The 144,179-nt window shown below is 36.6% G+C and overlaps 2 protein-coding genes across 5 annotated transcripts; both read left to right on the forward strand.

Moving 5' to 3' along the window:
* The first annotated feature begins 36,175 nt into the window (after nucleotides 1–36,175).
* On the forward strand, nucleotides 36,176–39,001 carry LOC107844334. The gene is made up of 3 exons (XM_047397681.1): nucleotides 36,176–36,658; nucleotides 36,725–36,924; nucleotides 38,905–39,001. Exons 1-3 carry the CDS (start codon nucleotides 36,176–36,178, stop codon nucleotides 38,999–39,001), a joined length of 780 nt encoding a protein of 259 aa, XP_047253637.1.
* Nucleotides 39,002–58,613: 19,612 nt separating this feature from the next.
* On the forward strand, nucleotides 58,614–112,618 carry LOC107845630 (putative RING-type E3 ubiquitin transferase C3H69). 4 transcript variants are annotated; one of them, XM_016690059.2, is made up of 7 exons: nucleotides 58,614–58,763; nucleotides 59,277–59,364; nucleotides 59,453–60,216; nucleotides 67,139–67,208; nucleotides 76,685–76,773; nucleotides 76,877–76,937; nucleotides 112,326–112,618. In XM_016690059.2, exons 1-6 carry the CDS (start codon nucleotides 58,753–58,755, stop codon nucleotides 76,911–76,913), a joined length of 1,059 nt encoding a protein of 352 aa, XP_016545545.2. In that variant the 5' UTR covers nucleotides 58,614–58,752; the 3' UTR covers nucleotides 76,914–76,937; nucleotides 112,326–112,618. The 4 variants fall into 4 exon arrangements, with proteins under 4 accessions (XP_016545545.2, XP_016545543.2, XP_016545546.2 ...); XM_016690057.2 differs by lacking the exon at nucleotides 112,326–112,618 and adding an exon at nucleotides 97,881–98,305; XM_016690060.2 differs by lacking the exon at nucleotides 112,326–112,618 and adding an exon at nucleotides 94,969–97,955 and having other exon boundaries at nucleotides 58,630–58,763.
* Nucleotides 112,619–144,179: the final 31,561 nt, after the last annotated feature.

A 144,179-nucleotide genomic window follows, 5' to 3' on the forward strand; every position in this document is an offset into this window, starting at 1 on the left:
CTAACCCTTTACTAATATTTGTACCTATACACTGCATAATATCTGGAATAAATGCAGAAACTAGCCATAAGGTTCAACACATCCATAAATACTTAAAATATAAAACTAAATACTACACAATACATTCGTCTGAAAAGCCTCTAATCTGACTGAACTGTGGATTTGATGGGACAACTCCCCAACTAACTCCGTCAACTGAAAGTAAATAAAATTTTGATTACAATAATAGAAAACTAAAACTCATCCTCGAAAGAAGAGGACTCAATACTACTATTGCTGACTGGGACTGATCTACTGATGATACTTTGGGTCCTGTGCCTCTAAACCTATGGTGTCAAATGAGACACCATAGAGCAAATACGTCAGCACAAAATGTATCGAGTATGTAGACGGGGTAAGGCTGAATTCAAGGGCTCATGTATGCAAAATATGTATAACCTAAAAGATCATGAGAATCCCGCACAAAAACAAGCATATATACAAGAATGCACAAATCATACTCATAATCATCACAACTCTAGAGGTTTGACCTTGGATACCGGTTTACTGCGAACTAAACTTACTACCATTACTGAGATACTGAACCACTGACTCATCTTCTACTGATAACTGGGGATCTAAGTATACTTATATCAAAGACTGAGTTCTGAGCTTACCGCTTCCAACCGACAGAATTAGAGATTCAACTTTTCTAACAGATAACTTCAAAAGCTTTATTAATGACAAGAAGATAGGATTATATCCAAATTCGACAACAAGAATACTCAACAAATTTTGAGAAGGAGACCAAGCCTATCTGACGGGAGATCTTTAAATATGATAATAAGAATATTCAATATGATCTGAGACTGAGATCAAGCCTCTCTGATGGGAGATCTTTAAATATGATAGATTAATAACGATACAGAGATTACATAGATAACTGAGATTACTAAGCTTTATTAAGCTTTGCACTTGTCTGAGGATACAGAGTTCTATAGTTTACTGAGTTCTAAAAATCATGGCTCGGTTGGAATTATATAGAAACTAACACGGGCTCTAGACAACAGCTCTATTTTTTAGTATAAATACCCCCAAGACTCGATAACATAGAAGTAAAGTATCATCATTCATTCCAGCATCACAAGCATTCATGCATCATTACCATCATTCAGCCATATTCATAAGAAACACAGAAATCATGCCATATATTCAATTTCACAATCATTAGAACATCACCTCAAGCCTCCAAGGATTCACAAATGTCTACTCATTATTATAACTACCAAGGGGCCACTCTAAGTATTTCAGAATCATAACATACTTTCCCCCTCGCAAACCTTACGGCATCGCATCTATTATTTAGGAAATATAAACCTCTATGCACCATCATGATTACCAAAGGATTGCTCCCAACATTTAGGGGGTCATTAATAACGATTCATCATCACAAACTACCTTAAGGAAGATATGCTATTAAATTATACCCCATTCAATAGAGTCTTGCATCAAGTACTTCACACCTATATTGGTCTCAACATATATCTAGATATCACGAGATTTTGGGGAAACTTCACACTATCATGTCATTACTTTCTTGATAACCACTTAGCATGTATCAAAACTCAAAATAAATCAAAGAGCACTCACTTGGGAGATTTACAGCTATTTCATCTCAAATTACTCACTACAGTCTTTTGACAACCACTAGACATGTTCAGTTCTACAGCTAGTCGGGGATTCCATATTATTATTATGGATCATTCCGCTCACTAAGGCATTTTATCAAACACTAGGTGTGCATGGACTAGCCCACAACTTTGGGTTTCCCCTTTAATATACTATAATGCCTCTCAATGTTTTACCTCAGCCTTTTATCCAACCTATGGGGTGCATACTCCGCTTATTCAACCATCTCTACACCCTAATGTCATGAACACCTCCCATAGACACCACTTCAAAAGGGCTCATCACAACATCACATAAATTCTACATACTAGGGTGAAAGACCATAAATCTTGCAAACAATCATAAATCTAAACTCAACAACACAAGTAACATCAACTTCAACTCATACAAATCATGGAATATCACAAAACATAAAATCCTTAAGTTTAAAAAAAGGGTACTTGAGCTTATTAGATGAAAGGGACCCAAGAATCAACATCTACATACCTGGGAATTTCTTTTCTTGAAGGGTCTTGAAAGGAGTTCTTGATTTCTCTAGATCCTTCTTGATCTCTCTTGAATTTTATGAAAGGAGAAGAGAGTATTTTGAGTTTGGAAACCCTAATTTTTGAGTGGAAGAGAGAAAAATAAAGTTGAAGGCCCTTGGCCTGGTATTTATAGAGCTGGGGGAGGATGTGGAAAAGACCAAAATATCCCTTTAAAATTTGTCTAGAAAATTCTAATTGGGGTCTGTGACGATCGACCTGACGGTCTACCAAGTCGTCCGTCACTCAAGTGCCAAAACTGGGATGTTCTGCCTTAGAGTGACGGTTGAAGTGACGGTCCTTCAAAAATCTAACGGTCCACCAGTTCATCCGTCACTCGGGGTCTAGGAATGGGACATTCTACCTCGGTATGATGGGCCCCTTGACGGTCCGTCAACTTTCTGATGGTCTACCACTTTGGCCGTCATATGATGACCAAAAAATAAATCCACTACCTTATTCTGATGGGACACTTGATGGTCCACCAAGGACTTGGCAGTCCGTCAGATCGACCATCAAACCTGCAATTCCGACAACGCTCAGTAAAATGGCCATAATTTCTTTGTTCGATGTCGGATTTTGATGAAATTAGTATCGATGTAAAGCTTTTTCAATGCTCTACATGACTAAAAATAAAAATTAGGGAAATTACACATGATTCAAAGTGTTTCATATGTAGGAAGATACTTCTAAAACTTTTAGACTCAGATTTTCCACTTTGCTGGATACGCTCTAAGGCTCAGACTAGAAGAGAACTTTGTGGGGTATTACAAACATGGATACACCCTTCCTTGAACATCTACATCACACTTTTCAATCCTCTTTTTTTACTATGTGCCACTCTTTTTTGTTTTCTCTCATTTTTCATGACTACCGTTTGCCTTTTCTGTTCACCCATTTTCTTCCATTTCCTTTTCTTACACTCTAGTGTAATTCATTTCTTTGTTTGGTCCTCTCTTTTTTTATTCTTTTTCTTTCAATGATAAGGCACAATAGGCATTTGATTTACAATTTTGTGGCCCCAAACTTACTTTCGTCAATCTTTACCACACCCAATTTAGGCCTTTAGCCTCAAGTTTTATTTTTAAGTTCAAGGAGGGCATAGTTCAAAAGAGGGATAAAAGAATGGTTCACAGTTTGTAATAAGTTTGCCAAAGAAAGGTCCAAAGGCTCGAAGTGGGTGACTAGGTATTATATTCATGCATAGGTAGGCTTTTTAGGCAAGAGTGAGTTTCCAATGCCAAAAGATGGACTAAGATTATTTCTCCAACCAAATACAATCGACATTAGCTTTGAAAGACTAATGGGGCAAGTTCTAGATAACAAAAGTATACAAGAGATGAATTGAAATAGCTCACCACTCATGGCATGCAAAATTTTCCAATGGAGCTCAAATGTCCCTCTCGCTTGAGACAAATTTGGAGTATCAATTTGTATTCACAAGTCAAAACTTTACAGAGCCACAAAAAGAGAAAAAGTTTTATTACAAAATTGCTCACGTCCATGCTCTTGATTTTTTCAAAGTTTTGGACGGAGGGGGTTGTTTGTTTTTCATTAACACCACTTAAATTTGTTAAATCATGGCAACAATCAAAGCCTTAGCCTCATATTTTGGCTCAAAACGGGAAAACAAACCATATGGCTACTCAGACTTCTCCAATGGTGTACAATGAGATCCCAAATTTACAATGTGCAATGCCACAGGTACTCAGGCTTTCCTGGCATTCATGAAATTTATGCTATGGGTACTAGACTCTCCTGCATCTATGTCTCAAAACCCAAACATGATTCTTTACCCTTAAGAATATCATCACTCAATCTATCATAGGGCAAAGCTATTCATACATCACCAAATCAAAATAAAATTAAAGTAAAAGAAAAACTAAATCTAAAAACCACATGATAATCCACAAAATTTGGGCACCATCAGAGTGCCCAAAGATGTAGCATCCCAAAATAAAAACAAAGTAATATCCAAAATGTCATCCCAAAACAACAACATAAAAAGAAATATCCAGCAACACAATATCAAAATAATACAAATCCAGGGGCACCCCCAACTAAAAGAAATGTGTTGTCCTTACTGTATGTGTATTAAAGTAAAATTAAAAGGGGTCTCCCTGAATCTACATCAAGAGTTAATCTCTCCCGCTGATTCTGCACCATCACCATTAGTATCATCAGTAGACCAATCTGCAGGGGCCTCATCTTCACTATCCAACCTCAGTAAAGATAGCCTATGATTGGGCTTGAGCACCTTGAAGATGCCCATTACCCCCTTCCAAAGATTTTTAAAGAACATATCTCTTTTTTTATCTCTCTTCACCATCTTCTCATGTGAGTCTTTGAGGTCCTTGTGTTCTCCGGCTAAGGCTGAGTAGGCCCTCTCCAACTTGGCAATAATGGCTTGCTACTTCTTCTACTTCTCTCTGTATTTTACATAGTCTGATTGGGATATGTATGAGTGGAAAGCAGTAGAGGACTCTCTCGGTACTTGAGGTAAACTCAACAATAGCTCCCTAACCACTGACATCTGACCTGATATTTCATCAAAGGGGTTGACTAATGAAGGTTTACAAGAGTCTGTGTCCTCATGGGCCGATTTGTTGAAGTCCTAATTCCTCTTCTTGCTCTGTCTCGAGGCACCCTCACCCTTGAATTAGAGTAGGAAGATGTGGGGACCTGGGTACACCCAAGTATCTATAGTGTACTCCTTTACTTTTGCCTTTTTGCAAAGTTCGATAATAAAAGAAGGGAAAAAAAGATACGTACCTGCGTGAATTTTGAAATACCGCCACTCTGAAAGAACAATATTACCTACATTAAGAGGGGTTCCAGATAGAATGCAAGCTACCATCTGAGCTCACAAATCTATGACAACGGTCCTACGGGTGCATGGCGATACTCGGCTACATATGATGTTCAACCAAAGTTTGGCCTTTGCTTTGAAGTCATTCATCAAAATATCTCTCTTGGTGATGGCCCAGGGAACTGTTTTGCTAGGAAATAAAATGTTTTCCATCCAGGTCCCTGGCTCATATGCTCTTACCTGGAACTATTCCAAGTCCGCATCCGGCAGCCCATACACCTTGTTAATCTGCTCCGCTTTAAAGTTCACTTACTTATCCCAAATTATCATTATTGGGTTTGCGAGAGAAACTTTGCTTAGGTTCGTGTAGAATTCATGCACCCGATGCTCATTTGCATAGAAGGGTTCTTGGCAAAGCACATCTACCGGGTTACAGTATGTCGAGTATAGAGTTCTGAGAGCTTCTCCTCTACCTTGTCTAGGCTAATACCCCTTTCAGGGAGTAACTTAGTCCTGTGGAAGTCCACATAGTAGAGGTGTTGGCATTGTGTGTTCATGAACCTGGTGTTACCAAAATCTTCATCATTGATATTTAGAACCTCTAAGTAGTGCAACTTAGCCCATCATTAGCATTATCATAGTAAGAACATGCTATATCAAACATATAAGCTCATATGGTAGTGTTATAGAGGGTTTTGAGGGAAGAAATAGATGTGCAAAAATTTTGATTTCTACATACATGGCCTTCAGGTATGGTGATCGCAGAGTATTGACTGCAACTGCGATGCTACGATAACGATCATCAACCGCGATCACGGTACCTGAGACCATAGTCGGTAGATTTTGCACAATACTCAAAACAAAATTTTAACCCTAATTTTTTGTTTCAACTAAGCATATCAACATTACATGCAAGGAATTTAAGCCTAGAATGCATGATTATGGCCCCAAACTTGGAAGAATACAAATTGAACTCATTGGAGCATTAAATCGAACACATGGTGCACACTTCTTGTTAAGCATTTTTAGGCCTAATTCTGGGAACTCAAGATTTCCCCAATAGTGTGTGCACTAACTACAATAGCTAACCACAGTAATAATCACAAACAAACATGCATTCAATAATGAAAACCCAATATCAAGCCCCTAATTAAACTATAAGTTCTACGCATGCAATTATACCAAAATCAAGGACATTGAGATAACATACCCGAAGTAGAGATGCAAATAAATTGAAATGATACTTGGGTATAAAACACAAAGCCTAGAGATTGAGAGAATTTTGAGAGAAATTGAGAGAGGTAGGGTGAAAAAGTGGCATTTGGATGGCCATTTAAATAGATTTGACTGCGATCGCAGTCCTAGTTCTGCGATAGCGGTCATGCTGCATCCATGATCGGTGGCAAGGACCACAGTCGTAGTAACTGAGACCAAACAATCAGGTTTCCTACATTTCCTACTCAGTCCAAACTGGCCAATTTCACATATTTCTCACTTCAAGTTCCTTTAATATTTCTCCTAAATCTAACATCTCATCGATTATGCATGAATAAATTCAAATATAAAATCTACTCTATCATGCATAATTAAAAAAGATATGATCCACTTTGCATGGCGTGATGGGTTGCCTCTTATCGAATGCTTATTTTAATATTATGGCATGATGCCTTCACCATTTTCCTTTGTGTCTCCACTTAGAAGAGCTGAATCTTTGTCCTAAATTTTGTTCAATATACAATGAGTGGCAGAGGGATAAAAGATTTAGATCTTCCAAGATGAGGCTTTGAGGAGGTGAGGAAATGGTAAGCAAGCTTCGATCTTGCCATTTTTAATATTTGAACCTTTTACCCAACTTTACATCAATTTTGAAGATTGGCACCTTGGGTAAAGGTGTGCACATCAATAGGCCACTCTTGGTATATCGGAAGTTGTGTTCTTTGTCCTTTGATGGATGGGGTTCCATATGCTCATCTGGAATGTCAAATTCCAAAATGTAGGAATCGTACCCCGTCTCTCCATAATCTATCATTTGTCTCGGGATGGATTCTCATCATATCCTTGAGGCACAATATTGAAAAGTGAGTTGAATGAAGTCCAACTCCTAATTTCAAAATAGTCGCCTCTGTAGCACCTTCTCCCCAAAATGAACTAGAGTCATCATAAGAGATTTTCCTTGATTCTTCTTTTGACTCTATTATCATTTCTTTTATTTTGGCTTCTTCTTCCCCATACAATTTGGTTGATTGGGAAGTCACCGAGGAGTCTTCGCTACCAAGCTCATCATCATAGCTTGGTTTTTCTCTTCTTGAAAACCTCCTCTTGGGAGATAGGCAAGGTAGTGGTAGTTTCACGCTTTTCTTCTTTGCCCATTTCCTCTGTCTTGACACTTTTCCATCCTAATGCCTTTTGATTCATGTCTTGTATACTCTCCCTCATTGTATCAACCCAATCCAAAATAGCTAGTAGCCTTATGTCAAAGCTATTAAAATTGGTATGTTGCTCTTCTTTCTTCTCATCATAAGACCTATCAAGCTCACAAGAAGAACTAGCAACCCGGTTAGCATAATAGGGGGAAGGGGCATTTGGACAGTCATCCTAATGTCCATCACAACCACTACATAAAGAATGCCTATACTTCCTATAGGATCGAGATGGTGGATCCATCTCTCACCGAGGAGCATAGTTACAATATCTCCTAAAGTATGGTCCGTCATAAATTGGACATGGGTCGTCATGATAGGATTCCCGACTACCGACATCATACTTGTCGGAAGATACCATAGAAAAAACTAAAATAGACTAAAAATCTACCAACAAAAGAAAATCACAAACAAATATTTACCAGCTTGAATTCAAGTAAGTAAGCTAAAATTCCAAACTAACTTAATAAGCCAAATTGTTCCCCGACAACGGCGCCATTTTTTATAACTCTCAACTTACACGTCAATTGAAGTACAAGGTGGTTGTCATCAATATATTTACCCAACTTAGGAGTCGAGGTCAAATCCAAGAGGAACAATGTGAGTGGCAATTAAGTTAATTTGAAATAGTAGATACAAGCTAAATTCAAACCAATAGTATATAAATATAAAAATGGGGGAGACAAGTATCAACACTAATGTTTCTTTTTGGGTTTTTTTAGTATAAATTCAGGGCTATGAATAATTAGAGTTTTAACAATTAGGTACGGATCTTGGGATTATGCATTACTAAGGAATGACATGTGGGTATAGTAATCAACATCAATTTAGTAAATCAAATATGGGTAGGTTTGGTTATAGATTTTGGATGCTAGTCTTTCAATAAAACACCAAACTTTCACCCATTGATTCTTTTAAATATGTAATGGATGTGTTCAACATTTGGTAACCAAACCTCAATTTAGGCATCCCTATTTCTAGGATGATACCCATGGAATAGTTAACTTCACAATTACCCTTATGTCTAAGATAGTGAAAATTTAGCAAACTGCATACATAATTATTTATCATTGCTTTGGTCTCCATATTTCTCTTTCAAGGATAATGTGGATTCCTAAAGATCACCCAAAAACCTTCTTTCGAAGATGGCCTTGACCTTTCTATAGTTTGGAGCTTTTACTCATCAAACCCATATAGGTATTTGGGGCTTTAACCCACAAATCCCAACCAAGATATCATAGCAATGATAAAACCCATAAGTATGAACTACTAAATATAGGTGAACAATAACAATCCGCACACAGTTTAACCCCTATTCACACTTAACCCTAAGAAGGAGATCAAGATACACATAAGATAAATTAATAAATATATACCTATAATCTCCATTGAAATAATTTATTGAAGCTTAAGTGAATGTTACTTCAAACTTAGCACTCCCATAAATCAATAATAAAAAATGAGTTATTCCTCCTCTTAGAAGGTCTCCAATGTATTCTTACCCAAAATTTATACAATATTTTCTTCTCCAAGTATGGAGGCTATGAACTCAAGAGTTGAACCTAAAAAAATTAGGAAAGATAGAATAAGATGAATTATTCTATGGTTTGAGTCTTTTTGTCAAAATTGCAATCAGCCACATGTATTACAAGATTTTCCCTTGGGCTAAACTCTTCTGCTAAGCCGTGATTGTACTATCTTGGCCGCGATCATGGCCTCTACAATCGTGATAGACTTACGCGACCGTGGTTGGTTAACCCTACTTAACTGTCATAATCACGGTATGTAGACCACGACCATGGTAACTAAGGCTCTTCTGCTCCAGGTCTTCAGCTGCACTTTCTTGCTCCCTTTTGATCATTTTAAGCTCCAATCCATATCTTTATATACCTTCAACTCTATGCCTGTAAAGAGTGGATATTAGTGCATTTAATCAAAATTATGTCTTGTTTATTCATTCAAAAAAAGTAATGTGTATGAATTTTGAGTGCAATTGAGTGGTAAAATCACCACTCATCAGTCATGGATTTGGTTAAATTAGAAATCTTTTGGGGTACATGGGAATCCCCTAAGTGTTGGCAAATGACATTTTTTGTAAGTTATAGTTGGTATGATGATACCAATTCATAATGCCTTGGTAACTAAATTCAGGAATTAGTGGTTTGATTATGTGCTAAAGGTATTAATTTAGCAATAATGGTGGGTTATGATAGCTAACTGTGATGGTGGGATTCCGATGGACGAACACTGAAAACTCATGTTTGTCGATATGAGGGTTGGTAATGGTGACCATATACTTGTGGGGTACACGAGAATCTCCTAAGTTTATACTTATATATATGTATCATGGAGAGCAAAGGGTACACTAGAATTCCTGGCCCCTATGATATCTCTGAATCGTGCAAATACCTGTACTGGGGCTCGTTCAAGAGGTAACACTGGACCCATATAGCCTTGGGTGGTTTTAGGACAGTTAAGCTACACAGCCCAGGTTAAGGTTTTAAATGCATGCTAAACTCAGTTCCCTTTCCCGGCATGGTATATATATATATATGAATGTGATTACATATGGTTGTTTACTTTGGTTTTGAATAATGGCATTATATTATCCTTATTCCGTAGTACATGCTAGCGTTTATCACACAAACTATCTTCAGGCGATGTATCCCCACGTGATGCAGGAATCGGCCATACTATTCCTCTTACTCAGTGACTTGGATCAGGGACAGCTCAGAGTCAGACTGAAGTGGTGAACTTTTAATATATGAACTTCTTTATATTTCTTTTGTTTCTTTGACTTTGGTTTTGGCTATGGTCGGGGGCATATCCTGATCGGATGTTCTTTGTTTTCTATTAGAGGCTTTGTGGTACTATTTTGGGCATGGGCGGTGTCAGTATTGGTGTCAGTCTTGGTATTGGTATTGGCATTAGAGTGACACCAATTAGATATTTGGTTGGTTATGGTTATGTATTTTATTAATGTCTTTGATTTTTTATTGTTCTATCTTTCATATGTTCGGAATTCATCCGACATAGGTTGTAGGATCGTTATGGTTGGTTATTAGGGGTAGTCTTTGGTCCCGGTTGGACTTGAGCTAACTGATATGCCTAGGTCTTGGTTTAGGTCGTGTCATATTGGTACATTCCCTAGGTTCATGGCCAATTAGGAGTCCACAAAGTCATGTTGAGTAGGGTCTCTTTTAAGGGTATTTAGCATGCCATATTAATATGGGAGAGGTGACAGCACCCAAGCACACAGGTAAGTGTACGTGGTCTACCAAGTAATATAGTGGACTTCAAGAAATCTAAATATCGATCCCACAAGGACTTGTTCTAACAACTATTCAACTTCAGTTCACAATGCAGATTCAATTTATGCAAGAGTAACCAAAAGAGAGTTTTAAAGTTATAACTAAATATAAAGTAAACAGTGTGTAAAGTAAATGACTTGAGACAATCAATGGAGTAAACCACAGGGTTAAATCAGGTCAAACAATTATACTATGTTATTGAACTTCATTCATTAACTCGCTTATCTTGGTTGTTGATTCGTAGGGTTAATTGCATGACCATGGCCTTCCGACCTCTAACCGTTTACCTAACTTGGACATTACAACTACATCATTGAGCGGGAATATAATAATCCAATTTAGTTCTTAAAGCTATCATCCTAGGTTTGAAACAGGTAAGGCTTCTAGGTACATCCCTGTCCTAGATGCTAATTCGCAATCCTTATTTCATAAAAGACTATGAACCTTACTTTGTTTATCCCCACGTTCTATCTTCATATTCCCTCTCCCGAGATCAAAAGGTTGACAATATATGTATTCTAAGGGTGATTAATCCTCAAAATAGTTCCAACAAAGATAAAAATAAAAAACAAATATGATAAGATAATTAAATGAAATCAATTCAAAACAATATTCTTCATGTTCGTGGCTTTAACCCCAGAAAAGGAGTTCTTAGCCACTAATCGATATAACCGTAATCAAATTAATTGAATACATGTTATAATCTATTAAAAAACTAAATAAAGAATGATAAAACCTAAAATATGAGTTACAGAAGCCTCCTTAATCTCCAAAGACATTCAAAATTAAGTACTAACGTGTATAATGCATTGCATTTATAGTAACCAAAGTCCAAGTCGTGTGGGGGTAGGAAACTAAGTCTTGGCCGTGTTTAAAATAGGGCCACACCGCACTAGATGGTAAACTTGAGCAAGGGTTGCAGCGCACTAGCTGTTCAAGTCAAGTAGGCATCTCACCGCACTAGCTTCTTGAGACAATTAGTGGTCACGGCGCACCCCTATCGTGATACCTCACTGGAAGTTGCATCCAAATTTTTGTCTAAGTGTTCCAACATCTTTCCTTTATCCAAGCTTTTGTGGTGTGTTTATAATGGATTTATATCCTTTAAATCATCCATATATCATCATAATCATCTCACAATATATCCTACATCAATTTGCACCACAGGTTAGAGATCAAAACAACACAATATCAAGAACAATGAACTCAAAACACGAGCTAAGACTAGGCTTGCTCATGTTGCAATTTAACTTATTGTTTTGGCTCTAAACTTGATCCAATCGACCATTGCACATTATAAACAAGTTGTTCCACATATAATTACAAAATAAGACCCATAGGAACTCATTTAATGCAATAGAATCCAACGAAATCAACTACACATATACCTAACTCAAGCTAGTAAAATTAGTTTTCTCGATTAAACTCTAAATGATCAATTTAAACTCAGACTTGTTTGAAAATGCTTTTTACCATTGTAATCACATCCTTGAACACTTATAGGCTTATTCAAATCATCATCGCACATAAATCATATGAATTAACCTCAAAACAAGACTAAAAAGGCTAGAATAGTAACACTAGAGTGCATAAATACACCCAACATCACCACCCCATACTTAAAGCCTTGTTCTTGATTGAACAAATCTTAACTATAATCATCGATAGTTAAGGAGACTCTACACTTCTACGACAAGAAATACTCTCAAGCTATTACTACAATGACTACACAGAATGCAAGTATCTACACTAAGCATGTTATATACAATTGAAAGCTCATGAATACTACTCCGAAACATCCTAGCCTCAAGAATTGACTCACCAAGTTGGCAAACTCATACATATTTCTCAATCAAGGACATCATACAAATCACCCACATTCATCAAACATATGCCTTCACAACAAGAGAGTTACCCATAATCACTCACATCAAAGCATTTTATAACATAATAATGGATACAAGAATCAAATTTCCCTCACTCTGACAAAGAATTCACAAGTTGCACTAGATGAACCATAGGATCGTCCATAGTGTAGTACTCCACTAATATCAGAATGTTAAACTTTGGATCAAATAGGTCTTTTTGGGTTGTAATGAGGGAAAAGGAACGGGTAGGAACTATTTTAGAATAGTGACTATCTTTCCTAAGCGCTTTAATACACTATTTTATTGGTTAAAACTAATCTCCAACAATCAAATTACACCATTTTTGTTTACCCCATTCTTTTGTTTTCCTCCCCGTCTTCTTAAGCTCATTTACATACACTATGGTGGAAGGATTTTATACACAACTCATTCAATATGAACAAATTTCTATTCTTTTCATCACTCAACTCTCTCCTCCCCCTCCAACACATAATAATTCTTTTGAACACTATTAACTATCACTTTGGGGCTTTAATTTCAACTTTTTCTTTGGCAGCCTCATGTGTAGCTTAATCCTTTTTTCGATAGACTTTAATAAAATCCAAAGCTCCTAGGCACTTTAATGAAAAATTAATTGAGTTAAGAGTGTGAAATTAAAGAAGAAAAAGTTAAAGGCTCAATGGGGTTGACTAAGGTTAAGCACAAAAGGTAGGTCAAGAAAAGGTATAAAGCATGGCTATCAAAGAAATACCTATATCATATCCTAAACCCACACTCTTTATTTTGCTTTGCACACACACCAGGCAAGTTTTAGACATCACATGCAACAAGGAATTTACAACCCGTCATACGCACATGGTACATGCTCGACTCACGTAGGATAATCATAGATTCTTAACCAAATAATTACATGAATTCAAATTTTAAGCCAATAAGTACAAGAGTCATAATCATGATCCTACGAGTCTCAAAAGTAGTAATTCATACAATCAACATACTTTTTTTACAACCAAAACACTTGAATCATGCAATCACTTATAGCACCAACAAGAATATCTCACTTATTCCTAACCAAACAAATTAAATTTACCCTATGAATAGGAATTTCCCTACCCCACACTTAAAAATCTAATCTATCCCCAAAGTATACTTTAAAAGTAGAGATAGAAATACTCCCTAAGGTCTCTAGGCCTAGCTAGTAGCATCTCCATACATCAAGAGGGTCTGGGGACCTCATACATAGTCTTTGCAATGCTTCTTAGCTCAAATTTCTGGTACTCAAACTTTCCATCAACCTGCAACTCAACAAAAATAAAAACTACGTGAAGTAAAAACTAAAAATACTAAAAATAATACATACCTTAACTTGAGTTGTCTTCCAAGCAATGCCTGCTTTAGTATGTCGGCACAACCCAACTCAACTTAACGGAGTTCCTTCTTCTTTTTTCTCACACTTGAAGGTCATCTTCTTATTCATTTCTGACCTTTTGAGTGTGACCTCTCAAGGTAAACAACTTTTTCAACTATAGCCTTTTCAAGATCAACAATCTGTATCATGTCAAGCTTAGGTGGTTATGGCTTCGGGTGCTCAATAAGGGTGTTCGAAGAGGTCTTTTGTGGAATAGGCTCCACCACCCCACACTTATCACCTTCGATCACTATAATCATACACAAGTCTTTGTAGTGTGATAATGTGTTAAGCGGATTGTACACTTTAAAAAACACTTCTTCATCCTCCAACCTTATTGTGAGTGTACCTACTCTCACTTCAATTAAAGCTTTACCCATCACTAAAAATAGACATCCCAAGATTATTGGTACCTGTTCATCTGCCTATAAATCTAGAACAATAAAGTCAGCAGGAATAATAAATTTACCAACCTTTATAAGGATATTCTCTATCACTTCTTCAGGATAGGCTATAGTCCCATTTGCCAATTACAATAGCACAGAGCTTGGTCTAGGCTTTCCCAAGCCCAATGTGTTGAACAAATATAGAGGCATCAAGTTGATACTTACCCCTAAATCACTAAGTACCTAAACCACCTCGTTGTTGCCAATCTGAATAAGGAGAGTAAGCTTCCTAGGGTCCTTAAGCTTTTTTGACATCTTTTGAGTAACCACAAAACTACACTCCTCAGTGAGTGATATCGCCTCCACATCCTGCAACTTAACTTTATTAGCAACCATATCTCTCAATTACTTAGCATACTTGGACATTCTCTATAAAATATCTAAAAGAGGTAAGTTAATGTGTAGCTCTCTGAATGTGTCAAAGAACTTCTTGAAGCACGCATCCTTCTTTGCCTTTATATGCTTCTGTGGGAAGGATAGTTGTGGAATCTTTCACTTTTTCAACAACTTTTTCTTTCGAGTACTCAGACTTCCTCAATTTTTCAGCAACTTGGCCATTTACCTGTTCAGTCACCATATCAGTATCTACCTCTTTAGTTGCCTTTGAAGGTTCTCCATTAAGCTCTTTACCACTCCTCAAAGTGATTTCCATCCCTTGTTTTAGGTTTTCTCTATCTAATAGCAAACCACCTTGAGGTCTGGTATTTAGTGTTTGTGATAATTGCCTCAACTGCAATTCTAAGCTTCTCATAGATTCTTGTTGGTTCTTTACATTTGTAGACAACTGTGTTTTATTAGCTAGAATATGTTTTATCATCTCTTCCTTGTGCCTGTTGCAGATTGTTTTATGTTGGATTTGGTGGATGAGTCTACCACTTCATGTTGTAGGCATTACCATAATTTAGCCTCTTAACATTGCCCACAAACATCACTGACTTTGGATTTGTAGCACACATGGACGAAGAATGACCACTATTACCATGAACCTCACACCAACCACTGGCCTGCTAAACTGTATTAACTATTGTCGCAGGCTGTATAGCTCCTACTTTTAGGCCACTAACCTAAGTGTTTATAAAATTTTGTAATGCAGCAACCTGAGATAATAAAGCAGTGTATTGGTCCACCTTTAACACACCTGTAACTTTATTGGTAGAACTCCTAGAATCACCATGCCACTCTGGAATTCCTTGTGCTATGCGGTTCAGTAAGGTGCACAACTCACCATAAGTCAACTCCAATGCTTTACCACCTGCAGCTGAAGCTAACAAAATTTTTATGTTGTGATCAAGTGCTTCTAAAAAAGTATGAGAAAGTACCTTATTTGACTATTGATGATGCAGAAAGTCCCAAATAAGTGCCTTGAACTACTCCTAATTATGATAGAGGTTCTCGTCTGGCCTCTGTTTGAAGCTCACTACCTCACTACGAAGTTTCGTAATCTTTCCAGACAGAAAAAATTTAATAAAGAACTTTTGGGCTAAGCCATCCCATGATGTGATTGAATTCACTGGCTTAGAGTTTAACCACTTTTTAGCTTCCCCAATAAATGAATAGGGGAAGAGTGTCAGCCTCACATAATTAGAATTTTTATCTGTCGAAATGAATGTGTCAGTGAGCTCAGTAAAATTCTGCAAATGGACCTGTGGATCATCATGTTCCAACCCTGGAAACTGTCCACTGCGAATCAACAGTTGCACTATTTTGTCGAAAATAATATTGCCACTTCTCTAACTGTCCTGCGGGCTGCTTGTTCGTCAGCTATGAGAGCAGGATTATCTTGATATTCTTTGATTTGTGGAATATGGGGGAGAATAATTGCTTCTCTTCTTTGTTAATGAAAAAGTTACTCAGGTTCAGGGCCTGATTCAACCAATTCCTAATCCCTTGCCAGCTTACTACTTTGAAAACCTGTTTTCTGCAAATACAAAAACAAGACAAAGTGTAAAAACACCAAAGAAATCTAAAAGTAAAACTAAATAAAATAATTGCCAAATTATAAGTCCCCGAAAATGGTGCCAAAAACTTGACAGCACCCAAGCGCACCAGCAAGTATACATCATCTACCAAGTAATATAGTGGCATTTAAGAAAGCCGAATATCAATCCCATAGGGACTTATTCTAACAACTATTCAATTTCAGTTTGTAATGCAGATTTAATTGATGCAGGAGTAACCAAAAAAGAGTTTTAAAGTTATAACTAAATGTAAAGTAAACAGTACATAAAGTAAAAGACTTAAGAAAATCAATGGAGTAAAGTCTAGGGTTAAATCACTTCGAACAATCATACTATATTATTGAACTTCATTTGTTAATTCACTTATCTTGGTCGTTGATTCATAGGGTTAATTGCATGACCATGGCCTTCCGACCTCTAATCGTTTACCTAACTTGGACATTACAACTACATCATTGAGCGGAGATATAATAATCTAATTTAGTTCTTAAGGATATCATCCTACATTTGAATAAAATAAAGCTTCTAGGTACATCGCTTTCCTAAACCTAATTTGCATTCCTACTGCGAACCTTACTTTGTTTATCCCCGTGTTCTATCTTCCTATTCCCTTTTTCGAGATAAAAAGGTTGACAATATTTATATTTTAAGGGTGATCAATCCATGAAATAGTTAAAATAAAGATAAACAAGCAACCAAATATGATAAGCTAATTAAATGAAATCAATTCAAAAAATAGTTTTCATGTTCTTGGCTTTAACCCCGAAAAGGGAGTTCTTAGCCACTAATTGACATAACCATAGTCAAATTAATTGAATACATGTTATGATCTATTAAAATGCTAAATAAAGAATAATAAAACCTAAAAGATGAGTTGCAGCAGCCCCCTTAATCTCCAAAGACATTCAAAAGTAAGTAATAAAGTGTATAATGCATTGTATTTGTAGTAACCAAAGTCCAAGTCGTGTAGGAGTAGGAAACTAAGTCTTGGCCGTGTTTGGAATAGGGTCGCGCTACACTAGCTGGTCAACTAGAGCAAGAGTCACAGCGCACTAGCTGGTCAAGTCAAGTAGGCATCGCACCACACTAGTTTCTTGAGTCAATTTGGGATCACAGCACACCCTGTTGTGATACCTCACTTGAAGTTGCATCCAATTTTTTGGCTAAGTATTCCAACGTCCTTCCTTTATCCAAGTTTTTGTGGTGTGTTCCCAACGAATTTCCATCCTTTAAATCATCAATATATCATCATAATTAGCTCACAAAAGATCCTACATCAAATTGCACCACGGGTTAGAGATCAAAACAACATAATATCAAGAACGATAAATCAAAACACGAGCTAAGACTAGGCTTGCTCATGTTGCACTTTAAATTGTTATTTTGTCTCTAGACTTGATCTAATTTACCATTGCACATTATAGATAAGTTTTTCTACATATAATTACAAAATAAGACCCATAGGAACTTGTTTAACGCACTAGAATCCAATAAAATCAACTAGACACACCTAGCTTAATCTAGTAAAACTAGTTTTCTCGATTGAACTCTAAATGATTAATGTAAACAAAAACTTGTTTGAAAACACTTTTAACCATTGTAATCACATCCTTGAACACTTATATGCTTATTCAAATTATCATAAAACATAAAGCACATGAATTATCCTCAAAATAGGACTAAACAAGGTAGAATAGTAACACTAAAGTGCATAAATAGACCCAACATCAAGAGGCCACAAGTCATTCAGGAATATTTCTCTTTGTTGCATTCTATTCTTGAGTTATAGAGTCTCAGGTCTTGAATTCTCCTCTAATTCCTATTTATTCGCTTTTCAGATCATGCCTCCTAGATGATCTGAAGCTCATGGGAATTTTTATGCCCCACCCTAGGACAATTTTTATGGGACTCATCTCTGTATGGGGTCCATACCTAGTCTAGTAGTCCAATTCCTAATTGTCCTTGAATTCTACTAGTTTCTTTTAGTCCTTCCTAAGCTCCTCAGGCTGAAGTAACGAATGTTGATTTTTGTCAGTCTATTCATATATTGGTACAGTTGGTAGATTCTAAGTCTGAGCATGGTGTTCCTATTACTCTATCTTTTGAGGCCATAAGGGTTAGCTCGTTTATGTAGTTGAACCCTTCTACCTTTACTGGTGTTAAGATTAAGGAAGATCATTAATGTTATCTAAAGGAGATAGATACATGCCACTAATGTAGAAGGCATGGAGTTTTCCACCAACCAGCTAAAGGATGTGGCATACTAGTGGTACTAATAATGGGGTCAGGCAAGGGGAGATGATGTGGAGTCATCTTTGTGGGAGGAATTTTCTAATACTTTTTTAGACCACTTTTTTCCTTAATAGTTGAGGGAGGCGAAAGCGAAAGAGGTTGTTAATCTGGAGCAAGGTAAGATGTCAGTCAAGAATATACCTTGAATATTCCTAGTTATTATGGTTTGCTCCGAAGTTGGTTTCTAGCATTAGGTCTAGAATTAGGAAGTTCACTTTTTATTTGTCTCTAGAATTGATCTTAGAGAGTAAGCATGCCTTATTAAACAAGGACATGATATCTCTAGGTTAGTGGTATACATGCAGTAAGTAGAGAAAGAAAAGAGGAAATAAGCTAAAATAGTAGTGAGGTGGGGCCAAAAATTTAGATTTTTAAGCAAGGTGATGGCCAATAGAAGAGTGGTAGGGATGGTAGAAAGTAGCCCAAGAAGAAGAGGGGTGATTCTAGGTTTTACTCGATGGTTAGTAATCCTTACCCCAAGCCATCGGGTGATAGGCATTTCCATGGTGGCGATAATTTTAGGGAACATGGTGCCTAATCTCAGGCTAGTAGAGCTCATTCCACTCTATCAAATCCTCCTTACAGATTTTATGGTCCATTGCATCGGGGTTTCTGTAATTAGGGAAGGGACAGTTGCTTCAACTATGGTCAGCAAGGGCATATACTTGGAAACTGTCCTATTGGTAAGGTTACCTTAGGGAAAAACAAGGTTCTAGTTTCCTCTTCACCAGCTCTGGTACCAAAGAGTAAACCATCTGGCTCCAACATTGGTTGAAATCGTCTTTATGCTCTCACAACCCGATAGTAGTCTGAGGCATCACTTGATATTATGACTGGTATGTTGAAACTCTTTTCCTATGATGTATAATATTTACTCAATTTGGGATCTACTCTCTCTTACGTGACCCCATTTGTGTCTATGTATTTTGGTTTTGGTCCCGAGTATGTTTAGGACCCTTTTTTATTTCTACCCTGGTAGGTAAATCTGTGTTGCTAGAAGAGTCTATAGGGGGTGTAGTATCTGTTGGTAGTAAAAACACTTAGTGGATCTGTTTGAATTAGATATGGTAGACTTTGATGTTATATTAGGTATGGATTAGTTGCACTTGTGCTATGCATCTCTAGACTGTCAAACCTGTAAGGTTGCCTTTAGATTACCTAATGAGTCGATTATTGAGTGGGAGGGTGTTTCCCTAGCTCCTTACATCTCAAAGATTAATCTCTAAGGGGTGTCTCTATTATCTATCCCAAGTTAAAGATTCTAACTCGATGGGTCCTTTCTTGTATTTTGTCCCGATGGTGAATTAATTTGCTAAGATTTTCCCAGATGATATTCCTGGTGTTCCTCCCAATAGGGAAATTGAGTTTGGGATTGATCTTGTTTCAGACACTCGTCCAATTTTTATTTCCCCATATAGAGTGGCTCCGGCTGAGTTGAATAACTTAAAAAGTAGCTAAAGGATCTTTTTGATTTAGGTTTCATCCATCCTAGTGTGTCCTCGTGTGGTGCACTAGTGTTATTCGTGCATGAGAAGGATGGTTCCCTTCGAATGTGCATTGATTACCAGTAGTTGAACAAAATAACAGTCAAAAATAAGCATCCCTTTTCAAGGATAGATGATTTGTTTGATCAGTTGTAGGGTGCTAAGTTTTTCTCAAAGATTGATCTATGATCCAGTATCATCATTTGAAGATTAGGGAGCTAGATATCCCTAAGAATATTTTCTATACCCGGTATGGGCATTTTGAGTTTTTGGTTGTCTTTTGGGTTGACCAATGACCCGGTATGGACATTTTAAGTTTTTAGTTTCTGGATTTATTTGTCATTATGTTTAAAGATTATATTTTGGAGTACTCTAAGAGTGAGGTAGATCATGTTGATCACCTTCGTATGGTGTTACAAACCTTGAAGGAGCATCGGTTGTATGCCAAATTTTTGAAATATGAATTCTAATTAAATGTTATCACTTTTTTGGGTCATATCATTTCAGTGAATGGATCATGGTAGATTCGCGAAAGGTTGTAGTGGTTAAAAACGGCCAAGACCCATGACTCCAGCTGATATTCAGAGCTTTTTAGGTTTAGCTAGTTACTACATGAGGTTCGTAGAGAGTTTTTCTTCTATAGCTGCCCTATTGACTAAGTTGACTTAGAAAAGGGTAAATTTCTTATGATCTGATGCTCGTGAGGGTAGTTTCCAGAAGCTAAAGGATAAGCTAACTTTGGCTCTAATTTTGACTTTTCCCTAAGGCACTGATGGGTTTGTGGTTTACTATGATACATCTCGTATAGGGCTTGGTTGCATTCTGATGCATCATGGTAGGGTGATAGCTTATGCCTCTAGGCAGTTGAAGGTGCAAGAGACGAATTATCCAACTTATAATTGGAATTATTAGTTGTGGTATTCATGTTGAAAATCTGGTGTCACTATTTATATGGAGTACATGTGGACATCTTTTGGGATCAAAATAGCCTGCAGTTTGTGCTTACTCAAAAAAATCTTAACCTCAGGCAAAGGAGATGGCTTGAGTTTCTCAAGGATTACAACATAAGTCTTCACTACCATCCAGGTAAAGTTAATGTGGTTGCTAATTTTCTTAGCAGGTTATCCATTGGGAGTCTAACTCATGTGGATAATGAGAAGTGGGAGTTGGTGAAGGACATTCACCATTTGGCTAACCTTGGAGTTCATCTTTGGACTCTAAAGATGGTGGTGTAACTGTACAGAAGGTGGCGCAATCGTCTCTTGGTGCTGAAATCAAGAAGAAATAGATGTTAGATCCTATCTTGTTGAGGATCAAGGGTTATGTAAGTGGGCAGAAGGTAATGGCCTTTGAGATTAGTGGTGATGGCACCATGTGGTACCAAAGGAGGTTATGTGTTCCCAATGTCGATGGTTTGCGAGAGAGGATCTTACTAAGGTACATGAGTCACGCTATGTTATTAATTCTGGTTCGACAAAGATATATCATGACCTTAAGGAGATATACTAGTAGAACAATATAAAGTGAGATATCGCTAGTTTTGTGCCAAAGTACATGGTGTATCAATAGGTAAAAGTTGAGCACATAAGACCTGGAGAATTGTATTAAGAAATTGAGTTGTCGGTATGGAAGTGGGAAGTGATCAATAAGGATTTCATTACCAGTCTGCCTCGATTTTAGAATCAGTTTGATTTAATTTTGATCATCACGGATAGGAAGACAAAGCCTGCTCACTTTTTGCCAGTGAGGACAAACTTCTCAGCTGAGGATTATGCAAGGTTATATCTCCTTGAGATTGTGAAGTTGTATCGGGTACCAGTATCTATAATCTCAGGTCATGGTACGTAATTTTCATCTCATTTTTAGTGGTCATTTCAAAAAGGTTTAGGGACTGGGTGAGTCTTAGTGCTGCTTTTCACCCGCAGTCAGCTAGGCAAGTAGAAATAACTATTCAAACATTAGAGGATATTCTTTGATCTTGCGTGATTGACTATGGTGGTAGTTGGGTTGAGCATTTTTCTCTTATATAGTTTGCCTATAATAATAGCTACCACACTAGTATTGGGATGGCACTATTTGAAGCTTTGTATGGCAGGAGGTATAGGTCTCCTATTGAGTGGTTCGAGGTTGGTGAGGCAGAGATGTTTGGCCAGAATTTGGTTCATCAAGCCATGAAAAAGGTGAAGGTAATTCGGGATAAGCTTAAGGCTGCCCAAAGTCACCAAAAGTCCTATGTGAATATGAGGCGAAGGAATTTAGAGTTTGAGGTTAAGAATAGAGTGTTTTTGAAGTTGTCTCCCATAAAAGAAGTGATACGGTTAGAGAAGAGGGAAAAGCTTAGTCCCCGGTATATTGGTCCGTACTTGGTTTTTAGAAAGGTTAGTAATGTTGCATATGAGTTAGAGTTTCCTTCTAGTTTGAGCTCCATTCACCCAGTGTTCTACGTTTCTATATAGAGGAAGGCATGGGTGATTCATCGCAAATTATGCCTATTAAGGATATTAGTATTTTGATTCTCTGTCTTATGAAGAGATCCCAGTTTATATCTTAGATCGGTAGGATCGCCAGTTGTGGACCAAGGACATGGCCTCGGTAAAGGTTCGATGGAGGAACCACAAGGTCGAAGAGGCTACTTGGGAAGCTAAAGAGGACATGAAATGTAATTATCCGTTACTATTTTTTGCTTTGAAAATTCATGTAAAAGGTATGTTCTCTTCATTACATCTTTGTTTTCTAACATAGTTAAAGGTTAGAGTGGAGGTGTTGGGGTGTAAATCGTGCTTGTACGGCCTTATTTCTTCATTCGAGGATGAATGATCCAAGTGGGAGACAATTAAAACACCCTGGGGTTTGGCCCTTGGAAATTTTTTGAGTTTTAAGCCTTTTGTTAATCAAACAACTCACCATTCTACTCATATGGTGTGGGTACGGGTCTAAGGACCCTGGTCGTATGTTGGTCAGTGTGATATTGGCTAAGTTCTATCCAAGGTACGAGAAGACTCCATACGAGTCGTATGTTAAAGTGATGAGAAGTATAAGGTCCAATCGTATGTTGTCCAGTGTCTAGCCTTAGTGTTCTGCTTAGGGTACAACTTAAAGGTACTAGTCGTATGGTGATGATACGAATTAAGCAAGGAAGTCATATGTTGGACACAAAGTGGAGTCCAACTTTCTGTCTTAGATATGATTAGAGGGTACCACTCGTATGGTGTGGTTATAAGTTGAGGAATCTAATCGTATCCACCTGTGGAAATTTTTATAGTTTAAGCTAGGGGTATTCTGGACATTTCCCCTCTTAACACCTTTTGACCCCACAACATAAAACACCTTTGGAGGCTTTCTTAACCTATTATTTTCAATCAAACTCTCTAAACATTCTTAAATCTCTCTCAAGCAATTGGTTTAAGAAAAGGCTAAGGTTTCTTCAAGGTGACCAATTAAGGCTCGCAAGGGTGGTTTCTCTCTGTCTTTCTTGGTGTCTAAGGCATCTTACTCCTCCCTCATTGTTAGTTCATCTAAAAGTCATGTTTTAATGGATAGTTTTTATGGTATTATTATGGTTTTATGTCAGGTCTGAAATAGATTTTAGGGGTTTTTTATTATTAATGGTTGGATAATGTTTTCCCATGTTTATCTTATGGCTTTCTTATTATAATTTTGGTTTGAACATGTGGTTGTAAGGGAATGGTCAATTGATGTTTGGTTTTGGTTTTGGAAACTATATTCCCTCAACATGTTTGATAAAATAACAATGAGAATAATTTTGTCAAATAGTTTGACTTTTATTGAAATCTTTGCATTGCATAATATAGTAATGGAACTTAAATTGGTTTTGTTGGTTTTAAATGGTTTGTAAAGGCCTTGGTGGCTATGTCTTTAGTTAAATTAGAAATCTTATGGGGTACATGGGAATCCCCTAAGTATTGGCTAATGACATTGCTTGCAAGCTAGAGTCGGTATGACTACCACTTCCTAATGCCTTGGTAACTAAACTCTGGTGGTTTCATTATATGCTAAATGTTTTAAATGGGCAATAATCGTGGGTTGTGATAGCTAATCGTGAAGGCGTGAGTCCAATCAACGGATACTAGAAAACCATGTTTGCCGACATAAGGGTTGGTCATGGTGACCATATACTCATAGGGTACATTGGAATCCCTAAGTTTATACTTGTATATATCTATCATAGAGGGTGAGGGTGCACGGGAATCCCTAGACCCTGTGATATCTCCTATTCATGTGGCTACATGCACTGGGGCCCATTCAAGGGGTAACATTGGACCTATATAGCCAGTGGATGGTTTTAGGACAGTCAAGCTATACAGCCCAGGTTAAGGTTTTAAATGCATGCTAAACCCAGTTCCCTTTCCTAGCATGGTATATATGTATATATGTAATGATTACATATGGTTGTTTACTTTGGTTTTGAATAATGGCATTATTTTATCCTTATTCTTGTGTACATGCTAGCTTTTATCATGTTAACCATCTTCGGCATTACATCCCCATGCAATGCAGGAATCGGCCATACTACTCCTGCTCAGTGACTTGGATTTGGAGACAGCTCATAGTTAGACTGAATTAGTGATCTTTCATACTCTAGAAAATCCTATTTCATGACATGGATCCTTTATATTGCTTTTGTTTCTTGGACTTTGGTTTTGGATATGGTCTCGGGCATCTTCCAATCGGATGTTCTTTATTTTCGGTTAAAGGCTTTATGGTACTACTTTGGGCATGGATGGTGTTGGTATTGGTGTCAGCCTTAGTATTGGTATTGGCATTTAGATTGATACCAATTGGATATTTGGTTGGATGTTTGGTTGGTTATGGTTATGGATTTATTAATGTCTTTGATTTATTATTATTCTACCTTGCTATATGTCCAAACTTTATCCAACATAGGTTGCAGGGTGGTTATGGTTGCGTATTAGGGGTGGTCTCCAGTCTCGGTTGGACTTGAGGCACCCGACATGACTAGGCCCTGATTCGGTTCGAGTCAGGTATCTAATTCATTTCTAGATGTGAAAAAAGCCATAATTAGTTCTAAGATAGAAAATCTCCCTAAAACATGAACAACTAAGTTAATTACACCTAAATTGTGGTTTTAAGATAGACTAAACTGTCCAATTAACCCAAATATTTCAATCATACCTCCAACACCTAAGTCCCACACCATATCTATCATAATATCATAATCATACTATGAAATAGCTCAATCTATGAAGAGGGTAACCCTAGCCTACTTGGACGCTGAAGAAAAGCCAAAAAAATTCACCAAACCATTGATTTCCCTTTTTAAGAAGCTTCCGTAACATGCCACGCTTCCAAAATCACAATATACTCGTCAAAATAATAACAATGATACCCATATTTCACTAGTATGATTTGGGTCCAAAATTACATAAAAATCCTATGTGGAGCCTATTTATGGAATTGCACTTTCAAATCTAACACAACATCCCTCTGTGCTTAAGGAACATTTACCTTAAAAATGGGTGAATTCTGATCTCTAATGGTCCTATAATCAAGCCACCAAGATTCTAGGATTTTAGAAAAATATGAAGGATTCTTTCAAGAAATTAAGTAAAGCTTACCACAAATTCTAAGAAGGAACATGTAATTAACTTTACCCATGCTCCAAAATCACCCACAAATGATTATCTCAGGTTTTTCAACTTTTTAGGGTTTAATATTCTAGAGAATGGATAAAAATAGGGAAAATTGAGCAAATGGGTTATTTATATCCTTCCCAGGTGCACTGATGCTGGTTTAGCGGACACTGGGCCATTTAAGCGGTCACAGCTTAAGCGACCTAGTGTTGCTAAAGTGACATCTGGGTGCCTACACAGGTACCACTTAAGATGTTCTTTGCCACTTTAGCGGCTACCGCTTAAGTGTTACAGGCACGCTTAAGGAGATACTTTGCTGCGCCAGCCTGACCGTTTAAGAGGTTAGTAGGGTGCTTTAGTGGACCTCTGCTTAACAAACCCAAATGTTTGCTTAAGCGGGGTACTAGCTGAGTGCACCAACTAAAGCTCCATAATTAATTCGAACTTCCACCAACTCCTCAAGATTTATCTAGAATCCCATATACTCAACTAGACTACACTACCCTATCAAATTTGATGTTTTAAACTTAATGGCACAATGAAAATTTCCATCAGAGTTTTTCCAATGAAAAGCAGATCCCACACCCACTTGTCATTTTTCTTAACTTTTGGCCAATATCCCGAAATGAAACTAGGATCCTTGAGACCAGAACCAAGGGTCCTCCAAACTTAAAATTGATGTTTTTGAGCTGTTGGAAGTGTCGGAATTAGTATATGAGGTCGGTTAACTGAAGCTTTTGCCCGGTAGCCAATTTGAACCATCGAAGACTTCAAAATAGGAAATTGGCTCTAAAAAAAAATGAACTGCCCGGTAACTGAACAGTCAGTTTCAGTAATTTATATATGACTTACGGCAGCTATAGGAAAGTTCTAAATAGCAAAAACAAACTGAAATACAGAAAATGGCTTGGATGGTCTTTACAGTGTACCACATCCAAGGGTATTTTTTAGAGTATTTCTTTTCCCTCAAATGTGCTATCTACTTAGAACTGGCATGTTTAGGAATTTAATTTTGTTTTTTTATGTTATTTCTATGTTAGTTGTGTAATCAATTGAGAAATTAGAAGAACTTGGTGTAGTCTGAATAAATATAGCATGCAACTAATTTTGAATTGATTTGTGTTTAAATGAGACCCCTCTAAAAATGTTTTTCTATAGTTTTTGTGTTGTATTATGTGCTTACCCAAAATTATGACCAATTTAGATCTCGTCATGGCATTAGGATTATAAACATGATAACCATAGCCTAGCTTTCACGAACCAAATAGGTAGTTACTAAGTATGTAGCCATAAGCCAAGTGTGAGTGAGGTTTTACCTAGTTAGCATGTGTGTGCAATCTTGAACTTTCCCTATTAGTCTCGTAAAAGTTGTAGGATTGTCTGTTAGGAAAGGATGACAGGTCATTCTTGAATAAAGTCCACTATAAGCATTTAAAGCTTACCAAATAAATGTAATATCCCTTGATCCCAAAATTTTGAGCCTAAATAGTTCTTTTCTTTGAACTAACTTATTCACCTTCCCAATTATTTATAAAGAACCTGCTTTGGACCTAGTCCTTTCTTGGACACTATATAGCTCAACAAGCATTTAAAGCCTACCAAATAAATGTAATACCCCTTGATCCCAAATTTTGAGCCTAAATAGATCTTTTCTTTGAACTTATTCACCTTTCCAATCATTTATAATGACCTGCTTTGTCCCTATTCCCTTCTTGGACACTATACAACTCAACTCAAGCAAATTAACTAAGTTGAGGATGGCTATCATATGGGTGCATAAAATGTTTGGATATGTAGAAAAATTTGGTGAAATAAAAAAGGTTAGGGTGTGGTACTATGAAAAATAAAGAACTAAAAAGGATGAAAAAGAAAAGTTTTGAAAAAAAAAAAAAGAGAAAAATAAAAAATATGAACATATGAAAAGAAAATTGTACTCGAGATTCAAAAAAGTTGAAAAGGGAGAAAAGTAAAGAAAGTAGGAAAAGTGAAGCCTAAAGTAGTGTATTGCAAAGGATGATAAGTCACTTAACCCTTATGTACCATACCCGTCCTTGAGCCCACATTGAAATCCAAAAACAAACTATAAATCCCAATCTAACTCTCCAAAAAACTAAGGCGTAGAAAATAAGGGCAAGCCTATGGTATCAAATGCACATTGTCTGAACTTTGTTGTGAGAGTGTGTGTTATTGTCAGTCCCTGTTTTGATATTTATTACAAATTATGAGTGTTGGGGACTTCCTTGATGTGGGGTTGCATTGTAATTGTTATTTATTCGAGTAGTGTAATTAGTTTACATGCTAGGTTATTTGTTGATAATCTAATGTTGTTACTTGATTCCATTATATAATTGAAAGGAGTTTGTGTACAGACAATGAGTTTTGGGTTTTAATGAGGACTAGAGGGGGTTTAACTTGTGTTTTGATTTATGCATGCTTAAGTTGAGTTTCTAAAAATAGGACTGTCGTAGTACTCTTGGACCTATCTTGGTTAAGCATCATTTAGTTTAGTTTTAGTTTGGTTTTATTTAGTTTACCCAAGGACATGCAAATGTTTTAAGTTGATGGTGTTGATGTGTCCTAAACTTAGGTCACTTTCAACGCTAAAAACTAGGAATATTTGCAAGTACAAAGGCATTTCTATGTAGATATTAGTTTGTTTTGTGGTAGTTGCACGTCAAACAGGTCCGGAGAAGGAAAGTGTTGATTGTTGGACTTAAAGGCATCAGACAGAAGTATTCCACGATCGTGAAATCTGACCATGGTCGAATCAAGGCTATCATGTGTTGAAATTGAAGTTGATATGCAGGTGTTATGCAGACGAAGGCAAGAAGAAAAAGGCTAACCAAACTTGCATTTATCATTTTAGCCCTGGTAGATTTTGGAATTACTGGCAGTACCTAGCAAAAATCACCTCTGAAAACCATTACTTTTCCACCAAAGGGTTTGTCAACGTCTAGTATAGCTTTGAAGCTCCTGCAAACTATTTCAATTATCCAACGACTGGTCATAGGTACTTCGTCCCAAATTATCATCCTAACTTTTTTAATTAATTTGACTCCACAACTTTAATTTGACATACGTGTGATTGTCGTATCAATCGTCTAAAGTGGTATCTCAAATCTAGAATGAACCGTATGACCTCTCGATAAAGAAGTTGTTGCTACACCATTTATTGTGATTGTTAAGGCTATAAAGCCTTTTGATATGATATTTGAAAGTAATGCATGATATAGGAATATTTTTTCGGGCCCTCCGGGTCCATCGATAAAAAATAATCCTAATCGGCCAAACTCGACCCTTTCTAATTAACCTTGAACACTTGCTCTTGTTCAGGATTTATCTTTGTTTGTGCATCCAAATTTTATGAAGGAACTATTATAGACTTCTCTTCCCTTATTTCTTTACATACTGATATAATTCTTTCATCCAATTTCTGGTTAAGTTTAGGAATGTCATAATTGTCAATTCTCTTAACCATGCTCTTAAAGAAATGGTTTATGTGTTTAAGTGTGCATTGAAGTTGAGCAGTAGGACAATTGTCATACATTCTCTTAAACTCCTCAAATGTATCCCAACGCTTTCTAATATCCATCAAATTAAAATGAACAAAAATTTTTGCAAATAAATTTCCCAAATTCGATGGTATTTTGAAGACGATCGCTTCACGTAAGCATCCAGAAATGTTATTATCTGATTCGAGTAAACCTATTTCTTTTAAAGATTCTTTAAATGTATCAGACGCCCTTCCATTAACAGTCAGTAAGTATTGAAATAAATTTGGGCCTCGTAAATGATTCAATAATAATCTCAAATAATACCTTTTGTATTCTATTAGGATAGCTGTGAAATTAAAGAAGAGACTAGATACATGATATTTGATCATAAACAAATATTAAGAGTGGTCATGCTGAATTCCTTGCCAATAATTCGACTAATTACTGACCTTGCTTTTCTCTACACCTCAATCTTACCTTGATCATTAACATAATCCTATAGAAGTATGTGTTTCGTTATCCGTCAAACATTTTTGAAAATACTCGGCGAACATAATTTTTGAGGCGTATTCTCATGCAACAAAATTTTTCAATTTTTGGTTGCTCCAATAGCACACTACAATGTAAAAAAATAGTATTAGGATATCACAACCCAAAAAAAAGGTCATGGTAGCAATTATCGCGTCCATCCTTGATAAGTAAGTCAATCCAAAGGAAGGAAATACAAAAAAATAAGGCAATAAAGTAAAACGAAACTTCTAGAATGAAGTCGTCATGAATATATATATATATATCGGTAAAAGATAGAAATTCGAATAAAATACAAAACCATCCTAAGATCTGATGTCATAAATGTAGAGCATCTCATAATACAAATTAAATCTGAAATACATAATTTGTCTTCAAAATCAAAAATAAGGACATCCAAATAGATACGAAGAGGTCTGGGGTCGACTCTGAAAACATAAAACAACTAACACCTCAAATATCACCAATCAGCAGCACACGATCTTAACCTCTATATATCGTACGCGTGCTAGGATCTACACCAAAAGGGCACAATAAGAGTGACTACGGTCCACCAGTACTCATAGAATCATAGGCTAACTAAGCAACGAAAATAATATAAGTAAAGAAAACTATGAGTACGTCACCTGCAAACAAAAAAGCCCGTAAATGGTATCTCTCACTGTCTCCACCAATAGTTATAATATAATACTAAAATAAAATAACACAAATATACATGAAAGTTATACATAAGCAAAATATAAATCAAATAAACTAAGGAATAACAAAGATTTAGATGCAATAGTGATGACTTTCTGTATATACCTACCGAGCTCGCAACTCCCAAGATAGGACCATGGGGGGTTCGCAACCCATATACTATAACTCATATCTTATATCTCAAATCTTAACTCACCTCTCCGACTTATGTTCATGAAGAGAGTTTTCATAAAGTGTCTTATTTCTTTCAAAAATAATATTACTCATTGTTATCAATATCTCATGAATTTATATGAATGGAATGAAGATGTAACGCTCATAATCAAATTACTATGAAGAAATCAAATCCATTTAATACGTATATAAGCGAGTCCAAGAATTAGCTCATTATGTCCATAATCCATGATTATCAATTATAATTAGGCACCATCAGAATAAATATGTATGTAAGACATCATTAATATCATATCAATAAGATATCATTAATAACATATTAAATCCTAACTCGGTCATTTTAATCACGATAAAGGCAACTAATGCTCAATAAGGCCCATATTAACAATTTAAGCCCCTGCACGGGCATCATTTCTAGAATAAAGGAGTTAAATGCACAAATAAGGCCAATGATGTCAAATGTCACAAGTTAACAACAACAAATTTTAAGCCCCCGCACAGGCACAAAACAGTAATAATAATCTCAGAATATAAACCCCAAAGTTATTCTCCCAACCCAAACATGCTTTACCAATTTATTAACTACTCAAATCAATATGAAAGAAGTTAAGTCATAACCTACCTCGAAACGATGAAATCCAAGGTAAAGCCCTTCAATACGGAGTTTTCCCCTTTAGAATGGCCTCAAAATTAACTAAAACACACAAATATATCATCTATACATTAAAAAAAAGTTATCGAAACTCATATCAACCATATTTAAAATGGATCCAAAACAAACTTGAAAAGTGAGTTAAAAATAAGAGGGATAAAGCTGGAATTTTATTTTAAAAGCACATTCCGCTAGGTTATAGGAGTCTACCATTCAAAACCCATATAAAAACAAGCTTAAAACAAGGTTCATATTGAAGAAACCCCTTTTTTAAGCTTTAGAAGCAAAACCTCAAAAATCCATTTCAAGATTAAGATTAAAAGGTGTTTTCAAAGGTATGTCAATGATAAATAGTAGTATTATGAGTTTAGAAGCTACCCATAGGAAAATTGATGATGAAACTCTTTAAAATCACCTTTCCTAAAGCTTGGAGGTCCAAAAATGGTGAAAATTAAAGAAATTGAGTATTTACATTATTTTGTGAAAAGTACCTCGCAATCGCTACCCCTACCTCGAGATCGCGAGGATCAACATTGACCAGCCAATTAAATTAGATTTTGCATTCACAGCTAAGGTGTTGTATTTGAAAAGGTCCATGGCTCGTTCTTTTGTATTCATACAACCCTATTGCGTTTACGAAGAAGGTAAAAATATGACCCGATTCAACTACCCTTTGTGATGGCGTCCACCACCATTGCGATTGCAATAAGGGATTAATTCCTTCTCTACAGTTGTGTCCAGAGGCCCACATTATGAAGAAGGTTTTACAGCTGCACTAGATTCAACAAACCAAGTGATTTTGCATGGTTTTCAAAATCTCCAAATGGACCCTCAAGATTCGTTTGGGATCCAACAGAAATAAACCATATATGCTACTAGGGAATTTTTGACATTTCAGAATTAAAGGTTACATTGAATTTTTGAAAAAAGATTTTTATAAATTAATTAACTCTTGGAGCCCTTTTTAACTATTTTCCAAATGAAGGATCAAAATATAAAATAAAGATCCCAAACTACAAACTAACCTTGCTACTAACCCAAATTCAACATTCCGGGTCTAATGGGACTGTCCAAATCATTATCTGAGACTTGAAACATATAATATTGACCAAAGTCAACTATATAGCTTTTAAAGGCTCTATAAAGCTCAAGCTTATCCAAATTATTCTCGATCACATCGAGAATCATGACAACCATCTCCAAACCCTAAAATTAACAAGTAGCAACTATGGAAAAGGTTAAAATAGTCAAATCACATTACAATGAAAATTCACAAGTTCAGGTCTTTACATAGGAAGATTAGAGAAATCTATTGCTAGCATAGGTTATTACAAACTAAATTTTATGATTGTTTTTTCAGAAGGGTGAAGTTGTAGGAGTCATATAGCTTAAGCAATGTAGTTGAATTAACAAATAAGATTCAACCCTTAAGGGTGAAGCTAATAGAAGGGCACAGGCAACAGAAGGGTATTGTGGTTTTAATTTTACAAAACTAGACTATTGCATGAGAGCGACTACACTGGATTTTTTTAGGTACATATTTTCCTCTTCATCATCATCATCTTCTTCTTCTTCTTCTTTTTCTTCTTCTTATTTTTTAGCTTCTTCTTATTCTTCAAAACTTCACTATTGGGAAGGGCTGAAAAAGTTTGCATTTTTGGCCAGTGGCACTACTATCTTTCTTTTGCTAGAATGTTTACTGCGATAAGACAAAAAAATTATCTTTTTTATAACTTGCCAATTTTTATTTTTGTTCTAAATTTGATTGTTCCTACGGAGGTAAATTTTCCTTTTTCCTTTTAGTTTCATAATTTATATGTCTACAATAGATTCATATTTGAATTATTTTAAATATGAAAAGCTAACTGACAAACACACTTAATAGAGAGTAGTTGAAATTGAAGAATACTACATATAAATGTTTCATATTACTTCATCAAAAGCTTAAATCAATCTAACTATTGAATATAAATATTTACCTATTTGCTTATTTAGGAGATGTAGTTAAAGTTTAATCATCGAAGGCTTTCATTTTAGTGAGATCAAATTCATAAATTCTCCATAGCACTTTGGTATATTATCCCAACGTGCATTTTGAAAGCTCTTAATTTCATCAATGATTTTTTCTCCATCATCTTATTTGATATAAACATCGCACCTATCATGCACCTTCTATATGTACTTGTAAAGATATTTATTATTTTTACCCCGCCACAAGTTTCAACATTAATATCATAATTTTATTTTGTCAGTAAACAAAGATTATATGAAATAACCCACTGATTATTCATTGCCATGCCTTGGAGCTTTTTCTTTCTTTCTACTATTTCGCCTCTTGTAAATGAAATGTCCATCCTTTCCTTGTATTAATTTATTACTAAATAGCCTAGGATAATGACTCTTCCACAGACCATCTCTTATGCATAAATTTATTGGACAATCTTTTCCACACAGACCATGCATCATATGCTTGAAGACCGAGCCATGAAAAACTAGAAATTCTTTTTTTACCAAGAAATTCAGCATAAATAAACTTGTCATAATAATCCGGTGATGTTTTCTTATACCCTTGTTCCAATATTAACATAAGGTGAATTCATGGTAGTCCTCTTTTGTGAAATTCATCCACATAAAAATGAGTTGCAACAGGACCAAATACTTTTTTCTTGAAGATTTTATCTTTTAATCTTGTAGCTTTGATATGAAAACTCTAGTCACCAAGTCAGGTTTATCTTAAGCAAGTCGTCCTCCTACCAAATTTTCTTGGATCTCACGCCAATCAAGATTACATATCATTATAATAAATAGATTTAATTTTCTAAAATATTGAACTAAAGCCATTGCATCCATATATCTATGACACATATCCCTAAGGCCTCAAACAAATGATGCAAGAAGTATTACTCTTTGACTAATTTTTGTACATTTACTTTCTTCAGCCATGATACTATCAACTATGTCGTGCAACCATGACTCTAGTTTATTTAATATTATTGAATTATGACTTGCAGAAAGAATCATTAGTTGGAACAACTCAGTTACAATTATTTAGAATATAATTTATAAACTAAAACCCCTTTTATTAAGGAACCTTTAATCAACAGTCTGATAACAATCACAATACTTAGTGAACACAGTATTCCCAGTGGGATTCTACACCCAATCTAGTTGGGTTCTATATTTGACAGTGACCACTTACTCTCTCATAAGAGAGGAGTAATTTGGGCGTATCAAATTTTGGCGCCATTACTGGGGAATACGGTTGTCAATTAAGTTTGTGTTTGTTAATTGACCTTTGGTCAAGTTTCCCAAATTTTACTTTTGTTTGTTGTTTTTGTTCTGTGCAGGGTAGTTATTATGTATGCCAAGTACACAGAGATGGGTGCACCATTTTTACAAGTACATCCAAAACCGCAGTTAATTGGTAGAATGGCAGACTCCCAAGATGCTGAAAGACTTGCCGCTCTGGCTAGAGCTCAACTTAATCGGCATAATAATGGCTAGCCAGTACGTCATCCTAATCCTGACGATGATAATTTGGTGGTGATGATGTGTTAGATCCAGTTAACCCAAGGTGTGCAGAGAATGTGGCTGCACCAGTGAATTAGAATAAAAATAGGAATCATCCCTTTAGGGTAAAGTAGGATTGATAACTGGTATAGTTTGATATAAATGATGATGAAGATGGAATGGATGGAGCAGGTGCAACTGAAGCTATTATTCCTCCACATCTAGCACTCAAAGCTAAATTTAATATTACCAGTATGATGATTTAACTCCTTCATCTTAAGGGGTTCTTTCGTGGCGTTCTAGGAGATGATCCAAACATGCATTTGGTGAACTTTATCACCATTTACAAGTCTTTTGATAACCCACGAATTGGCCAGACTGATATTCTCTTGTGTTTGTTTTCTTTGTCTCTATCTGGGGAGGCGACACTGTGGCTCAATAGGTTGTTTCCCGACTTTATCACCAACTAGAGACAGCTGAAAGAGGATTTCCTAGAAAAATTCTTTCCATCTTCCAGGGGGGTACAGTTGAGAGATGGGATCAGTAACTTCCGGCAGCTTCCCACTGAAGCTCTTTATGAGACCTGGAATAGGTTTAAAAAGAAGCTGATGCAGCACCTGAATCACAATATGATGGATATTTATTTAATGGAGACTCTATATAGAGCTCTAAACTCTATTACGATGCCAGTTATGGATAATATTATAGGAGGGTCATTTATTGATCTCACTTTTCTAGTGGCTTAGAGATGCTTGATCGGATGACCAAACAAAGTAGAGCTTGGCATACCATGGATTCTGTGGTATCAAGCCCTAATGGGTCCGGTGGTATGACTACAGAGCAACACAAGAAGAAGGAAGAATGCGACCAGGACATGGCATACTTAAAGACACAGATGGATTTGTAGACTAAGCATCTATTGTTTGGAAAAATAGAGAAGGTGAAAGCTATTACATCTGAAGGTAGAGCTGACTCTAATTCGGAAAAAGAGTCAAACTATCTAAATAATCACAGGGGTTTTCGAGGCAATAGCCAAGGAAATCAAGGTCGGAACTATTACGACAAGGCTAGTTACAAGGATAGGGATCAAGGAAACTGGAAGAGCAAAAATGATAGGAGTGGACTATATGTACTTCCTAGAAGCAGAAATAATGCTGCAACTAGCTCTGGCAAGATATCCATGAAGGACATGATGGAGAAATTATTAAAGGAAGTTGAGGCTACCAACTCTAGGGTGACTACAATGAAGAGTGATTTGTCTTCCATGAGTTAGTTGGTAAGCACACACTCTACTTCTATCAAATAGTTAGAGCAGAAAATGAGTCAACTCTCAACAGCATTGAATCAGAGGAAGAGCAGACCATTGCCAAGCGATATAGTTCAGAATCTTTGTAATGATGGATCGTGTATGGCAATTACCACACGGAGTGGTAAGGTATTACCAGGCCCTTCTGTGGGTAAAGTTGTGAATGAAGAGGTGATCGAAAAAAATATTGAGTTTAAAAAAAGTAATCCAGTAAAATCTGAGAAACTGGATGGCATTGATATCCCTTCTAATCATCAGCAGATTGATGAGTTAGGAAAAAGGAAAGACAAGGAAAAGAAAGCAGTGGTGACTACTCTCCCAAAACGACCATCTCACTTTCTTCATAGATTGAAGAATAAAGTCAACGATAAGAAGTTTAGTAAATTCATGGCAATGATAAAACAGCTAACAGTGAATATGTCTTTTATAGAGGCACTTAAACAGATGCTAGGATATGCTAAATTTTTGAAAGATCTTGTGACAAAGAAGAGAGAAGTAATCTACGAACCAGTGGATAATCTCCATCATTGTAGTGCTATTTCTACAAGATCCTTGGTGCAGAAGAAGGCAGACCCAGAAGCATTCATCAGCCCTTGTATAATTGGGTCTTTTAATTTTGCCAAGGCCTTATGTGATCTAGGAGTGAGCATCAACCTAATGTCGCTAGCTGTTTATAAGAAGTTAGGTTTGGAAGATCCTACATCGATAAATATGCAACTTGTGATGGTGAATAAGTTAGTAAAGCGATCTGTTGGTATTTTGTATGATATGCTAGTGAAGGTGGCTAGTTTCATATTTTCTGCAAATTTCATTATTCTAGATTGTAGGGTGGACTTCGAGGTGCCCATAATCTTGGGAACCTTTTCTCATAATTGAAAGAGTTCTTATTAATTTGTGAGCCAATGAGCTCTTATTCAAGTTGAATGATAAAGTGGTGCGATTTGATATATGCCAATATATAAAGCAACATAAGGAGATAAGTGTGTTCTCTATTTTTGATGTTTATTATGAGGATGAGCAAGAAGTGTCGATAGAGGATAAACTTGTTGTTGAGCCCTTAGCTGCAGTTCTGATGAATTTTAATAGTGTGGGCATCGAAAAGTATGAGGAAACTATTTGTGCTTTGACGTGAATGGGATCATATTCTTATTCACCCAAGAATCTTGATCTGGATCTTAAAAATCGCCCAACACCACCAACTAAGCCATCTATTGAGGATCCACCAGTGTTGGAGTTGGAAGAATTGCCAGGTCATCTCTGATATGTGTTTCTAGGCAGTGAAAACACTTTACCTGTCATTATTGCGGCTGATTTAGATGAGCAGCAGGTGGAGGCACTTATTTCAGTGTTTTAGAGGTACAAAAGGGCGATAGGATGGACTATCGCAGATATTATTGGCATCCCTCCAGGTATTTGCACTCATAAAATTTAGCTGGTGAAGGACTATACACCAATAATTGAGCATCAACGCCATCTTAACCCTCATATGTAAGAGGTAGTTAAGAAGAAAATCATCAAATGGCTTGATACAGGAGTTGTATATCCCATTTCTGATAATAAATGAATGAGTCCCGTAAATATATGCCCAAGAAAGGGGGCATGACAGTCGTAGCGAATGAAAAGAATAAGTTAATACCACTTAGACCTGTCACTGGGTGGGGAGTTTGCATGGATTATCGAAAACTCAACTCAAGGATATTAAAGGACCACTTTCCAATGCCTTTCATGGGTTAGATTCTTGATCGATTGGCGGGAAGAGATTGGTACTATTTTCTAGATGAGTATTCTGGTTATAATCAGATTTCTATCGCCCCAGAAGATTAGGAGAAAATGACATTCACCTACTCGTATGGTACTTTTACGTTGAAGAGAATACCGTTCGGATTGTGTAATGCACCCTCTACCTTTCAATGGTGAACGATGTCTATTTTCTCAGATATGGTTGAAGACACCTTGGAGGTGTTTATGGATGATTTTTCTGTGGTAGGAGATTCGTTTGAGCTGTATTTGGTGAATCTTAGTAGGGCCTTGCAGTGATGTGAAGAGTTTAACCTTGTGCTTGATTGGGAAAATGTCACTTCATGGTGAAGGAGGGCATTGTTCTTGGGGACAAAATCTCAGCAAATGGGATTGAGGTTGACCGAACTAAAGTCCAGGTTATAGAGAATCTTTCACCTCTCATTTTTGTAAAAGGGGTGCATAGTTTTCTTGATCACGTGGGCTTCTATCGGAGATTTATAAAGGACTTCTAAAAAATTACAAATCTACTTGGTAAACTTTTGGAGAAGAAGGTTAAGTTCAACTTTGATGATGATTTCTTGAAGGCATTTAAATGCCTCAAAGGAAAGCTAGTTGACGCACCTATTATTGTTGCACCGGATCGGTCAAAACCATTTGAAATTATGTGTGATGCAAGTGGTCTTGCATTTGGAGCTGTACTTAGGTAGAAGAGAGATAAGCTATTTCATCCCATTTATTATGCAACCAAATCACTGAATGGGGCCCAAAAGAATTACACTGTTACTGAATAGGAACTTCTCACAGTAGTTTATGCTTTTGAGAAATTCCGAGCTAGGAACCAAGGTGGTGGTCCACATTGACCACGCTGCCTTGAGATATTTGATGACAAAAATGGATGCAAAACCAAGGTTGATTATATGGTTGTTTTTGTTTCAAGAATTTGACTTCGAAGTCAAAGATCAGAAGGGTTATAAAAACTAAGTTGCGGACAATCTATCCAGGATGGAAGGGAAGCAAGAAGTTGGAGATAAACTTGAGATCAATGGTGCATTCCTGGATGAGAAAATCTTGGCTGCTGTTATGGAAAAAATACCTTAGTATGCTGATTTTGTAAACTATGTGGTGAGTGAGGTGATTCTGAAGAATCTTTCTTTTCATCAAAGAAACAAGTTTCTCTATGATATGACACATTACTTCTAGGATGAGCCTATCTGTTTTGGTGATGTGCTGACAATATCATAAGGAGATGTGTTCCAAAAATAGATATGTTGAGTATCTTGGGAGCATGCCTTGCCTCCCCGGTTGGTGGTTACTATGCCGGTGACCATATTACTAGAAAGGTGCTATAAAATAGCTGCTATTGGTCGACTTTATTCAAAGATGCTTATGAGTTCTTGACAAGATGTGACCAATGTCAGAGGCAGGGGTTGATCTCCAAGTGCCATGAAATGCCTTTGACAAAAATAATGGAGGTAGAATTATTCGACGTCTGGGGCATCGACTTTATGGGGCCTTTTGTGAGCTCATATGGGATTAAATACATTCTAGTTGTTGTTGATTATGTCTCGAAAAGGGTTGAATTCATTGCTTTAGCTGACAATGAAGGGAAGAGTAGTTGTCTTCCTTAAAAGGAACATTTTCTGTCAATTTCGAATGCTACACACCATTATAAGCGACGGTGGATCTCATTTTTGCAATCGTGTGTTTCAGTATGCCTTATCAAAGTATGGTGTTAAACAACACAATGTAGTAACTCCATACCACCCACAAACTAGTGGGCAAGTGGAGATTTCGAATAGAGAGATCAAAGCCATACTTGTTAAAACAGTGAATGCTAGCAGACAAGACTGGTTTAGGAAGCTTGATGATGTCTTATGGGCATACAGAACAGCTTTTAAGACACCAATCAGTATGTCACCGTACCAGTTTGTTTTCGGCAAGGCATATTATTTACCAATTAAATTAGAGCAAAAGGCGTTGTGGGCACTTAGGAAGATAAATTTGAACTGGAATGAGGCAGCGCAGTTGAGATTGGGGCAGCTGAATGAGATGGATAAGTTTCATCTCGAGGCATATGAAAGAGCTAATCTTTACAAGGAGAAGATGAAGAAGTACCATGATCGAAGGATTGCAAAAAGAGATTTTCAAAAGGGTGATTGGGTATTTCTCTTCAACTCTAGACTGAAGTTGTTCCCAGGTAATCTTAAATCAAAATAGTCGGGTTCATTCCAAGTTAATCAAGCTTACTCGTCTGGAGTAGTTGAACTTGCAAATGAAGATGGAAGTATCTTCAAAGTGAATAGGCAATGACTGAAGTTGTATATCAGTCCAATAGACTTGATAAAGTGAATAACTACTATCTATCTCGATGAAGTTTGAGTAATCGAGATAACTGTGTCATGCTGTGACATTAAATTAGGTGTTAGTGGGAGGCAACCCACCAAGTGTGGTTGTAATCATATTCATAGCTTATTTGTTGTTTTTGTGAAATCTGATGTGTTATGAAGTGTACAGGACTGAGATTGCTAAAAGGAAAGAGTTTTCCAACTTGACGGTCGAGTCAGCGGACCATCAACAAACTAAGAGACCATCGGACAAACCCTCAACCTGAAGCTGAAATTCTGAGTTTCTGGAATAGGCTGAAAGACCGCTCGATGGATCGTTGCATAGTTGATGGACCGTCGTAGTAACCATCGCAGAAGGACCTAAAAGGTATGTCTCTAGTAAGACTTGACGGCCAACTTGGCAGACCATCGCAAAACTGACGGACCGCCGGGTTAATCGTCAAATGTAACCCTAGTTACGAGTCGGGTCGGGTCGGGTCAGGTTATGTTAAAACTGATGCATATTTAAATGACCCGTACTTAACCCAAATATTTTTAAAGAAATAAAATAGGGCGGTTACATACGTTGTAACCTCTTTAAAGTCTAAAATTGTCAAACTCCCTCTGGATTCAAAGTATCTGAAGGTAGTTACTTCCTCTAGGACTCTTCAACGTCTTTTTTCCTCTCTTATTTAAACAACATCACCCTTCTCTTCTTATCATCACAATAAAGGTTATCAATTATTAACAACAGTTTAAAATTTCTTTCATTTCTGCATTTGCAAGAGAGAGGAGTGCAATACTACACCATCAAGGTATGATCATAACCCTTTCTTCATTCTTTGAATGACAAAAACATGAAGTGAATAAGTGTTTAGTTGATAAAATTTCATCTTGATTTCTTCTTGTGCTTTGAATTATTGATGTTAAGAGTTCTGAACTTTGGTATACGTTATTTGGGTGAAGTCTAAGTAACCCACGTGTTTAGAGTTGAAAAATTTGTGCCTAAATGGGAATGTGTTGTCATCACCATGCTGAAAATTGTGTGAAGTATGCTAGGTGTTCGAAAAAATGCCTAAGTGAAATGTTGAACTGAAAAGGGCTATCGACGGTCAACTTGGCGGGCCATCAAATTTGCAATAGACCGCCATGTGAACCATCGCAAAGAACCCACAGATGTCATACACTGGATAGTAGCGATGGACAACTTGGCGGACCATCAGTAACCTAACGGCCCATCAGTTCAACCGTCGCAAAGAACTGAGAATTGGTACTCACTAGATAAGGCCCGACGGTCATACTGATGGACTGTCAACCCTACAACGGACCGTTAGAGTGATCGTCAAGCTAGAAATTTCATTGTTTTGGCTGATTTTATTCTGCAAACTGATTCATTACTCCTTTTTCTGGCACTATGGTATGAAAACTCCCATTAACTAGAGGCAGTGTTTGGGTAAGAGGTTGAGGTGAACCTTCTAGAAGCGAGAAGGAACCAGCCTTTAACACTTGCCAAAGGGACCAGACACTTTCTACATCTCCCAGTCTGAATAAAAAAGTGATAATAGTACTAGCTCGAACCCCGACGAGGCAAAGATAGTCACATCTCGCCTCAACACAGTTGAGATCGAAACTGAGGCTACCAATGTAGAGGCACTAACTAAAGTAGCCAATATGAAGACTGAGATTGAGGATGCCAACTTGATCAGGCATAAGGATCCTCAAATCAGAAAGGCTGTTAGAAGGAAACTAGATAGAGCAAGGGAAAAATTTTATGATGGGTTGGCATCAACAGCAAGTAGGCCAATCAAAAGGCTATTTGTTAAGGAGTATCAGATTGTAACGATGGATTTGCATGAATATCCTGAGTTAAAGCGTCGCTTTAATGAGTATAAATTAGCATGGATGAGCAAGCCCTCCGGATCATATCAGCCGAATCTAGTAAGGGAATTCATTGCTAACTATTTGGTATTGGTAGAAAAGGATGTTCCAAAGGACTCAAAGATTTTTGATCTACCGAACAGGGAGTCAGTGCCAGTCTGAGGAGTTACCATTGACATATCAGCCTGATCCATCAACAGGGTGCTATTTGGGCCAGACTATGAAACCCCACCTGTTATTCCAGAACTCGAGTACCGACTGCGTAATGCATCTACCCAAAGATCCTGGCTGGGTAGAGTGTTAACTGATAAGGGTAATCCTTCCTGGGCAACAAACCCACGTGAGCGCATAGCGAAGTCTTCCCTTAGCTTCAGAGCTAAATTTTGATGGGTTGTGGTTTGATTGAGACTTATGCCAATGGAAGGTGATGCTAATATGGATATTCACTGGTTTGAACTTATTGCTAGTTTGCTGTCAGGACTAAAGCTTGATTTTGTTCATATCATTGCCGATGAGCTATTTGTGAGAGCACATAAGGAGGCCAGCATAACACCATTTTCGTGCTTAATCACGAAATTATGCAGGCAGGCAGGTGTACTACTGATTCGTAGAGTGGATAATGAGGTTTGTGCATCACAAAGGCAGGACATTGAGAAGTAAAAGGATGACTCGAAGTTTAAAATAAGGGTCACCAAACCTCTAGCCTATTAAACTCAGTCAGTACCATCCCTAGAAACTTCAGAGATTCCAACAGGTATACCGTTGTCAATTACCACTTATGTACCACTTGACTATATGCCAATAAGTACGTCTTCAAGGTCAGAATCTGCACCACCAATAGGTGGGATAGAATTTGCAGAATATAGGTTGACGCAGGAAAATTTTGCCAAGACTGTGAAAGTAAAAAAGAAATTCAAGAAGCAGCTTCATATTTGGGTAGCAGAATTCAAACCTTTTGTTGACAGAATTATAGTTGAGGCAATTCGTTCGTTCCAAGACATTTAGATGATGATGGACCACATGGAGGAGAGAATCAACAAAAGGCTAGATTCACTGTCCATTCTAGACTTGGCGAGGTTCATGGCAGAGTTTAAGAAAGCACAAGATGACATCGAAGAGTTAAAGAGCAGGCAACTGTAACAGCCTACTTTTGATCCAGCCTTGGTAATGAGTGATTAAGATGAGAGAATTGTTGACCATCAGAATTGTTGACCTGATGGGAAGACCAGTAAAAGACAAAAGAAAGCAACAGGTAGATGAATATGCTAAAAAAAGTTAAAAAAAAAAAGAAAGAGAGAAGACATAACACCGGAGGATCGAGAGTAATATGATATAAGGAAAGCCTTAAAAATATTGAAAAGAGATGAAAAGAGAAGAAGGAAGAGAGTTAAAGATAAAATGGCTGGAATGTCTACCAGTTCTACCTCAGTCAGGGGGCTGACTTCAAACCCAGTTCGGGATGTGGTACCTCCGATTCTGAAGGGCGAGTTTATGAGTACCCACACAACCATGGGGATCAATGTTTCAGTAGGTGAGGACGCAGGTTCCTCACCATACTTGACAAATGCCTAAGATAAATAAGAGGCAATACAAGTATACCCATTTTTTTCTACTTTTATTTGATGCTTTGAGGATAATGCATATGTTTTTCTGAGGAGGTGGTGTACTTGTACTATGGGGGTTGTGTTGATGATATTCTTTTCCTCCCATGTGCTATCTAGAAGAATCGGCATGTCTAGGATCAGGTTTAAGTTCGCATTTTTTTCTTTTCTAGGATTAACTTTAGGTTTATGTCTTTCCTTTCTTAAGTCCTATTCTATTAATAATGTTGGTCTATTAAATAAAAGTGTCATTTATGGTAGCACCTTGTTGTGAATATGGATGATGAATGATGTTGGCATCAAGCTATGACTATATTTGTATGATTGTTTACTTTTGTCTTCTAGTATATGTGAACAATTGTTAGTGAATCTGTAGTTGGTAGTAACTTGTAACATATGGATGACATATGATGTAAATCTTAAGAACATTAGAATGAGTTTGACTCAGTTGCCTCTGTGTGTGAGTATTTGTATTAGTTTTTACATAGTGTAGTAACTAGAACTTGCCTGGTTCAATTGATATTTTGTTGTAGTTGATAAAATAAGAAATGATAGAAGGTCACCTTGTACTTTTAGTCCACTTAGCCAAAATAATTAACCCCACCAAAAAGAATTTTCCATTTTTGAACCCTTCTTTGAGCCTATGTTAATTTTTCTTCATCACCAATCACTCTAGTTAACTCTCGTTAAGTTGTTAACACCTAGCTCTGGCCCTGGCCCAATAGTGGGCATTATAAACCTAAAGTTAGGAAAATCACCTAAGTTGAGGGTGGCTATTATCATGCTATTAGTTGTCTAAGGGTTAGTTTAGAGCGTGGTCTAGAGCATCCGACCCTGGTCTACTCAAGACACTGTGCACCTTGACTGATTACATCAATATAAGTTGAGAGTGGCTGATGCTTATGTGTATATATAAAAAAGGGTGTTGCTATGGTTAAGTGTAAATGAATTAGAAAAGGGTGAGTGAGCTAGTTCAGAAATGTCCTTGGTAGGTAAAACTTGAGGGAAAAGAGAGTTAAATCCTAGTGTTAAGGCACTTTTTCCCAAAAGTCTTTTCTTACCTTACCCCGAAGCCTCATGAAAAAACTAGGAAAGACCTGTTTGATCTTGGCGAATCAACTATAAGGGGGCGTTAGATAATAAGGACAAGCCTATGGGTATGTGTACTATGTTTGTAACTTCTTTGACGAGCGTTGGAGTTCTGATTTGTATCCATGAAATATAATGAGTGGTGGATTTCCTTGACTGTAAGGGCAACCTGAGTTACACTTAATTTGGATGATCTCTGTAGATTCTTGCATCCATGTTGTGTATATGCACTGATTTTGAAATAATGCCGGTTATAGATCCTGATATGTTGAGCCATATAATTAGGATGACAAGTGAATGGCTGTGTGAAAACTGGTTCAGTAAGTTGAATGTCTGTCATTGTATTATTCATAGTTGTAATTTGGTGCTGAGTTGCTTGAGGACAAACAATTATCTTAAGTCAAGGGTGTTGATATTCCAGCTTTTGACAAAATATTTTGCATCTTTTTCTTGAGAAAATTGTGTGTTTTCAAGAAACTAAAGTTGTATTTAATAGTGGATTTGAGTGATTTCAAGTTAAGGAGTTAGATGAAGGAGAAAACTCAGGAAAATAGCAAAAAAGAGTACTGAAGGTCAAAATAGCGAACCGTCAATCATGCAACGGACCATCAAGAGCACCGTCAGAGCTAAACAGAAGGTTCCAAGTGAAAGTCCCATGTGATGGTCCAAGTGGCGGGCCGTTAAGCTTACGGCAGACCACCAACTTGGCCATCGAGCTTAATCAAAATACGGGATTTCAAAAGTCTTAGCGACGGACTTTGCGATGGACCGTCGAACAATCGACATTCCGCCAAGGTATCCATCAAGAATAAATAGAACCTGACATCCTGGAGCACTCTACGACGGTCTATGTGACGGACCGTCAGCTTGGACGCGGCATTTTCTGAGTTTAAATTTTAAATCTTCCAAACCTGGGAGCATATAAATACCCAGTTAGGGTTTTATTAAGGATATTATTCTGAATCTTGGATATTGTTACCTTAGTTTTCCATATTTGAAACTCTCTGTAATGCTGAAATTTATTAATCAAGATAAACTTGTGGATCTAATCATTCCATTGCTATTAAAGATTTAAGGACTAATTCTTGTAACTTTTGTAAGTGAATTTTGAATTTATTTATGAATAATCCAAGTATTATTTCTCTTTCTTCTATGGAGATGGGTGGCTAAGCTCCCATAACTAGGCTATGGGACCCTTGATGTGAATAGTTGATATGGGTTGTGATTCTAATTGAGTTTCTATAGGTAATTGATATAGCATAAACCGTTCTTCACTTTAATGAATTTTCTTGATTGCAAACTTGAAAGGTGAGCCCAAGAACATCACTTGTTTGAATAGAAAAGTGTTTGTTGGGAAAAGAAAGGATTTACATAAAATCTAGAGGCCTAAACCTTTAGATTAATGGAAAATGCCTTAACAGGATTGACCTACGTGAGAAAATAGTTGAATAATCAATATATTCTTTAAGTTTGAAAGAATTAAAGAATAAACAATCTATTAAGGTTGAGAAACTAATGGGTAAATAATAGAATTCAGCTACTCTTACAATTAAAGTTATTGATTGGAACTTAAGAGTAATTTACAACTCTAACTGTTTAAGCATCTTGGTAACCATGACTCTAGTTTGTTTAATATCATTGAATTACGACTTGAAGAAAGAATCATTAGTTGGAACAACTCTTTTACAATTATTTAGAATACAATTCATAAACTAAAACCCCTTTTATTCAGGAATCTTTTATCAACAGTCTGATAACAATCACAATACTTAGTGAACACAATATTCCCTGTGGGACTCAACACCCAACCTAGTTGGGTTCTATATTTGGCAGCGACCGCTTACTCTCTCGTAAGAGAGGTATAATTTGAGCGTATCATACACCTAATTCTCATGAACAATAATCTCTCGATCAAAATGGTACATTGGGATTATTGTCATCTATCCAAATTGTAGTAACTTGATCTACTGATAGTTTATTGTAGACACATTGATTTAGTTTAGTAGGGGAAGCAATTCAAATTTCTAAATCCTGAAAGTTTGATCTTAAGCCTGGCAAAAGAATTATGCATAAGGATTGGCATCCATTATCTGTCTAATTATTACGATAACTTCCTTAGATAAATTGGCTTCTTTGACTTATGAAATCATATCGCATAACTCATTTTCTATGTCAAAAAAGTACATCTGAAAATAACATGGAGTATTATCACGCAGAAGTAATGAAGGGTGATTATGATATATTTGACCATATGCGCTAAAGGTATAAAAAAAATTTCACAAAGATGTCAGATCACTGTCAAGTTTGAAACAAAAAAACATAAATCCAAATACATTTTTATATGCTTCAATGTGTTTGTGAAATTCTTTCACTACTTGAGATTCTGAGATAGAATAAATTTTATAATTAAGATAGGACTTCAGTATTTACAAGTTTTATTGATCCACTATTGCAACAAAATATTGGAGTTTCATGTTAAAACCTCACAGCATGGCAATTTGTGCATTTAGGAACGTTTTTCAACTTTTGAATACATGATATTCATGGTATATAGTCAATTTCACCTAAATTTGTTGTGTAAAATGTTAAAAAACTTAGTAAATAATAAATCTAGCATAAATTGAGTGGAAGTAACTTTAATTAATAAATGATTACTATATTAACTTCAATTTCACACTTTTGCGATAGATCCTTTAGAACTAACATAATACGTATTTTGTTGGTCCTGTTTCTTCAATATTGACATCTTCTATGGACTCAATACTCATGCTAGCTTTAAGAAGAAATAAACACTATTTATTTCAGTTTCTAGATTTAAATGATAGAAAAAATACAGGCGTACTAATTTTAGATTTTGACATTCAATAATATCAAATACAAGGGATTCTTCCTAATAACACATAAAATAATACAAGTAATGTAGAGTTTACCTAAAAAGATGTTTGGTTAATGTTATTATGGGGCAAAAATAAAGGGTGTGAATACTGGGAGTTGTTCTGGTGGTTTATGGATTTAGCAACTGTTTATAGGTTGTTTTATATGTATTATTGTTGTGAGAAATTGAGTCACCTTGGTTGAATGGAGTTCTATTAAAGTATAAAAGGAGGATATGGTGATACATCATGTGTGTGGGGGTTTGGATGGTCTTACTGCTCGTCAAGTGTTTAGCTACTATTTTGCAGGCTTATAATGTGATTAGCTTCCAATATTAGCTTATGTTCTTATATTATAGAGTAACACTTAAAAGAAAGGTTGGATTATTATAGTCGCATTGGTCAGAGGATAAGGTATGTAAGGTTATTTTATCCATACTCTTTGGTATGAAATTTCATACTTGTGTTACTACTAACAAAGTAAGCATCCTAAGTGTTCTTTCTAGTATAAGATATATAGGAATGATGTACGATTTTCAGCATCACTAATGACCTTGTTCTTATTCCCTATAATCTCACAAATGTGTCAAAGTACTTTAATATGTGTTTATTACTAGATATTTGTGTTCACTCTTTCAAGTCAGACCTTTGTCATATTTTTCTCTTATATGTGTCAATAAGATCCTAGATTACACACGGTGAGTGTGCTCACATATTAGGTACACAATCTGTCCATCTACTGCCAATTTGTTTCAATTGTCTATTTTGATAATACACTTTATTTTCTCATATATTTGTATGTTCCCTTCATTGGACATCACTCCAATTGTCATAGTGTATAATGTTACCTCATGAAATTCTTAATTGTTTTGTTCTACAGTTTACAACTCCTAACTTAGAATGTGTATTTATCCCTAAATTAAATTTGTCCATAAGCTTCATTAATTCTCATGTTCATGTATCCCTTTCATTTGATATCATACTACGTATTTAGCTATTGTATCATTGTCTGGAGTACTTATTCTCAGATTGAGTTATATGTCTTCACTCGATATGCACCTAGGCTTCTATTTGAAATATCAAAGTGTTGGTTGTGTCATTTAAGCTCATAAGTATTGCATTATTGTTACAAATGCTTCCCACGTCATTGTTACTGTCTCATGTGCATATTCAGATGTTTTTTAATACTGGTCTATAGCCCCAAAGTTTAATAATATTGTGGCCACCAAAATAACAACCTCAAAGACTAAAGAAATGAATTAAAGTAATATATTTATATGTGGGTGGAAGCTCAGGGGTGAAAGCCTAGCATGGGCCGGTCCCAGTCTATTTATATGTAGGTGGAAGCTTAGGGTAAAAAGCGTAACACGAGCCGATAAATTCTTGGACTTATAGATGGTAGCTCAGGAGTGAAAGTTAGCATGGGTTGATCCCGATTATTCATTTACCACTGATCACCTGATCATTTGTATCACATAGATTACACAGATTTTAGAGCAAAGAAAATAAGGTTAAGGTGAAGAAAGATATGTAATGTACATGATTCCACAAGTGTAAGTAACATTAGTCCTGCATCCTTATATATGTGTTGACATACTAATACCCAGTTTCACTCAGCCTTTATTTTACATATGTTTATTTCATGCCTTATATATTTTGTGCATTTTTTTCTACTGACTCCCCTCATGGAGGACACTACATTTCATATTTCTAGTAGATTCACTCAGCTATTAGAACTCTCCAATAGAAGCACAAGATACTCAACGATAGCTGGTGAGCTCCAGCTTGATTCAGGACTTTGCCATGTCTTTGGACTATATTTTGATAGTGGTATAGATAGATTCCGTTTGAGACTTTATAGATATTGTAAATTTGTCATATGTATTTATAGTTTCCCTTGTCATATGTATGGGTTTGGTCAGTTTTCCAGTTTATTTTGTGTATATACATATATATATATATATATATATATATAGCTTCTCCTTAAGAATTCTAATTGCACAGTAGTCTATTTGCTCACCATAGGTCATTTGTAAGGCATGTGTTTATGCGATTGTAACACTCCAAAAATACACCTTGGACGCCACACGGTGTTTACGGTCACAAATTACCACAAGCTAACCCATGAGTTGGTACCTACTGTGAGCACTGAATAAAACTGATAACAAAGAACATGTGTGGAATTTAACTGAAATATACCATAAGGTTTTAAATACTGAAACATATGATTTAGATCATAGTTCTGAAAAATGTCTAAAAAATAATACCGAGAAGACTAATAAACTGACTAACTATCTAAAGTCTCTAACTGACTGAGGAATTGATGGGACAAGCCCCCAACTAAATCCAACTGACTACTGAACTAATAGACTGACATAAACATAAATGGTCCTTGATATATAAGGACTCACCACTATTGTTGTTGCTGATGCACTGGAATATTTAAGTACAGTTGGGAACCTGAGCGTCTGAATCTATGATATAAGACATCATAGCACAAGAAACGAGTATGCGGTCAGTACTTTGAATGTACTGGTATGAGAAATAAGGTTAGGCTGATATACATGGGTTATGTGCATGAAGTAAAGACTAACTGAACATCATAAGATAACTGAATAACTGATATGAAAGCATGAATACTGTAAAATCTGAGAATGCATGACCAAGCATATGATATAATTCGAAAATAGTTTGTAAACTAAAATACTAAAATCTGATAACTGAATAACTGTATGTTATGGTAAATACAAACCTGAATTGAATTATATTGAACTGAGACTATGGGAGCTAGGTATAACTGACATGCCCCAATATACTATTAGGGTCAAACCTGTAACCCTAGTTGGAAGAGTGTTAGTACCATGTCATAGGTACTAACAATTGTTGTGTGGATCAACTAATATAATGTCCAGAAGGATGGGGTGTCATGCCTCACTAACGGGGGACCCCTCAAAGTCTATGGTAGTGTCGTATGTCTAGAACCTAGGGACTGCTACTAATGTCTCATGCCTACTGACGGAGGAGACAAGTGTGTCATGCCTACTGATGAGGGAGACGTCATCCCTACGTTCACTCGGTGCTAAGTTTTACTCCCAACTGAAAGATAGTGATTTCTGAACTAATCAAAGTTTAACTAACTATGATAGCTGACTGACTGATAATGTTCTTACATATCTGAAACCATTCTGAAAATACTAAGACTAAGTAAACAACTAAGTTTTTGGGTATTCATAACCCCCAGGACTCGATAGGAATAACAATAGGAACACATGACCACTTTAATATCATGATAGGAACCATTGTTCAAAAATCATCTCTTAGACATTTCATCAAACACATGAGGGTCATGAATTAAAGTATGAGAATAGTTTAAAAAATATAATAATCATATGTCTACAATACTAAACCAAAAATTAGGGATTTAACTTGAAAACATCATTATTCTAACTTCTAAGGTTTAACTTCAACAACAATTACTTGTAAATACCATGTACAATCGAAATTTGTAAGGATTCATGGAGATAGTTTATTACAAACATGTAATTTCATGATTTAAATCTTGAAAATAGATTCTTGGACTCCGTGGGTGAAAAAGGCCCATGAATGAACATCACACATACCTTAATTGATGAATTTGTGAAATTTCTTGGTGGTTTTCTTAAAGCTTGAGCTTGAATCTTGGAGAGGCTAGGGTTTATTATTGAGAGAGAATGGTTTCTTTTGAGAGAATTTGTGAATAAAGGGGCCAATTTGGCCTTTTGGGACCCTTAATTCCATGTTATGGACCCCTTGGGTGAAGGAAAAATGACCCATTTACCCTTTAAAATGTGGAACCAAAAGCTATAAAATAGGGGTGGGCGATAGTGCATGTGCCACGGGCTAATCGTGCGCCCTCACTGCCTCTCTCACAAAAATAGCTATAACTTTCCACTCGAGCATAGGATTAAGGAAAAATTGGTATCATTGGAAAGTTGACTCAATTATCTACAATTTAATGGGTCTAGCTGAAAAATTATATGTATGTCAAAAGTTATATACGTTCAAAGTAGACCCTTGTAGAATCAAATACCAAACTTTGAACGTATCATAGGCTCTTAGCTCAACTTTGTTTTATGTGATTCTTATGAACATTTTTCACTTCGAGATCACTTCAAACACTAGTATAAAGATCATGACACGTGTATTCAAAAGAAATTCATGGGATTAGAATTAACACACGTAAGAACGATACCTCAAATTCTAGCCCAAAAATACGAGGTGTTACAATGGTACTTGTCCGTATCACCCAAGATTGAGTTGTGACACTATTGTTGTTGTTGTCATCGTCTAAAGAATCTAATCTAATTTTGTTACAGGAAATGCTCAAACATCTATTCCATAAATGGTATTTTTTAATTCTGCAGTGTTTTTAATTAGTTTGTTTATTTTTAGGGGAAACTTGAATCTTAGGAATGATATCTCTAATTATGTACTTTGATAGAGTTCCTATGTTGAAAGAATTAATTATATCAGAACCCTAATACAGATCAAGAGGAGTAGAAAGAGTTTGTTTTGAAGAATCGAATTTCCTTCAAATGCTAGAAAATTCTCAAGAATCTGTTCCACAAAACATATTTGGTATGTTTTCCTGAAAGTTGATAACTATGTGACAAATTGGTAATTATATAACATGTGGAGTTTGTTGTATCCGATTTAAAAATTGTTTGAGATATACTTCTTTAATTGCAATAGTTGTACAGTTTTCTCTGTGTCAAGAAGTGTAGATTCTTGATAGTCAATGCTAGTAAGCTTTAAGTTTGTTTATTTACAGTTTCATATGACTATTGGTGGGAGAAGATAGTACTTCAGTATGTGGTTAAGTCTGATATTAACACGTATGCTTTAAAATTATGGATCTAACAGTTTTAAGTGCAAAACCTACTTTAGTGAGAGTAGTTGATTTAGATGATAGAAAGCTTTAAGGAAATACATGTTGTAGTTTGGATATGACATCGTCTGTTTCATGTATGATAATGCACATGAAAAACTGTAATGTGTATTGTATTATTGGAAAAACATGTTGTGGTGGTATGATTATTTGTAGGAATACAAAAGATTATTGCCTATTGAATTACAATATTGCCTAAGACATATAAGTTATGTACACAATCTTAAGTCAAGGGTAATTTTTAGCGGATTAGGAAGTTTCTATCAATGAAGAGAAAGAAAAAAAACTGACAAAAGAGCTAAATAATATGACTTTTACTCTCATTCTAAAGTTAATTTTTAAGTAGATAGCACAGTCTCTACGTTTTTGTTTAGTTTTTGCATTTAGTTATTACTATAACTGGAATTAAAGTTGTAGATCTTTTAGCCTGTAGCGCCGTGGAGGAAAATCGAGCCACTCATTATGGAATTGATTAACAATATTGCTAAAGCTCACGGAGGTATATCCGTATTTGGCGGAGTGGGTGAATGTACTTAGGAAGAAAATGATCTTTACATGGAAATGAAAGAATCTGAAGTAATTAATGAAGAAAATATTACAGAATCAAAAGTGGCTTTTATTATATTTAGAGGTTCAATATTCATTTAACATGAAACATGCAAAACCACATAAAAGGTGTGTGAATGCTAGTGTTATCTTGGATGAGTTTCTATTTTCTCCCATTTTCATACTTTTGAATAGAGCCCGATATAGAATCTAATATGATGCTTTCAAAATATTTTTTCCCTTTTTTTTCAAAGAATATTTTATTCATATCTAGTCCCTATACTTTTTCTAGGTCCTCCAACATAAGAGTAATTTCTTGACAGTTTTTGGCATGAATTATTTAATACCAAAGATGGAAAAACAGATTCTATATTTGGAAAATTATAGGACAATGCAACAATATTGTAGATGTCCACTCCCTTCCATTATATTGGGTCAAAATTCGAAAGAACTTCACAAGTGACTAACCAACAATGTTTGCTACTTTTGCCTTTTTATGGAGCAGAATTTCATATTTTTTATCATGGGTAGAAATAGAAAGAAGTTAATGATATAGACAGACATTTGTATCCATGACCATCTCATTGGATCACATTTCATAAACAGTTCTTGAAACCTCACGAATCCAGATGCAATTAAGTCTTCTTATTCATTTCCTTAATCACTATAGTTTCTTCTGAAATTTGCCTTCTATCCTTGATTTTATTCTACTTTGTAATATTTAAGTCATGTATTTTATTCATCAAATCAAGGCAGATAATGTTTCTATCATGATAGACACTATGATTTTTAGAAAAATTTTGCAGAGCTTAATAGAAAACTAAAAGAACATAAGGTAAATACGGATAATATCATGAATTTTTCATTCTTTAGATTTTGAAATTTGTTCTTCATAAAATGAAGTATCTATTATTATAATTCACAATGAAAATATGCAATAATTTATTATTTGATTGATACTATAAAATATCTTATTTTATGGCTGTTGTATTTGTAGTTCTTTCAAGATTATGTAAAGAATTAGATTAAATAAGTATAACATTGTAAGGTAAGCGGGATTGTAATTTCAAGCAATATGTGTTTTATCCAATGATGTTTGATAATTTATTTTTCAGAATTTCTATTGATATTTAGTATATTTATTGTTTATTATATCGAAGAGCAGAAGTCAATATTTTTTTAATAAAATTGCTTTAGATAAATCTACTTAGATACAAAGATGATTTTCTATTTTTGAAGATGGTACGTGTATTGATTTCAGATTTTCTATCATCATTTAGATTAGTCGATCTAATTTAATCATTTTCATCTTATCCTACGTATACTTTATTTTTTGGGGAGGTAGCAACAATTTGCCGCTATAAGCTGACTGTAAATAGATAAATAAATAGTTCTAAAAAAAGTGTGGTCATTACTTTTGTTGATTAAGGCTGCATTTTTTTTAAGATTCAGACATCTGAATTTGAATGCACATCTGAATAATTAAGATGTTGGCTCTAGATCTAAAAACTGAATGATTATGGCTGTTTATTTTTCAATATCTAAATGTGCAAAAAGTTTTTATTTGTATATATAATAAAATAAAAGATACAATTCAAGTAAAAAAAAGCTAATTATATATCAGAAAAGTATAACTTAATACAGTAAAATTATTATTTAATTAAAAAAAATATTTATGTTTGTTAGTGATAGTGAAGATGGTTTATAATAGTGGTTGTAGTGACAATGATTGATGTTAGTAATTAGTAATGTTGGTGGTGATAGTTGATGGTTGGTATTATGTTGAATGCTATGATAATGGCAGTTGATAGTGGTGGTGATGGTTGTAATATGACATTGCTTGATTTAAGTACTTGGAGGTGTCGATTATAGTGGCTGAAAAATGAATGCATGATGATTGATGATGTGTTGGTGCTAGTTGGAGATGTTGTTAGTTATGATGGTGAGATGGTTGTTAGTAGAGATAAATTATAGCGATTGTAGTGGTTGAAGTGGTGGTAGAGGTGGCGTTACTAGTAATAATGATAGTGGCGACCGAAGAATGTGTGAAGGTTGCGATGTATTAGTGGTAGTTAGTGGTGGTGCTAGTTGTGTTAGATGAGTTGGTCGATATTATGGATTGGCCGGTAGTGGATGATGATGGTAATGTTGTCGACGGTGCTGACGGCGGTGAATATAATTAGAATAATTGAGGTAGTAGGTATGATAGCGGTTGACAATAGTGGTTAGTAGCGATATTTATTGTCGATAGTAGAGGTGGGTGGTGGTGGTGGGTAGTGGTGGGTGGTGGTTGACAATGGTGCGGTGGTGACTGATATTATGAATAGACTGACAGTGAATATTATCCAACGCCAGAATACCTCTTCATACCTATTAAGACTTGATTCTAGATCTGAATGATTAAGATCTATTTAGACCTATTACGAGCTAAAGTCTTAATAAAAAACAAATGCACTTAATGGTCTGAAGTCTGAACCATTCAGATTCAGACCTCCATTAAGTGTAAACAAATGAGCCCCGAGTAAATATTTGAATCTATTCCATCAGTATTGTTGGTTTCAATATTTAAATCAATTGGTTACAGAAATATAGTTAACCATTCGAATGACTTTATTAACTTTGCATTGATGTAGATCGAGAAATAATAAAATTATTTATCATAGTGATAAATAATAGGTGTAAATATAATGTATCAACCAATTTTATAGTTATCTTGTGTCAGGTACTTAATAAATAATAACCTGCGATATGGAATAAGTGATTAACAATTTATTGTAATTAAATAAAAATAAATATTATCTAAATAAATTTAATTAGAGACATAAATTCAGTAACCGATATTATTTTCTATGTCAACATAAGACTGTGTTCAGAGTAATAAAAACTTAAACAATCAATAATATGTCAACATAAGTTGTTTATTGTTCAGAATAATGAAAACCTAAACGAACAATAAATATTTAGACCCAAACTATCTAAGCTTAACCTAAACAATCAATAACTATCTAGACTCTAAAAATATATGAGGTTCTACTTCCTAAAGAACAAAATATCACTGATCTTTTTTAATTTTAATTCTTTTATGAGATAATATGTTACAGTGTCTTTTTTTTTTTTTTTTCTAATTTCCTTGATTGGCTTTTCTGAATTCACTCCTTTATTTACTATGTCAGTCGTAACAATCTTTTTAACTTCGTGAACTTTTTCTACAATGAAGCGTTTTCCGCTCGATCTCTTTCATATTTTGTATCAATTTTGATAAGCAATATACAGATGTTACTCTTACTTAGCATCAAGTTACAATAAAATGAGGATTCCTATTTCGGTATGAAAAGAATTTATTAGTTAGAAAATCAATAAAAAAAATCTAGTAATTAGCAAAGGAGAATTTATTGAAACAAAGATAAAACATCATTACTTAAATAAAGGCTAAATGTTAATGAAAAGTATAATAGGTCCTTTTTTTTATATTGATAGTCTATACATTGTGACAATGCAATCAATTAAGTATTTTGCATTCTCAAATAATAGAACAGTACAACGTTCATTATTATCAAGCACATCAAGTTTTAAAAAAATCTGCAAAATTATTGAAAAAAAAATATTCATCTCATTTGTTGAATTTTTAAATTGTTGAAAAGTAATATGAAAGTTTTTATGTGTGTTACTTTTCCTCATAATCAATTTTTTTCGTGAGATAGCCAGGATATTTTGCAATATCATCAATTACTTTCACTTTTTATAGTATTTATTGCAAGATGCATATCATGGATCATCACTATTCACTATAACTGTAATTGTTACATTGAATTTATAATATTTAAAAGAAGATTGGTCCTATTAATGCAACAATTTATGACGTAGCAAATTTTAAAATATTATAAATAAGCTCCAAAATTTTCAACATGTTCATTGAAAAATATCTCATTAATATGCCCTATAGAGAAAATCATATTTTAGTTGATTAAAATACGTATCTTAATTTCTTTAGCTAATTAGAAATATATTGAAAATGCATAAATATATATACAATTAAATTAGACTAGATGCATATATAGTTACAATTATATACGATATTCACACAATTCAGCTAAAATTGAATTTTATAGGTGTATGAATATAATATATTTAAATATTTTGTTACTTTTGACAGCTTCCGAAAAAAGACACGTCAGTGTTGCTTATGAAATTCCCTTACACATTATATTTATTTACAATAAAAAAATTGAACAAGTCAAATTTTTCACATTAAAGACTATTTTATACTATTTGCAAAGTTTAATATTTAATATTACTTGCTCCTCATCTTTATTTGTCCAATTACTAAAATCTATATGGAAAATATAAAATATGGGAGGAAAAAAATTAATTCAAATAAATATTATAAATTCAAAAAAAATAATTCAAATAAAATATTATAAAATATTATAATTCAAATAAAAAAATATTTAATATTACTTGCTCCTTCAAACGCTTTCGTTGGCTTGCTTTCGATGGCCTAGACAATTCAAATACAGTCGTTTTGCTTCAAGGTTTTAATTCTGACAACTTCGATGATAAGATTCATGTGAGATGATCTTTAAGAAAACATTCGCAAATATTAAAATTATAAAAATATATCATTTCATAACAAAGGTAAAATTATGAGATGAGGAGAATTATACCTTAATATGTTTTGTTGGTAGATGGGTAGATGAAGAAGGTAAGTTATGAACAATAGAATTTTAAACACATTCAACTAATAACAAAATCTATAGAAATGATAAATAAATTTATGTACAACTCAATCTAAGTTAAACGAAGCAATTTAAGCTAGTATAACATGTGATATTATCTTCAAATCAACAATGTAAAAAGGGAGAGATGTTACGAGGATAAAAACTTGAAAATAAAATTGTGAAAGTACTTGTAGAGAGAAAAACGATGAAGAAAATCTAAAATTACAAATATTTATATAGTATTAGAGAATGAACAAACTAAAAAAAAGTTGAAATAATATTTGTGGCAAAAAATTTAAAAATGTGACGAAATGTATGGTAAATGAGAATACTCACAAATCAAATAAAAGATGATGTGAGAAAAAAATCACATAATATAATAAATTGTGACACAAATCAAATATGAAATCAAAATAAAGTCACGTAATATGATAAATTGTGACAGAAATAAAATAAAAGATCAAAATTGAAAAAAATAACTACGTATAAAAATTTTAAAAAATAATCACAAAGTATGAAAAATCGTGGCACAAATCAAATAGAAAACACAATTATAACACAATCAAATAGGATAAGAAATTGTTGACAGAATAATTTGAGCTTAAATTAATTTTGAAAAATTTAATTATAGAAAAAAGGTGAAAAAATTATTTTATTTAAAATAGAGATTTTTAATAAAAAGTAAAAATATTAATTTACAGTATTTATATTTTTTTATATATTATAAATATAAATATAAATTTAAATATAAATTGAGTGAGTGAACTAATTCCAAAATAATTTTATTCAAAAATAACTTACTCTTTTCAAGAACGATTTTTAACCTAATATTTCAAAGTAGATGGAGTAAAACAAAATCTAAACGCGAGGAGAGGGTTGGACTGTCAGCCATCATGTCGCAAAGGTGCGTTTTCGATTTTCGTTTAGTTTTTCTTTGTTTTTGTATATCATCAATCAATTAATCCTCTCCTGCTATTGTGTAAGGAATGATTCCGAGCGTCCATTTTGCATATCGGTTGATTGATTCTATGTTGAATATTTACAGTAAACTTGGTTGATTTTTCCGTTGTCTGAATGATCATGGAACAACTAATTATAGAAAGTTTAGTTTTGCCGTTTGTTTTTGATGATACCTTTGCCTCCTCTCTATAATGATGATTAATGATTATTCCTTCCCAACTCTCAATTCGTGAAGCAGTGGACCACTAGCTACATATGATTTGACTTTTTTCATTTGAACATACTTAATATTAGTTTGTATCATTTCAAAGCGGTTGAGTTTGTACACAATTTAAAGCTTCATTCACCGCTGTTCTGTTTGAGTGCTTGTTACATTTTTAACATGGCAAAATTCACTCAGCTCTATTTATTTATTTGGTGATTATCTTCTATATAAATTACACATGTGCTTCTCCAGGGTTCTTTGCAAGTTCTTTGCACATGGGGCATGTCTGAAGGGGGATCATTGTGAGTTTTCACATGATTGGAACAATCCTGCTAATAATGTAATGGCTCTTGACAATTTAGTTTGATGATCAACGCTTAATTCATCATTTACTTATCTGATTGTTCTCTCTTGGATCATTGCTGCAGGTATGCACCTACTACCAAAAAGGAGCTTGTGCTTATGGAAGCAGGTGTAGATATGATCATGTTAAACCGTCTCGATCACAGCCTTCAGCTCAATTTTCAGCAAGTTCTGCTCCTTCCAATATGCCTCCTGGAATGCATGCACATAATGCAGTTGTTGTGTCAGCTATTTCTACTGAGGTTTTAGCTTCAAACAAACCTTACGACACTTCCAGCCGACCAGCATGGAACCAAAAGTCGGAGCTTCAAGATGCATTGGAGATTGATGATACGATTGAGTTCAACATTGTTAATCCAGCTGATCGGTCAATCTGTGCCTTTGCTGCAGGTGGTAATTGTCCTCGGGGAGAAGAGTGTCCTCATATTCATGGAGATCTGTGTCCAACCTGTGGGAAGCATTGCTTGCATCCTTTCAGGCCTCAGGAAAGAGAGGAGCATATGAAAACATGTGAGAACAAGCAAAAGCACCTTGATTTATTGAAGCGCAGTCAAGAAATAGAATGCAGTGTATGCCTTGAACGTGTTCTTTCCAAGTCAACAGCAACTGAGAGGAAGTTTGGGATCCTTTCTGAGTGTGATCATCCGTTTTGTGTATCATGTATAAGGAATTGGCGTGGCAGTTCTTCCTCTGGGATGGATGTTAATTCTGCACTGAGGGCTTGCCCCATATGCCGAAAACTTTCATATTTTGTCATTCCAAGTGTTATTTGGTACTTCACAAAGGAAGAAAAGGAAGAAATAGCTGACAACTACAAAAACAAGCTCAGGTTGATCACTTTCTGTCTTTCCTTTTCCCTACTTATTTTTCATTCTGTTAAATGATCGTAAGACTAATAATGTCATATGAGAGTGAATGTTGAGCCTCTTAGAGTCCAACATATCCACATGATGTATTGCCCTCAAATGCATACAAAACACATATGCGAATCATTCGAACCTGTTCTTGACAAGATAGTTGGAATTAGTTCTTGACAAGATCATTCGAACCTGGAGAGAGGTGATTAGACATGACATGGAGCAGTTACAGCTTACGGAGGACATGACCCTTGATTGGAAGGCATGGAGGAAACAAATTAAGATAGAGGGCTAGTGCATGTGGGTGAGTCATAGTCAGTAGTTAGGAGTGCTTTGGTGTAGCTTGGCTAGTAGTCCTAGGGCTTTGTACATAGGTTGAGCTTCTAGTTAGGAGGGTTGGGTGGGGAGGTGTGTGCCTTTGGTTTGTTAGTGTATAGTATTACTTTGTGGGTGTTGTTCTGTTATTTCATCTTGTTTCATGTTTGATTATGACTTTGTTTAGTGTCCTTTTGTACTGAGCCGGGGGTCTATCGGAAACAGCTTCTCCACTTCTTCGGAGGTAGTGGTATGGACTTGGACATTTTACCCTCCCCAGACCCCACTATGTGGGAATATACTGGGTTTGTTGGTGTTGTTGTACTAGTTAATCAGAAGTCATTGTGATCATTGGAGACTGTAAATAATTGATTAGCATGCTTTGAGTGATTATTGGATATCAATGAGAGAACATATATTAGAGTATGATTTATGTAACAACCCTGTTGAATTCTTCAATTAATTTGCTTGTTGATTTATTTCGTTATAAACCTACAAGAATAATATTACTCATAGAAATGCAACAATTTTTTTCTTGCCTATTTAATTTATTCTAAACACAATAGTTCTATGAGATTACAGATAAAAAAATGTTTTAGCGATGACAAGAAAAGGGGGTTTGTTAGAAATGTAATCAACAATTGGGGGGCAGATGTTTATATTTTGGTGGAAACCAAATTAGATGGTAATGTTAGTAGGTTGCTACAGAGTATCTGGAGCAATAGATGGGTTGGAGAAATACATGCACGGACGGTAGCAGTGGAGGGATTCTCATTCTGTGGGATAAGAGGATATGGGAAGGGGAGTTAGTGGAGACGGAGATCAGTGTATCACCTGTAAGTTGTCCTGAAAAAATTCAGAATCTTACCTGGTTCCTGACTGCTGTGTATGCTACCTGCATTAGAGTGGATAGGAGATAATTATGGCGTGAATTGGGAGCCATGTGAAGTTTATGTGAAAGGCCATGGGTAGTGTGTGGAGACTTTAATGTTATCTGATATCCCTCTAAAAGAACAAGGTGTTACCGAATAAATGGGGCCATGTCAGAATTAGACCTTCCTTTATTTGGAGGGTCTTACACATGGAGAAGAGGGGAAAACCACCTCACGGCACCTAGGATCGACAGATTCCACTTTTCCTCTCAATGGGAGGAACTGTTTGTTAACATCAAACTAGAAATTATTCCAAAATTGGTCTCAGATCGTAATCCAGTTTTGTTGACATGTGGGGTGACATAAATTTCAGGAATCCTATTTTAAGTTTGAAAATTAGCGGATGGGGGCTGAGGGGTTCAAGGAGAAGGTAAAAACGTGGTGGATCTCTTTTGGAGTTGGTGGCAGACCTGGGTACATTCTAGCTGTTGAAACTGTTCAAAGGCAAATTGAAACAGTGGAGTAAAACTAACAAGGGCAACTGGAAACAAAAGGAGGAGCTCCTAAGCCAAATTGCCAACTTGGAGAATATCCAGGACAAAGAAAGTCTTCCAGATGATGAATTGTTACAGAAAACCAATTTGACTTGGACTTTGAAGGGTGGCTCAAAGAGAGGAGATACGTTGGAGACAAAGACCAAGAATACAAGGCTGAAGCACGGGGATAGAAATACAAATATTTCCATAGAATTGCCACATCACATAAGAGATACAACTCCATTGACAACTTGACAGCTGGTGGCAACAACATCAGTGATCCAGTAGAAATCAAGGAGGCCATCCAAAGGTTTTACCAAAATCTATACAAGGAATCTGAAGAGTGGAGACTAGACCTGCAACTTAATAATCCCACATGTATAACTGAAGAAGAACAAGAGTGGTTACAAAGAGAATTTGTAGAGAGAGATACTAGACAGTCTCAAGTTATGTGCAATGGAAAAGGCACCAGGGCCTGATGGCTTCTCATGTCCTTTTACCTTACATTCTGGGATGTGCTTAAAGGGGATATTAAGAATGCTATTTAGGATTTCCATGCTAATTTACAGACTGAAAAAAGGTTCAATCGCAACTTATGTGGCCTTCATCCCTATCCCTAAGATTGAAAAGGGTGATAGATAGGTTGGTCAACAAGAACCAAATGACTTTTATAAAAGGGAGGCGAATTGTGGATGCCGCACTCATTGCTAGTGAGTGTGTGGATTCTAGAATGAAAGGAGATGAGCCTGGAGTCATGTGCAAATTGGACATCGAAAAGGCCTATGACCATGTTAATTGGAAATTCCTGCTAAACATACTCAGACAAATGGGTTTTGGAGAAAAATGGCTGGGGTGGATTAGATTTTGCATCAGTTCTGTCAGGTATTCTATTCTGGTGAATAGTAAACCAACCACTTGGATTTTCCATCTGGGAGGGGTCTTGGACAGGGAGCTCCTCTATCTCCATTTCTTTTTGTCTTGGTGATGGAAGGTTTTGATAGTATGATGAGGAGAACAATTCTAAACAACTGGATTGGAGGTTTTCGGATAGGAGGTGCTACATGGCAAACCAAGGAAATATGTCACTGCTTTATGTCGATGATACTATTATTTTTTTGTGAACCTACTGAGGAACAGATAAATTATATCAGATTGCTACTACTATTTTTTGAAACCACTTCAGGTTTGAATATAAATTGGGTGAAAAACAGTTTGTTCCCAATCAAGGAGGTACTCAACATCCAGAGTTTGGCAAACATACTTGGTTGTGATGTAGATCATTTGCCTACAGTTTACTTGGGCATGCCACTTGGGTATCCACATAAAGAGGTAGTGATATGGGATGTCATGATAGAGAAGATAGAAAGGAGATTGACAAGGTGGAAGGCTCAATATTTGTCATCAGGAGGAAGATTAACTCTTATAAACTCAGTTTTAGACTCTCTTCCTACTTATGTAATGTCTCTATTCCCTATACCGCAGAAGGTTGTGAGAAACTGGACAAGCTCAGAAAGGATTTTCTTTGGAATGGATGCAAGGAGAACAAAGGATATAATCTGGTGAAACGGAAAGTAACAAGGAACAATAGGTACTTGGGAGGATTAGGCATCAAAAATCTAAGAAGACATAATGATAGCCTCCTGATGAAATGTCTTTGGAGATACGGTGAAGAAGACCACCAGGCTCTATGGAAGGAGATCATCAAAGTTAAATATGTTGAGAACAACCCATGCAACAACAATAACAACAACATACCTAGTGTATTCCCACATAGCGGGGTCTGGGGAGGGTAGAGTGTACGCAAACCATACCACTATGTGTAGCAATAATAGTTCCATGCCCTATGGAAGTGGGGCGTGGAGAACAATCAGATACCTTTTGGCCAAAGATAGAAGATGACTATTAAAGCGGGAGATGGGAGAAACAAAGTTTTGGAGAGATGCTTAGAACAATCAAGACTCTCTGAAGGGTACCTTTCCTGACCTGTTCACCATATGCAACAACCCTGAAGCAACTGTCAAAGAATGTTGGACTGTTCATGGATGAGATTTTTCTTTTAGAAGATTATTGAATGTTTGAGAGGTGGACAGAGTGGCCAACATCTTCTTGTGCTAGAGAATTTCGCAGGCACTACTCCAATATCAGATTCTATGTGATGGAAGCACAACAAGGATGGAAATTCTCTGTCAAGAGGGCTTATGAGATAAGTGACGCACAACAAACAGAAGACACCAATTTTTCTGGAACAATGTCTGGAAAAACATAGCTACAACTAAAGTAAAATGCTTTATTTGGTTGTTATTAAGAAAGGTTTGCCTAACACAGGAGGTTTTGAAGAGAATGGGGTAGATTATGGTTTCCAGATGTGCCAACTTTGTGGTGAAACAGAAGAGACAAACAGTCACCTTTTTTTGCATTGTAAATTTACTGCACAATTATGGGCCTTATTTCTTATTATCATAGACACAAAATGGACCATGCCCGAGCACACTGCAGATCTCTTGAGTTGCTGGATTAGAAGAGAAGGGAGCAAGGTCCAGAGGAGATGGTGGAAAATCATCCCACGCTGCATATGGTGGAACGTATGGAAGGAGAGAAACAACAGGAGTTATGAAGATAGGTCCAATTCCATTCATATAGTTAAATGGAGTTGTATTGTATCTTATTATTATTGGTGTTAAAAGATACATGAATTAGAACTAGTAGATTTGTTAGGATCTCGGTAAGTAGCTTCTTCCTAGTTTGTCTTTGCTCCTTTTTGAAGGTCTCCAACATATCCTTAATGCTTAATGCTGTGGGATACAACATTACCAGTTAAAAAAAATGGTTAGGTTCAAGAACGTCCTTTCTTCAATCTTATTGCAATCAAGAAGTTCCATTTTTTTTTTCAAGTTCAATCCTATTGCAATCAGTTAGTTCTTTAGTTTTCTAATATTTTATATTTCTAATTGTTGTTGTCAAAGGCTCACCTTGGGTGTGCTAAAGCCTTGAAGGCGGATGTAAAATAGGCTGAGCATTGCCTCACTGGTACCCTTTAGCTTTAGGCATCAAGGTGCTGAGGCATGCATTGTTTGATCACTCACAGGAAGGAGGTATATGGCAGGGTCTGAATATTTGAAAATTTTGAATGAAACAAGAGATTTAGCAGGAAGAGATCATCTAAGTAAAATTGCAAATATGAAGAATTAGAGGAAGCTTACTGATTAATATAAGGAAAACTAGACGAATTTACCATGGCTTAATAGATTTTATGAAGACAGAAATGAAGATTCTTTGCCTAGAGGAGACAAGAAAACAGTTTCGCACAGTGACAAATTCTCATGGAAGATGCAATTGCGTTGATAGATTAGAAGTGAATGAAAAAGTAATGGATGATCATGACGGGATCAAACAACTTCCTGAAATATTGTGAATTGAACTTTTCTTTTCTTTTTTTCTTTAGTTTTTAGAAATAAAGAGTTTTCAGGAAACTGAATTATAAGCGTGTTTCTACTGTTGGGTAAAGGCATGAGATGGGTTGATTGTCCGTGACATTTCTTTTGTTCTTAATAGTGATGCAGTGACAAAGTAGAATGCTAAATATTGCCATGGTAACTGGTAAGAAGCTGGATATATGACATGTATTGGAGAGTAAAAGGCCAACAAAGTGACAACATCACAAATTGTGTGTGCAGATGATAATAATATTATTCTATCTAGGGCAGGTGAACATCAGTTGATGTATATGTTTAAAAAGCATTTTCTGGCCTTTAAATATATATGGGAAGAGTTCGCCGTTCCTACTAAATGGGGTAGGGAATATACAATCTTTAATCGGGATTTGGGAAGTAAAAGTAGAGGATATTCCAACAACTCTCTAGGGTTACCATTGGGAGCTAAATACAAGAGCAAGGCAATGGGGGAAATTAGGGAAATCTAACAAAGAGCAATAGCATTCTTTATCGTTTTCCCATAATTGATGTCCCTCTTTCTGTTTTTCGCAAGCCTAATGTTATATACAATAGTAAACTTAAAAAGAATGAAGAGCAGTGTGACAAAAATGAGTATTGCAAAAAGAAAAAAACCCTACGGTTCAAATGGTTATGCAGATACAATTGTGAAGAATACGAAAGCTTGAGGAAGAAAATAATCGGGGATTCATATCGTATGGGGAGGGATGATGCATCGGTCCTGGTACAGCATCTCATAGGTTGGCTGGTCTATAAACTCGTCAGAATGATTTGAGATGAATTCATAATTTATATATTTGGTGAAGTTGAAAGTGGTGGATGGGAAATAAGAAATAATTCTGGGATGGAGAACAGATAAAATTATGGGAAAATTGCTGCATAAAACAAACTTCTCTGGAAGAGACATTTATATAGCTGTACATTGTTGCAACTTATAAAGATCTTGAATGGCTGATTACAGAAATGGAAATAGATGGAACATCAGGCTCAAAAGGAACCTGATTGAACGTAAAAGAGTAGGAACTAGGGAGGGCATTCACTTCTTGCCTCTTGGTAAGTTGGGACGATTAAGGTGTTGATGCTAGAACCAGAATTTTTGACACAAGGTATCATCAAAAGATACATAGATTTCTGGAAGTCATGCCATCATCTGTTGATAACTACAGGAATCGAGGAAGTTCACTAGTGACTAGGGCATAATCTTGAGTAGTACAACACCTTCAATGGTAGCTTGCTTTACTTTGATTTAGTAATCTACATAAAAGGGGATTCAACATATCTTTTTCCTTGTGATGGGATTAGTGAATTCCCTCTCTCGAGAGGCAGACCTCTTTTACAGTAACATTTCCCTTGATTACTCTCTGCCATACATTAAAGTAATAAGTATGATCTTGAATTTCCTATCACGAAACTGGAAACATTGATGCTATTTTGATTTTCAAGCTTTCAGAATGATATATACATGAGCATTCAAAGGGTAAACTTAAAAATCTAGCAAGGATTTAGTTTTCGCTTGTAATGCGGGGTAGTAATTATATTTATCACGTTGATGCCATGAGCCAAGATTTTACTGAGTGGGAGTATTTTTATGCTTCATAAAGTTTTTTTTTAAGGATGCTGCCATGCGCCATCTTCCTTTTTAGCTCTGTGGAAGAACTGAAGAAAACAGATTTTCTGAAATGCCAAATTTTGAAGTAATTCCTTTTTAATTCTTGTGTTCAGATCTATTGACTGCAAGCACTTTGACTTTGGGAATGGGACTTGTCCATTTGGGACTAGCTGTTTCTACAAGGTAACAAATGTTAAAGATGCCTGAATATCTTTAGAATTTTATCTTTTCAATTAGCGACAATGATTTATTGCCTTGGAATAGATCTTTTTTACGTAAATTACACCATTGTATGTGAAGCTACAAAAATATACTTATATAACAACAACTATGCCTTATTCCCAAACAAGTTGGGTTGTCCATATGAATTCCCACTTCTTAAGCTCCATGTCATATCATCATCTGTCGTGGTTGTGGAGGTACTCGCTCTACACTGAACAACTAACTGTGAAACATAGCTGTCACCTAGTAGTCTGGCTACGAGATTGTAGTGTGATATGTTTAGCTGGTTTGATATGTCTTGGGTGGGTAAACTACATAAATGACCCTCATAATGGGTGGCTTTATTTTTCGTCTCCCATAAGAAAAGTCCTACAAAACTAGTCTACCTTCTTTCTTATCTATAACACAAATACCTATTTGCCCCTCTATACCTCAAATATTTCTAAATAACTCCTTACTTATTTATCTTTCAATCTCTATTTTTTTTTCATTTATATTTTACTTTGATTTTCTTTCCTTTTGTTTTTCTTTTTCTCAACCTTTCTTTTTCTTTTTCCTTTTCTCCTCTCAACTTCTATTTTTTTAAAGGTTTTTCCTTATTTTTATTTTTGTTTGGTTTTTATTTTTTTCTCTTTTAATTTTTCTCAGCCTTTATTTTTATTGTCTTTTTTTTTCCTTTTCTCCTCACAACTTCTATTTGTTTCTTTTTTTTTTCTTTTTCTCGTTTTTATTTTCTTTGATTTTTATTTTTACTTTTTAAGTATTTTTTCTTCATTTTTTTCCTTTTTCACAATTTTTTTTCTTTTCTTTTTTTTTCTTTTCTTTAAATTCCTTCCAAATAATAAGTTATGCCCCATGGACAATAGTTGACACTACTACATTGTATCTTAATTTATGATATGTTCCATGAATCTTGCCTTAGAGACAAGACTTAGAACTTTCAAACAACCAGTTACGTCTCATGGGAAAGAGTTGACACTACCACATTGTGTTTTGATTTATGAAATGTTTTATAACTCTTACCTAAGAGACAAGACTTGGCCCAAGGATTTTCAAATAAGAAATTATGCCCTACAGGTAAGAGTTAGTACTACCATATTATATCTTGATTTATGAGATGTTATACTACTCTTGCCTGAGAGGCACAAGTTATCCCAAGAATTTTCAAACAAGAAGTTACGTACATTGGGCAAGAGTGAACACTACCACATTGTGTTTTTGACTTATGAAATACTCTATTAACTCTTTCCTTAGAGGCAAGACATAGCCCAAGGACCATCAAACAACAAGTTATGCCCCATGGGCAAAAGGTGACACTACCACATTGTGTATTGATTTATGAGATGCTCTATAACTGTTGCCCTAGATGCAAGACTTAGACCAAGGATTTTCAAACAACAAGTTATGCCCATGTGCAAGAATTGACACTATCATATTGTGTTTTGATTTATGAGATGTTCTATAACCCTTGCATTATAGGTAAGACTTAACCCAAGGACTTTCAAACAACAAATTACGCCCCATGGGTAAGAGTTGACACTACTACATTATGTTTTGATTTATGAGGTGCTCTATAACTGCTGTCTTAGAGGCAAGACTTGGCCCAAGGGCTATGCTGCTCGGACTCTTCAATTATATCAACAGGTGCGTGTCAGATTCGTCAACTTAGTGTATTTTTGGAGAATCCAACACGGGTGCGGCATCGAAAGTGAAGAGTTCGCGCAACTTAGCCCAAGGACTTTTAAATAACAAGTTACACCCTATGGGTAAGAGTTGACACTGCCACATTCTGTCTTGATTTATGAGATGTTTTATAAATCAAGGACTTTCAAACAAGTTATGCCTCATGGGTAAGAGTTGACACTACCACAGTCTTGATTTATGAGATGTTCTATAACTATTGCCTTAGAGGCACGATTTAGTCCAAGGACTTTCAAACAACAAATTACGCCCTATAAGCAAGAGTATTTTCTTTTTGTGGGTTCTTTTCTTTTCGTATACTTGTATACGATTGATTTTGGGCCGATGATTAAAGAATCTATTTACCTGGTAAAAAAAAAGTCACTACCCATTTAAGGACATAACATACTAAAGTGTCTAAATCACGACCTCATCTAACTAGGCGCTTGAGTTTGATCTAAATGAGCCTATGTCCAGACATCAGTACCCGTTAATTCTTGATTTGAAAAACATGCTCTCACCATCGTGAAAAAAGGAAAAAAATAATATTTGAATTCCTACTTCAAGTTCTATAGAACGAGTAATAAATAGTCATGACCCAAATCGGGCCATGATGACACCTTATCCTGAATCACCTAGGGGTGTGCATCGGTCGGTTCGGTTTTATGTATTATCGATTTGGTTTATCGATTTTGGATTTGTCAATTCGATAGCCAAACCAATAAGATGTTTGCTATTGATTTTCGGTTTATTGATTTTGGTACTTAACGGTTCGGTTCATCGATTTAACCAATAAGAAATGCTCCTTTTATTTTTTTCTCCGTCTATTCTTATTTTCATATGTTCATATATATATATACACACACACTTCCTTCATACATAAAACCTACACAAAGTACAAGTAGAAGCAAATTCAAATACATTATTACTAAATCAAACTTGTTTTCTTTTTGGTTAAGTAGCGAACTTGAATGTAGTAACAATCGATAGCGATCTCTCAAAAAAGAAAATCAATGTAGGTTTATAATTTATATTAATGGGTGGAAACCCAACAAGCCAACAATTTTATAAAGAAAACAACACTAAGACAACAACTATGAAATGCAAAAATAATTGGTTATGTATTTAAAATATAAAGCCACCATTATATAACTCGGGATAAAAATATAATTTTCATATAATTTTATTGGGTTATCGGTTTAACCCTTAAAATCTTAAAATTGAGAATCGAATCGATAACTCAATAAAAAAATTTCTAAAATTGTTTAAAAATCGTTGACCCAATAACCCGATACTGGTAACCCAATAATGATTTTTTTGGGTCGATATATAAGTTAATTTGTGTTTTGCACACTCCTAGAATCACCTTAAATCTATCATCCTAACTGCCGCTCTCCAATCTGCTCCACTATCACAAACTTGGTTTCAACACAAGCAAGAAGAACACAAGCAAGAATCCTCGTGGGGTCAAAAATATCAAGCTGAACCAACCGGTTGGCTAAGGACTTGATGTCCAATGCTAATGGTCACTCTGAAGCTGAAAGGAAAGCCAAACTCTCTATACTCACTGCCTTTCGATTCAAGGCATCAACTACCATCTAGTCCTTAGGTTACCCTAACTACTTGTGCTACCTCGAATTAAGATACTTCTGGCTAAAAATGTACTGTAAGTGAATCTCTCACAATGCACTCTATAAAGATAATGCCTCCAAATCTTCAACACGAAGACTACCGCCGCTAGCTCCAAGTCATGGTTAGGTTAGTTTCGCTTGTGCATCTTCAGCTGTTTGGAAGCATATGCTATAACTCTGTCCTGCAACATCAATACACAACCCATACACAACCCAAACCAACGTTGGAAGCGTCACAATATACTGAAAACCCCTGGCCCTCAGCAGGAAGAGTCAGAATTGGAGTTGAAGTCAATAAGGCCTGAGCTTCAGAATGGTCGCCTCACACTCGTCGAACCACACGAAAGGAACATCCTTTTGATCTGATCAACGGCGCTGCAATAGAAGAAAACCCTTCGACAAACCGCTGGTGGTAACCTACTAACTCGATGAGACTGTGAACCTCGAAAGGAGTGGGCCTAGCCTAATCACGAACTGCCTCAATCTTCGTCGAGTAAACCATAATCTCAACCTTGGACACTATGTGCCCCAAGAACCTGGACACAATGTGCCCCAATAATGCTACAAACTCGAGCCAGAACTCACACTTAGCGAAGTTGGCATACAACCGCTGATCCCGCAAGGTCTAGAGCATAATCCTCAAATGTTGCTCATGCTCCTCCATACTCTTCGAGTGGACTAGGATGTCATCGATGGAGCTATCACGATGGAGTACAAATAAGGCCTGAACACATGGTTCATCAAGTCCATCAGTGCTGCTATGCTGCTGGGGCATTGGTCAAACCAAGAGACATGATCAAGCACTCGTAATGACCGTAACGAGTCCTAAAAGATAGTCTTAGGTATGTCTACTATCCTGATCCGTAAGTGATGGTAGCCAGATCTCAGGTTAATCTTAGAAAACGCGGCTGCACCCTGAAGCTGGTCGAACAGATCATCAATACACGACATCAGTTACTTATTTTTAATAGTCACCTTATTCAGATGCCTATACACATATGTATAGAATCATTCTTCTTCACAAATAGAACAAGAGAACTCCACGTAGAAATACTAGGCCGAATAAACCCCTTACTCACAAGATCCTGGAGCTGTTCCTTCAACTCTTCAACTTAGGTGGAGCAATGCGGTACAGTGGTATAGAAATGGGCCGAGTGCCTGACTCAACATCAATACCGCACTTGGTCGGAGGACCAGACAATCAGTTGAAAATACATTAGAAAACTCATGAACCACATGTACTGACTCAAGTGTCGGAGTGTCAATGCTAGTATCATGAACATAAACAAGATAAGCCAAATACCCCTTCGCCACTAACTTCCTCGCCTGAATGAACGATATGATCCCTCTCAGTACATGATATCAACACCCTTACACACAAGCTGAGGGATACCAAAATAGCCAACATAACAGTCTTGGCAAAACAATCCAAGCCCGCATGATAGGGAGACAATCCATCCATGCCTAGAATCACGTCGAAAGGCAGGGTGACATCTCTAATTCTCCATTACCCTTCCATAACTCCACATTTATCAACTATCAACCCTCTCCAAAATGCTTGTACCTCCATCCCAAAACGCCAAAGCCATTTGCCTAACAAAACTTTGTTAAAAATCGCCAAATCTTTAATTCGAGACCACCCTATTTTTTAGGAGATGTGACAAAATTGCATCGAACCAAGTGTAATTTCTTTGCTCCAATTGCGCCATCCTAAAAAAAATTTCTATGCAACTTCTCTAATATTTCTATGATCGAAAATAGAGTGAAACAAAGACATGAATTAAGTGGGAATACTTGATAAAGTGCTCTTAGTAAACACCTCTTTTTGTCCTTTGGACAAGTATTTTTATTGCCACCGTGCTAATCTCTTTTCAACCCCCCGAAGAACCAAATTCCACACCAAAAAATCCTTGTTTGAAGCCTCCAATGGTAATCTAAGATACGTAGTCAGAAAAGCCCCCACTCTTCAATTCAAAACATGAGCGAGCACCCCAATTCAACCACCTCCCCGACGGGAAAAATCTCAAACTTAGAGGTTGATGGTAAGGCCTGGCACACCTGGAATCAAGTAAGCACTTGACCTAAATGATCTAGTTAGTTCATATCTGCATCACAACAAACCAAAGTATCATCTGCAAACAATAACCGTGAAACCAACACTGTCCCAACACCTATAATCGCTGCATTAAAGCCCTTAAATAGCCTCCCATGATAGCTCTGTCCATCATCCCGCTCAAAGCTTCCATAACTAGAATGAACAAGCTCGGAGATAAAGGATCCCCTTGCCTTAGTCCCCTGGAACTCCTAAAAAACCCCAAATGGTTTGCCATTCACTAACACTGAATATCTCACAATAGAAAAGCAAAATCTAATCCATTTTCTTTATCTTCCCCTAAATTCCGTTTGAATCATGATGAAATATAAAAAACTTCAACTCACATGATCATAGGCCTTCTCAAGATCAAACTTGCACAACACTCCAGGCAATCCTTGCTTTTTTCTCGAACCAACCACTCCATTTGCCATTAGAGCTGCATCCAAAATTTGTCTACCCTTCACAAAAGTATTTTTCTAAGTAGATACTGGATTTTCCAACACCTTTTTAAGTCTTATTTAAAGCACCTTAGAGATGATATTATAAATGCTTTCCACTAGACTAATAGGTCTATAATCTCTCATGCACGAAGCACCCTCGTGTGTAGGGATAATGACAACAAACGAAGCATTCAAACCTTTTTCGAATTCGTTTCTCTCCCGAAACTCTACAATAGTATCCATCACATAAGCTTTGATCGTATTCTAACAGTGTTGGAAGAAAGCTGAAGAGGAACCATCTGGCCTTGGAGCTTTGTCAGCCGCACATCTCTCCACCGCCCGCTTCATCTTTTCCTTTTCGATTGCCCTCTTTTGCCACTCACACTCCTCCTTACCAATATGAGTAAAACGTAACCCTTAGCTTAGGCCTTCAGTATGTTCTGAGCTGTACAAACTAGCATACAACATGTACAAATATCATACCACAGATTTAATAGTCGTACATATTCAAGTAGAAACAACATATCCCATATATTATCCCGGTATCCATGTATATGCACATCACCTTACAAATGTAGTACCCTATTGTAAAGATATGGATCTTAGGCGTAATTCAACCTCAAAAGCTAGCTCATGAGAAGAAGATTGTCCAAGTCCATATAGGGAGACCAATTACCCATCCCTTTCTTATGTGGAACTCTTAACACTCCTCCGTAGGCCCGAGCCTCGTTAACTAAAGCGTGGACAATATAATATTGGAGCCCAACAACAAAGAACTGGGATGAGTTTGGCTCTGATACCATGTAAAGAAATAGATCTTGGGCCTAACTTAACCCAAAAACTAAGCTTATAATGGGAAGATTGCCCAAGTTCATATAAGGAAATCAATTGCCCATCAAAAAACCCTATTCTAATGTGGGACTCTTAACACCATCAAACCAATTCTAGCTTGGGAAGTATTTTCCATTGAGGTCAAAGTCTTAAGTTACCTCGGCTCGACTCAAGCATAACTAACTTTATCGTGTACTGAATCCCTTAAACAACTCCAATCTATTCAAAAAAAATTCTCAACCGATACAGAGTTGGGAAGACTATTGAATCATGTAATCTTAAATTAAAGATGTGATAATATGCCAAAATGCCCTTTGAAGATGTTGAAATTAAAGAGTTACTAAATATCAAACATGACATTCTTCTTCTAACAAACCAAAAGACGTCAGACAAATAAGTTATAACAGAATGAGTGCTACCTTCTAATTTCAAAGTAGTAATAATGCTGTGTATGAAATTAAAGGTTTCCCAGAAAACTTGATTTTTCAACAACTTGAATCTATTTTTCAATCGTGTTCTTTTTGTATATCGTAAGTAGAAAATAAGGGGATTAAACAAAATAAAGAACCGAGGAAACTCAAACTTCATAAGAACATAGAAATCGAGAAACTGCTCCAAATTTTCAGGGGTTCTGTAAGATTTTGTTGGGACATTGGTGGTAGGGTGGTGTAGAGTGGCTAAGTATGCGTGAAGAGGTTTTTTTTGATGGAAATCTGAAGACGCTTCACGCGCTGGCGCGTAAGATGGCAGTGAGAGTGTAGGGGCATATGAACCTCATATACGCCTGCTGGTGGTGTGTTTCTGCTGGTAGGGTCGTTGGAGGATGGATGAGCTAATTTTGTTAAAATTGACCCTTAGGTCTTAGCCGAAAACTGAGAATTGATATCCCAAACTCGTTATGCCTCTTTCCTTCTTTCTATCTTTCTCTCTCTATCTTTCTCTCTTTCTCTTTCTCTCTCTCTGGGTGGTCGAGCAAAAAAAATTAGAGGAGAAGAAAGAAGAATTGTCAAAGTAGAAACTCAAATCCTTATCTTGTAAAGAAATAAAATATTTAAGAATGAATTGCTTAATTATTCCCTCAAGCATATTGGGGTTTATATAGTTCTTAAAAGTAAACTAAAGCGGAAAGGGGAGCCATACCTAGTAATTTGTTTTTCTATTTGCTTATGTATCATGATTCTAAACCTTTCCTATATATACAAAGAAAGAGATCTTGCCATGTTAATGATTTCCTATTTCTCAACAATCTCTCTGGGTATCTCGTAAGCAGAAAATAAGGGGATTAAACAAAATAAAGAATTGAGGAAACTCAAACTTCATAAGAACATAGAAATCGAGAAACTGCTCGAAATTTTCAAGGGATCAGTAAGATTTTGTTAGGACATTGGTGGTAGGGTGGCGTAAAGTGGCTAAGTGTGCTTGAAGAGGTGTTATTTGATCGAAATCTGAAGAAGCTTCACGCATTGGCTTGTAAGATGGCAGCAAGAGTGTAGGGGCATGTGAACCTCACATACGCCTGCTGGTGGTGCGTTTCTGATGGTAGGATCGTTGGAGGATGGGTGAGCTAATTTTGTTGAAATTGACCTTTAGGTCTTAGCCAAAAACTGAGAATTGATAGCCCAACCTCGTTCTGCCTCTTTCCTTCTCTCTCTCTGGGTGGTTGAGCAAAAAAAGAATTAGAGGAGAAGAAAAAAGAATTGTCAAAGTAGGAGCTCAAATCCTTGTCTCTCTTTCTTTCTCAAAAAGAATTAGAGGAGAAGGAAGAAGAATTGTCAAAGTAGGAACTCAAATCCTTGTCTCTCGCTCTCTCTTTCCCTCTCCTTCTCCGTCCCCTTCCCCCCCTCTCTCTCTGGGTGGTTGGGCAAAAAAAGAATTAGAGAAGAAAGAAGAATTGTCAAAGTAGGAACTTGAGTCATTGGCTTTGATATCATGCAAAGAAATAAGAGATTTATATCATGCAAAGAAATAAGAGCTTTAAGAATAAATTGCTTGATTATTCCCTCAAGCATATTGGGGTTTATATAGTTCTTAAAAGTAAACTAAAACGGAAAGGGGAGCCATACCTAGTAATTCCTCTTTCTTATCATGATTCTAAACCTTTCCTATATATACAAGGAAAGAGCTCTTGCCATATTAATGATTTCCTATTTCTCAACAATCTCTCTGGGTCGCTAAGAACCTCCTTCTGGTCTGTTGAGCGAATGATCCTTTTGCTAGACGTTAGAAATCTGATAAAATGATTACAAAGTAGGATATTGATGTTGTTGACCTTTGTAGGTTTGGGTAACTGAGTCTTTAACTTTTTCAAGTTTGGAATTTTGAATCTGATGTGTCCAAACACATTACTATGATGTGATCTACAAAACATACGACACTTGGCATGTCATGAAATACATGCTTATTAGTTTCGACTTAGTTACGTTTTTTCTTTTCCTAGGCTGTCCTAGTTTATCCCAAGTCTGCTGATATTTTGGTTTTTTAGTTTCCATTGTAATATTGAATAACAAAGAAGTGGAAAGTTTAGTTTTGGGCGATTCCATGCGAATCAAATGTCATCCAGCTTCACACAAATTGCTGGATATGTTTTCTCACAAAAGGAGCGTCCTGATCAAATTTTGAACATTTTTTGCTCAAGAACAATGATATTACATCATGTTAGCAATGTTTCTCTCTATTTTTCTCATCTTTTGTATCCTTTGTTCACATTTTGAGATTTTTGTTTAAGATGCATTTTATGGACACTACGGTCTTCTATTGCAGCATCAACACCGTGATGGTCGTCTGGAGGAAGTGGTACTACGCCATCTTGGTTCTGAAGATGGAAGCACTGTAATCGCTAAAAATATCAGGTTATATATCCTTTAACTTTATTTTTTCATTACATGGTCTTATTCTTTGCTTTGGTGTACGATCATCTTTTGATTTGCTCTTCCATGTTACTGGTTTCCTCAGGCTCTCGGACTTCCTTAGGAATTTGGAAATTAGGTGAACAATCTCTCTTAGTAATTTCAAGGTATGTTCAAATCATCCTGTTTGCTTTTTCTCTATTGTCATGTTGGCATTTTTGCCCGACTTACGTTCTAATTAGACTAAATGGTCGATTACAACTAATAATCTGATGCGAGTCCATGTCGAATCCCACAAGGAGCATGTGTAGGTGTGAGTATGCGTAGTAACAAATATCTTCAATCGTAGTCAAATTCTAATATTTATATGGGTTTACAATTGAAATAAAACTAAGTTTGCAATTTAATTTAAATCAAACAAGTAAGGAACAAGAGTTCAAATCAAGTGATAAAAGATACTATGGTTGTAGCCCCTAGTTTGCTTTGGTTAGCGGAAATTCTTTATATTATCTAATTGTTGGTTTTTGACTATGGTTCAATTTTGATTTACCCATCTTCGAATAAATAATGGGTCTATACGCAATAAGTTCTTCCCAAAGATTTCAAGAAGAAGAAGAAGCTTCTTTATATTTCTTTATGTATTTACACCCATGAAAATGTTTTTTTTTGATCTGGTAAAATATTTCATTAATAATTAGTCCAACTTGGCCGTATACGAGAGGTATACCAAAAGAAAAGGAGAAACCTACAAAATATGGTTCTCTCCAAAAGACACCCAATCCTCTATATAAACAGAACTATGGGTCCACCAAAAGAAAATAAGGGGCAAGAGACTACTACTCAATTGAGCAAAGTTTATCTCCACCCCTTCGAAAGCTCTCCTATTTCTCTTCTTCCAAATGCCCCATATCAAAGCAAGAGGAGTAACATTCCAGCCTTGTGTCTTCTTCTCCTAGCTCCACTTTTATAGCTAAAAATCAACTCCATGGATCTTGACATTACCCAAGAACACCAAGCCAACTAAAGATAATCCCCCATAACCTCGTAGCTAATTTGCAGTGTAACAAAATGTGGTCCACGTTCTCACCTGCCTCCTTACAAGGGAACACCAAGTCATGCATACAACCTTTCATTTTCGAAGATTCTCTATTATCAAAATCAATCCTCCAGCTAACCAAACAACGAAGCACACCTTCCTTGGCACTTGAGGAATCCGGACCAAGGCATGTGGAAAACTGACATCTGCCCTAACCAGAAGCTTTTTAATTGAAAACAAATTCTTATTCCCCAACTCTCAATTCAAAGCTCCGGGTTTGTCAATCGGCTCACATTGCTTTTTAAGTAAATATAGCACTCCTTGAAGCTCGATCACCTCCTAATCCTGAAAATTCCTCCTAAGCCTCAAATCCCAAAAAGTCTTATCCTCTTATGTCCCTAACTTGCTGAATGAATGATTCCCTTTGGCAAGAGACCCTATACAACATTGCGAATTCATTCTTAAGCACCAAACTTCCACACTATTTTTTGCACCCCAAAACTAACTCTACTCCCATCACAACCTTAAAAGTAATGTTTTTTTCAAAGCATCCCACCTTTTTATTATATTCCTCTATTCACCACACCCAAAAGGCTTAGTGATCACTTTTGTTCTCCACTCCCCTTCCATTTTGCCATATTTACCATAACTAGCCCTCTCCATAAAGCTTCTCTCTTCACCCCAAATCTCCACAATCGTTTACCCAAAAGAGCTTTGTTAATAACATTCAAGTCCTTGACCCAAGCCCTCCCACGTTTAGGAGATGTCATGGTCTCCTTTTGAACTAAGTGAAACTTCTTTGTCTTATCCACTGCATCCTCCAATGGGAGGTGCATTGATCAAGGACATGCAATACGAAGGTATACTTGATAAAATGCCTTTAATAAGCACTTTCTTGCCTTTCTTGGAAAAATGTCTTTTCTGTAATTTGCTAACGTCTCTTCTTTACCCTCAGAATGACCAAACGCCAAGATCTTTGTTAGATGTAGAGGTATCCAAGGTAGTAGGGAGGATCCTTACCCTGCACAACTTGGGCAAACATGGCAATGTTATCCGTTGGACCAATAGGTACTATTTCACATTTTCTAAGGTTAATCTTAAGCCTTGACACCATCGGGAACCAAGTCAAGACTTTCCCAAGGAACTCCAATGGGATCCTATCTGCTTCAGAGTACACCAAAGTATCATTTGCACATAAGAGATGAGTAATCACTATGATACACACTAACCATAACATTGAACCCTTGATATATCCTCCTAAGATGTATTTATGAAATGAGTCCTAAGACTAAATAAGGGAAGACTATTACACAATCAATTCCTAATCAATAACATTTAATATAACATCATTCTACTCTTATAATTCAACTGTCAGCATCAATCAACATCCCCCCCTCTAAGTTATTAGTGCAAAGATGTCGCACATGCCGAATTTGCAAACAATGTATGAAAAGTGTTCGTTTGTTGAGGCCTTTGGTAAACATATTAGCCAATTGTTTCTCCGATGACACATGGAACAAACTCAATACACCACTTATAATTGTTTTTTGATGAAGTATTGATCAATTTCAACATGCTTTCTTCGATCGTGTTGGACTGAATTTTGAGCTCTACTGATTGCAGCCTTGTTGAATTTTGAGCTCTAGTGATTGCAGCCTTGTCATATTACAAGGGAAGTTTCCGCTTTTTAGACCATCTCAATTCCTCTAGTAGCTTTTGTAACCACACATGTTTACAAATACCCTAGGCCATAGCTCTATATTTTGCCTGTACTACACTTTGCTTCTTGCTTCTCCAGGTGACCAGGTTTCCTCATACTAGTGTATAATAATCGATGTAGATCTTCAGTCTAGCCTAATTAGTGTTTGTAAAGGCTTCTTTTTGGAGTTGACCATGTTTGGAGAACAATAAATATTTCCCGGGAACAAACTTCATATATCGCAAACTTTGAAAGACAACTTAAAGATAAGGATCTCGGGGATCATGCATGAACTGACTCACTAGGCTAACTGAATAGGCTAAGCAATGTCTGGTCTAGTGTGTGAGAGATACATGAGTCTTTCAACCAGCCTCTGATATCTCTCCTTATCAACTGACTCTCCAACTCCGCTCTATAATTTGTGGTTGCTTTCAATAGATGATTCTGTTGGTTTCTATTTACTTTGAGAAATAAAGATTCCCTCTTTTTGATCTAGCAACCTCAATTCCCAAGAAAAATTGAAGTGTTTCAAGATCCTTGATCTCAAATTCTTATGCCAGCAACTTCTTCAATCAGGTCATCTCTTGTTTTTACTATGTCATCAACATAAATTATGAAAAAATGAGCTTACCTTTTTGATGTCACCGGTCAAGAAATCTCAAGGTCATTTATAGTTTTTACTATGTCATCAACATAAAGGCGCTCGTGATGCACAAAAGGAAGAGAATTTCCTTTGGCATTTGGAGAATTATTTCAAGTGCAACAAAGTGAAGAGTGATAAGAACAAGATCAACACTGTTGTTCTGTACCTCTTGGAGGTGGACATGCTATGGTGGAAACAAAATGAGTTTGAGATGGATAAGGGATTTTTCACCATCAACACATTGGAGCAATTTTGAGCTGAGTTCAAGAGGGCTTTCTGTAATACCCCGTAGGTTTTCTTGCCTTGTTAAAGCTCAAGAATGAACCTATATGACCTTTAAAATGAGTAGAAAATGTTTTGGGATGAGTTTGGAAACTTTGGGGCAGTTTAGGATGTGAAATAGGACCATGCGCCACACGTTAAGGGGGTCGTGCTTTGGCTTTGCATCGCACGTACCATTGTAGGGGTCTACTGCCTTACTTGGGCCTTGCGCAGCAAGGGGTGCCACCACGCGATGGGTGTGCAAAACTCCCCTGTTTTGTCGACGGGACTTTATTTTTGAACGCTGTTTTAAGGGTATTTTGGTCCTTACAGTATGGAAAACCGTTGCCCACCATACTAAATGACCCCAAACCCCTACATGCGATTTTCGTCCCAAAAACCATATCCCATCCTTCCTCAAAACACAAAGAGAGAATTCAACTAGGGTTCAAGGTTCAAGGCTCAAGGCTCAAGGCTTAAATCCCAAGCGTTCTTGAAAACACATTCTGCCAAGAGGTATGTAGAACGGCCTTACTTATATTGGGTTTAGAAACATGTTTTCCTAACCTTTTAATTTTGTATAGAGTATGGATTTCAAACTTATTTTCAAGAGCATATCCTTAAAACTCTATTTATGCCAAGAATCATGAATTTAGCTAATGTCACGGGTTATTTTATAATTGACGAAAAGGTTGAGTTTTGAATTTTTGTATGTTAAATTGTTCATTGCGTACGTATTTGGATTTGGGGAGTATTACTTGTTTATAAAATGGCTTTTGTTTTCCAATGTAAATGTGAGTGAGATGATTACACTTTAAAGTTACAGAGAATATCTTGAATAATAGATGTTTGGCCTAAACCCTTACACCAATTTTGAAAGAGAATTCTTATTTGATTTTTAAATTATCTTTCGGTCTATAATGTATATTTAAGGGGATGTGCCTTGGTGTATGTTATTTGCTGATGATTTTGTTCTGATTGACGAGACTCGGGAAAGAGTTAATGATAAGTTGGAGGTTTGGAATAGACCCTTGAGTCTAAATGGTTTAGGTTGAACAGGACCAAGAGGGAATGCTTGGAATATAAGTTTAGTCATTTGTCGCATGAGGCTGACGTGGTAGTTAAGATGGATTCTCAGGTCATTCATAAGAGGGAGAGTTACAAGTATCTTGGGTCTATGATTCAGGAGAGTGATGAGATTGATAAGGATGTCACGCACCGTATTGGTGCAGGGTGGTTGAAGTGGAGGCTCGCTTCGGGATTCTTGTGTGATAAGAAGGTGCCTCCTAAGCTTAAAGGTAAGTTCTACAGAGTGGCAGTCCGACTGGCTATGTTGTATGGAGTGGAGTGTTGGTCAATTAAGAACTCTCAGATGCAAAAGTTGAAGGTGGCGGAGATGAGGATATTGCTATGGATGTATGGACATATCATGAAAGATAGGGTTAAAAATGAGATTCTTCGGGAGAAAGTGGGAGTGGCTTCGGTGGAGGACAAGATGCGGGAAGTGAGGGTGTGATGGTTCGGGCATGTGATGAGGTGCTCAAATGCTCCAGTACGAAGGTGTGGGAGGTAGGTTATGGATGATTTTAGGCGGGGTAGAGGTAGGCCGAAGAAGTATTGGAGAGAGGTGATTAATCATGATATGGAGCAATTACAGCTTACGGACATGACCCTTGATAGGAAGGTGTGGAGGACTCGGATTAGGGTAGAAGGTTAGTGGGTAGGAGTTCAGTCATTATAGTAGGGAAGAATGCTTTGTTATGATTTTAGATAAATAGTTTACATTAGTACCTTGTGGGTGTTATTTTCTTTAGTATCTAGCAGTGTGTTATCCCATATTGTTGTGTGCTTGTGTTTTTGTTTGTTAGACTGTTATATGTGCTGAGCCGGGGGTCTATTGAAAACAACTTCTCTACTTCATCTGAGGTAATGGTATGGACTGCACCCTCCCCAGAACCCACTTTGTGGGAATATACCGGGTATGTTGTTGTTATTGTTGGTCAATGATGTATATTTGAAAAGGGCTAAAGAAAAGAAAAGAGAGGGTTTATATGACATGCAAGTCTTGGTATGACGATACCAAATAAGAGAATGTCCTTAAGAGTAAGAAATGATTTTTGAGAATGAATGTTGTTTCAAAGAGACTAAAATATAGGCTTAAAGAGAGTTGGTTAACCGAGAAGGCATGAGTTCGAAAGGCTCGTTGCTCAAAATTATGTTTTGTTGACGTAGGATTGTTTGTCCTGAAATATGGGTAATCATGGTATACTTGCCTCGTGCTTTGGTATCCTATAAAAGAGAGACTTCATTCCATTTGGCAAACTTGGGGGCTTGGCCGACAAGTTAAAGTCGGACCCACATAGCCCGTGGTGTTTATAGAGATGTCGGGTATACCATCTAGCTCAGGACTAAAGAAAAAGAGTTGATTCTATGTTTTAAGTTGTTATTTAAAGTCTTTATTTGTATCCCTGTGATTCGACTTCTATCCTCATGATTATTTGTATAAATTATATCTTGTCTTTGGTTGATCTACATGTCGATACATTTCACGTATTGACCGTCCTTGGACGGCTACATCGTTTCATGATGTAGGTTCGAAAGCTCTCTCTCGTGGGTCGGTGCAACATTAGGATCATTAGGACAACATCAGAGTTGGTGAGCCCTCCATCTTTCGGAAGGCAGTTTATTTTAGAGACTGTGTACTTTTCAGTTGAAGGTATCACTGGGGCCTTGTCCCGGCTTAGACAGTTTTTCTTATGTTAGAGGCTTCGTAGACTTGTTTAATTGGACTATTTTATGTCATATGTTCAGAGTTTTGAATTGCCGGTTGTGTTTAAATTGAACATCTTTTGGGTCTATTTTTTCGCAAATTTGAGAGTAATTATGCTTACGATGAAATGCTAATGGGTCTTCTCGTGCCTCTATTGGTCCGGGATGCCCGTCAAGGCCAGGGCATGGGCTTAGGCCGTGACACTTTCTTTCACAACAATGTCCTCTATGAGGCGAAGCACAACTTTCGGTCTTTTAATCAGACGTGTAGTATATGGGTATATGTGAAAGAATTTACCTCTCATGCTTCAGATTCCCAACCTCATAGATGAAGACATGTTCCACTTCATGGATGGGCTACAAAATTAGGCTAGGATGGAGTTGGAATGCCGACAAGTTGGTACTATTGGTGAAGCCATTTTACAGGTCGAAGCTTTGACAGACTTTAGGCATGATAAGCATGAAAAAGACAATGAGTAGTCATGCCATAGGTGGGGGGAGATCATGGCAAAAGCAAGGAGCAGCAAGCACATCTCCATCCCCAAAATCATAACACAAAAAAATCTGAGAGAAAGAAGTTTGGGCACCAAAATTATGCAGAACGAAAGGCGGAGACTATAAAGGAAAATGGTTGTTATATATGCGATGGGCCACATGGCTATGAAGGTGCCCTAAACTAAAGTCCATTGGCGCCATATTACGTGAACGAAAGGAAAACAATGCACAAGAACAAGGCAAGGTTCAAGCACTACACTATTGGGCATGATCGAGTTATGCGGAGCTATCGCAAAACAATCAGAGAAGCCACACCATCAATGGACGACCCGCTTGCACTATGGTCGACTCAGGTGCGGAAGTGAACATCATAGCCAGGGAAACAAAAACAAAGTTGGGCTTGACTTTTTGTCTAAGCTATAGTCATCTCAAGACAGTCAATGTACCAGTAACGCCAATAACGCCCGTATCGCCCGTATGTGGAATTGCTAATGGAGTGAGCATCATGTTGGGCTAGTGGCAAGGTAAAAACCAATTTCACTGTCGCTCCTGCAGACATCTTTGACATAATTCTTGGGCTAGAGTTTTTCCAAAATTACCATATTATGATCAATCCCTACCTCTAACAACTCTTAGTGATGGAGCAAGAAGAATCTTGTATGGTGCCATGTTTAAAGTGTCAAAAATGGAAGGACAAACACAAGTACCGGCCATGCATCTTGTGAAAGGCCTTAAGAAGGGGGAGTCGACGTTCACTAAAAAGAAGAATCGCCGGAGGATGCCACATGGGAACAATATAACGACTTGTGGCAATACAAAGATAAAAGACAAAAGTTCATACAGTAGCAATGCACCGCGGTCGTCGCTACATTAGGTGGGGGAGAATGTGATGACCCACCACGTCGTCATACCACGTAAGCGTCACATGGCTAAAAGTTGTCCATGTAGAGGCCATACATAAGAGGAAGACTTTCCCTTAGTGGAATATTCTAGAGAATTAGGGAGATTTCCCCTGGAAAATCTTAGAATCTCTTGGATTAACATGGAAAGTCCTTAGATCTTTCTAGGTATGTAGAGAATTCTAGCGAAGGGACTTATTAGCAAATATGTAGGGACTTTTTAATTTACACATTAGGCCCTTATTGAGCAGTATAGATAGAGGGACACTCATTTGTAATAGGATCAAGCAAAACTTTACCAATTCTTGAGCAATATTCAAGGTTCCTTTAGAAGTTCTCTCGTCTCTTTCTTCAATTTAACATTTCCTTAGTGATCTAGCTTTAAAAAGGTTTACTTGAGCTGGCAAGAGCGTGAAAGATTCGTGAGCAAGTTGTCAAGTGCTGCAGGAGGTACTTGGTTGAAGTCTAAGTCCGTGACATGAGAGTCTATCAGAAACAACCTTTATTCCACCCAAGGTAGAGGTAAAGTTTGCGCATACTCTACCCCCCACAACCAAACCCAGCTTGTGGGATTACACTGGTATGTTGTTGTTGTGGTGCACCTATGGTGAACAGAAGAATAGGTGCACCATAAAACCCCTAGTTGAACAGAATAACCTCATAGAAAGATTTAACAAATAGCCTCAGTGAAATGAGTGAAGGTCACATGGAAATAACAAAAAAATGCTTTCCTCCCAAAAAGCTCTTTGTACCCCCGCCCCTCCATCCATCTTTAACCACACTCCCCGCCCGTCTACTTTGTCTTTCTTCCTCTTCGTCATTTCCATCTTTTCCCTCTTTTTTTTTTAATTTTTATGTACAAAACCTAAAGCTTTACCATCTTTCATTTTTCTTCCAATATTTATTTCACATCACAGAATACTCATTAAGCCTTCCCGTCACCCTTCATCACCCTACACCTATCTTCCATTTCCATTTGATAAAATGATTAGCTCATTTGCTATTTTAGTATCCTACTGGTTTTAAGTTAAATCTTTTGAAATATTTAAAAGATTATATGGTTCCTTATTTCTTTCTTTTTCCCTTTACATCATCGTCCAATTATAGGTCGCCACCATTTATACAGCTTCGTTCTTAGTTCATGTAGATGGGCTCTACTTTTTATTCATTCGTGGCGATGGAGAGCCTATAAGTTCTCATTGTATTTAATTAGATTTTTCTGATGTTAAAATATATAACGGAGGGGGAAGAGGAGAGAGACATGTTTTTCTTTGGGTCCTTTTAGGAGTCAAAAGATGATAAGAAAATGCCTACAACAACAACAAACCCAGTATATTCCCACCTAGTGGGGTCTGGGGAGGATAGAATGTACGCAGTCCATACCACTACCTCTAAAGAAATAGAGAGGCTGTTTTCGATAGACCCCCGGCTCAAGACACAGGACAACAACAACAACAAACCCAGTGTATTCCCACCTAGTGGGGTCTGGGGGGGGGGGGTAAGATGTACGCAGTCCATACCTCTACCTCTGAAGAAGTAGAAAAGCTGTTTTCGATAGACCCCCGGCTCAAGGCACGAGATACCACACAAACACATAGTAAAGCACAGCACAAGATTACATAACATAAATACGGCACCCATAAGTAATATAAAATAGAGGAAAGCACACAGCTTCGTAATAAAACATGGAACACGGACTCATAACAGGAATAAAACCCCCACCAAGTAATTCCCTACACTAGCGACTCAAACTGGCCCTAGTCCTCTGCCCTAATTCGCGTCCTTCAGACCTTCCTATCTAGGGTCATGTCCTCGGTGAGCTGTAACTGCTCCATGTCCCGCCTAATCACCTCACCCCAATACTTCTTCGGCCTACCCCTACCCCGCCTAAAACCATCCAACGCTAGCCTCTTACACCTACGGACCGGGGCATCCATGCCCCTCCCCTTCACGTGTCCGAACCATCTCAATCGGGCTTCCCGCATCTTGCACTCCACTGGAGTTACACCAACCTTCTCCCGGATAGTCTCGTTCCGAACTCTATCTCCTCTAGTCAGCCCACACATCCAGCGCAACATCCGCATTTCTGCCACCCTCATTTTTTGGATGTGGGAGTTCTTAACTGGCCAACACTCCGCTCCATACAACATGGCCGGATGGACTACCGCCCTGTAGAATTTGCCTTTAAGCTTGGGCGGCACCTTCTTATCACACAGCACCCCCGATGCGAGCTTCCACTTCATCCATCCCGCCCCAATACGGTGCGAGACATCCTCGTCAATCTCACCGTTACTCTGGATCACGGACCCGAGATACTTGAAACTCTCCCTCTTACATACCTCCTGTGATTCCAGCTTCACTACTACCTCATTCTCCCGCCTCACGTCATTAAACTTGCATTCCACATACTCTGTCTTGCTTCTGCTCACCCTGAACCCTTTAGACTCAAGGGTTTGCCTCCACACCTCTAATTTGTCACTCACACCCCCTCGCGTCTCATCTATCAGAACTACATCATCTGCAAAAAGCATACACCACGGCACCTCCCCTTGAATATGCCGCGTCAACACATCCATTACCAACGCAAACAAAAAGGGACTAAGAGTAGATCCCTGATGCAACCCTGTCAGGACAGGGAAATGCTCTGAGTCTCCTCCCGCCGTCCTCACCTTAGTTTTCGCTCCATCATACATATCCTTAATTGCTCTGATATATGCCAGCGGTACTCCACTCACCTCCAAGCATCTCCAAAACACCTCCCTGGGGACTTTGTCGTAGGCCTTCTCCAGGTCGATAAACACCATGTGCAGGTCCTTCTTCCTTTCCTTATACTGTTCCACTAACCTCCGTACCAGGTGAATTGCCTCTGTCGTTGAGCGGCCAGGCATAAATCCAAACTGGTTTTCTGAAATAGACACTATCCGTCTCAGCCTCACCTCGACCACTCTCTCCCAGATCTTCATAGAGTGACTCAATAACTTAATCCCCCTATAGTTATTGCAACTCTGGATGTCCCTCTTATTCTTATAGAGAGGGATCATGGTACTCCACCTCCAAGCCTCGGGCATCTTTGCCGTCTTGAAGATTTCATTAAACAATCCAGTCAACCACCTTACACCAGCCTCTCCAACGAACTTCCAAAACTCCACCGGTATCTTATCCGGCCCCGTCGCCCTATCCCTTCGCATTTTGCGAACAGCCTGTCTAACCTCTTCTACCTTAAAACGTCTACAATAGCTAAAATCCCGACACTCCTCTGAGTGCTCCAGTTCCCCTAACACAATAGCTCTATCCCCGTCGTCATTCAAGAGCCTATGAAAGTACAACTGCTATTTATTCTTAATGTGGCCGTCCTCCACCAACACTCTACCGTCCTCCCCCTTAATGCACCTCACCTGATCGAGGTCACGACCCTTCCTCTCCCTAGCCTTAGCGAGTCTAAACAACTTTTTCTCCCCTCCTTTCCCTTGTAACCCTGCATACAAGCTCTCAAAGGCGGCCGTCTTAGTTGCCGTGATTGCTGACTTAGCCTCCTTCCTCGCTAGCTTGTACTCTTTCCTGTTTACCCGCTTCTCCTCTTCGTCCTTACTCTCCACCAACTTGGCATACGCCCCTTTCTTGGTCCCCACTTTCTTCTCCACCTCTTCATTCCACCACCAATCCCCCCGATGGTGCCCGGCCCGGCCCCTAGAAACACCCAACACCTCACTTGCATTCTCCCTGATGCACCTAGCCGCCCTATCCCACATACTATCCACGTCTCCCCTACACTCCCACACCTCCATTCCCGCCAACTTCTCCCCTATCTCCCACGCATTCACTGGCTTCAGGCCACCCCACTTAATTCTAGGTCTACACTCCCTACTCCTCCTCTTTCTATTCTTCTTTATACCCAAATCCATAACCAAGAGCCTATGTTGGGTCGAAAGATTCTCACTCGGGATGACCTTACAGTCCTTACACAACGCCCTATCCCCTTTCCTAAGCAACAAAAAGTCAATCTGGGTCCTGGCTATCGCGCTTCGAAAGGTGATCAGGTGCTCGTCCTTCTTCAGGAAGCCCGAGTTCACCACCACAGCCCAAAGGACCTTGCAAACTCCAATAGGGTAGCCCCCTCTTCATTTCTCTCCCCAAAACCAAAACCACCATGCACATCCCCAAAGCCTCTCGGTAGCGCCTCGATGTGCCCGTTGAAATCTCCTGCTACAACAATCTTCTCCGAGCTAGGCACGCCTCTCACCACCTCCTCCAAAGCCTCCCAAAACCGCATCTTCTCCTCCCCCTTCGATCCCACTTGCGGCGCATAGGTACTACACACGTTCAGGGTAAACCCCCGAATGACCAACTTAATAATCATCAACCTATCGTTGATCCTCTTTACCTCTACTACCTGACCTCTAAGCTCTTCATCTACTAAGATGCCAACTCCATTCCTACGCCTCTCGCTCCCAGAGTACCACAGCTTGTAACCATCCACATCCCTAGCCTTAGACCCTACCCACTTGGTCTCATTGAACACGCGCAATGTTGATCCTCCTCTTCCTAAGGGTCTTCACCAGCTCTATGGACTTACCCTGAAGGGTTCCTATATTCCAAGACCCAACCCTCAGCCTACCGTCACTATCCGCACGCCCTCCACTACCCCCCCCGCGGCCAAACCTTGGCCTCCCTCCCACTCCCGCCCTTTCCTCATCCCTCGCCCCCACCACGGCCCCACGCCCCAACCCCCTCGGACATGACCCTATCCTCCCATTACCGCCCACAGCCACAACTACACGAAAAGTATAAGAGAATATAAAGATAATATAAAGATATAAAGATATAAACGATGGTACTAGCAAAGCAGCAGCAAGTAATACAAGGCTCACACAAATCCACAACAGACAATAGACAACAGACAATGTCCACAAATCCCACGCAAGTCAAGGTACAGGGCTACTACTAGCATAATACGAAGAATGAAAGAATACAGAATGAAGAATGAAATAACAAAGGTTAGAAGTCACCGGATTTCGCTTGTAGACCAAGCCGGCAACCAAGCCCAGCGTCGACCTGCTGTCGGGGGGTTCCGCTGCTGAGATGGAGCTGCGGCTGCTGGCGACCGAGCGGCGGGTGCAGACGGAGCTGCGGCTGAAGACCGAGCTTCGGCTGTTGGGCTATTGTACCGGCGCCGGAAGGGGGGAGGGGGGGGGGGGGGGGGGGGGGGGGTATGGACAGAAAAGGGTGGGGGGGATGGCTTGGAATCGGCGTTCGGCGACGGGGGTCGGCTCCGGTGACCGGAGGTCGGGTCGGGTCGGCGCCGAAGGTCGGCGACGGCGACGGGGCCGGGGACCGGGGCGAGAGAGAGAGAGAGGGTAGGGAGAGAGAGAGGGTAGGGAGAGAGAGGAAGCCGTTCGGCCAGCGACGGCGGTCGACGCCGGGGACCGGTGGTCGGGGCCAGAGGTCGGGTCGGGTCGGCGCCGACGGTCGGCGACGGCGCCGAAGGCCGTGGACCGGGGCGAGGCGTGAGAAAGAGAGGGGGTAGGGAGAGAGAGAGAGAGCCGTTAGAGAGCTGTCACAAAAGGAACAGATCCTCCGAGAACTACACAAGATCATAAGGCAATAATCGATTCCGCCAATCAATATGTGACACTTAGCACAATCCATTTGTGTTTTAGCAGTTCATAAGTTCTGTCGGCTCAAGACACAGGACAATATACAAAAATATTCAAAGCATGAAACATGATAAAACTAACATAGATACAACATCCCAAAAGTAATGTACAATAAGAAACAAAAAACACCAAAACCCTCCTAACTACGGACCACGATTCATCCACTCTCCTTATCTCTCTATCCTAGTGTTTTTCCTCTAAACCTTTCTATCCAGGGTCATGCCCTCAGTGAGACGTAACTGCTCTATGTCACGTCTATTCACTTCTCTCCAGTATTTCTTCGGTCTACCCCTACCTCGCTTGAAACCATCTAACGCTAGTCTCTCACACCTACGAACTTACGAACTGAGGCATCTGTGCCCCTCCTTATCACATGACCAAACCATCTCAACCTCTCTTCCCGCATTTTTTCCTCCACCGATACCACTCCCACCTTCTCCCGAATAATCTCATTCCTAACCCTGTCAGCCCTTGTAAGACCACACATCCAACGCAACATTCTCATTTCCGCCACCTTCAACTTTTGGATGTGGGAAGTCTTAATTGGCCAATACTCCGCTCCGTACAACATAGCCGGTCGGACTGCAACTCTATAGAATTTGCCTTTAAGCTTAGGAGGCATCTTATTATCGCATAAAATCCCCGATGCGAGCCTCCATTTCATCCAACCTGCCCCAATACGGTGCGAGACATCCTCATCTATCTCTCTATTTCCCTGGATCGTAGACCCAAGATACTGAAAACTATCCCTCTTGCAAACTGCTTGAGAGTCTAACTTCACCACCACCTCCTCTTCTTGCCTCGAGTCACTAAACTTGCACTCTAATTACTCTGTCTTGGTCCTACTCAATCTGAAACCTTTAGACTCCAGAGTTTGTCTCCAAACCTCCAACTTATCATTAACACCTTGCAGCGACTCATCAATCAAAACTACATCATCCGCAAAAAGCATACACCAAGGCACCTCGCCTTGTAAACTCCGCGTCAGCACATCCATCACCATAGCAAATAAGAACGGACTAAGAGCTGATCCCTGATGCAACCCTGTCAAGATCGGTAAGTGCTCAAAATCTCCTTTCACCGTCCTTACTCAAGTCTTTGCCCCCTCATACATATCCTTAATCGCTCTAATGTACGCCACAGGAACCCCCCTCGCCTCCAAGCATCTCCAAAGAACCTCCCTAGGGACCTTGTCATACGACTTTTCCAAGTCAATAAACACCATGTGAAGATCTCTCTTCCTCTCTCTATACTGCTCTACCAGTCTCCGCACAAGGTGAATTGCCTCAGTCGTCAAGCGACCAGGCATAAATCCAAATTGATTTTCCTAAATAGACACAATATTTCTCAACCTTCGCTCCACCACCCTCTCCCAAATCTTCATCGTGTGACTCAACAACTTAATACCCCAGTAGTTGTTGCAACTCTGAATGTCACCCTTATTCTTATATAGAGGGATTATCGTGCTCCATCTCCACGCCTCAGGCATCTTCGCGGAATTGAAAATGTTGTTAAACAGGTTGGTCAGCCACCTTAACCCAGCCACGCTAGAAAACTTCCAAAAATCCACCGGAATCTTGTCGGGCCCCTTCGCCCTGCCCCTTCTCATCTTGCGAATAGCCTCGCTGACCTCCTATACTTTAAAATGCTGACAATAGTCGAAATCGCGACACTCCCCGGTATGCTCCAACTCCCCTAGCACAACACCTCTGTCCCCCTCGTCATTCAAGAGCTTATGAAAATACGACTGCCATCTTTTCTTAATGAGGGCGTCCTCCACCAATACTTTGCCATCTTCCCCCTTAATGCACTTTACTTGATCTAGATCCCGACCCTTCTGCTCCCTAGTCTTGGAAATCCTAAACCTCTTTTTCCCGCCTTTCTCCTCTAACCCCGTATACAAACTCTCAAAAGCTAACTTAGCCTCCTTCTAAGCTAACTTATACTCCTCCATACTAATCCGTTTCTCCTCTTCATCCCTACTCTCCAACAACTTAACATAAGCCGCCTTCTTTGTCTCCACCTTCTTAACATCTTCATTCCACCACCAATCTCCTCGATACCGGCCCGACCAGCCCCTCGAGACACCCAACACTTCTTTAGCAGATTCTTTGATGCATTCCGCAGCCCTATCCCACATACTATCCACGTCCCCGCTATCCTCCCAAACCCCTATCCCTTCTAACTTCGCCCCTATCTCCAGGGCACTAGCTGGAGTCAGTCCACCCCACCTAACTCTAGGACGGCCCTCCCCACCCCGTCTCTTCTTGCCCTTCTTGATACCCAAGTCCATCACTAGAAGTCTATGCTGGGTCGCAAGATTCTCACTCGGGATAACCTTACAATCCTTACACATTGCTCTATCCCCCTTCCTAAGCAGCAAAAAGTCAATTTGAGTCTTGGCTAGCCTACTACGAAAAGTAACCAGATGCTCCTCCTTCTTCGGAAAGCTGGAATTCACTACCACTAACCCAAAGGCCCTCGCAAAATCTAAAAGAGCAGCTCCTTCAACATTCCTATCCCCGAACTCGAAACCTCCATGCACATCATCATAACCCATCGGCAGAGACCCGATGTGCCCATTAAAACCCCCTCCTATGAAAATCATTTCAAAACTAGGCACGCCTCTTACCACTTCGTCCAAAACCTCCTAAAATTTCTTCTTCTCCTCCTCGTCCAGGCCCTTCTGTGGCGCGTACGCACTACAGATGTTCACAGAAGACCCCCCAACAATTGACTTGATAAACATCACCCTATCACTAACCCTTTTAACCTCCACTACCTGCCCCCTAAGCTCTTCGTCCACTAAGATACCTACGTCATTCCTACGCCTCTCACTACCCGAGTACCACAACTTGTACCCATCAACATTCCTAGCTTTAGAACCTACCCACTTGGTCTCCTGGACACACTTAATATTGATTCTTCTCTTCCTAAGAATGTTTACCAGTTCTATCGACTTACCCTGAAGGGTCCCTATGTTCCACGACGTTACCCTCAACCTATCATCCTTCTTATCCCCTTCTTTAAAACCTCGTACTCCGAATCTCCAACCTAACCCACCTCTAAACCCCGACCCCACCCCCAACCCCCTAGGACATGACCCTACTGCACTATTAGCTACCCAAGCCACCACTCACGGAAAGAACAGAGAAGGCTAAAAACTGCAATAACTATAAAAGGCAAACGCAAAGCACACTGCAACAAAAATTTCAAGAACAGATGCTAGAAATAATCAATAAAGATAACCAGACAGCCTAGAAATACTAGGCAGCCCGTAGCAAAATAACCAACACAAAATTTAAACAGTGGAGACAATATAAAAAGGCGCGATACAAGATAGTGCATTAAAATAAAATTTCTAGGTTAGAAGTCTCCGGGATACATAGATCAAGTATTCAGCTCCTTCTTCCTGCGCTGAAATTCGGCAAATTGGGGTAGATTGGTCGCCGGCATAACGTCACCGGAAAGTCGCCGGGTCAGATTTGGTCTTTTTTTTTGAATATTATTTTTTGATTGGCTTCAATTCTATCCCGTCGCCGGAGTGGAAACGGTAACCCACAGTCCGGCGAGAGAGTGAACCAGCTTTAGGGAAGGAGGGAGGGGGAGAGAGGGAGAGAGAGAGGGAGAGACGAAGGGAGAGGGAGATGGTATCGTACTTACCTGTCGCCGGCGATGTTCTTACTCCGGCGTCTGCTTCACCGGAGAGAGAGAAAGACGTTAGCCAGAGTAAGAGAGAAAAACCTTAGGTAGAGAGAGAGACTTATTTAATCTCAAAAAAAATTTCAGGATGGAAAAATGAAGATTGATGGCACTGATGGTTGGTTTAGACAACAAAAAAGAAGAAATTAAATGTGTCTTTGTTTGATGGGTGGTTTTGAATTAAATATGAAATAATTGTCTTCATTTTTTAAAATTATTTTAATGACACATGTATTGTGTCTACTTTACATCTGTCAAATTGGAAAAAGATTGAAATGCTGATAATTTACGTGCTAAGGAGAAGTGAAGACCACACATTATTCGATGTCAGCAATATGTTTTATAGGCACACTTTTGTTTGGGTTGGAGTGTTCAACAGGTACCGGCCTTAATTGAGGTATCAAAATGAAAATTGGAGCTAACTTTGAGGGGTTGTCTGTGCATTTGGCCATTAAATAATCATGATCCATGCATTTACTGACGAATAATTAACAGCCCATCAACTTGCAAACCATTTGGATCTACAATCAGAGCGGGAAAATGAGCTACTTATGCTAGAAATTATGGTAGGCGATGCGAACTCTGATGAAATCCTTCGAAGTTGTTGAAGAACTTCTAAAAGTAGCTAATGAAACTTTCCTAACCTTTCCAGCTGTACGAAGCTACTCCAAATACCGTAATTTAGACTATGTATACATCACAATGAAATTACACACTGTTTCCAACTTTGCCCCTCTGAAATATACTACAGGCAGTCTCACTTTTCCCTGAACTTTTGCACAGTGATTTGTTTTTTCAGTAAAGATGGAAGTGTGTCTGGTTGCACTTTGGAAGTGCTGTCGCACTTTTGCTCCATTCCTTTTATTCTTGTTCTGCTTCAGAAGTGGGGTTGTTCTAGTAAAAGTGCCTTTGTATTTTGCCCGACTGCCCAAATCCATTTTTCATCTAAAGACCTCTTCCTTGATGATGCTCTTGGCCATTTTCTTAATCTTTTCGGCTCTTTTGGTTACTTTCTTATCTTCAAAGATGTCATATTGTAGGAAGAGACATAATGACGGACCAGCGGGTAAAAGAAGGCACACAAGAGAAAACTATGAACCAACGGGCAACAAAAGACTCGTATAGTACAGGGGTAGGGTTTCGAGGTCATAAATGCATGATGGGGCATGCGGGGTGTTCAACAGATATGGAGATTTTCCCTAGATTGGAATACTCACGTGATTTACCATGTGGAAACAGCAAGCAGTCAAAGACCCTCTTTTTAAATAAAGAGGCTGCCCTTAAAAAGAAATTGGGCCCAGATCTGTTGGCCCAAAGCTTTTCTAATTGGAATATTAAGAGGGCATGCTACAATGAGCCCAGAACCGACCCATTGGAGGAGGAATTAAAAGCTAACATTTTTACTTCTATTCTGGAATCACAACTTACAAGTTATGAAGTCAGTCCTTGCGATAAAGACATGGATACAGAGAGTGAAGAAATTAGAGAGAGAAGACCAACAAGCTGCAGTTAAGGAAGAAAATCAAATATTACTGATTAAAAATAGGAGAAAACAGGCATCAGATTCTTAGGCGGAAGGAAACATGCACATGCAGCCACGGAATCTCAACGCAACAATGGGTTGGGCAATTGAAGAACCAATCCCCCTAAATTCTGCGAAGGTGGTAGATGAGAGGGATGTGAAATTTGATGTGACAATAAGGGTTTACCAAATTATAATCAGAATGGCTAAGGAGTTTGGGTTGGTATTTCATGGATATGAGAAGGAATCTCTAGAGCTTTTCATGAAAATTGATAGCTAGCGACATGGAGTTTCAGTAACACAAGAACTTGGAACCCCAAAAAGAAAGGAATCAAAGAACTGAAGAGCCTTGAGAGGGTGAGCTGTTTTGTGAGCAATGGAACAAGCAGTAAAGGGGGGGTGTTTCATTAACCAAGATCAATGAAAGTCAACATTATATCATGGAATGTTAGGGGGTTGAATCAACAATAAAAAAGAATGTTGATTAAAAATTTAATTCACATGTGGAAGGATGATGTTTTATGTTTTCAAGAATCAAAAGTCGAAGGGGATATTAGTGCCATTATCAAAGAATTACGGCCTAATAGATGAGGCAAGTATGTACAATTGGAGGCTAGTGGGACTAGAGGGGGCATTATAATATTGTGGGATAACAGGGTATGGGAAGGGGAGTTTAGCAGTTTGGGTTCATATTCCATAACATGCAAGTTCTCTGGCAAGACTCAAGAACTCAATTGGCATTTGTCCAGTGTATATGGAGCAACCAGGGGTGGAATTTGATCTTTAGAAGATGCTTGAATGATTGAAAAATTGATAGGATAACAGAGTTCCTTAACACTCTAGAGCTATTTACAGGAATTACAACTTCGGAGGATAGCATCAAGTGGCAAGGAAATAATCAAGGAGAATTCTCTGTCAGATCAGCCTACAAAGAATTCAACCTGTTCAACAATCAGATTGGGTGTTGGGTGTTGGCCCTGGAAGATGATATGGAAAGTCAATTCCCTATAAAGTATCTTGTTTTACTTGGTTATTAGCTAGAGGAAAAGCACTCACACAGGACAATCTGTGCAAAAGGGGTCATCATCTATGTTCCAGATGTTTTTTATGTGGGGAGCAAGCTGAGACAATTAATCATTTATTTCTGCAGACAATTCTGGAGAATGTTCCTCAACTTTAGGGGGATTCTATGGACGATGCCAAGTAATATAGTTGATGTGCTAGCATGCTGGAACAAAAAAGGCAGTAATGCAATTCAGAAAATGAGATGGAAGATTATTCCAGCGTGCATTTGGTGGACAGTTTGGGAAGAGAGAAACCAAAGATGTTTTGAAAACAAAGCCAACCATCTCCAGAAGATTAAGATGAAATGCTTAGGGCTGTTCTTTTTTTGGTGTAAAGCAATAGGTTTAGAATATCAAGAAACAATCTTTGATGTATTAGAATCCTTGTGAGATGACAGAGGATCAAATGGTTTATACTTTTGTAACCGGTAATTAAGGGGTGCTACATTGTTTTTGTGTAGTCTTATATAAATATACAAATATGTTACCTTTTTAAAAAAAAAGAGTTGGCCACAATATATAGTCAAAAACTCCTGTAACTTTATCAGTGCAACGTAATGATTTTAACACATCATAGATCATCCGAAACTATTCGTATGATCTAGTTGGGTTCATTTTCCGAAGAGCTCTCCACGTGAACTTGAACCTGTCTTAGAGCAATTAACTGATGTTGACTCGAGAGAGATGGATCCTTGGGTCCTGTCATCATTTTGTACATGTAAATTCCATATGAACTTTGTTCTGGGTGTTGTAATGTTATGCTGCCTATGCATTCATTGTCTATCTAAAAGATCTGTAGTATGAAATGACTTTTAGCTATTAGAATCAACTCCCTTCTGTTGTCTTCCCCGACACACTCTAGATTTATCAGAACCCTAGGTGATGAATTATGATATAGCCTTCTGTTCATTATCTTGATCGCTTGATTAAACTCAATAGCTCTAGAAGGTTAGACCTAACAACGTTTTATATCATTGACATACTATTTTCAAAAATCAATGACCTAACAACGTTTTATATCATTGACATACTATTTTCAAAAATCATATCATTGTTTTGTTTGAATCTATTTCCTGGCAGGATTCTCCTGTCCTAATATGTTAGCCTTTAGGCTTTTCAACCTACCCATGGTAATTGATGGCTGGACTGGCGGGGTTCTTCCGTCTTGATCATGGTTGGCTTTCTTATTCTAGGAAAGTAGTAGTTGCAAAAAAGAAAAATAGTATGCAGTTCTAAAATGTTGGTCCTATTTGTTGTGGGTCACGAGTTTAACTTGTTTTGAATTTCTCTTTCTTTTATATAAGCCCATTTTTAAATTGTGTTCGCACTCACACGATTCCTGTGTCTTGATCATGTTTACCTTTAGGCTTTTTCGGAGTTACTTCCCCTGGTAGGTTGTGGCTGCCGAGTTTAAGATTGGCTTTAATTGTTTGTGAGCGGGTATACAAAGAAACATAAAAAGTTGACGAAGTGCCGATTACTGGTCCTGCTCATGTCCAGGGTGACATTTCTGAAGATGTCTTTTTTTTTTCCTCTTTGGTCACATGATACATTGTATATTTTATCTTGCGACATATTTTTCCTTTATTATTTTTTCCTTAAAAGCTTGTATTTAGATTATTTGATGAAGAGTTGCTCAGATTAAAGATATAGAAAAGGATGCTGTAACTTGGAATGATGTTGCGCCCTATATGAATTGAAAGGCGCGGTAGGGTGGATGGATGGGTGGTTTTTACAGAATCCTGAAATCAGATGATTGATTCAGTTAAATTTTCAAAAGATTACCTGCCATGGAGGTCTCTTTTTTTCTATTTCAGTGAAGTAATCTTACAAGTCCTTGCACTCTATTAATCAAAAGAGCAGTTGGAAGTTTGTTTTGGTAGAGGTGATGACCTTCTAAAAATGGCGCAGTATACTTTATTTATTATAGGCATGTGTACTAAATTTGTAGCGAAGTCTTAATATCATTAAGATGTCTACTTAAAAGATTGACATAGATGATAGTTTCACCAATTCCATCCATTCACCGCTATTGTTACCTCACCCTTGGATTTGTCAATCAGTGCCACCCACCGTTATTAACTTCCAACATTTATATTTACAACTGATGTTCAACTACTACAACTAGCCGTCAACGCGACTATTGAACATTTACAATGGCCATCACTAGTTGACGGGGTCAACCAGTTCAAACCCAATGCGGCAGCCATATGCACTATGGCTTTAGCCCTTACCATTTTTCATTCAACACTTAGTTTGCTTGGGCTTATGAGTTGAAACAGACACAAGCATGTACGGGAAAGAATCCTCGATTTTGTATTTAACTCGTGCCACAAAGAAGCACGTAAAATAAGCCTTACAAAAATTTGACCAACATAGGCAAATCTGGCATGAAACAACTTGCCTGTGCCTCCTGTTTGGCACATGTTTCTATCCTAATTAAGTTGACAACCTTTAACTGATAGGATAATTTGAAATTCAAATTACAACACCCACGAAGCTTCGCCACATGTCTAGGGCGGTTGTAACTCCCAAGCTGCCCTATTCCAGCCATGTCTAACCTAGCTTACCTTGTCTTAGCTACACCTCCGCAACATGACTTGCCTTAGCTTAAATCAGCCTTAGCTTTGATATGTCTTAGCTTGCCAGCCCTTGTCATGCCTTAGCCACGCCTTTCATGCCTTAGCCATGCTATTTGCCAAGGTCTTTGCCAGGCCATGCCTTGCTGACATGACATGCCCATGTCAGCGGACTAGCCTCAAGCAAATCTAACTTTGGCCCAAGTTATTTGATCTTGGCTAGGTTGATCATGTAAATACCTAGTCAAGCTCGAGCTCCTCGAACCATCAATTTGAGGATCTAACAAACTTCCCCCAGCAGATGAGCTCGTCGTCCTCGATGTGGTAGAATATAAGTAGTTGTTTGGTCATGAAAATTATTTATTTTTTTAGAAAAAATTATTTCACTTTAGTGAAAAAAGTGAAAACACTAATCGTTCGCCCATGAGAATTCCAAATACAATTTGGAATTGTATTTGGAAAAGTGAAAACAAGTAAAATTTAAAAAACAACTCAAATTTATATTCATGACCCAACACAATTCCAACTCCAACTTCAATTTCGAAAAATTATGATTTTCATGGCCAAATGGAGCCTAAGTAGGCATTGACCTTATCTTCAAACTGCCACAATGATGAACCTTTCTCCCAAGTAGTATCATACACTTGCTTGTCCTTCCATTGAATGATAAATTATGCTTACTTATTCTTTTTGCTTTGTTCCAAAGTCCGGTGATCCAAGATCTTTTCAATCTCCTCTTCATACTACTGCCGCATAACATGAGGAGCACGCCTTGTTGCCGATGTTGGATCTTTAGCATCTTCATGAAAGGGCTTCAGAAAACTCACATGGAAAGTTGGGTGGATCTTTAGCCTTTTTGACAGATTCAATCTGCAAGTTACTTTCCCACCCGTTCTATCACTTAAAGGGTCCATCATATTTCAAAATTTATACATGATGAATCGTCTTGCTACTGATTTTCTTCTAGAATTTGGGAGTGAGCTTCAACAACACCTTGTCACCAGCTTGGAATTCTAAAGAACAACAATGTCTATCATCATACTTCTTTCTTCCTTTAGCCGCATTTCTTAAGCTATCTTGCGCTTCATCTGCCAACTCTTGCTTGTTTCGTGCATACTTGTAGGCAGCAGGGTAATTGCCCTTTGTTTTGGACCTAGCGACTTCTAGCGGCATGTTAGGATGCATGCCTAACACTAGTTCAAAGGGGATTCTCAGTTGCCGACGACCTGTGCAGATTATAACAAAATTGTGCACTGTCTAGCTATTTCACCTATGTTTTTTGACTTGCAGTCACATAGTGCCTCAAATCTTTTTAAGTGGATGATTGATTCGTTAGGTCTGTTAACCAGTTTATGGATAATTTGCAATTGAGTACCCATCATGTTGAACAGTGCAGTCCAAAATCAACCTATGAACCTTGTATCTTGATCACTCACAATATTAAGTAGAACATCAAAATTTTTCCCATAAACTTATAGAATAATTCAGCAGCTATTTCAGAAAAACAAAGAATAGGAGCGACAATGAAGATAACATACTTTGAAAACCTGTCAACCACCACCATGACTGACGCTTTTCCATCAACCTTTAAAAATCTGCTAATGAAATCCATAAAAACAAAAGCTCAGACGCTCCACAATAGGCAGAGGTTGAAGCAAACCAACTTCCTTTATTTTTTCAGTCTTGTCAAGTTGACAAACAAGACAACACTTCACATAGGCTTCAATGTCATCTTCTGTTTTCAGCCGGAAATAACTTCAAGATAACAATGCCATCATTCTTTCAACACCCGGATGAACAGTATAAATACAGAATCATGTGTTTCTTTGAGGAGTTTTCGATGCAACACATCATTTTAGGCACCGCAATTCTTCCCCTTTAAAATACGACATATCATCCTCGATCCAATACCATTTAACTATCCCTTTCATTTGATCTATTAATTTGACATATAATGAATCATATACAACACTAAACTTAATTTTATCTAAGAAATCAAATCCAGTTTAGTGATTGTGCAAACTACAACAAATACCTTTTTGCGAATCCATGCATCCACATCTTGATTTTGCTTTTTGGGTTTGTGTATTGTAACGCCCAGAGACTACTCCCTGGACATCACACGTTGCTTAAAACCACAAGTGATCCCAACCTAACCCATGATATTAGCATAATTTGTGAGCAACTGAATAAAATGCATAAAAATTAGAAATGATAAGCGAAAGAAATGTCATTAACTGCACTTGTTTAATACAAAACTATTCAAAAGATTACAACACTGGATATACAAAGGAAACTGAAATTAAAATGCATCAACCTTGACTTACAGTCTATGAAGCCTCTATAATACTGACTATAGGTAGTCGGGACATGACCTCTAGACATCCCTAATCAATACGAGTGAATAAAATATAATACTGAAACTTGAGTTGACTCGAGTCCTCGAATAAAAAAAACTCATCACCTACTGGTTGGAAGTTGTGTTCTATCTAATCATGGTGTTGTGGGCTACAATTGGTACCTGCATCATGAAGCAATATTGCCACAAACACATATATGTGGTCAGTACTTTGGAATGTGCTGAGTATGTGAGACATACACTAATCATGAAATTACTTAAAACATTGCTTTAAAACGGACAAACCATTTGCTAAAATATGCTTATAAAACATGTCTGTACTTTAAAAAAACTTATAAGGCATAGTGAATTTCTAGATCATGAGCTAAAATACTTTTGTAAACTAGAAAGCGGTAGAAACATAAATACCATATGTAAATCTCAAGTTAAAGCTGAATAGGCTATAAAACCGTAGTGAGGATCATGTATGAATACTGAGCATGAATGCATGAACATGTAATACGAATGCAAGACCAAGCATAAATATGTACTGAAATAATGAATAACTGATATATGGACACTTGGTCATGTGAACCTGAATTGATATTATCAGAATACTGGACTAAAATTGTGGAAGTTAACATTTAACCGACATGCCCCAATTCGAGCTAATCGGGGTCCATCCTGTAACCCCAGTTGGAAGGGTATCACTACATTGCCATGGGTACCAACACTGGCTATGTGGATTCACTAAACTGGTGTCCTGAAAACTAGGGTGTCAGTCCTCTACTGGCTGGTAACCCCTAAGAGAGTTTCGATCCTCTACTGGCGGGTGACCTCTCATAACCTACGCTGGCTACATAGTTTTGGAACTTAGGGACTATTACTAAAGGTCTCAGTCCTCTATTGGTGGGTGAGCCTCCATCCCTAGGTTCGCTTGGTGCTAAGTTCTACTCCTAACTGAACTAAGGTTGGTAAGGATAATTGCTTAACATGATTCAATACTGGTAATGCTCAACATGACAATGCTATAAACTTCATGGTTTATATATATATATATATATATATATATATATATATATATATATAAAACTTGAAAACTATAGCATGCATGATCATCCAAGTATCGGGTGTTCATAACCCAACAGCATGAAAAATAATATAATTAAATATAATGGTTTCATTGTAATGACATGATAGGAAATTTCATGACTTAATCCAATCATTTCATCAATATAACAACTTATCATGGTTAGAGTACAGAAGAATACTTGAAGTTATGAGGAAATACTATTTCATGGTTGGAATCAAGAATTACATTAAGAGATCATAGAATTTACACTTTTCATGAAACCCTAAATTAAAAAGGAAATTAAATTTGAGAAGCTTTGGGACTCAATGGGTGAAAGGAACTCATTCTTGAATATCTCACATACCTGAATTTCTTGATTTCTTGAAGGAGAACATGAATTTGGATCCTTGAAAGTTGAATTGTGGGAAGAAATCCTAATTTCTTTTCTCTTTAGAGTGGAGAGGGTAATAAACGTTAAAGATTGACTAATGATGTGAAAATTTCATTTATAGGGTGATTTAAGTCGTGGGGGGTAGGGTTTGAGTGAGGAAAACATCAAAATACCCCTAAAGAAACTGAACAAAAATTGTAGGAATTTTCAGTTGACAACTAAATTGACAGCTTGTCAACTAGTTGATAGCTTATCAACTTAGTCGTCAACCTCTAGCTAGACCTGGACACTTTCTGGTTAAGGTTAATGACTTACTTGACAACTTGTCAACTAGTTGAAGGCTTGTCAACTTAATCGTCACCTTCTCTAATGATTTAAGGTGTTTTCTGGTTAAGTATGACGATTAAGTTGACAACTCATCACTTAGTTGACAGCTTGTCAACTCAAGTCATCACCTTTTCTCAGACAGATACTCTGAGGTAAAATAAACATAACTTTCTACCTCGATATCGGATTAAGATGATATCAGATGCGTTGGAAAGAAGTCTCGAGGGTCTTTCATTTATATAGTAGGCCACCAAACTCATTATATTCTAGGACTAATGGTCGTTGGAAGTTGACCCAAGCTGAAACATCCACTAAAACTCAATTGGTAAAAAAGTTTTCAACTCATCATTGAGTTAGGAATCTTTATGATCTCGATTCATATCCCAAGATGTCCCCACACTATAGAATTGATAAACACCCTTATTTTGACATGGAAATCATTTAGTTCGGGTCTATATACGTAGGAACAACGGTTTGAATTCTAGCCCAAAAATGTGAGGGGATACATTATCTCCCCCTTGGGATCATTCACCCTCGAATGAAGGCTAATATTTGGATGAAAAGAATGTAATTACTATCTTGAAACCAAATTTCTAAATTTGATCATTTCTCGTAACTTAAACCATCTCTTAACAGGGTACTACTCAACTGATACATATGGGACATGTACACATATATAGGAATCATATGGAATGGTGTTGACATGACATGCCTTCTAATGAAGGACATAACTGTGTTGAAACAATAAAACTTCAATCCTGAAACTGATTTCTGAGATGACTTGACTAAGTATTAGAAGCTGATTCATGCTAATAGTTCAGAACCCACTTGAAATATTCATGACTCGATCATCATACATAACTTCAAAGTGATAACTGATGAGATAGAATCTTCAAGGGTTATTAAGAATAAAATATGAATTTCCTCAAACTCTCCTTATAATAACTTCTAGTAACAATCGAGGGAAAGAATTTTGTGCATGATCCGAGTATGGAATTTGAGTAAGAATCGCAACTGTTAACTGTTAACTCTGTGATATCAGCATATAGAACAAAAGCTAGAATAGGATTACTATGTCTTAGGCAATGCAACTGTTAACTTTCAAGCTTAGCCACACTTTTCGAATACTCTCTCAACTATACTTATCCCCTTAAATACTACACTTCATTTGATGCAACTTATAATTCTCACATGGGTGCATATGACTATCCAAAACCAAAGTCTGAATTGAACTACATACTCTCACCATGTACAAGCCTAACTCGAAGTAAGTCGCAAGATACTATACATAACACCATAATTTTAGTCTAAACCACCAGATTCAATATTCTATGTCTTTCCAGAGCTCTCATCCTAAGCATAACATGCCTTACCACTTTAACGACTAACTTCGACCTCTTACCAGGAACTCACTAGCGCACAATGCATTCATATACTTATATACCAACATGACATTGAAGCCTATCGTTATGACCATATATGAACTTCTAAGCAACCAACCCACTTAGGAATTCTCCCATATTCTCTAATACCTCTATCAATAACAACTTTCATGCACTATTCCCAAGAAGACATACCTAGAATTCTCAACTAACTATGACATATATCTAGGCTTTGCCTTAATCTTCCTTTATACTTAAAAGCCTTAGATAAAACAAGCATACAACAATCTTCCCTAATAAAGGTCATCTACTCTCTTTCATCGAAGCCATTGTTCATCCATTTTTACCACAACATCTTAACATAAGAAGAGGTCACTGAAGGATAGAACACAAGAACCTAAAGCATGAAAGAATACTATATAAAACTTTGACACTTAACTGAGGCCTGAGGAATAGAGCATTAAAGGCATGGATTTGTTAAAGAGATCTAAACTGAGGACATCCATAACATAATATGAATTTCACTGGTCATTAAGGGTGTATCATGAGTTCTGAGAACTGAGCATACTCTGAAACATGGGTTCATACTTATCAAAAGTTTCTTAATATAAGAGTGAAACTCATAGATTCATAGGGGATGACTTGAATCACCGGAGCTGAGAATTAACTTGAATATGAGTGAAGTGTATAAGCATTGATCACGAGCTCGGCTCTATCACAAAGACATGGATAGGGTGCCATAATGACTGAAATCCAAAGAAAGGAATACGCTAGAGTAAGAATGGATTAACATCTCATCATACCTCTTATTAACATGCATCACAATCTAATTCTCAAAACTTGACTTAGTTCTTCACCCAATCATCTCCCCCTTAGATCAAAGTTGACATTCTAAGCCTATGGGCCTATTCTATATCCTCACGACTGGGCCATAGTTTCTTAACTCTAATAGTCTACACTGAAATGCTCAACTCACCCGGATATACTATATCTGGACAATACTAACTGCATTCTTGGACACTCCCTTAATATATACTATCCTTAACTTTCTCTAGCTTCAACAATCATCATTATATACTTACGCTCTTATCCACCAACATACCTGTCTATCTAAACACGCAATCTACCCTTTCTTCATAGCTTACTAATTCACACCCCTAAACTTATATTTTTCCCAAAACCATGAAAATCAAATTATACTAAAAGACTTAATATCTTCAACCTATAACTCCCAACTAAGCAATGAAGAACACCATATACTTTATCACTATCCTTCTCATACTTACAACTCATGGGTACTATATGAGCCCACATGAAACTTTAAAAACTTAGAAAATAATACAGCCCCATATCACCTTAGGTATTCCTCTACATCATACCTATATCATCATACTTAATTGAGACATAAATGAGCTTATATTTTTGCATACATCATTCCAAGCTTACTAGCTCACCTTTTACATAACTAATATCACTATCCCAAACAATCATTATTTCCACCTTGATGATCATTCACTATTCAAGCTTATATTCTAGTACTAGACATGATTAACGACAAACTCACATACCATTCTTGCTTGGCAAAACATCAAGAAACACTAGTCCACTAGAACCTCATAATAATTATATTTGATTATAATCTTATGGTCTATCTTACTATAATCCATTAGCATATCCTCTTTTCAGATATCACTACTACTTATCCATCTTTATATCTAAATTATACTCCTATCCCTACAAGAATTAACCAGTTTCACTTTCACAACCACAAGGAGAACCCACATTAACAATCCTAATCAACATAATGCTTTCATTAATCACCTATACTTTTCTAACACAATCGAATACCATCAAGCTCATTTCCTACTTTAAGCATACCACAATTCACCTTAACTAATAACTCTTTCTCTACCCTCCTCCATGAAACCTACACCACATTAACTACCCTTCAGTTAACACATAAGGACTTATCACGTCAATTCTACTTAATAGGAGACATAGATCTGTCACTTTATACTCAACCAAACGCTAACCCCAACTTTTCTTGTTACTTCACTTCTAAATACATACTTCCAACTCTAAGGATGTTCTACTACTTATAAATCATAATACCCTAAGTTACACCATCCGTAATAAAAACTATATTCAATACTCTAGGATCATGATCTTTCCTTTCATGAGTGCTATCTGTAATAAAAGGTTAATAAGGAATCTGAGCACATATCACATTCTATCTTAAAAGCATAAATCATAAAGATGAGGACATAATCTTTTGAATTGAAGGACTTAAAATACACTAGCAGACTCTTCTTAAGCCCTTTGTGTAGTTTCTAAAGTTACTAACACTAAATCTGAGAACATCATCTTAAGAGGAATTGAAATTTACTACTCATGTTATCTCAAGAATAAGTTACAAATGGAGCATTATGGAGTAACACATGAATCATTAGAAGTTTCGGAGAGAATAATTTTACTACACGATCTAGAGCATGAAGAAGGGAAATATTTCTTAAATGCCCAATAGCCTCTCGAAGAAAAGTACAGATGTCTCCATACCATTTTATAAGACTCTACTAGACACGACTTCATTGATACCCTAGGACACTTAAACTCTGTGCTCTGATACTAAGTTTGTAACGCCCCGAGACTATCCCTTGATGTCACACAATGCTTAAAACCATAAGTGATCCTAAGCTAACCTATGATACTGGCATAATTCGTGAGCTACTGAATAAAATACATAAAAACTAGAAATAATAAACTAAAGAGATGTCATTAACTGAACTTGTTCAATACAAAACTTTTCAAAAGCCTACAACACTGGATATACAAAGAAAATTGAAACTAAAATACATCAACTTTGACTAGCTGTCTATGAAGCCTCTTCTAATACTAACTATAGATAGCCGGGACATGACCCCCAACCATCCCTAATCAATACGTCTAAATAAAATATAATACTGGAACTAGTTGACTCGAGTCCTTAAATCAAGAGAACTCATCACCTGCTGACTAGAAGCTGTGTTTTGTCTGATCATGGTATTGTGGGCTACAACTTGTACCTACATCATGAAGCAATGTAGCCACACATATATATATATATATATGTAGTTAGTACTTTGGAATGTACTGAGTATGTGAGACATGCACTAATCATGAAAATACTTAAAACATTGCTTTTAAAATGAAGGATATAAACCATTTGCTAAAATATGCATATAAAATATATCTATACGTAACCTGTAAGACATAGTGAAATTTCTAGATCATGAGCTAAAATACTTCTGTAAACTGGGAAACATGAATACCATATGTAAATCTCAAGTTAATGCTGAATAGGCTATAAAATCATTGTCACGACCCAAACCAAGGCCTGACCATGACGAGCATTTTGAACCATGGAGGCCCGAAACACCCCTATTTGTCTGGTAATCATGCACCTAATTCATATGATCAAAGTAATGCGAAAGAAACACAATAATTCAGAAACATGGTCATGAATATGAAAAGAAACAATAACGGGGAAATAAGGTTCCCTCAACATCAATCAACCTCTAAACAACTGTCATACCTTGGTTGCCGTCGAGATTAGAGTATAAGTGAGGGAGAGACACTCAAGACCACGAAGCATGGTGTCTCGATCCAATGGTAGTCCCCAAGATCACTTAGCCCGGGCTCCTACCTACAATACCAATTTGGGAATGACATAAAGTCAAGTACTCAAGATCACTTATCCTGGTACCAAATTCCTGTGTCGGCAAACACGGTTTCCAGCGATGAGCCGTTACACTCAAACGCCTTCTTCGGGCATCCACCTATCTCATGTAAAATCAATGCATTCAAATTTCATCTGATTCAATCACATATCTTATTCTGTAGGGTATCATCATACTCGACTTGCAAGCCATCAATATCACATCATTCTTCCATTCAACCATTGTATTCAACATGAATAACCTTCTCGTTTTCAAGTGAAAATCATATCAATTCTCAAAACATTTCAGGTCATGCTCTTCAAGATGTTTTCAAACAATTACATCATATGAACATTTAAAACAAATTCACATCAAGAGAGGAAATTTCATATCATTCATGCTCTCAAGTTAACATCTTTTTGGAATACATGCATATACATATATCATATAGCAAATCACTTTGGGAGTAGGCCTAAGGACCAAATCAATATCATAAAATGTTTAAAACATAATCATATTCATAATTTCAAAACCCCCATTTGAAAACATGAATTTTTAAAGCCCATGAGATTTTTGAGATAACCCTACGTACCTTGATTACTACGAATATTAGATGCTTCTTGAAGCCTACGCTGAGAGAATTTCAAATATGCAATTATTTCCTAAAACCCCCGATTGAATCTTGAGTTGCTTGGGTTTTTATTTTGAAACCCTAAGGAGAATCCTTGAGCACTTTTGATGAATGAAGGTGTATTTGGGGTCCTTGGAACTGATTTTCGTGTTTTAGAGCTAAGTAAGGGTGGAAAAGGACCATTTTCCCCCAACAACGGAGTGTTTAAGTCACTTGAATTCTTTACTTAGGCGCCGCCCATCCCATCGCTTATGTTCACATAGGCGCCGCCTAGGCTATCGCCTATTGTTTCCAGTGGCCATGGGCAATTGGTTAGGCGACGCATATCACGTTGAAAGGCCATAACTTCTTGCTCGGGTGTCGGATTTTAGAAAAATTGGTATCGTTGGAAAGCTAACTCGAAGACCTATCATTTGACACATAGTAGGATCCCTAATTTGACATATACAGAGAGTTATGGTCGATGGAAGCTGACATAATTTACAACATCCACTAAAACTTAGTCGATCGAAATAGTTTCAACTCGTCCTTGAGTTGAAGGACCTCTATGGTCCAAATTCAAGCTTGAATGGATTCACATGCTACACAAATAATTAACATGCCGTATTGGCATAGGATTTTATGGCTTCGGGGTTTATCAACACATCGAAATCGTGGTCTATATTGTAGTCCAAAATGCGGGGCGTTACAATTGTATTGATGATCATGTATAAATACCGAGCATGAATGCATGAACATGTAAAGCGAATGCAAGACCAAGCATAAACATGTACTGAAATAATCTGAATAACTGAATAATTGATACATGGACAGTTGGTCATGCAAACCTGAACTAATATTATCTGAATACTGGAATGAAATTGTGGATGCCCCAATTGAGCTAATCGGGGTCTAGTATGTAATCCCGTTGGAAGGATATCAGTACCTGCAACGGGTACCAACACTAGCTGTGTGGATCTACTAAACTAGTGGCCCAGTGGACTAGGGTATCAGTCCTCTATAGATGGGTCACCCCTAAGAGAGTGTCAGTCCTCTACTGGTAGGTGACCTCTTATAACCTACGCTGATTACGTAGTTCTGGAACTTAAGGACTGCTATTAAAGGTCTTAGTCCTCTACTGGCGGGTGAGCATCCATCCTTAGGTTTGCTCGGTGTTAAATTCTACTTCCAATTGAACTGATACTGGTAAAGATAATTGCTTAACATGATTCAATACTTGTAATGCTCAACATGACAATGCTATAAACATAGTATATATATGTATATGTGTGTGTATATATATATATATATAACTTGAAATCTTGAAAACTATAGCATGCATGATCATCTAAGTATCAGGTGTTCATAACCCACTAGCATGGAAAATTATATAATTAAATATAATGACATGATAGAAAATTTCATGACTTAAACTCGAGAATCCAACAATTTCATCTATATAATAACTTATCAAGGTTAGAGTATCGAAGAATACTTGAAGTTATGAGGAAATGCTATTTCATGGTTGGAATCAAGAATTACATGGAGAGATCATGGAATTAACACTTTTCATGAAACCCTAAATTAAAATGTGTAACACCCGTACTTTCGGGCTAGAATTCTAATCGTCGTTCCTATATGGGTAAGCTCTAATCCAAATGATACCAATGTGAATAAAAGTTTCATGATCATTAACCTAGGTTGTGAATTGCTTTCGAGGTAAAAGATGTTCATAGAAATTACTTAGATAAAAAAGAGCTAAAAGCCTTTGATTCTCCCAAAGTTTAGTATTCGATTCTACAAAGGTCTATTTTGAACATGTACACCTTTTGATATACATAGAATTTTGCAGTTTAAGACCCACCAAGTTGTAGATAATTGATTCAGCTTTCCAACAATACCAATTTCGCCTTCATATAATATCCGAGCAAAAAATTATAGCCATTTTCGTGAGAGGCAGTGAGGTCGCGCGATTAGCCCGCGACGCCTGCAACTATTTTCCAGTTTTTGTTCCACATTTGTAAGGGAAAAAAAGTCTTTTCCTTCACCCTAACTCGTCCATAACAAATAATTAAAGCCCCAAAAGCATTAGATACAATTTTATTCTTTTTCTCCAAGAAAACCCTAGCCCCCTCAAGAACACCAAGGACTTCATCAAATTTATTCAAGAAAAGCAAGAACCCAAGCTTCCTTATCCAAGAAGTTCAAGGAGAAGCCTTCAAGAATGTCTTTAGGAGTTCAAATTTATCTCTCTACATCTAATTAATCTAATAAGGTACATGGGCTTATGAACAAGGATATACTCTTTTCATCCTTATGCCCAAAACTAGTTTTTAAAGTTAAATTTACATGAATTTACATGATTTGCAGTCTAGGGCATATACCCAATTATCATTATTTGAAATTTATAAAGTTACAAGTGATTTAAGTGTTGAATTGCATCTCTATTTTTACACAATCATGCGTTTGACTTGATTTCACATATTGAAAATTGAATTTCATTATCTTGACTATAATTGTTAAAGTATTTCAAGATTTTTATTGTTGAGTATGAAGTTGTTGTGATTTGACATGATTTCCATGCATGGGTTATAAGCCCTAAGTTTAAGTCTTGATATTTCAAGAAAGATGATATTTAAGCATTCTTTGATAAGTATGTATTCAGATTTTTAAGCAAGATTGATCTTTTGATCCTTAGCTAAGATATGGAATCCACACAGTTAGTTTTATTACAGTTTACAGTAAACAGATGCATAACTGGTTTTTATTATAATCCCTTATGCTAGTTATATGGTGGATTTTCTATAGAATGAGCATATAGATTAAAAGAAATAACATTTAGCACCGAGTTAGGTATGATTCCAAGGTCTCATGCCCTAGAACTACGAGCCAACGTAGGTACAAATTCATATTATTCCCATTTATATGGATGTAGGTACAGATTATGATCACTTAGCAGTAGGCTATACTCCTTGGCAAGAGTTTGACTCCTTTCCCCAACGTGAGGGCTCACTATTTTATTCAGATATTATTTTACATCAGACTTTAGTTATGAGATTTCAGTTTTCAGATATAAATGTGAGTCCCTTTTTACACTTCGCCTGCATGATTTGAAAACAGATTTAACTTCAGTCTTACTTAGTTCACTACTAGAAAGAGTAAACGTACAACTTTTAGAACTAAGTGTTATGGCTCACAAGATTTATATAGTATGCTTTATCATTCATGATTTATGATTTTTCAGCTTTTAGTTATTCAAGCCAATGTGAGTCATTTACACTTAGCAGGCATTATTTAAAAATCTATGGGTATATATACAATTATTATTTTACTTATGCATTCACCCCCATATGCTTAGTACATTTAAAAGTACTGATCCACATATACGTCTATGTACTACATTATTTAATAATATAGGTACCAGTTCAGTTGTAGTCCATATATCATGATCAGACATTTGCAGATTCCAGCTCACAGGTGATAAGTCCTCTACTTTGGGGACTTCAGTTAGATGCTATTCATGTACTTTATTTTCTCACTCATGTGTATTGATTAGTGGTAGTTGGAGTCACATCCTAGCTATCTATAGTTAGTATAGTAGTGGCTTCATAGATAGTCAGTAGAGTTAATGTATTTGATTCCAGTTTTGTTTTGTATAAGCAGAGTTGTAATCATTTTAATATAGCTTTGTATTGATCTGATTTAGAAAAGATTGATCTTCCACTTATGTCGTTCATATTTATGTATTTTATTTAGTTGCTCATGATTTATGTCAATATAACAGTTAGCTTGGGATCACTTGTGGTCCTAAGCACTGTGTGATGACTAGTGTGTAGTCTTGGGTTGTTACAACTTGATATTAGAGCACAAGGTTCACGTGTTCTAAGTGTGTCCGTGAAACCGTGTCTAGTAGTCTTATGGAACAGTACAGAGAAGTCTGTACTTTTCTTTGAGAGGTTACAAATTTCCTTTCTTTCACACTCTAGATCATGCTGTAAAATTGTTCTCTCAAAAACTTCTATCGATTCGTGTGTTACTCTAAAATTCTCCATCTGTGTATTATTCTTGAGATAACATGATTAGTAAGTTCCAATTCCTCACAAGATGATGCTCTCAGATTTACTATCTGTGACTTCAGAAGTCACACAAAGGGCTTGAGAGTAGCTCGCTAGTGTGTTATAAGTTCCTCAAGTTGAAAGTTATGTCCTCGTCCATATGAGTCGTTCAGTTAAGAAAGAGTAAGATATATATTCAGATTCCCCATTAGCTCATTTATTCAGATAGTACTCATGAGAAGAGATAGTATGAATCTAGATTGTTAAATAAAGTTTGCATTCGAGGGATATTGCAACCTAGAGTGTTATAATTTATAAGTAGTAGAACCTTTCTATAGTTGGAAGCGTGGGTTTAGGAATGTAGTGACAAGAAAAGTGGGAATGACGATTGACAAAAAGTATAAAGATAAACTTATGCAATGCTATCGAGTTGTGTTAAAATGATATGTCCTTGTGTGTTAATTTTGTAAAAGGTAGAGCAGGAGTTATTAGTTAAGGTGGTTTATGGTTTGCTTGAAGTATGAAAGGCGTTATTAATGGTATTTATTTTGTTAGAAAAGTATAGGTTGTTAATGAAAGTATTGGGTGGTTAAGTATTGTTAATTTAGGCTTCCTTTGAGGTTTGAAAAGGAGTTTAGTTGAAACTTATAGAGCTATGAAAGTAATTCAGGTGTATAGATTGCTAAATAGTCGCAAGGTGTTAAAAGAGGAGGTGCTAATGTATTATAATGAGATAGACCATGCGATCATAATCAATTATTGTTATTATGAGGCTTTAGTGGAATAGTGTTTCTTGATGTTTTATTGTATAGCTTCCAAGTGAGAATAGTATATGAGGTTGTGTTATTAATCATGCCTAGCACTAAACACTAAGTTTGAAAAATGGATGGTTATCAAGGTGGATGTAATGATTGCTTGGTTAGTGATGCTAATTATATGGAGGTGAACCAATAGGCTTGAACCAGTGAATGAAAGAATTTAAGTTTGTTGATTTGAGATTAAGTATGATGTTGTAGGTATGACGTAAAGGTATGCCCAAGGTGATATGGGGTTGCATTATTTTCTAAGTCTATTAAGTGTTGTGTGTGGTTAGTAGTACCCTTGAGTTTCTAAGTGGAAGAAGGTTAGTTGTATAGTACATGGTGTTCTTGATAGCTAAGTTAAGGAGTTATGGATAGATGATTTTGAGCCTTTTAAGTATGATCTTGATTCTATGGTTTGAGAAAAATATAAGTATAGAAGTGTGATCTTGGTAGGCTATGATTATGTGTTTAGTGAGGTAGGTGTGTTTTCAAAAGAGAGTATAAGTCTTTGACGATGATTATTGAAGCTAGAGAAAGTTAAGGATGGTATATATAAAAAAGATTGTCCAAGAATGAAGCCAGTAAGTTCAAAATATAGTTTATTCATGTGAGTTTAGCATTTATGTGTAGACTGTTAGAGCAAAGAAATTCTGGCTCAACCCTAGGAATATGAAATCAATCCATAAGTTTAGAAGGATGGCTTTAACCTAAGGGGGAGATATTGTAAGACCCTAGCTTATTTCAGTTCCCTATTGCAATTAAAGGGGTCCAAGACTTAGAAAATTCACTAAGTGTTAGGACTTAGTCATTTCTAAAGACCTTATACTTCGGTGATTTGATTTCGACCTTCCTAACCTTAGAATGTCGATTTTAAAGTTGATTCATATCGGTGGTGTGAAAGGTACATCTCGAGAAGATTTGAAATTTTTGAACAAGCGTAAGGGCATGTTTGGAAGTCCAAAATATTAGCTGCCCGTGGCGCGCCCCCCCCCTTATTTTTTTTCCATCTCCTACTTCAACATATTTAAGGGCCAATGCTTATACATTTAATGTGTATTCAAGTTTATTTTTAGCTTCCAGTAAGTAACAACTTCACTCTGTGATTTAAGTCATCCCTCATAAATCTATGAACTCAAGTCTTATGTTGAATAACTTATGATAAATATGAACTTGTGTTTCAGAGTATGATCAGTTCTCAGAACTCATGCTACTAGTGAAATTCACATTATATCAGGTATGTCCTTAGTTTAGATCTCTTTAATGAATTCATGCCTTTGACATTCTATTCCCCAGGCCTCAGTTAAGTGTTAAAGTTATGTATAGTATTCTTTCGGGCTTCAGGTCCTTATGTGTTAGACCCTTAGTGACCTCTTCCTATGTTAAGATAGTGGTGATGATAGTGGATAAGAAATAGTTTAGATGAGAGAGTTGACGACCCTCATTAAGAAAGATTATTTATATTTTTTTCTATCTGAGGCTAAAGGATGAAGGAATATTGAGGTAAATCTTTGGTATATGTCATAGTTAGTTGAGAATTCTGGGTATGTCTTCTTAAGAATAGTGCAAGAAAGTTGTTATTGATAGTGGTTTAGAGGATATGAGAAGTATGCCTGTGTGGATTTTTGCCTTAAAGTTCATATGTGGTTATAATGATAGGCTTGAATGTCATGTTGGGATATAAGTGGAGGAACACAATATGCGCTAATGAATTCATAGTAAGAGTTCAGCGTTAGTCATTGAAGTGGTAAGGCATGTTATGCTTAGGGTGTGAGCTCTAAAAGAGACATAGAAGATTGAATCATGTGGTTTAGAGTAGTATTATGGTGTAGCGTGTTGTATCTTGTGATTTTGAGTTAGTATTGATCATGGTGAGACAATTTGGTTCAGTTTAGGCTTTAGTAGATTGATTTATCAATGCCCACATGAGAATTATAAGTTGAATCAAATGCATATGGTGTTTAAAGGGAAAGTATAGTTGAGGTAGTATTTGAGAAGTGTTGCGAAGCTTGAAAGTAAAAGGTTGCATTGCCTAAGGCCCAACTTATGATTTATATGTCTATGTTCCATGCAATAGAGCTGTATCAATGTTGTGATTCCTTAGTCAGATGTTTTGTTCAGATCATGCCCAAAATTCTTTGCCTCATAATATTATTAGAATTTCTTAAAAGAGTGTTGGAGAAATACTCCATCTGAGTATGGGCTGTCAGTATGGTCCAGTCCATAGAGCTTGTAATCCAGTTTAGCAATCAAGCAGATATGCTCCTATAGATTTCCAACTTTCCATCTAGTCTTACTACCCAAAGTTTCACGAGTAAGGCCATTCTTTGAGGTAAAATGTTTGCATTTATGCAAATTACGAATTCAACTCAGTTTATGCATCCTGCATCATTTTCAAATTTAGATATTAAGTCATGATGCAGCTCGTAAGTGCTCTGTGCATCATCTCAGTCTTTTCTCTGTATTTCAGCTAAGTCAGTATCGTTCAGGGATTGAACTATCCCACGGGGGAGATGCTGAGATACCCCCGAGTTTTCATGTGCTAAACCTCTCAACTTTTCTTTATGAAATCAGATCCAACCTAAAATAATGGTTACTCATAAGTTGACACTCTCGTTTCTGTCTCAGCCTTACGAACATTCTCATGTTGTTGCATGTATTCAAGAAATTAGTTCAGTTCATGATATTCAGTTCATGTATTATGTTTCAGACTCAGTTATGCAATCATATTCCCAGTCATGCATGTTCAGAATATGATCTCAGTTACTTTAGTACAGTACTCTCAATCTAATTAGTCTCATTTGAGGACGAATGTTCCCAAAGGGGAGATAATGTAACACCCTGTACTTTCAGGATAAAATTCTAACCGTTATTCCTACATGTGTAAGCTCTAATCCAAATGATACCCATGCGAATATAAGTTTCATGATCATTAACCTAAGTTGCTAAGTGCTTTCGAGGTGAAAGATGTTCATAGAAATCACTTAGAACAAAAAGGAGCTAAGAGCCTTTGTTCTCCCAAAGTTTAGTATTCGATTCTATAAGGGTCTACTTTGAACATGTACACCTTTTGAAATATGTAGAATTTTACTGTTTAAGACCTACCAAGTTGTAGAGAATTGAGTCATCTTTCTAATGATACCAATTTCGCCTTAATCTTATACCCGAGCGAAAAATTATATCCATTTTCGTGAGAGAGGCAGTGAGGTCGCGCGATTAGCCCGCGACGTCCGCACCAATTTTCCAATTTCTATTTCAGCATTTTAAGGGCAAAAATGTCTTTTCATTCACCCTAAATCGTCCATAACAGATAATTAAAGCCTCAAAAGCATTAGATACAATCTTATTCATCTTTTTTCTCTCCAAGAAAATCCTAGGCCCCTCAAGAACACTAAGAACTTTATCAATGTTTCTTCAAGAAAAGCAAGAACCCAAGCTTCCTAATCCAAGAAGTTCAAGGAGAAGCCTTCAAGAACGTCTTTAGGAATTCAAAGTCAGCTCTCTACATCAAATTAATCTAATAAGGTATGTTGGGTTATGAACAAGGATACTCCTTTCATCCTTGTGCCCAAAACTAGTTTTTAAAGTTGAATTTACATGATTTACAGTCTAGGGTTTAAACCCAATGATCATTATTTGAAGTTTATGAAGTTACAAGTGATTTAAGTGTTGAATTTCATCTCTATCATGCGTGTGACTTGATTTAACATATTGAGAATTGAATTTGATTATCTTGACTAGAATTGTTAAAGTATTTCAGGATTTTTATTGTTGAGTATGAAGTTGTGATTTGACATGATTTTCAAGCATGGGTTATAAGCCCTAAGTTTAAGTCTTGATATTTCAAGAAAGATGATATTTGAGCATGTAATCCTCAGCTAAGATATGGAATCCAAACAGTTAGTTTTATTACAGATTATAGTAAACAGATGCATAACTGGTTTTTATTATAATCTCTTATGCTAGTTATAAGGTGGATTTCTTACAGAATGAGCATATAGATTAAAGGGAGTAGTATTTAACACCGAGTTGGGTATGATTCCAAGGTCTCATGCACCAGAACTACAAGCCAACGTAGGTACAAATTTAGATTATTCCCATTTATATGGATGTAGGTACAAATTGTGATCACTTAGCAGTAGGTTATACTCCTTGGCAAGAGTATGACTCCTCTCCCCAAAGTGAGGTTTTCCCCTTAGGGGAACTAGACGTTGGACTCCATGATAGCTCATATGGTTTATGTCGGTTAGAAGCACCTCCCTAAGTCCTAAAACAAAATAATAGAACAACATTTAGAAACTAAGTGTAAAAGGCTCACAGTTTTATTCAGATATTGTTTTTCATCAAACTTTAGTTATGAGATTTCAGTTTTCAGTTTACAGATATAAAGGTGAGTCCCTTTTTACACTTAGCCTGCATGATTTGAAAACAGATTTAACTTCAATCCTACTTATTTTACTACTAGAAAGAGTAAAAGTACAACTTTTAGAACTTAGTGTTATGGCTCACAAGATTTATACAGTATACTTTATCATTCCTAATTTATGATTTTTAGCTTTAAGTTATTCAAGCCAATGTGAGTCATTTACATTTAGCATGCATTATTTGAAAATCTATGGGTATATATACAGTTATTGTTTTACTTATGCATTCACCCCCATATACTTAGTACATTTCAAAAGTACTGATTCACATATACGTCTATGTACTACATTATTTAATAATTTAGGTACCAGTTCAGTTGTAGTCCATATATCATGATCAGGCAATTGCAGATTCCAGCCCGCAGGTGATGAGTCCTCCTACTTTGGGGACTTCAGTTAGATGTTATTCATGTACTTTATTTTCTCACTAATGTGTATTGATTAGTGGTAGTTGGAGTCCCGTCCTAGCTATCTATAGTTAGTAGAGTAGAGGCTTCATAGACAGTCAGTAGAGTTAATGTATTTGATTCCAGTTTTATTTTGTATAAGCAGAGTTGTAATCATTTTAATATAGCTTTGTATTGATCTGATTTAGAAAAAATTAATCTTCCTCTTATTTCATTCGGATTTATGTATTTTATTCAGTTGCTCATGATTTATGCCAATAGAAGGGTTAGCTTGGGATCACTTGTGGTCTAAGCATCGTATGATGACTAGGGGGTAGTCTCGGGTCGTTACAAAAAGAAAAATGAATTTTGGAAACTTTGGGACTCAATGGGTGGAAGGAACCCATTGATGAATATCCCACATACCTAAATTTCTTGAAGGAGAACATGAATTTGAATCCTTGGAAGTTGCACTTTTGGAAGAAACCCTAATTTATTTTCTCTTGAGAGTGGAGAGGAGAATAAACGTTGATAATTGACTATTGATGTGAAAATATCATTTATAGGGTGATTTAAATCGTATGGGTAGGGTTTGAGGTGGGTAAAAGACCCAAATACCCCTAAAAAACTGAACAAAAATTGCCTGAATTTTTAGTTGACAACTAAGTGGACATTTTGTCAACTAGTTGATGACTTATCAACTTAGTCGTCAACCTGTAGCTGGACTTGAACACTTTCTGGTTAAGGTTGACGACTTAGTTGACAACTTTTTGATGGTTTGTCAACTTAGGCGTCACCTTCTCTAATGATTTAAGGTGTTTTCTTGTTAAGGATGATGACTAAGTTGACAACTATCACTTAGATGACAGCTTGTCAACTTAAGTCGTCACCTTCTCTTTGATAGACATTCCGATGTAAAATAGGCATAACTTTCTATCCCGATATCGGATTAAGGTGAAATCAGATGCGTTGGAAAGAACACTTGAAGATATTTCATTTGATATATATTAGGAAACCTAACTCGTTATATTCTAGGAGAAATGGTCTTTGGAAGTTTACCCAAGATGAAACATCCACTAAAACTTAATCAGAAGAAAAGTTCTTAACTCATCTTTGAGTTAGGGGATCTTTATGATCTTGATTCATATCCCAAGATTTTCCAACACAATGTAATTGATAAATACACTTAGTTGACAGTAAAATCATTTAGTTTGGGTCTATATATGTAGAAACGACGGTTTGAATTCTAGACTAAAAATGTGAGGGGTTACATGTATCCAAACAAAGTCATATTCAACAAGAATCTCCTACCATCGATCCTGCTCCATGCTCAATTTTTGTTGAGTTTCGAAGTAGTCCATCTTGGTAACAAACTTCATTCCCAGCAAATGCACTATCCAAATTTGAGGACAATGGAGGACCGCCGCCATTTCCTACCTTTGTTTTGAAGTATTTAATTTTCTGCTCTCAAACGCTACCGAATGATCCTCTTGCACAAATACACCACTGAATGCATAATCAGAAGCATCACATGAACTTTGAAAGGCAAGTCAAAATCAGGAAACCGTAATATTGGTTTAGTAGCAATGGCTTTTTTTTCAAGGACTTAAAAGCCTTGTTACTTGCTTCAGACCAAACCCACTTAACATTGTTCTTCAACAAGTCCGTCAATGGGGTATCCATCTTTGAATAGCCAATAATGAACTTCTGATAATAGTTTGCTAAGTCCAATATTGATCTCAATTCTTTAACCCCACTTAGTGTTTGCCAATCCACAATAGTCTGTACTTTCTTAGGGTCCATTATAACCTAGTTTTCACTAACCAAATAGCCCAAATATTTGATCCCACGGCAAGAAATCTTATATTTTTCCATCTTGACATAGAGTTGATATTCTCCAAGTTGTTGCTGCACTGTTCTCAAATGCTTTTGTATTTGATCTCACGACAAACAAACTCATATTTTTCCATCTTGACATAGAGTTGATATTCACCAAGTCGTTGCGGCACCGTTCTCAAATGCAACAAATGATCTTCTATTGTCCTACTATAAATAACTATATCATCTAAGTAAAAAACTACAAGGTCATCAAGGTACTCGCAGAGAACATTATTCATTATGTTACAGAAAGTAGTTGGGGCATTAGTCAGTGCAAATGACATTACAAGGAATTTATAGCTACATATCTAGTAACATAATTGGTCTTTGGGGTATCTCCCTCGGCTATGCACACTTGCCAATAGCCAAACCTTAAGTCTAAATTAGAAAATAAACTAGCCTCAGACAACCTATCCATTCTAGATACTTATTCTTCATAGTCATTTTATTCAGTACACAACAGTCAGCACACATTCGTAGACTTTCATCTTGCTTCTTTTAGAAAAGAATAGGGCCACCATGAAGAGCCTTCAAAGGCTGTATCAGTCCAGCCTCAAGTAATTCAGACAATTCCTCTCTCAATTATGCCAGCTCTGATGGAGACATTCGATAAGAAAGGTGTGCTGGTGGCATTGATCCATGAATTGGATTAATCTTGTAATCAATTTTCCTCCTCGGAGGCAACTCTTTAGGTAGTTTTAGTGGCATAACATTCTTGAATTCTACCAACAACTTAGCAACACTATTTGGGACTTCAATTTGCATATCAGGCTTTATTACAACTAAGGCAACAAGATAAACAGTCTCACCCTTTTTCAAGCCTTTTTCAAAATCCATAGCAGACAACATAGCAATAATTCTGAAGTGTTTCCTCTTATTTTCCTCATTATAAGGTCGAATAACTTTCATAAATATAGGGTCCATTTCCCCCATGAACATTAGAACATCCAAGTTAAGAATAGGGGTGACCTTGAACTTCATAAAATCAATCCCAAGTAGAAGATTGAAGTCATCAAACGGCACCACAATCAAGTTGTATAGTCCAAACCAATTACCTATGGTCAAGGAGACATCTAATGCATGGCATGACTTTTACAACCTCCATTAGCATTACACAAGTAGTCACCTTCAGTCTGTATGCCTATTCAATTTCTGAGGCCATAAAAGTGTGAATAGCATCGGTATCAACCATTGTCACTATATTTTGTTCCTAATTTTCACATTAACGTACATCAAAGAATTATAGACATACATAAAAATCAACACTTTTAGCGGTATTGATCAAGGCATCAATGTTATATTTTCCTCCATTTTCACCACATTCACACTAGACAACATATTCAACAAACCCATATTTCTCCTCTCCAGCAAAAAGAGAATTGATCTTTGTGTTTGGGATAGTTTCTGGCCTTATTCTTAGGTTTTTACAAGTCTAACGGGCTTTTTCACTAGCTTGCTTTCTTTGATTAGATAGAGAAGCATCCATCTTTCCCTTGCCTTTGTTATTTTCTTCTTGCTTACGATTGTCCTTCTTCTAGTCTCTCCCTTTTTTGTCTTCTTTATTTTGGAAGAAGTAGGATCAATGGCAACACTGTTTGAATAAAAATCAATGAAAGAATCCAACGTTGCTATGGCACTAGGCAGATCTTGAACTTCTTGCATACACAGTTCATTCTGTGCCCAAACTTCCTTTTATTCTAGAAATAAAGTTTTGCAGTTTATCTTTAACTGATATGTTAAGAATATCAAGCATCAAAGAAGAAAATTCCTTCACATAGTCCCAAATGGAACCAACTTGTTTCAACCACTTTAGTCTATCCCTAGCAACCCAAGACGAGTTACTAGGCAGAAATTTCTCATGAAGTGTATCCATCAGTTTTTCCACGTATCACACTTGGGTCTGCCAACACTTTCATCATCATCATTCTTTGAATGACACCACAACACTGCATCATTCCTAAGATAACGAACTGTCATGGTCAATTTTTCAATTTAGGCACATGAGTAGTTGCAAAATAGTGATACAAGTCCCACAGAAAATTTTCTTGTTCCTTAGCACCACAAACACTAGCAAAGTACTTTGGTTTTGGAATTTTGATTTTGGCATGTTCTTCACTGCCATGCAATAAACCAACAACAACCTACCACCACCTCTGTCTTCAAATCTTTATTTTCCTTTAAAAGATCATCAATTTCTATACCCATGATTTCACTAAAATTAAAAAAACAGTCAGTTGACTATCCACAATAGCACAATAATTTGTTAGTTTTGTGTTAATGTCTTGGATTTGAGTCATGACATCAACCAGTTCATCCACATCATCTTTCAAACCAACTAACGTCTCTAGACTTGCAACTTTTTCATGAAATTCATCGTAGTTCGCTCCGTCAACAATTACAATACAGAGCTCTGATACTAATTGAGGGGGGTCGACCTTTTAGTTTGAACCCAATGCAGCAACCACACATACTATGGCATCAATACTTACTTTTTTCACCCAACACTTAGTTTGTTTAGGCTTATGAATTAAAACATACACTAGAATATTCAGGAAGGAATTCCCAACTTTATATTTAACTCATGCCACATAGAAGCACACAAAATAGGCCTTATAAAAATCTGACCAACGCAGTCAAATCTATCTTGAGATAGCCAGCCTATGCCTATTTATAGGCCACAACTTCTATCACATTCCAGTCACATGTCCAACATATGTTTGGCACATATTTCTATCTTAATCTAGTTGACATCACCAAATAATAGAATAATTCAAACTTCAAATACAAATTCGAATTACCATAGCAATAAAGCTTTCCATATGTACAGGGTGGTTGTAACTGTGCAACTGCTATCATGTGCAGGGAACGTGCCCACTGCCAGTACATCCTTGGCAGTACTTGTCCTAATTTTGCACTATGGCCTTGGCTGTCTGTGCACTCGCCCATGCCATTACCTTGTCAGCACCAAACCACCCTATTCTAGCCATGTCTAGCCTAGTTTGCCTTGTCTTAGCCATATCTCTGCAACATGAATATCTCCGCAACATGACTTGCCTTGCTTAAATCAACCTTAGCCTTGATATGCCTTAGCTTACCAACCCTTGTCATGCCTTAGGCACGCCTTAGCCATGCTATTTTCAAGGTCTTACCATGCCCAACCAACACGTGCTATGGCTTCCTGACATGCTCATGTCGGCAGACTAGCCTCTAGTAAATCTAACTTTAGCCCTTGTCATTTGGTCTTGGCTAGGTTGATCATGTAAATTTAGTCAAGCCTGAGCTGCCCAAACTATCACCCCTACCCCTATTTTTTTAAAATTTGTTTTTTAAAAATAAAGTAATTTTTTATCAGCCCCACCCTACCCTATCTCCCCCAAGCACCACCCCCACCCCATAAAAAAACAAATAATTATTTTTTTTACAAAATTTTAAACTTATTTTTACTGTCCCTACCCTTACCCCAAATGCAACCCCTCACTCCTCACCCCTACATCGACCCCCAACACTCCCACCCCACCCCTACCTCTACCCCCAAGACTCCCACCCCACCCTCATCCCCCTAAAAAATTATATCTTTTTTAATTTATTTATTTTTTCAAAAATTATTTTTTTTGATCACCCCTATCCCTACCCCAATTTAATTTTTTTGAATTTATTTCTTTTAAAAATAATATTTTTTTCACTTCACCCCGACCTCGACCCTCCTCCCCAACAAATTAAATTTCTTTTAATTTGTTTCATAAAAAGAAATTAATTTTTTTATCATTTCCCCTCTCGACCCCCACCTCCTATACCCCCCCCTTAAAAAAAAATAAAAAATTTAATGTAACTTCTTTCTTCTTTTATTAATAGGCCTTTTTTTTTTTACCCATTTTATCCATTAAACTACCCAATTTTAAATGGGTAATATGAGTTTTATTCATATTTAATCCACCCAACCCATTTAAGATGGGTTAATTTGGATGGATACTCATATAATTACTCATTTTGCCACCCCTAGTCATCACTGATCATCGTTACCACAACAGCAAAGTACCAATTACTGCTATTAATTGGCATCGTATATCTTCAACTATTGTGATTGTTCATTACCATCACTAACTATCACTGTCATACATCTCAACTATCATTGGTTATCACCTAGCCACCATTACCACTAACTATACCCACAACTGTGGCGGAGTCAAAGATTTTATGAAGAGTGTGCAAAATTTAAAGACAACAATATAAATTTTAGTCCAGTGAGTTCAAATTCATCTTGCTCAACCTATCAACTTTACCATATATAATCTCAATAATTATTTTCTACCATGTATAATAATCTAAAAAAGATTATGGGTTCGAGTCATCAAGAAAGCAAAAAGATAGGATTTGCAGGGGTGGCTATAAAAACAAATTAGTTAGTATTTCCTCCGTCCATATTTAGTTGTTAACTACACTAAAAATATATGTTCATGTTTACTTGTTTTGAGTTTATAAAATCAAGAGATGAGTTATCACCTAGTTTCTAATTTATTCTTATTATTAATTATATTTATTAATTATTTCTGAAATATTAGATCAATTATAATTAGGGGGTAATAATAATAAAACTAATTGAACATACTAAATGATCTATCTTTGTGGTGGATCATTTAGTAAGTTCATTTCAAAAAGTGCCAAATTCATTTCAGTAAATAATATAATAATGTGCCAAATGAATACGAAGTAAAAGTGGATGGAAGAAATATTAAATATATGGAAGAAGTATCTAATGACTCCTAAAGAAGGAAGTCAATTATTATTTAGATTTGAGGGAGGCAGATTCAAAAAGAAGAGTTGAAGAAATAAAAAAGAAATTAAGAAGAAGAGAGAAAGCTAGTGAAATTAGGTGACCTATATAAGATCAATCTCTTGAAAAGAATATGTGAATGCGTAAGTTAAAGTAGAAAACCTATGGAGATTCAAATCCATGATCTCACACATATTTTTCAATAATTTTCCATTGAACTAAAGGCTTTGACTATATCAAGGGTTTGCAAACGTTAATATATATTGATTGTTAATAATTCTTAGATCTATACATACAATATAATTTATCAGCGAATGACTGTAGCTCCACCTTTGACCCACAGTAGTTTTGTACCAAAAAATTATCACCAATCATCATAAAATAGTTTGTTGACATAATATTAAAATAATTTTGTATTTTCTTAAATTCAAATTTATTGATTTTAATTAACAACCAAGTATTAATGCATATCCTAATATTAAAACGTGTATTCAGATTCTGAAGGTTAGGGCATTTAGTATGAGGTAAAATATTTTTAAGAAAACAAGTGGTATTTTATCTATTTTCTTGCGTGTATCTTGACACAAGAATTCATATAACAAAATAATAATAATAATAATTTTTAAAAAATATTATAATGAAACAACTCAAATGTTGTGATAGAGTAGCTCATTAAACTTAGTAAAGTCATCGATGATGAAAAAAATAATCACTTTCACGTTGTTTTGTTCAAAAATCATGTCAGTCCGTTCAAGGTAAAAAAAGAGTCAAATAGCCCATCAATCATGCCAAATTGAGGGCAAAACCATAATAAACACATGTCATTTCAAGGGCAAATCAAGTCAATATGGGTGTCTTACTTTCTTTCAGGCAAAACTAAAGTCGAGAGAGACATACTTTCAGGATTCTTATTTCACCAGGGATACATACCCTCTGAGGTCAATCATCCTTTGAACTGAAACAACTACTCGAAAGTGTTTCATTAGGATCTATAATGGTTATTTGTCCTCTCGAATAGCACAACTTGCCCATATAAGTCCAAACACAAATAATAGTGATTATGACTTCTTAGCAAAAAATCTTTCAAATCATCATCTCATTATTAGAGGTGCATCGAATTATTGTTCAAGATTTCAAAGTCATGTTTAAAGTCATTAAATCATATTTCAAATCAATAGTTAGTTCATAGAGCCTAAAGCAGATCCAACATTTAGAAGCTTCGGGTGCCACGTTTCTTTAAACAATAAATAAAATATTAAGAAAGTGGAGTCAGTATTTACAGAGGAAAATTAAAATTAATATTTATCCATAATTTTAACACAACATAATGTGTTTCCTTCTTAGTGCAGGCAGTGCTTTAGTTAAAAGAGGTCAAGGGTTCTATTTTGCATAACCGCAATTTCTTTTACAATGAAAGTAGAAAGTAGTTATAAAATAGTTCTAAAAATGTAATGAGGTAGAATCGAACCTGTGAAGAAAGGCACGAAATTGGAGCTTCAACCACCAGCACCACACAGTCACAACAGGTGCCAGGCTTATTATTCGTACATTTATTATGCATACACACAAACAAATTTAAAGTCAACTCAACAAATATCGTAAAATAGAAAACACGTTTTATACGTATATCATAATTTGAGAAAAATATAAGGACTCAAAGTGAGCTTGTCCCATATACACATAAAGTGTTGTTGAAAACCTCTTTATAGTCAAAATTATATTCAAAAATATACATACTTAAATTTCACTATAAATGCCCTATACATGCTTAACCGATTGTCCTCTATGAGTCCCAAAAAATCTCTCCTTCAATGATCATGAATTGAACTCCTAGGATCTAAATATTAGGATGTGGATTTGCACTTTAATATTTGGTACAATTGATGTTATGATAAAAAATTTGAGAAGAAGCTCATCTTAAATGTTTGAGAGAAGTTTATGGTGTTTTCTTTCCCGAAAGGTCATCCAAAACATAGTTGGATGAATATCTCAAACTAAAAAGTACTTATTGAGTACTTTCCAAAGTTGATTGGGATCACGAGACCCTAAAGCCGTGAGGCCCATCACAGGATAGAGGCCTCATGCCACAAGGTCCATTGGGAGACCCCATCGTGCTCTTAGTATCAGACGCAAGGTCACTCCCCACCTTAAACCTTGTTCCAATCAACTTTCCATATTTTGAGCACTTAGATGATTTTTCAAATTACTCATGATAATTTACAATATTCTCAATACTTTCGTTAGGAGTCCCTATTGGAAAAAGTCTTAAAATGTTAGACTCCAAACTCAATTCCTCTCAATTGGAATAGGTATCTAACCTCACACACGTGATTATTCATATTTTAGGTTGAATTAAGCACATTTATCTAGTTCATACATAACCCAAACTTACAAAGTTTTTATACTATCTTTCCCTTGGGATCATTTGTCCTTGAATGTGGATTATGACCTAAAGTTTGACTAACCTCAAAATTTCTCCCCTAAATTATATTAATCTAATTATTTCCCACAAAGTGGCACAACCTCCACATGGATCTTCCTAACTAAAATGATTGAGTTATGATATGAACTAAAGGGATTCATACCACTATAAAATGCTGCAAAAGTACAATAGCCAAAGCTTAGCACATACTTGGAATAGGGAACAAGTGAGGACATCTATTTTTTATGTCTTCTTCCGCTTTTCAAATTGATTCCACAGTACTATCATTACGCCATAAAATATTAACTGATGTTACCTCATTAATTCTACATCTATTTTGTTGATTTAGGATTTGGACATGTTCCCTTCAAAAGACAATCCCTCATTAACTTCTATCTCATTATGAGATAGGATATAAGAAAAATCAGGTCCTTACAACTTCAACATAGATACATATATTGTGATCTGATTTTCAAGTTATGTTAGTACCGACTTTATTCCACCACTAGGTAAGCCAAATCGTAGCCCGAAGCTATAAGAAATGGGCTAATTTGGTAGAAAAATGGCGTAAATATTAGAAATTTGCAAGTAAATACTTACAATAGTAAATCAGGTGAATAATAATAATATTAATAGTACTAATACATAGGATAAATAAGATAAAGATAATATCCCATGGCCTAGTCGTGTTGGTACAAGATCCACTTAACCAACAAAATACAATTACTAGAATAGTCAAATACAAATCAATCTTGAATAATGAAAGACTAGACATAAATAGAAGAAGGAAGAAGGGAAACTCCGGCTCCAAGAGTCACCCTATTTCCGAACTCAAATCAACATGATCGCAATGTCAACGGTGGCAACCAATACTCGAATTCGCACCAAAAAGGTAAAGAAGTATAGTACGAGTACCAAAGCCATGGGTACTTAGTAAGCATCATCGATCAACTAAGCTAAATCATATAAGTATAATAAACATGTATGATAAATAAACTAAGTCAAGATAAAAGGACAAGCCTGAAAGGATGCTCCAAATACTATAAATAAGAAAATAATCTGGAATAATAACATAAAGTACACATAAATATCACTACAAGATTGTACCCCATTAGACAGTCAGTGCAGTAAAGTAAATAACCCAAACCAAGCCCCCATAAGCCCAGAGGGTACAATTAAGAAAGTAAATAAATAGAATTACGGTAATTAACCATATCTTAATCCAGAACCATTAATCCATCCATAACATACCAAACCATGAAATGGAATAGAACCAAATCCATAACCATCATAAGTAACTACTCAATGCTAGACTGAACATGAACTCGTATAGTCAAATGTCAGACTTGAACTGAAACTCATATAGTCAAATGCTTGACTTGAATCGGAACCTATATCATTAATAATGCCAGGATCAAACCAGTCTTAAGATCATAAATCACTGATGACATACCCCAATCTAGCCTACATACCCAAGTCCACAGTCATCCATAAAGCCTCTACCAAACCAATGTCAATAATATGTCAGGACATGTCCCTGAGAATATCCAAGTACCAAATCTATACAAGTCTATAACTTAAAGTAAAAGACTATGAAATATATGCTCTCTAGAAAATGGAAGATCACTGTTTCAATGTTAATGCCCGAACCGCTCGAACACCTTACTGTGTAGAAGAGGAAGAAGAAGCTATGTCCCCTATGTCGCATAGGGACATATCGTCCAGAGGCAATCAATGATTGGAGCGCTAGCATGTATCTCGAGGATAAGGGTAAAATAGCAAATTTGTTCAATCAAGCCAAACAATCATATGCAATCATATTTACATTAGTATAGGCATATATGAAGATATATATACATACATTTATGTAGTATGTCAAGTCATGGAAAGAGTCAAAGCAATCAATCTTAGATCATTCATTCATGAGACAACGAGTAAAGAACTTTCAACCTTTCACCTTCCAAATTTTAGAACCTCAAACTTCTTCGTTACACTAGTCAAGGGGATCCAAAACTCAAACCAACTAAATCGATTTATCCAGTTCAACCGACTCATTAGGCAAGGACTCAAACCACAAGCCGTCTTATAGGGCAAGGGACTCGAACCACATACCATTGTATTGGACTATGAACTCAAACCACTAGTCATTTCATTAGGCGAGGGACTCAAACCATAAGCTATTTCATTGGACTAGGGACTCGAACCATTTGTCATTTGATTAGGCGAGGGACTCAAACCAAAGCCATTTCATTGGACTAGGGACTTGAACCATTAGTCATTTAATTGGGCAAGGGACATGAACCACAAGCCATTTTATAGGGAAAGGGACTCGAACCACAAGCCATTTTATTGGACTAGGGAATCGGTCCACTAGTTATTTTATTTAGCGAGGGAGTCGCCATAAGTCGTCTTATAGGGAAAGAGACTCGAACCACAAACCATTTCAGTGTACTAGGGACTGGAACCACTAGTCATTTTATTGCCATTATTAGTTGACATTTGATCTCTTAACCCCTTTAGTTCATGCCTTAACATCCATACAATTCATTTCAACACTTAAGGACTTGAACCATTTATCCAAAACACAACCAGATGGGACAAGGAGGCCTTCATAGGAACATTTATTGATTGAACACTTTATTAGGCCAATCCCTTAGCTCAAATCACCATTTAATTCATTCAGTGGTCATCAAATCCCTTACCAAACCAATCATTCTTCATTAGGGAATTGAACCCTTTTCTTAGCCATCAAACCAACATGGTCATAATTTAACTAATTATATGGCTAACAACATCGTTACAGTACCATTTATCAACCATTTATACTTATTAGGCCATCACATCATCTAAAGTCATAAATTAATCCATGACATGATTAACAAGATTCTTACCAACCATTTACCAAGCATTCACATTCATCATGACTCAATACATGGTCAACAAGGCCTTTACCAATCATTTACTAAGTAATCATATGCATTGCAACAATATCCTATCTTATTCATATTCACTACACCAATACCCTAGTTCAACACACCATTAACATATGACTAGACAATTTATTTAGACTTTTTCACAAACACCTTATGTGCAGACCTTTCTCAAAACCAAATTCATAGTGGAATTCATAATTATTAGGGTTATTAAAGACCCATATATTAGAAAAATAGAACAAGTACCCACACATGCAATCCATCACTAATAACATGTATAATCACAAGCTCAAGCAAGAACAAACATTAGTCATCATTGACAACAAACACCCCTTTCATTTGATTTCAAAACCACCATGTACACTTACTAATCCAAGTGTGAAATAAATGATTTTTGTGTTATTTAACAAGTGAGAGAGTCAATAACTTATACAACTTGATTCACCAAGAATTTTGACTTCACCTTGCTCCTAGATGCATACCCTTGAAACCCTAGCCTCCAATTCTTCACAAATGGGTTAGAGAAAGTATTTTGGATGTTTGATCCCTCAAAAATGGATGTTTAGGAGGTTACAAACACTTATATTGTGAGGATACTTAGGGTTTTAGGTGTGGAAAATGACCGTAAGGTCCTCAACTGAAAGCTAGAAAATGAGCCCGTCCTTGGGTATAACTCACTTAAGGGAACCGTACCCTAGGGTACGAGTGATACCCTAACTCATACCCTAGGCTTCTCCTAGGTCATCCATACTGGGTAGGGTATGACTACCTATTATTGAGTCATATTAAAAGGGTACAACTCATGCCCTAACTCAAAAACTTCACTCATACTAAACACAGTCCACTTTTTGATCAAAACACACTTTATACAATTGGGTTGTGTGCAACTTGTACACTTACGTACGATTAGAGGGTGGATCACTTATACCTAGGATAGTGAGTAACCCTCACCATACTGCCTAGGGTACGAGAGGGGTGGGAAAAGAGGATACGAATCATGCCCTTAGTCCTACCTATCCTAGTGACATCAAATAAAGAATATTTTCTCATGGTTCTAAGTCTAGGTGTTTCAACTGAACTTGAACCGGAACTAGAATCAACTCCCAAGTCCCAATCTAGCACATGTATCATGTAACCAAAATCTTCAAGCTACTAAATATACAATATAAAGGATATAATACACCTATAACATTTCTAGGAACTATTAATAGCCTTGGCCTAAGGTGGGTTGGAGGGGTCCACTTCTAATCCTAAAAATTTGTTTTAAGACAAATTCTATCCCGTACTAGGACAAGGCATTTAAATCCACTACTTGATATTAAGTGAGTCATTGTTAGTCCTAAGATAGCAATTCTATCCTAAATATGAGCAACTAAGTCAATTATGCCTAATTTATGATTACTTAATAGGCTAAAAGTTCCAAACTATACTAATTACACCTCTAAGACCTAATTCCCAACCCATATCTAAAACATTATAATAAATATTCTACGATTAAGCTCAATATACAAGAAGGTAAACCTATCTTACCTTGATGTCGAAGAATGCCCGGTGAAATCTGCTAAATCGATGAATTTCTCTTTTGAGGAGCTTCTGCAGGATGTCATGCTATCGAAATCATAATGTACCCATCAATACAAGAATAATGGTACCCATATTGTACTTTTATGCTTTGGATCTAAAATTACATAAAAATTCCATGTGGAGCTCGCTTTTGGAATCACATTTTTGAAACCGTCAATATGTCCCCCTATGGTTAAGGAACCATTATCCTCAAGAATTGATAAATTTCAAGCTCAAATAGAACTACAGCCAACCCACCAATATTCTAGAGATTTGGAGAATTAATTGAGAAATGAACCATGAGATTGATGAAAACTTACCAAAATTTCAAAGAGAAAACAAGTGAATCAAGCTTACGAACACTCCAAAATCTCTTATCAATTTTCTCCCAAGTTTTCACGTGTTCTACAATTTTTCACTCTTGAACTTGTGTGAAAAATGGGAGAAAATCTCACTAAGTGAGCCATTAATTGACTCCCAGGTTATGCTAAAGTGGGCACTGGGCTGCTTTAGCGGTTAGCGCTTAAGAGACCAGGTTGCCGCTAAAGAGGTACCCGCGCTTACCCGACATACTGCTAAATTAGACAAGCCAACACTAAAGCGGCTTGCACTTTAGCAGTTAACTTTCTACTAAAGTGGCTGCTGGGGCTAGACCAGGCTGCTTAAGTGCCCAAAGGGCTGCTTTAATGGATACACCTGCTAAGTGCACCATTTAGAGACTTAAATTTTTGTTGAGTCTCCATAGACTCCTCGAAATTCATTCAGAATCTTTTATATGAACGACCTATATTATCCTACTATATTCGCTTTCCGAACTTAATGGCACAGTCAAAATTTCCATCCCAGGTTGTTTCAACAAAAAATGGGTCCCACACCCAAGTGCTATTTTTCTTAACTATCGTTCAATAGCCCGCAATGAGTCTGGAAATATCGAGACTCAAACCAAGTATCTACGTAGTCTAAATTCAATGTTTCAAAGCTATTAAAACTGTTAGAATCGATATATGAGGTTGTTTAACTAAAGTTTTTTCCTAATGGCTGATTTTTACCATCGAAGATTTCAAAATAGGAAATTAGCTCTAAACCCAAATTAACTACCCGATAATCGAACTTTCAGCTCCAACAAGTCATAAATGATTGAGGCAGCTATACTAAAACTCTAAATGGAAAAGATACATTAAATGAAGAAAATGGCCTAGAGGGTTATTACAACATGAAAGATGAGATGCACCATGGACATCTCAGATGATAGTGTCTACTCTTATGCTACCTTTCTAACTCTTTGCAAGATTTATTAAAGACAAATGAATTAGGGACTAAGTTCACCCTTCCTACCAAAACATATTATACCCTTCATAGGTGAAACTTTCAAAAACACTCAATCATCTATAATAGACTTCTACTCTCAATGTCTCATATTAGTATTAGACCATTGTCAGCTTTGAGCATTCTAAGTCGACTCATAATAAGATTCACTTTCTCTATAGCTTCAAGAAATTAGTTAGGACCTAATAATTCTATGTCTATCAGTTCAAACCAAACAATTGGAAGTCTATAATATTATCCATAAAGAGATTAATAGGGAGCCATCTAGATGCTTTTTTGATAACTATTGTTGTAAGTGAATTCCACGAGAGGTAGATGCTCATCCTAAGTGGCACCAAAATCAATTACATATTCTCACAATATATACAAAGTGTTTGAATAATTTGTTCTACTTGCTTATTTGTCTGGGATGGGAAGCATTACTAAAATTTACACAAATTCCTAGACCCTCTTGGAATGACTTCCAAAATATTCTTAAATTGCGTACCTTTGTCTAAAATAATAATGTTGGAATACTATGCAACTTTGCTACATCTTTCAAATACAACTTATCATAATGAGTTTTAGTATCCTTTATCTTTACAAAAGAAAGTATGCAAACTTTGTAAGCCTATCAAAAATCATCCAAATCAAATGACACCAAGCTTTTATGGTGGGAAAACCTACAACAAAGTCCATACTAATCATCTCCAATTTCCATTATGAAATTTTAATATTGTGAGCTAGATCCCCAGGTCATTGATACTCAGTTTTCACTTCTTGGCAATTTAAACATTTAGGCACAAAATTTGATATATCAATTTTCATATTCTTCCACCAATAGTATTGTTTCAAATTTTTATACATGTTGGTGAATCCCTCATCCATGTAAAATTTGGAACTTTAAGATTCCACCAATAATTCTTGCCAAAGTCCATCTACATTTGGAACACGTAAAAGACCTTGTAGACTCAGAACATCATCAACCAAATCAACAGCGAATGAAGTGTATTCCCTATTCCACGCTCCTTTCCTTATCTTCACTAAGACCTCGTATTCATTTTACTTGAACTTGATTTTAATGATATCGAATTGTGATTTAGTAATCCCAACTAACTCACCATCGATAGTCTCATATAATCAAACTCCAAGACTAGCTATTCATCTAATCTATCTACCAATTGATATTTCATGAGGTTAAAGATACTCTAAGGTACCCATAGACTTAAGATTCAAAGCGTTAGTAACAACATTAGCATTACTTGGGTGATATAAAGTATCTTTCAACAACTCACACTACCTTTTTTATCTGAGATTCTACTCAGATTGCTTGAAAATATACTGCAAGCTCTTGTGATCAGTGAAGGTATAACATTGCTTACCTTTAAATTATTGATACCATATCTTCAACACAAATACTACATCATCTAATTCTAAATGATAAATCAGATAATTATTCTCGTGCTTCTCCAACTTATGTGGAACATAGCAAATTACCTTTCCGTTTTACATTAACATACGACCCAACACAAATATAGAAGCATCATAATACACAATGCATTTTCTAGATTTTGAATAGAGATTCATAATAGGAGCTATAGTCAATCTTACCTTTAGTTCTTGCAAACTCTTTTTGCATGTCTAAGATAATTGAAACTTGACAGCTTTATGAGTGAATTTAGTGAGTGATGCATCTATGGATGAAAATACTTCTACTAATTTCTGGTAATAACCTTCATAACTCAAGAAAATACGAATATCTATCGCACTTGTGGGCCTCATCCATTTCCTGATGACTTCTACCTCTTAAGGATCTACCTTGATACGGTCACTAGATACCATATGACCCAAAAGTGCCAGAGTTTATCCAATATTTATACTTGGAGAATTTCATGTAAAGTTTATTCTCTTTAATTTTTTGTGAGATTGTTCTCAAATTATTTGCATGCTCATCACGTATTTTCAAAGAAATAAAAATATCATCAATGAACATAATAATGGACCAATCAAGATAGAGCTTGAAAATACAATTCATCAAGTTCACAAATGCAACAAATGTCGTAGTCAAGCCAAAAGACATCCCCAATAATTCAAGATGAACAAAGAAAACACGGAAAGTTGTGTTTGAAATACCTTTGTATGTTATGTTTAGCTGATGATACATAAAGCACAGGTAAATTCTTACAAAGAAACTATCTCACAAAAATTGATCAAGCAAGTCATCAATCCTAGGTGTGAGATATTTATTCAAATTGATCAAGCAAGTCATCAATCCTAGGTGTGAGATATTTATTCTTGATGATTACTTTGCGTTATGACCCAACTGGCCCTGAGTGGCATCCACACTAATCGTTTGTTGGGAGAACCATCTAACCCAAGCCTTTAACCCCTTAAATCAACTATTTAAGATAGAAAACAATATAATTCAACAAAATTATAAATATTTTTGAAATGAAACATAATTGCATAAAAATTATCTATACAATTCCCAATATCCGAAAGTCATCGTATAAGATTGCAAAGTCCAAAACAAAAGTCTAAGAGTAATCCAAATCAAAGTAAAATAAAAAGTATCATTGTACAAAAGGACAAGAATGAATAGAAAGATCCATGACAACTTGGATTTAAAATATTAACCTTTTAACTGAATCAATTGGTACAACTAGAGATGAGGTCGTATCCGAGCCTCCGAAACACTGTCTGTACTCAAAAAATAAAGAGAATATGATAGTATCAGTATATACTGGTAGGTATCATTGCCCAACTCAGTTTTAAAACACACATACAACATAAATCAAATAAGAAGTAGATAAGAACTTCAACACATAGCAAGTAATTTACTCAACAAAAATAGTCATTTCAATCCAACAAATTATGTCAATTATATAAGTCATGCAAGCCACCACCAACAATCATAAACGACATAAACAAAGCATTCTTAGTATTCATGTCACAACACAGGTCTATGTATATCCCAATCTCACAAGTGTAATTCCGTTAATCTCATTATTATCGTAATATTCAAAGCTAAGTGAAGTATCAACCACTAATATGTTTACATATGCTATTGGATTTATTTCTGCCCAACTATTTATGACCTGTAGGGGACACCAAGGTCTATGTGCCATACTAGTAAGGTACCCTATCTATCATAATAATATTAATATCAATATCCATACTAATGTAGTACTTAATCCATCAACCAATATCAATTTATGGTTCTATTTTTACTATATCTCAAGATATAACACAACACACCCAATTTTATAGATACACTTTACAATCACAATGTATTTCATTAAATATTCAATAACTTATTTATTCAAACATTAAACAAACCATAATCATCAGTTATAAGTATGTACGAAGATTAATCAACAAGTTATGTAATTCAGAAGAACACAAGCAACTAAATCTAGATTTAACTCCAATTAAATCATAACCTACCTCAAATGAGAAACCCAATTCAAGCTAATTTGTAAGAGCCTTTCCTTTCCTTAATGCTTTGGATTATTCACGGTCTAAAATGAACAAACACAAGAGTAATTAGTCACTTAATCTTCAAGTCTAAGCCTTAGGGATTCAACCCCACTAGTTTTACCCTTATCATAGTCTAAAACATTAGACAAGATTTTTTCAACCATAAATTTGCCCCAAATATCCATAATTCACGTTCAACAAGAATAATTCGATGCATGGAAGTGTTAAATAACAATCATGAATAAATATTAGGTAAATTGACATCTCCCTATATGCTTTCCCACCATTTTATGAACATAGATCTTTAACACGTGATTTTCACCCTGAATCCCCATTTTAATAATTCTAAAATAGGAATGGATTAGTTGTTGATAATATGGAAGAATAAGCTCACCTTAACGGAGAAAATCACCCTAGTTAGTAGGAAATTTCCCCAGAGTTGTCAAAGAATGATCACTTTGAGTTTTGGGAAATAAAACTCTGAAAAATGGACTTAGGAGAATTTAACTACTCAATGATAGCTACTATAGCCGTCCAACTATAATGACCAAATGGCTGCTAAGGCAGCCCATACCACTTCAAATACAACCATTGTAGTGATTCAACGACTACTATAATGGTTAACTATAGCGTGATCCGACTGCTACAACAACCCTTAAATAGAAACTCAGGGCAAATCCAGAATTACCCGTATTCATAATGCATACCTCAATTTAGACATCATAGATTTATGTTAATGTGACAACCTCTATAATCAAAGTTCTACGAATTTGTTAACTTTCTACAGGATACTATACCCCTCAATCATCCACTAACAAACACCACACCATCAACTCTACACAAATTATGATTGAATCCTACAATATCAAATTTTTGTGAAGAACTACCCTACCTTTAGATTTTATCAACTCTATTACTAAGGGAAATTCTACAAGGGTACTTATGCCCTAAATAATACTATAATAATGTAATAGGTTATTACATTAGATACCAATTAAACTACCACTCACCCCAAAAGGATTAGAAAAAATAAAGAAAATTAAGGAGTAACCTGAATCAATAAAAAGATACGTATACTTGCTACACATGTCTGCTTTGGTCTCCAAAGTGGCCTCCTCTATAGGATGATTCTTCCCCTAGACCTTCACAAATGTAATCTCCTTAGTTTTTAACTTGCGGACCTCGCTATCTAAGATTCCCACATATTTCTTTTTATAAGAGAGGTTTTGATTTAACAAACCCAAATCTTGATGAATGATATAATTCCAGTCACTATGAAACTTTTTCATCATAAACATCTGAAGCACAGGGTGAGCCCCCAAAAAATTCAGGGCAAAACTAATCTATAGTCCATTAACCCTACATACTTAAGGATTATAAATGGTCTGATATATCTGGGACTAAGCTTACCTGCTTACCAAATCTCATAACACCCTTCGTGGGTGAGACCTTGAGCAACACTTGCTCACTTTACATAAAATGCATATCTCTCACCTTTCAATCCACATACTCCTTTTGTCTACTTTGAGCCATTAAAAGCTTTTCTTGGATGAACTTTACCTTCTCTAATGAGTCTTTCATAAGGTCAGTACCCCCTAGGCTTACTTTAAAAGCATCAAACCATTTAGTGGGAGATCTACACCTTATACCATACAATGTCTCAAATAGAGCCATGTCAATACTTGAATAGTAGATATTATTATACATAACCTCCACCAATGGCAAAAATTGGTCCCAATGAACTACAAAGCCTATTACACAGATGCAACAAATCTTTTAATACCTAAATCATTAGCTCAGACTTTCTATCGGTTTGAGGGTGAGAAGCCGTACTAAGGTCCAACCTTGTACCCAACAACTCATGGAATTTCTTCCAAAATTTAAAGGTAAACTAAGTACCTCTATCCAAAAAATAGAATTTGGGACTCATGTAATTGAACAATCTCTTTGAGATATATCTTTAACAACTTGTCTATGAATTAAGTCATCTGGACTAGAATGAATTCACAAACATAGTCAATTGATCCACAACAATCCATTTGGAATTAAACTTTACCAAAGTCTTGGAAAGACCAACCATAAAATCCATTGCCATCTTTTCCCATTTATAATCAAGAATGAGCATCCTCTGATTTGTACCACTAAGCTTTCGATGTTTATACTTTATCCACTGATAATTTTGACATCAATCCATAAAATCAATAATGTCTCTATTTATTCGAGCCTACCGAAGTGTTATCACTAATTAGGTACATCTTTGCCACACCAATATACATGGTTTATTTTAAACTATGCTTCTCTATAAGAATAGGAATCAAATCATTAGCACAGGGCACACAAACTCGCCCCTTGATTATTAACATAGACTTATCATCAATAATGTCCTCCTTGGCCTCACCCTACAGGGCTTTATCATGAATTTTGCTCAACATAGAATTATATAATTGTCTAGCCTTGATTCGATCAAGAAATATAAACCTTAATTTTACATAGGATAGAAACATATCTCTTAGATACCTCAACTCATAAACTTGTTAGCTAGAGTCTATATCTATTTAGACAAAGGACGTCGGGTAATCTCCAAATAAGCCTAGATACCCATGATCTCAATCATTCTACCTAAAGCATTAATTATTATTTTAGTCTTACCCCAAATGGTATAAAATAGTGACATTATAATCCTTGAGCAAATCTATTTTTTTAAGCTTCCTCAAATTTAAATCTCTATAAGAATATATGTTGCAGAGTATGGTGATCAGTGAACACCTCACAAATGAATCCTATATAAGTAGTGCCTCCATATTTTAAGTGCAAACACTATTGCAACTAATTTAAAATCACACATAAGATAATTCTTCTTATACATATTCAACTTCCTGGAAGCATAGGCAATAACATTCCTTTCTTGTATTAAAACAACACCTAAACCAAAAGACGAGGCATCACATTAAATAATGAAATTCTTACCTTCTACAAGAAAAATAAGAATGGGAGTGATAGCCAACAATATTTTGATATTTTGAAAGCTCTCATCATATTCATCAAACTAATGTAAAGGTTCCTCATTCTGAGTTAGATGGGCTAGATATAAAGTAATATAGGCAAACCTATTCATAATATGCCATAATAACTAGCCAACCCTATAAAATATGAACCTTGGTTATTAAGGTAGGCCCAGCTTAACAATTAACTACCTCAATATTTTATGGGTCTACCATCACCCCTTCCTCAAAACCACATGTCCCAAGATATACATAGAAGCTAACCAAAATTCACACTTAGAAAATTTTGCATAAAAATTCTTCTCTTTTAACAAGTCCAATACAATTGTTAGTTGAGTCTCATGCTCTTTTTTACTCCTAAAATAAACCAAGATGTCATCAATAGAAACAATTATGAATGAATACAAATAGGGACTAAATATTTAATTCATTAAACACATAAAAGCAGCTGGGGAATTAGTAAGACTGAAAGACATCACAAAGAACTTATAGTGCCTATACATAGGGCAAAATGTCGTCTTAGGAATTTCTTTAGCTAGAATCATCAATTGATGATATATGGACCTCAAATAAATCATATAAAAGACTGATGTACCCTAAAACTAGTAAAATAAATCATTGATTGGGGAAGAGGATACTTGTTACAGATTATAACCTTATTTAGCTGATAGTTGTCTATAAACATATGTAACCTACCAATTTTTTTCTTTACCAACAACACTGAACCACCCCATTGAGATCACTCAAATGGTTAAAACCCTTACCAAACAATTTTTTCAACCGAGCCCTTAATTTTTTAACTCAGCTATGACCATCCTATAAGTAGGAATAAAAATAGGATGAGTATATGACTCTAGATCAATAAAGAAATCAATGTCATGATCTGGTGAAGTTCCAGTCAAATTCATAGAAAATACCTTTAGAAACTTACACAGCACGAGAACTGACTCAATGAGTGTGGCCTCTACACTATTGTTCTAGAGATGTGCTAAGAAAGCTGAACACCTCTTCTCTATTAATCTTTTAGAACAAATAAAGGATATAAGCTTCATAGGATTAGGACTACAATCACCCTCCCACTCAAGTTTATCTATCCCTGGCATATCTTTAGTTACTGTCTTTGCATAAAAATCTAAAATAATATGATAAAGAGACAATCAACTTATCCCTAGAACAATGTCGAAATCTACCATGTCCAATATCACTAAATCTGCTCAGGTTTTATACCTAATAAACATAATTGACAAGAACAATAAACCCTATCAATAACTACAAAATCACAAACAAGGGTAGACACTTGAACTGGAGCATTAAGTAAATCATAAACTATGTCCAACACTATACCAAAACCAATAGATAAATAGGATAAAGTAGAACCATGATTAAATTGTAGTCATCTGGCCATAGATAAGAATAATATCTATGATCACTAAATTCGATGCCGTTAATTCTAGCCTACATAGAAAATAATAGAAATAGACCCTATCACCTGCCTGTGCACCATTTTTACATAAGAATTCCATTACCTCTATTAGGCTAGTTGCAACCTCTACTTTTTGGGTTACCACCAGAGCCACCCTGAGGATGAACTTTATCATTACTACTATCTTTCCTAACTATTAGAGCTACAATTTGAGAAGCCTTTTGTTGGATTGGGTGACAAGACTATTTATATGTAGTACAATTCCTCGAAAAATAACCAACCTCACTCTATTCATATACCGTTTGGTCTAAGATAGGTTACTAAGCTAGATCATACAAAAATGTAAGATATCCACCAAAATATAAAGAAGAAAAATTGCCTCCTAAAGGATCCCCATCGACACCTATATAGATGACTAAAACGGGTGTGTAGAGTACCTGTCATGACCCGAGACTACCCCTAGTCATAACATAGTGCCTAAGGTCACAAGTGACCCCAAGCTAATCCATGGCTTGCATGCATTAGAATAACAAACAAAGTAACAAAACACTTGACGAAAGATAACTAAAATAACCAATAGAAGTAACAATATAAAACTTAATATCACACAAAACTAGAGATAGAACTGTTTGACAACCAATTCTGCTAAAAATCTAAACATCTGTCTGAAAGCCTCTACTCATAATGAGTTGTTGGGACAAACCCAACTAACTCTAACTAACTAAAACTAAAATAGTCTGATAAGAAAATAAAGAACTGATAACTAGTCCTCAAATGATAAGGACTACCCAAAAGCTACTGCTAACTGTAGTGCGGAATGTGCTGAGTGCAGTTCGGGTACTGAGCATTCAAACCTATATTATGAGACAATATAGCACATAAAAGTATATGAGTAGTACTTTAAATGTACTAAGTAAGTGAGATGGGAAACTAGTTTGCATAAACTGAACATGAATGCCTGAGCATGTAAGATTAATGTAAAACTAAGTATAAATATGTGCTGGATAAAAATTTAATACTGAATAACTAAATATCTAAGTACTTAGTCAAGCAAAATTGAACTGAAAATGATCTAAGGACTGCGGGAGATGACAATAACGAACATTCCTAAATCATTACAAAACTGTGGTCCAACCCGTAACCCTAGTAGGAAGGGTTCTAGTACCGTACCAAAAGAACCAACACTGTCTGTTGCGAATCCACTAAATTGATGTCCCTAGGGACTAGGGTGTCAGTCCTAACTGAAGGGTGACCCGTTCTAACCTACGGTGGCACTTTAGTTCTATAACTTAGGGACTTCTACTAAAGGTCTTAGTTCTAAACTAGCGAGTGAGACTTAATCCTAGCATTTAGTCGGTGCTAAGTACCATTCCCAACTAAACAACACTAAAAGATGATATATATATATATAGTAAAATCTAGAAAATAGCAACATATGCATAATATGAAGTGATCAAAATCTGTCAACTGGTTCATGCATGAAATCCTAGGTATTGGTTGTTCATAACCCACCAATTTTGTCTAATGCAACTGACCACGATGATAATTTAAAGTTGATCACAGTGGAGAATTTTACGAAACATATCCCAAACTCAATGATTTATCAATGATAGGGAAATTCATGATTTTTGAACATAGAAGATGTTATTCCTTTGGGAAGACATGGTATACTTACAAAGTAAATTAAAGAAAACTTAATATTTGACCTTAAACCTAACTTGAAGGGAAAGTAACCTTAAGGATTTAAAAGCTTTTTGGGAATAAATGGGTAGAAGAGAACCATTGATGAAACCTCATATACTGAAGTGGAAGTCTTGGAGAAAATCCTTAGAATTATGAACTTGGGATGGAAAAATGCTAGCTTGCTTTTGGAGATAAAAGAATTACTTCTTTTTTCCTGTTGTGGATTGATTTTATGATTAAATGGTATATTTAGGAAAGTTTAGGTTTATATAAAACTCTTGGGGGAAGCCTAAATGACATGGATTAGTAGTTATTAGAATGCTAAAAGACTAAACAACCCTTTTTAAAATATTCATGAAATTCTAGGATACAGTCGTCACGACTCGAGTAACAACTTATTATGACTAATCAGGAGTCATGACCTATGGTCTTGAGTTTTGAGTCCTTTCTGTTATGACAATGATTCCCCTCCTACCGAATCATTAGGTTTGATCATCGGTCGTTCAGATAAGTCATGGTCAAAGACTTAATTTTTGGACTTTCTTTCTATTCTAATGACGGGTCCACCTAATGACTCGTTAGGACTGGTAATGAGTCATATGCTGGACTTATAACCACTGGGCTAAAATTTGGGATCCTTTAATTTCGTGGCAATGACACCACACAACAGCTCGTTATGAATGATAACGGGTCATTTTCCAGAGTCGTTGTCACTGGCAGTTGATAGTCCCTTAGGAAATTTTCCATAAATTTTTCCCACAATATTAGATTAAAGTAAGCCTAGTGGAATTTTGAAGCTAAATAAATGACCTATTTTTTGATGGGTATAGATCTTAAAAACTAGGGGTATTACAATATCTCCCCCTTGGGATCATTTATCCTCGAATGAAACTAACTAAGCTGAGAGGCTAGGGAAAATTTCAAAATTTTTCCCTAAACACTTATAGCTGAATCATGAACTGATATCTGAATTCGTGACTAATACATGAACTGAACTAAACTCATCAATGCATGCTATCAAATAAATATGGCTGGATTAATGAGATAGAAATGAAAGAATTAATTAATTAAAAAAACTAGTACCTTATGCTCGAACTGAGTTCGAAAAGAAAATATAGGGGTACTTGGTTAGCATATCTTCCTCTG

The sequence above is a fragment of the Capsicum annuum genome, chromosome 10 (assembly GCF_002878395.1).
Source record: "Capsicum annuum cultivar UCD-10X-F1 chromosome 10, UCD10Xv1.1, whole genome shotgun sequence".
Taxonomy (NCBI): Eukaryota; Viridiplantae; Streptophyta; class Magnoliopsida; order Solanales; family Solanaceae; genus Capsicum; species Capsicum annuum.

Bases quoted from the DNA above. Each gene is read 5' to 3' on its own strand.
- LOC107844334 (XM_047397681.1), top strand. From the start codon at position 36,176: ATGAGTCAACTCTCAACAGCATTGAATCAGAGGAAGAGCAGACCATTG. The intron at 36,659-36,724 runs GTAATCTACGAA...TCCTTGGTGCAG, and splicing joins TTGTGACAAAGAAGAGAGAA to AAGAAGGCAGACCCAGAAGC. The intron at 36,925-38,904 runs GTATGATATGCT...CAATCTATCCAG, and splicing joins AAGCGATCTGTTGGTATTTT to GATGGAAGGGAAGCAAGAAG.
- LOC107845630 (XM_016690059.2), top strand. The intron at 59,365-59,452 runs GTAATGGCTCTT...TCATTGCTGCAG, and splicing joins GGAACAATCCTGCTAATAAT to GTATGCACCTACTACCAAAA. The intron at 67,209-76,684 runs GTAACAAATGTT...CTTCTATTGCAG, and splicing joins GGACTAGCTGTTTCTACAAG to CATCAACACCGTGATGGTCG.